General features: G+C 44.5%; 2 protein-coding genes, 2 long non-coding RNA genes and 1 pseudogene across 18 annotated transcripts; 2 read left to right on the forward strand and 3 right to left on the reverse strand.

The window, feature by feature from the left end:
• Positions 1-7,234: 7,234 nt before the first annotated feature.
• Positions 7,235-10,719, forward strand: LOC129528512 (uncharacterized). The gene is made up of 2 exons (XR_010132108.1): positions 7,235-9,844; positions 10,573-10,719. It is a non-coding gene; the product is annotated as an uncharacterized lncRNA (long non-coding RNA).
• Positions 10,720-11,125: 406 nt separating this feature from the next.
• Positions 11,126-30,000, reverse strand: LOC101142508 (uncharacterized). 9 transcript variants are annotated; one of them, XR_010132106.1, is made up of 7 exons: positions 29,509-30,000; positions 28,322-28,546; positions 21,387-23,938; positions 20,046-20,083; positions 19,357-19,414; positions 11,862-18,808; positions 11,126-11,371 (listed from the first exon to the last, which is right to left on the reverse strand). It is a non-coding gene; the product is annotated as an uncharacterized lncRNA (long non-coding RNA). The 9 variants fall into 9 exon arrangements; XR_010132107.1 differs by having other exon boundaries at positions 11,126-14,120; positions 14,228-18,808; positions 29,509-29,999; XR_010132105.1 differs by having other exon boundaries at positions 11,126-14,307.
• A 2,528-nt stretch (positions 30,001-32,528) lies between these two features.
• Positions 32,529-77,964, reverse strand: ZFP14 (ZFP14 zinc finger protein). 4 transcript variants are annotated; one of them, XM_004060599.5, is made up of 5 exons: positions 77,913-77,964; positions 66,605-66,692; positions 60,840-60,966; positions 59,163-59,261; positions 32,529-39,677 (listed from the first exon to the last, which is right to left on the reverse strand). In XM_004060599.5, exons 2-5 carry the CDS (start codon positions 66,611-66,613, stop codon positions 38,311-38,313), a joined length of 1,602 nt encoding a protein of 533 aa, XP_004060647.1. In that variant the 5' UTR covers positions 66,614-66,692; positions 77,913-77,964; the 3' UTR covers positions 32,529-38,310. The 4 variants fall into 4 exon arrangements, with proteins under 4 accessions (XP_004060647.1, XP_018869883.1, XP_063557349.1 ...); XM_019014338.4 differs by having other exon boundaries at positions 59,163-59,264; XM_063701279.1 differs by lacking the exons at positions 66,605-66,692; positions 77,913-77,964 and having other exon boundaries at positions 59,121-59,261; positions 60,840-60,869.
• A 13,077-nt stretch (positions 77,965-91,041) lies between these two features.
• Positions 91,042-117,587, reverse strand: ZFP82 (ZFP82 zinc finger protein). 4 transcript variants are annotated; one of them, XM_004060600.4, is made up of 5 exons: positions 117,150-117,587; positions 108,448-108,534; positions 106,540-106,666; positions 104,551-104,643; positions 91,042-93,182 (listed from the first exon to the last, which is right to left on the reverse strand). In XM_004060600.4, exons 2-5 carry the CDS (start codon positions 108,454-108,456, stop codon positions 91,813-91,815), a joined length of 1,599 nt encoding a protein of 532 aa, XP_004060648.1. In that variant the 5' UTR covers positions 108,457-108,534; positions 117,150-117,587; the 3' UTR covers positions 91,042-91,812. The 4 variants fall into 4 exon arrangements, with proteins under 4 accessions (XP_004060648.1, XP_055225092.1, XP_055225091.1 ...); XM_055369117.1 differs by having other exon boundaries at positions 117,160-117,496; XM_055369116.1 differs by having other exon boundaries at positions 104,551-104,646; positions 117,160-117,496.
• A 2,624-nt stretch (positions 117,588-120,211) lies between these two features.
• On the forward strand, positions 120,212-121,497 carry LOC101143239 (peroxisomal succinyl-coenzyme A thioesterase-like; annotated as a pseudogene).
• Positions 121,498-125,410: the final 3,913 nt, after the last annotated feature.

Here is a 125,410-nt window from a genome sequence, read left to right on the forward strand (position 1 = left end):
TAAGGGGGGGTGGGGCGGGGGAGTCGGCCTCGCCAGTGCGCATGCGCGAGGCCCGAGCCGCCGCTTGGGTCACAGTGAAAGCCACCGTTGCCCGGGGATGGGTCCCTGCCACTTGGCGAAGCAGGAGCCCTGTGTGATCGTGCGTCTGAGTCTGGGCTGAGACCAGTCCTGGCCAGGGCAGTCACCAGGACGGTCCACGGAATTCGCCGGGATTCGCGGAGGGTCCACCAGCAGGAAGAAACCCCAGGAGGAAGAAACCTCAGACAGATCGCCGGCGAGGCAGCGCGGGATCCCAGCCTCAGGCGTGCGCGGACGGTGTGCGGGTGAGTCTCCCCAAAAGTGGAGCCCTTGTGATGACGAGCACAGGTCCGCCTGTGTGCCCGGGTGCTGCTCTCTCACCGATGGCTCTTAGTCGCGGAGAGCAGAACCCGGCAGCTTCAGGGGCTGCCTGGGGGTGGGTGTCACCTGCTGTATGTCTGTGTGCGTTATGGGGGTGTGTGTGTGTGTGTGTCTGTGTGTGCGTGTGTCTGTGTGTGCGTGTCTGTGTGTGTGCTTGCGTGCGTGCGTGTCTGTGCGCCGACTTCTGTCTCTCTCTTACCCCTCTCTCTCTCTCTCTCTCTCTCTCTCCCTTCTCGCTCTTTCCGTCGCCCTCTCTTTCTGTCTCTGTCCGTCTGTGTGTGCGTGCGCCTTGGGACACATATGCCCTGTGCGCCGGAGGGTGGGTTTCTTGCACGTCGGCCTTTCTTCTGGTCAGCCTCTCCCCGCGTCTCTGCCTTGGTCGTGTGGCCGGTTGGCAGTCGTCGTCCCGGCGGTTCCAGTTTGGGGGGTCTGTGAAGGCCTGGGCAACGTGGGCATCGGCGTGGGACCCGCAGGGGTTTTCATCCCCTCCCCATCTGGAGCAGCCTCTTTGCTAGGCTGGATGCAGACGAGCGCTCCCCAACCAAGGACAACGGCCTCCCAGGCGCTCATTGTCCACCCGCAGGAGGGTGCCCGCAGAGCTTCAAGAAGGTGGTTGTCACGCCCGTCGCCCTCTGCCCTCATCGAGAAATGGAGCCACAGCTCAACGCAGGGACGGAGAAGGAAGCCGGCAAGGGGATGGGGCAAGCATGTCTGTCTCTCAAAGGCTGGCCTTCCTGGCCGAGTCACCCGTTTGACATCCCTCCCCGGATGCCGGTGGTGGTGGCATGGCCCCCCCGTATCCTGCCTGGGCTCTGGCCTCTGCTCTGACCTCCCTCTTGCTGTGTCGGCCCCGTCTCTGACAAGCCTGGCGGCTTCTTACTGTGGCTCAGTGTCTTCACAAAGAGGACTTCCCCGTCCATCAGGGAGAAACCTCGTGGGGGTCCGCGTCATGATTGTTTCCCTCTCCACACCTCTTTCTGGACGATTGGGCAGCTGAGGTGTTCCTGGAGCTCTGGGCTTCCATACCTGTGTGGGACAGGGAAGCTCTCTTGGTCTCCCTGGCCCAAGTGATGGCTGCACGCTCGTTCCAGGAAGAGGGGGAGGCAAGCCCACCGCTCCGGACATTGGCCTTCTAGGAAAGGCGGTGTTGCATCCCACCTGCACTTCCTCTCTGATTCTTGAGGGCCAAGCGGTTCCTCCGCTCCCGGGGAAAGTGCCCTGTAGCACTGAGTCTTTTGGCTGCCACGGATGTCAGGGAGCCAACGGGACTGGGTTTTGGCTGGGTGCAGGGGAGGTTGCGTCAGGGGTACCTAGCCGGCGGCGGGCTGGGGGTGGGGTGTACTTTGTCCAAAGCTCTCGGCTCCTCTGGCGGGCCTCCCTGAACGTGGCCTGCACTCGCGCACAGGCCCTGTCCCGCAGGTTTTCAGGTGCGCTTGGCTTCTCCTCCGCTTTATGGGGCAGGTCTCCAGTGGCCCCCGGGGCGCACGCCTGGACATCACTGTCCGTCTGGTCGTCGCCCCCTACGGCCTCAAAGACACACGCTGCCTGCATGTGCTCTTGGGGGACGACAGTGCCACGTGTGGTCACACTGGCTCCAGCTCGGACTCGCCTCTGTCTCTCTTTGCCCGCGTCGCCGGAAGCCGCGTCGGGATGCCGGAGCCCCCGGGCCTTGGAGATGAAGGCAGGCCCCTGCTCCTGCCAGGAAGGAGGGAGGCAGTGGGCTCATGGTTCGGTGCCTTTGCAGCCGACAGCACGCCTTGCGGCCCTGGGGATCTTTCTGTGCCCCGGCGAGACCCTTTCCGCCTCACTGCATTGGAACCCCATTCCCGATCGCCCGGTGGGATCCATCATCGGACCCCAAGAGGAGTCCGCGCAGCCCAGCCGGCACCCCGAAGCTCCTCCTTCAGCGGGAACCGAGGCAGAAGAGCGATCAAGGAGGTCCTGACCACAGGACTCCTATGGGTCCGACCCTGGGTCTCCCGCAGGCCCCTCTGGCAGTCCTCTTCCCACCCGCCGCCTCGGGCTGCGCCGTAGCCGCCGCCGCCGCCGCAACCTCCAGCACCGCCGCCCCAGGCCCCGCAGCCGCCGCGCCGCCGCCATTTTTTAAAGGGTCCGCAGCCTGACTGTGCGGGGTAAGGGGGGGTGGGGCGGGGGAGTCGGCCTCGCCAGTGCGCATGCGCGAGGCCCGAGCCGCCGCTTGGGTCACAGTGAAAGCCACCGTTGCCCGGGGATGGGTCCCTGCCACTTGGCGAAGCAGGAGCCCTGTGTGATCGTGCGTCTGAGTCTGGGCTGAGACCAGTCCTGGCCAGGGCAGTTACCAGGACGGTCCACGGAATTCGCCGGGATTCGCGGAGGGTCCACCAGCAGGAAGAAACCCCAGGAGGAAGAAACCTCAGACAGATCGCCGGCGAGGCAGCGCGGGATCCCAGCCTCAGGCGTGCGCGGACGGTGTGCGGGTGAGTCTCCCCAAAAGTGGAGCCCTTGTGATGACGAGCACAGGTCCGCCTGTGTGCCCGGGTGCTGCTCTCTCACCGATGGCTCTTAGTCGCGGAGAGCAGAACCCGGCAGCTTCAGGGGCTGCCTGGGGGTGGGTGTCACCTGCTGTATGTCTGTGTGCGTTATGGGTGTGTGTGTGTGTGTGTGTGTCTGTGTGTGCGTGTGTCTGTGTGTGCGTGTCTGTGTGTGTGCGTGCGTGCGTGCGTGTCTGTGTGCCGACTTCTGTCTCTCTCTTACCTCTCTCTCTCTCTCTCTCTCTCCCTTCTCGCTCTTTCCGTCGCTCTCTCTTTCTGTCTCTGTCCGTCTGTGTGTGCGTGCGCCTTGGGACACATGTGCCCTGTGCGCCGGAGGGTGGGTTTCTTGCACGTCGGCCTTTCTTCTGGCCAGCCTCTCCCCGCGTCTCTGCCTTGGTCGTGTGGCCGGTTGGCAGTCGTCGTCCCGGCGGTTCCAGTTTGGGGGTCTGTGAAGGCCTGGGCAACGTGGGCATCGGCGTGGGACCCGCAGGGGTTTTCATCCCCTCCCCATCCGGAGCAGCCTCTTTGCTAGGCTGGTTGCAGACGAGCGCTCCCCAACCAAGGACAACGGCCTCCCAGGCGCTCATTGTCCACCCGCAGGAGGGTGCCCACAGAGCTTCAAGAAGGTGGTTGTCACGCCTGTCGCCCTCTGCCCTCATCGATAAATGGAGCCACAGCTCGACGCAGGGACGGAGAAGGAAGCCGGCAAGGGGATGGGGCAAGCATGTCTGTCTCTCAAAGGGTGGCCTTCCTGGCCGAGTCACCCGTTTGACATCCCTCCCCGGATGCCGGTGGTGGTGGCATGGCCCCCCCGTATCCTGCCTGGGCTCTGGCCTCTGCTCTGACCTCCCTCTTGCTGTGTCGGCCCCGTCTCTGACAAGCCTGGCGGCTTCTTACTGTGGCTCAGTGTCTTCACAAAGAGGACTTCCCCGTCCATCAGGGAGAAACCTCGTGGGGGTCCGCGTCATGATTGTTTCCCTCTCCACACCTCTTTCTGGATGATTGAGCAGCTGAGGTGTTCCTGGAGCTCTGGGCTTCCATACCTGTGTGGGACAGGGAAGCTCTCTTGGTCTCCCTGGCCCAAGTGATGGCTGCACGCTCGTTCCAGGAAGAGGGGGAGGCAAGCCCACCGCTCCTGACATTGGCCTTCTAGGAAAGGCGGTGTTGCATCCCACCTGCACTTCCTCTCTGATTCTTGAGGGCCAAGCGGTTCCTCCGCTCCCGGGGAAAGTGCCTTGTAGCACTGAGTCTTTTGGCTGCCACGGATGTCAGGGAGCCAACGGGACTGGGTTTTGGCTGGGTGCAGGGGAGGTTGCGTCAGGGGTACCTAGCCGGCGGCGGGCTGGGGGTGGGGTGTACTTTGTCCAAAGCTCTCGGCTCCTCTGGCGGGCCTCCCTGAACGTGGCCTGCACTCGCGCACAGGCCCTGTCCCGCAGGTTTTCAGGTGCGCTTGGCTTTTCCTCCGCTTTGTGGGGCAGGTCTCCAGTGGCCCCCGGGGCGCACGCCTGGACATCACTGTCCGTCTGGTCGTCGCCCCCTACGGCCTCAAAGACACACGCTGCCTGCATGTGCTCTTGGGGGACGACAGTGCCACGTGTGGTCACACTGGCTCCAGCTCGGACTCGCCTCTGTCTCTCTTTGCCCGTGTCGCCGGAAGCCACGTCGGGATGCCGGAGCCCCCGGGCCTTGGAGATGAAGGTAGGCCCCTGCTCCTGCCACGAGGGAGGGAGGCAGTGGGCTCGTGGGTCGGTGCCTTTGCAGCCGACAGCACGCCTTGCGGCCCTGGGGATCTTTCTGTGCCCCGGCGAGACCCTTTCCGCCTCACTGCATTGGAACCCCATTCCCGATCGCCCGGTGGGATCCATCATCGGACCCCAAGAGGAGTCCGCGCAGCCCAGCCGGCACCCCGAAGCTCCTCCTTCAGCGGGAACCGAGGCAGAAGAGCGATCAAGGAGGTCCTGACCACAGGAGTCCTACGGGTCCGACCCTGGGTCTCCCGCAGGCCCCTCTGGCAGTCCTCTTCCCACCCGCCGCCTCGGGCTGCGCCGTGGCCGCCGCCGCCGCCGCAACCTCCAGCACCGCCGCCCCAGGCCCCGCAGCCGCCGCGCCGCCGCCATTTTTTAAAGGGTCCGCAGCCTGACTGTGCGGGGTAAGGGGGGGTGGGGCGGGGGAGTCGGCCTCGCCAGTGCGCATGCGCGAGGCCCGAGCCGCCGCTTGGGTCACAGTGAAAGCCACCGTTGCCCGGGGATGGGTCCCTGCCACTTGGCGAAGCAGGAGCCCTGTGTGATCGTGCGTCTGAGTCTGGGCTGAGACCAGTCCTGGCCAGGGCAGTCACCAGGACGGTCCACGGAATTCGCCGGGATTCGCGGAGGGTCCACCAGCAGGAAGAAACCCCAGGAGGAAGAAACCTCAGACAGATCGCCGGCGAGGCAGCGCGGGATCCCAGCCTCAGGCGTGCGCGGACGGTGTGCGGGTGAGTCTCCCCAAAAGTGGAGCCCTTGTGATGACGAGCACAGGTCCGCCTGTGTGCCCGGGTGCTGCTCTCTCACCGATGGCTCTTAGTCGCGGAGAGCAGAACCCGGCAGCTTCAGGGGCTGCCTGGGGGTGGGTGTCACCTGCTGTATGTCTGTGTGCGTTATGGGGGTGTGTGTGTGTGTGTGTCTGTGTGTGCGTGTGTCTGTGTGTGCGTGTCTGTGTGTGTGCTTGCGTGCGTGCGTGTCTGTGCGCCGACTTCTGTCTCTCTCTTACCCCTCTCTCTCTCTCTCTCTCTCTCTCTCCCTTCTCGCTCTTTCCGTCGCCCTCTCTTTCTGTCTCTGTCCGTCTGTGTGTGCGTGCGCCTTGGGACACATATGCCCTGTGCGCCGGAGGGTGGGTTTCTTGCACGTCGGCCTTTCTTCTGGTCAGCCTCTCCCCGCGTCTCTGCCTTGGTCGTGTGGCCGGTTGGCAGTCGTCGTCCCGGCGGTTCCAGTTTGGGGGGTCTGTGAAGGCCTGGGCAACGTGGGCATCGGCGTGGGACCCGCAGGGGTTTTCATCCCCTCCCCATCTGGAGCAGCCTCTTTGCTAGGCTGGATGCAGACGAGCGCTCCCCAACCAAGGACAACGGCCTCCCAGGCGCTCATTGTCCACCCGCAGGAGGGTGCCCGCAGAGCTTCAAGAAGGTGGTTGTCACGCCCGTCGCCCTCTGCCCTCATCGAGAAATGGAGCCACAGCTCGACGCAGGGACGGAGAAGGAAGCCGGCAAGGGGATGGGGCAAGCATGTCTGTCTCTCAAAGGCTGGCCTTCCTGGCCGAGTCACCCGTTTGACATCCCTCCCCGGATGCCGGTGGTGGTGGCATGGCCCCCCCGTATCCTGCCTGGGCTCTGGCCTCTGCTCTGACCTCCCTCTTGCTGTGTCGGCCCCGTCTCTGACAAGCCTGGCGGCTTCTTACTGTGGCTCAGTGTCTTCACAAAGAGGACTTCCCCGTCCATCAGGGAGAAACCTCGTGGGGGTCCGCGTCATGATTGTTTCCCTCTCCACACCTCTTTCTGGACGATTGGGCAGCTGAGGTGTTCCTGGAGCTCTGGGCTTCCATACCTGTGTGGGACAGGGAAGCTCTCTTGGTCTCCCTGGCCCAAGTGATGGCTGCACGCTCGTTCCAGGAAGAGGGGGAGGCAAGCCCACCGCTCCGGACATTGGCCTTCTAGGAAAGGCGGTGTTGCATCCCACCTGCACTTCCTCTCTGATTCTTGAGGGCCAAGCGGTTCCTCCGCTCCCGGGGAAAGTGCCTTGTAGCACTGAGTCTTTTGGCTGCCACGGATGTCAGGGAGCCAACGGGACTGGGTTTTGGCTGGGTGCAGGGGAGGTTGCGTCAGGGGTACCTAGCCGGCGGCGGGCTGGGGGTGGGGTGTACTTTGTCCAAAGCTCTCGGCTCCTCTGGCGGGCCTCCCTGAACGTGGCCTGCACTCGCGCACAGGCCCTGTCCCGCAGGTTTTCAGGTGCGCTTGGCTTCTCCTCCGCTTTATGGGGCAGGTCTCCAGTGGCCCCCGGGGCGCACGCCTGGACATCACTGTCCGTCTGGTCGTCGCCCCCTACGGCCTCAAAGACACACGCTGCCTGCATGTGCTCTTGGGGGACGACAGTGCCACGTGTGGTCACACTGGCTCCAGCTCGGACTCGCCTCTGTCTCTCTTTGCCCGCGTCGCCGGAAGCCGCGTCGGGATGCCGGAGCCCCCGGGCCTTGGAGATGAAGGCAGGCCCCTGGTCCTGCCAGGAAGGAGGGAGGCAGTGGGCTCATGGGTCGGTGCCTTTGCAGCCGACAGCACGCCTTGCGGCCCTGGGGATCTTTCTGTGCCCCGGCGAGACCCTTTCCGCCTCACTGCATTGGAACCCCATTCCCGATCGCCCGGTGGGATCCATCATCGGACCCCAAGAGGAGTCCGCGCAGCCCAGCCGGCACCCCGAAGCTCCTCCTTCAGCGGGAGCCGAAGCAGAAGAGCGATCAAGGAGGTCCTGACCACAGGACTCCTATGGGTCCGACCCTGGGTCTCCCGCAGGCCCCTCTGGCAGTCCTCTTCCCACCCGCCGCCTCGGGCTGCGCCGCAGCCGCCGCCGCCGCCGCAACCTCCAGCACCGCCGCCCCAGGCCCCGCAGCCGCCGCGCCGCCGCCATTTTTTAAAGGGTCCGCAGCCTGCCTCTGCGGAGTAAGGGGGGGTGGGGCGGGGGAGTCGGCCTCGCCAGTGCGCATGTGCGAGGCGGGAGTCGCCGCTTGGGTCACAGTGAAAGCCACCGTTGCCCGGGGATGGGTCCCTGACACTTGGCGAAGTAGGAGCCCTGTGTGATCGTTCGTCTGAGTCTGGGCTGAGACCAGTCCTGGCCAGGGCAGTTACCAGGACAGTCTCCGGAGGCGGGGATTCGCGGAGGGCCCACCAGCAGGAAGAAACCCCAGGAGGAAGAAACCTCAGACAGATCGCCGGCGAGGCAGCGTGGGATCCCAGCCTCAGGCGTGCGCGGACGTTGTGCGGGTGAGTCTCCCCAAAAGTGGAGCCCTTATGATGAGGAGGACAGGTCTACCTGCGTGCCCGTGGGGTGCTCTCTCACCGGTGGCTCATAGTCGCGTAAAGCAGAAGCAGCAGTTTCAGGGGCTGACACTAAGAACAATGCATGCTGGCAAAGTGAGGTGTCTCACATCTTTAATCCCAGCAGTTTGGGAGGCTTTGGCGGATGGATCACTTGAGGTCAGGGGATCACACCAGCCTAACCAACATGATGAAACTCCGTGTGTACTAATAAAAAGTACAAGACAGTTAGCTCGGTGTGGTGGCATATGCCTGTAAATCCCAGCTATTTGGGAGGCTGAGGCAGGAGAATCGTTTGAACCCGTGTGGCAGAGGTTGCGGTGAGTGAAGATTGCGCCACTGCACTCTATCCTGGGTAACAAGCACAAAACTCTGTCTCAAAAAAAAGAAAAAAAAATTAACAGTGCAGAGTTAGGCCAGATTTATTTTCAGAGTAGGAGGGAATTTCAAATTTTGGGTGAAATGTCCCAATTGCCGGAAGGTGAAAGTGTTCTCTGATGTAAAATTTAGGTCACACTGTATAAAGCTTCTCCTTGTTCTATGTGTGAACAGCTAGTCTGTATCTTCACCTATGCATATTTAAAAATCAACCTTAAGAAGGCTCTTGGCCACCATAATCCTTCCTACACTGTAGCAAGAGCCCAGCCTCAGACTATGCTTCCTTGTGCCTCCGACTGCAATGCCTTCCCCCGAATCTCCAAGGTACCAAACCGGTCAGGGGTAGCTGAGACAGCTCTACTTCTAGGAGTCCTCCCCAAGCCCTTGAAATCACAGGCATCTCTGCTGTCCCTGCCCTTCATCCACATGACTGAACAATTAAGCACACACATCTGTGTAGTTTTATTTAAACTGTTCCATGTGTGTTTACAATTAACAACATGAATGGCTGCAGTATGGATGCAACAGAAAGGAATGCTGAGGGAGGACTCCAGTTAGAATGAGCCACTTTTCCAGGACTAGGAATGAACTTTCCCCAGTACCAACAAGGCAGCCTCCAGGGCAAGAAATGGTAACAGAATCCATCCTGTTGACAGTCAAGATGGAATTACAGATAATTCTCACCTCTTTTTTGACTCTCAGGTGGAAACCCCCTTCCCATGGGGTGAAGCGCAGTCTGCTCCAGAGCCCCACTGTTGGGGTCGGGGATGTCACAGAAATTAACAGGGCAGCCAATTCCCATACAGAGGGGGCCCAGGATGACCCCGAACCCTCTAGCTCAGCCCCAAGCTCGGGCCAGGCAGTGAAGCCCTTGTCCCCAAGCAACAGAGTGAGGGTCTGTCTCTAACCCGGTGGGCTCCAGTGAAAGGAAAATGGCCTGGAGGTGCCCACAGGAGGGCGCCCTAGTTCTCAGACAGGTCTACGGCTCCCAGACTGCGTCCCCATGAGTAACAGAGGGACACACAGAGGGGCATACTGAGTGCCTGTAGGGGACTCACAGACTGCAGATGCACGCTGTGGATCCAGAAGCCGGTCAGGTAATGAGGTGCAGAGGTGTGGGGAAGACCTGGGTGCCTCCCTGGGTGCCAACCAGCCTAACCAGCCGGGGCCACCAAACAGAAGTGCTTCTGACATTAACGCGACACACAGAAGGTGTGAAGGGTGGGTAGTGGAAGTGACCGCTGAGGCCTCTGGGGATTGTAGTTTTGGAACTAGAGAGGCGGGCAAGCAGTTGGCTTCGCCCACACGGTGTGCCTCTCACATCTGCACAGCACACACAACCAAGCTTAGGAGCCGACTGTTAAGATGCCCCAGTGACATGGACAAGTTTCTCCTCTGCAACCCAATGAGATCTGCTGACCACGAGAGCATCGCGGGACCGCCAAAGGATTCTGGAAAATGTGGTCCTGGGTGGCCAGTGTGCGCTGACCTTCACCTGAAGGTGAGCTGAGCTCACCATGCAAGTCTCCACCCTGGGGGTGCCCTTCCCCGAGCAGATGCCAGGTTGGGGCAGCAGTAGTTCAGGGAGAAGCGATGCGCTCCTGGGACTGCCGGTTTGGGGGCGACATCGGCCCTGTGTCCCCTAGAGTAGGAGGGTGTACCAGGATGGGAAACCCCAAGGCTGTTTTCAGGGAGAAGAAGATTGGCTTGGGGCAAACTCCCGGAACGGAGATGGGGAGAGTCTGGTCGCATTTCCCCAGGAGTTTAGGGGATGAAGGCTGGACTTGGGTGAACAGCAAAAGATCCCCTGGTGATAGTGGTGGTGAGGATCAGAGGCTTGAGCCAGAAATTCCCGAGGTGTTTGTTTTGTTTTTTTGAGACAGAGTCTTGATCTGTCTCCCAGGATGTAGTGCAATGGCATGCTCTTGGCTCATTGCAACCTCCGCCTCCCAGGTTCAAGCGATTCTCCTGCCTCAGCCTCCCAAGTAGCTGAGATTACAGGCACCTGCCACTGTGCCCACCTCAATTTTTTTTGTTTTTTTGTATTTTTAGTAGAGACGGTGTTTCACCACATTGCCCAGCCTGGTCTCGAACTCCTGACCTCAAGTGATCCACCTGCCTCGGCCTCCCAAAGAGCTGGGATTACAGGCATGAGCCCCCACACCCAGCTCATTTTTATCTTTTAACTTAAAGGTTTTTATTTTTCTCTCTTTTTACTCTTTCTTACAGGTACAGCTTGAAGGAAACTTCTGGAGGGTGGGGTGGTGTTGAAGAGAAGGCACAGTTGTAACCATTTTGTTCAACATGGGCGTTTTCTTTGTGCATTGATTTGCATTTTTAAAGGTATTCCATTAAAAATATGTTTATCTATTTTAATTTTTTTTGGTGCCCCTTTAAATTCTCTATCCACAGTCCTGAGCCTTAATACGAAGTGAGGGCCTGGCCTCTGGGCATCAAGCAGCCAGAAAGTCCCTTAGGAGCTTTCTCTGAATTGTTGAATTGTGACTGATCTTTTCCTTTCCTGACTTCCTTAATATCCACAATTTCCTCGTAACCATCCCCCCAAAGCCACACCCCCAAGGTACCTCCAAGACCTATCATGAAGCAGATATTCAAAGATTATTTTTAAATCTTCACACCCCACCCCTTCCAGAATGTCTTCCAACATCCCTTCGCCTGGAGAAATAAAACACAAGGTTTGCATGTTGAGTATCAGCCTCTCCCATTGGGTGGGTGTTTAGGAAAAAGAATCAGCCAAGAGCCCTATTCCAGCCCAGGTAAATGACTTTGCCAAAGATTTAATATCCACAAATGTACAATGCTCACTGGGAACCAAAGTCAGGCATGGGGCTGGGCTTTAAGGAGCACAAACAAAAAGGAGGGACTAGAAAACTTCAGAAAGGTATTGGTGGGGGATGTTGCGGGGGGACAGGGGACAGCGAGGATGTGGGATCCCGAGATAATCCAAATCCCTATGTGTAGACATATGTGTATAAAGGCCTTTAAGAGACTCAGGCTGATGGGGTATCTGTAATAAATCAAACATAATATAACAGCACGTCAAGTGATAAGGGGACTCTGGAAAAACAGAACAAGCAGCAAAAGGAGCAGTATCAAACTCCACAGAAATTCACAAACATCAAGACACCAAGAAAGCTGCATTCATTTAAATCAAGGTGACAGGCTGGGCTCTGTAGCTCCAGCCTGTAATCCTAGCACTTTGGGAGGCCAAGGTGGGCAGATCATTTGAGGTTCAAGACCAGCCTGGCCATTATGGTGAAAGCTCCTCTCTACTAAAAATACAAAAATTAGCTGGGCATGTTGGTGGGTGCCTGTAATCCCAGCTAAAGAGGCTGAGGCAGGAGAATCACTCTGAACTTGGGAGGCAGAGGTTGTAGTGAGCAGAGATCACGCCATTGCACTCCAGCCTCGGGGACAGAACCAAACTCCATCTCAAGTAAATCAATAAATCAAAGGTGACAGTTACTGAGTGATGCGGGCCAGGTACAACGATATACCTTCATCTGGGTTACCCTCGTGAATCTGAATCACTTGTGTGATATCTGTGCTTTAACGAGTCCTATTTCCCATACTCTTAGCTGGCTTGAGATGTGAAAATCCATCTAAATTATAAACAGAGTGAAAAAAAAAACAAAACTAGTGATGTCCTTCCAGGGAACATGTCTAGTTAAAATTAACATAGATAAAAATCGGCAAAAAGATATTTTAAAAAATCTTTTGAAATTAAAAGCCATATAAACCACTGTGTCAATGACGAATTAAAAGAAGAAACTGACCTGCAAACCAGGAAATACATGGAAAGAAGCAACAGTGAAAATGCTTCAGATCTAAACCTGTGGAATGAGGCTACCTCAGTGTCCAAAAATATCATCACTTAAATATAGTGCCAAGGGGTGGGGTGCGGTGACTCACCCCTGTAATCCCAGCATTTTGGGAGGCCAAGGCGGGCGGATCACTTGAGGTCACGAGTTCGAGACCAACCTGGCTGACATGGTGAAATGCCGTCTCTACTAAAAATACAAAAATTAGCTGGGTGTGGTGGCACGCACCCATAATCCCAGCTACTCAGGAGGCTGAGGAAAGAGAACTGCTTGAGCCCGGGAACCGGAGGTTGCAGTGAGCTGAGATGGCACCACTATACTACAGCCTGGGTGACAGAGCGAGACTCTGTCTCAAAAACAAAAAATTTCCAATGAATAAACTACCTAGCAAGACTTATAGAATGAGACTAAAACCATGGCTGGAGGAAAACTTTTAGCCTGAAAGTCGCCTATGACTTAGAAATTAAGGCAAAAAAACTAAGGAGTAAGAAGTTACCCTTCAGGTTAGAAAACCAACAGCATAACAGGAAATGAGAGAGGGAAGAAATAATCAGATGGGGCTGAGATGGGGGCTTCTGGGGATGAAGGAGGCAGGAAGAGCATGTGAAGTTTGTGTATAAAGTCACTCCCTAAGGACAGTCCCTGGGAGGAAGGTGGGTGCACAACGATCGAGCTAGATGTAGAAGGTATAGAAGGCAGTCCTGGAGGGTACATTCAGGGGTTGACAGCAGATAAGAAAACAGGAGGGAAAGTCAAGCGTGGAGCCTTTCCTGTCCCCAGCATGGAAGACAGCAGGAGCTGGTGAGTGAAAGTGATAAACAGCCTTCTCATCACAAAAAAAGTCAAGTACTTGAGGTAACGGATAGGTTAATTTGATTCTCATTCCACACTGTATTGAAAAATCACAACATCATTTTATACCCCATTAATATATACAATTTAGAAGATACATAAAAATCAGCAAGAAAAAAATGAAAAACTATTCTTTGAAGTATTTTTAAAACATGCAGTTTATGGGATGCAATCCAATTTGTCTATATATACATATTTTTTTTTTAAACAGGGAGTCAATAAACACAGGAAACAGCCCCTTGGGAGGGAGATAAGGAAAATGGCCATAATGTGCCCTTAGAAAGACACAGCATTTAAATCCATGCATGTGAGAACTCCAGGGTTCAAGGTAAGACCGGGTCAGTGAAGAACAGCTGGCTTATCACCTATAGCCACAGGATGGCACCAACACCCACTGTTCCAGCCTGAGCTGGCCAGAGAGAGAGAACATTCAAGAAAAGCTGGCACTTCCCAGAAGGCCTGAGACCTGCAGGTCCCACACTGAAGTCCAGTAAGGGAGGAAGGTCCGATGTAAGGAGAAAAAATACCATAGAGGTGTAGTTGAAATGAAATATTTAATAGTTATTAAATAGTCATAGTACTTCAGGTAAAAGTAGGTAAAATGACAGAAAATGAGAGGAATGAGCCAGACACCACAGATATGTAATGATGGACAATGACCTCATGTGGAGTGTTCACCCACACATGCAGACTTTATATGTTCACATAAACATTTATCTGCATGCATCACCCCGTAGAGATGTTTCCACAAACTGCACTGACACTGTGAAGTCAACGAGGAGATAAAGTAAAAATCAAATAGTTATGGAGAGGGTTGGTCTGTTTAGTGGGAAACCCTTCAGAACACGCACACAGCATCTCCCCTCCCTTCTGGGGTACCATCCATAGCCTGCAGTAGATGGCAAATCACAGCCTGGGCCACCCTTCCCAGAATGTCACAAACATGGACATGCAGACCACAGAATTCACCAGATACCCAACTTGGGTGGTGCCGGGCTCTGAAAGACATGCTTCAAGGAAGAGGGACTAGAAAACTCCACGAGGGAGCAACAGGGATCGGGGATTCCAGGAGGATCCAGGGGCCTGTGCAAAGAGCAAGCAGTGAGCAGACGTGTGTGTCAGTGATTCGGTGGCATGAACTCAACACCATCTAATACAGCAGCTCACATTTCTGTGTGCATCAGACTCACCTGGGGACTTGTTAAATACAGGTTGTTGGGTCTCACTCCTAGAGTTCCTTCTTCAGTATTCTGGGGAGCAGCCTGTGAATCTGTATTTCCAGCATGATTTTCAGGTGCTACTGATACTGTTGGTCCAAGGACCACACTATGATCTAATTTAACACCAGGTTAGGGGAGGTACTAAAGAGCAAAGAAGCAACAGAAGAAGGGACCTGAAGCCTGTAGGGGCTTCTCTGTAAACTCCTCAAACATAAAAGCCTTCAAGACATTCAAAGAGCATTTACAGCATCATGTCTACAAATACAAGGCACCACGCAGGGAGTGCTCCATCAGGTAGAGAGAAGAGCCCACTGAGTGTCCCTTAGTCTGTTTGTGTTGCTATAACAGAATACCACAGACTGGGTGATTTATAAGCAAGAGTTCACTTGGTTTACGGTTCTGAACACTGGGAAAGTGAGGGGCCTGCATCTGGTGAAGGTCTCGCTGTGCCGTCCTATGGTGGAAGGTGGAAGGGCAAGAGAGTGACCACATGTGAGCAGGGGAGGGGGAAAGAGAGAAAGGGAGGAAGCCAACCTCATCCTTTTATCAGGAACCCCCTCCCAAGATAACTAACCCACTCTAGCTTCATCCATTCATGAGGGCAGAGCCTTCATGACCTAATCACCTCTTAAAGGTTCCACTGGTCAACACTGTTGCATTAGGGGTTGAGTTTCCAACACATGAACTTCGGGGAACACATTCAAATCACAGCAGTCCTAATGTAAACCTTCCAGAAAACCTGTGTGCCTGGCACTCTGGAATCCCTCTTTTCCACCCCTTCCCACTGCAACTCTAACATCGTGTCCCCTCATCATTTTCCATTCGAGCATAGGAAAGAACACAATCACTACACCCATTTTTGATGAACCTTTCCTACATTAAAATAATTCTATCACTTAGAAATTTGCAAAAATAAATTTTCATTTTTGATATGAGCGAATATGAATTTTTTTTTTTTTTTTTTTGAGAAGGAGTCTTGCTCTGTGGCCCAGGCTGGAGTGAAGTGGCGAGATCTCAGCTCACTGCAATCTCTGCCCCCGGGGTCATGCGATTCTCCTGCCTCAGCCTTCCAAGTAGCTGGGATTACAGGCGTGCAACACCACACCCGGCTAATTTTGTATTTTTAATAGAGATGGGGTTTTCCCTTGTTGGCCAGGATGGTCTCGAACCCCTGACCTCAGGTGATGCGCCCGCCTTGGACTCTCAAAGTGCTGGGATTACAGGCATGAGCCACTACGCCTGGCCCTGAATATGAAATTCTGTATTAGTTTAATGAAATATCTAAAATATATAGAAAATAATTACCAAAAATGTTCAATGATGCAAAGCAACACATACAGTGAGATATTACGTCCTAAAATATATAGACCTAAATATGTTATTTAAAAAATCAAGTAGAAACATAAGGGGCTCTATACACACCTTTTAAAATAAGCTTTCTGGCCGGGTGCAGTGGCTGATGCCTGTAATCTCACACTTTGGGAGGCCGAGGCGGGCGGATCACCTGAGGTTAGGAGTTCGAGACCAGCCTGGCCAACATGGTGAAACCCCGTCTCTACTAAAAATACAAAAATTAGCTGGGCATGGTGGTGGGCACCTGTAATCCCAGCTACTCGAGAGGCTGAGGCAGAGAGAACTACTTGAACCCAGGAGGCAGAGGTTGCAGGGGTGCAAGATGTGACATTGTACTCCAGCCTGGGAGACAGAGTGAGACTCCATCTCAAAAAAATTAATTATAGGCCAGGCACGGTGGCTCACACCTGTAATCCCAGCACTTTGGGAGGCCACGGCGGGTGGATCACGAGGTCAGGAAATTGAGACCATCCTGGCTAACATGGTGAAACCCTGTCTCCATGAAAAATACAAAAAATTAGCCAGGTGTGGTGGCGGGTGCCTGTAGTCACAGCTACTCAGGAGGCTGAGGGAGGAGAATGGCGTGAACCTGGGAGGTGGAGCTTGCAGTGAGCAGAGATTGCGCCACTGCACTCCAGCCTGGGCAACAGCAAGACTCCATCTCAAAAATGTAAAATTAATTATAATAATAAAATAAAGTAAGCTTTCTAGGTTGGGCACAGTGGCTCACCCCTGTAATCCCAGCACTTTGGGAAGCTGAGGCGGGCAGATCACTTGAGGTCAGGAGTTCGAGACCAGCCTAGCCAAAATGGCAAAAAACTGTCTCTACTAAAAAGACAAAAATTAGCCAGGAGTGGTGGTGCACATCTGTAATCCTGGCTACTCGGGAGGCTGAGGCAGGAGAATCACTTGAATGTGGAAGGCAGAGGTTGTAGTGAGCTGAGATTGCACCACTGCACTCCAGACCAGGTGCCATAGGAAGACTGTGTCTCAAAAAAAAAAAAAAAAAAAAAAGATTTCTAGTTTAACTCTAGAATTAATTTGAAATTCTGTCAAGAAAGAGGTACTCAAAAAACATGAAAACTATGTAAGTCACTAATGTATCAAAGAAAACAATCATTCTTGTATTGCAAATAAATACCCAACCAAGACAAAAAGACACATCACATGTTATGGGAAAAGGCTGAAATGAGGGTGAGAGGAAAACCGTGACCCTTGAATGTAAGACAGAAAAAAATCAGGCAGGATGTTAAGGAATTGGAAATAATTCTCCATATTAAAGGATTACAAAAGACAGGAAGAGAGGAGAGAGGGACACGATAGTCACACACTGCAGGGGTGTGGGGTAGATGGAAATAAAGGAGGCAGAGAGAGCAGTGGGGATGTACATAAAATCACCCTCCAGAGCTGTGCTGTCCAATAAGGCAGGCACTTGCCACATGTGGCTGCTGAGCACTTGAAAGATGGCTAGTCCAACCTGAGAAATGCTGTAAGTGGAAAACACATTTTAAAAAAATTCTGAATACTCAGTATAAAAGAAAGAATGGGCCAGTGTGGTGGCTCACATCTGTAATCCCAGCACTTTGGAAGGCCAGGACGGGAGGACTGCTTGAGCCAGGAGTTTGAGACCGGTCTGGGCAACATAGCAAGACCTCATCTCTTCATAAAAAAAAAATCAGGCCAAGTGCAGTGGCTCACGCGTGTAATCCCAGCACTTTGGGAAGCCAAGGTGGGTGGATCACTTGAGCTCTGGAGTTCAAGACCAGCCTGGACAACATGCCGAAACCCTGTCTTAACAAAAAAATACAAAAATTATTCAGGCGCAGTGGCACATGTTTTTGGTCCCAGCTACTTGGGAGGCTGAGGTGGGAGGATCATTTCAGCCCCGGAGATCGAGGCTGCAGTGAGCCGAGATTGTGCCACTGCACTCCAGCCCAGCTGACAGAGTGAGACCCTGTCTTTAAAAAAAGAAAAACTAGCGTGGCATGGTGGTGTGTGCCTGTAGTCCGAACACTAGGAAGACTGAGGCAGGAGGATCTCAAGCCCAGGAGTCTGAAACTGCAGTGAGCTATGCTGGTGCCACTGCATTCCAGCCTGGACCACAAAGCAAGACCCTGTCTCAAAAAAAAAAGAAAGACTGTAAGCTATCTCATTAATAATTTTTATTTTGATAAGATGTTGAAGTGATATTTTGGATAATGCTAACATTTTAGGTGAAATAAAACTAATTTCACCTGTTTCTTTGTAACTTTTTTTTTTTTTTTTCAGATGGAGTCTCCCTCTGTCGCCCAGGCTGGAGTGCAGTGGCGCTATCTCGGCTCACTGCAAGCTCTGCCTACCGGGTTCACGCCATTCTCCTGCCTCAGCCTCTCGAGTAGCTGGAACTACAGGTGCCCGCCACCACGCCCGGCTAATTTTTTGTATTTTTAGTAGAGATGGGGTTTCACCATGTTGGCCAGGATGGTCTCGATCTCCTGACCTCGTGATCCACCCACCTCAGCCTTCCAAAGTGCTGGGATTACAGGTGTGAGCCACTGCAGCCGGCCTCTTTTTCACTTTTCTAAAGTGACTACTAGAAAATCTAAAATGACATATGTGTCTGGCATTGTGTTTCTATTGGAAACTACTGCTGTAGAGAGAAATGGTCTCTAGGGAGGCAGAAACATGAGAACCACAAGAGAGGTGGATGGAGGGCAGTGACAGACACATCTGGTGGGTACCTTCAGGTGCGGACAGCGGGAACCCAGGAGATTTGGGTGTGGACAGGCCCCCATCTATGCACAGCAGGAGAGTAGCATGACTGACACTAGGGGTGCTGAGCTGACATACAGAACTATTCAGCTTTATAAACATGTGAAAAACACCGCTAAGTCACTGACATTCCACAGAACAAATCATAATAGAAGTGAAAAAACAGCCAGGTGCGGTGGCTCATGCCTGTAATCCCAGCACTTTGAGAGACCAAGGCGGATGGATCATGAGGTCAGGAGGTCGAGACCATCCTACCTAACAAGGTGAAACCCCGTCTCTACTAAAAATACAAAAACAAAATTAGCCGGGCGTGGTGGCGGGAGTCTGTACTTCCAGCTACTCCAGCGGCTGAGGTGGGAAAATGGCGTGAATCTGGGAGGCAGATTCTTGCAGTGAGCCAAGATCGCCACACTACACTCCAGCCTGGGCAACAGAGCAAGACTCCGTCTAAAAAAAAAAAAAAAAAAAAAAAAAAAAAAGAGAGAGAGAGAATTAATCTTGATGGAAAATATAAAACACTTCTTCATGAACATTAAAGAAAATTCTAACCACCAAAACATTTGGAATTAGGGTAACTGAAATGGCAGTTTAATCCTCCTGAAGGAATCTTAATTTCTCACTAACAGCACTTTAACGTTAGGGGTAGAAAATTATTTTTTATAGCGTTTCACAAGCATTAAAGTTAAAAATCCAAAATCAGGTTTTTCTCTGACAGGAACTCCTCCTCAAAACAGAAGAACCCTATAGGATTTTAACCTGGAAACTACTCAGGGAATCTGGAATATTCCTTCCAGGGATATCTGCAGTTGAAACCTGGCAGTAATTTAAACAAAACCAGACAACTCTTGGGGTATGGTTGGAGCCTGAGGTCTACAGATGGGTCATTTTATATGCTGAGGTCTCAACGAGATTATTTTAACCCCTTAAAATGATGGAAACAAAATAAAACAGAATAAATTGGAAGACAACACAGGAGAGTGGTTTAAAGGGCCTACTTGCTGTGTTTCCTCTGGTCTTCAGGTCTCCTCACTGCGGCGGGATCCAGGCGCAGCTCTAGACCAAGAAATGGGAGGATTTTAGAGTGACTGGTGATTTCTCTATCATCTGCAGTTAGTAAACATTCTCCACAGTTTATGCAAAAAGTAACAAAACCACTGCAGATGACAAACACTAGGTAACACACATACTATCTCCCAAATACCCACAAGCTCAACAATTTTAAACTGTTAGGATCACTGGCTCTAATCACCATGACAGGAGGTCACCACCAAACCATCAAGCGCTAAACAGACAGAATGTTTCCACTCCTGATCCACTGTGTGGAGAAGCACAGAGCTTACCCACTGGGGCGCTGCATCAGAAGAGACGCACACGCACCGGGGTGCGCATTTGAATGGAGCGATCAAACCACCATCCCCACAGCTCCTCTGCTCACGGGCACTGCAGTCTGTGGCCTCATGTCCTTTGGGGGACACAGTGGGAAGGTAACCCACATGCCAGTGACACCATCAAGAAAGAGACACTGTGGCACTTTCCCCTGATTTCTCAGGGGTCTTTTCTCTTTTCCGTTTGGGTTGTATAGACTTCCCTACTGTCCACCTGACCACTCTCGTGCAGCCCAAAACCATAGCTTAAGTCATCAGCTAGGCCTTTCTTGGTGTAACTATTGAAAGGTGAGCCTTACCTGTTCAATCTCTAGAGAGATTTGTTCAAAATCTGGACCTAGAAGAATAAATAAACAAGATTTGCCTGACTAGGTTTGGCTTTTTCCTTCTTGGGGAAAGCCCTTAAGAAATATCAGCCCCTTGGCCAGGCACCCACCTGTAATCCCAGCACTCTGGGAGGCCAAGGCGGGTGCATCACCTGACGTCACGAGTTCAAGACCGGCCTGGCCAACATGGTGAAACCCCGCGTCTACTAAAAATATAAAAAAATTAGCCGGGTGTGGTGGTGGGCACCTGTAATCCCAGCTACTCTGGAGGCTGAGGCAAGAGAACTGCTTGAACCCAGGAGATGGAGGTTGCAGTGAGCCAACACGGTGCCACAGAACTCCAGCCTGGGAAACAGAGTGAGACTCTGTTTCAAAAAAAAAAAAAAGGAAATATCAGACCATTTGCCCAACAACTCCTTGTGGCCTTCCTTTAGGAACACAGTGAAAATCCCCCTGGCTCCACACACTATAGCGCAGTACAGACCCACAGAGAACAAGACCCAAGAGAACCCACCATAATACAAAGTCAGGGCAGGGTTTTCACCATCAAATGTTCAAGCTTGCAATGGGTTGGGGAGAGTGGTGGTTCCTGAGCTCCAGATTTTCATGGAGGTGGGAGGTGGGCATTAGGCTTTGGACACATGTAGGCCCAAATTACATCTGTGCAAACTCACACACAATGAAGATTACACCAGGTCGGGTGAGATGGTTCAGAAAAGACAGAAAGCAGAGGAAGAGGCTGAAAATATGGGCTTCTCTGTAAACTGTGAGGACAGTAAATACCAGCAACACCCCAGGAAGTGTTTACAGCCACATTTCTTCAATTAACAGGGCAAAGTTAGAGCAGCAACAACCAGACAAGGGCCAGGCACTTCCCCTGGGGCAACTGATGTAAACCTGGAAATCAGCCGCCCTCAGTGTCACCATTTCATGATGAATCAAATATACAGAGAAGTTCATTGATGGGTTTGGCATCACAAAGCTAAAAAATAAAGCCAGAGTCCCAGGCATATACTGAATGCTCATTGACTGAAAATCAACCTCACTGGATAAGCGCAAAGGAACTCATTTTCCACATCCCTTATGGTATCCTCTCTGGTGGCTATTTGCTCTGTAAATTACATGACAGAAGAAAAAGAAGGAAATGAAAACTCAGGAAAGTAAACACTCTTCTAAACTCATGAATAGTAAAATATGGAAATATCCCTGAGAATCTTTGAGAATATCCAAAGAAAATGCATTATAGGAGGGTAAAAAGGCCATTTGGCAAAGCCTACAAAATGAGTCCAAAATATGGTTCACAAGGAAACTTACCTTCCAATGCATCCAAAACAGAAGAACAGCAAAAGAAGCTCCTGATTCCTACTGAGATGAGAATATCAGCACAAACAGAAGGAAATCAGGCCAAAAAAAAGTTACAGGCCAATTTCTAAACTGCTGTTAGATCTAAAACAAATGAAAAAGTCCTGCCCTAACCAATAAACCAGAGCAAACACTATGCATTTCAAACACTGGGGGACGTGGGCGGGGGTGAGCCTGTTCTGTGCAGGACCCTTCTAACATATGGGAGAGTCTTTGACGCCTCCTCAGAATGCCATAAACTATAAAAAAACACAATTCATAGAATTTCAAAGGAGACCAATTACTTAGAAATGCAGCTATCAGGATGCTTTAATTTTTTCTGACATATTAATATTGCTGTGGTAGTTTTAAAAAATAGCTGAACATTTCTTGCCACTCCTCCCTTTGGGAGGCAGAATCGATGTCCTGTCTCCCTGATCCTGGGTGGATTTGCTGTGCTACCTCATAAAAGACCACTCAGCATCTGCCCTGGAGCCCTGTGCCTCCTAAGAATTCTGACTACCCTGAGGCTGCCAGGCTGTAAGGAAGTCAAGGCCATATGGAAACACTACATATAGGCACTCAGTCTCAGCTCACCCCCTCTTCCAACATCCCAAGCCAGGTATCAGATGTGAGGAAACAAGCCTCCAAATGGTTCCAGACCCCAGCTGTTGAGTCTCCTGTGCTGAGGCCAGACATCATAGACAGAGACAAGTGGGCTACCCTTGTGCCCTGTCTGAAATCCTGACCTGACCATGAGAATCCACAAACATAATAAAATGATGGTTTGAGCCACTAAATTTTGGTGTAATTTCTGACATAGTAATAGTGCCTATGACAGCCACCTTAACACATTAAGTAACAATAGCAAGTAGCACGTCATCACTGGGAACTGTTATCTGGAATTGTCTTGGGAAGCAGTGACAACCATGAAGGCTATTTGTAGATGCTGTCAGATGACATAAAAACTGCTGTGGTCTCACTGCTAACAATGCCCCATACCCACGGGGTCTACAGCCTATATTCAAGATGGAAGGAAACACTACATTTTGGTTAGAGGAATGTGATTTATATACATATAAATCGGCTGGGTGTGGTGGATCACACCTGTAATCCCAGCACTTTCGGAGGCCGAGGCGGGCAGATCACCCGAGGCGGGGAGTTCCAGACCAGCTTGACCAACATGAAGAAACCCCATCTCTACTAAAAATACAAAATTAGCTGGGTATGGTGGCACATGCCTATAATCCCAGCTACTCTCGAGGCTGAGGCAGGAGAATCGCTTGAACCTGGGAGGCGGAAGTTGCAGTGAGCCAAGATCGCACCATTGCACTCCAGCCTGGGCAACAAGAGTGAAACTCCTTCTCAAAAAAAAAAATAAATAAATAAATAATCAAAACCAGTATTATAGTTGATAAAGGAAATCCCAAAACCTCCTTCACTGGTTTCTTTCATAAAAGTTACTCTACATACGTGCCCTAAAAATAAGACGTTGGAGAAAATACTACCACTGTTGTACCTGAGCGAGTTAGAGAAAACGCCATACTTTAAGACAAATTAAGAATCCGTTTATTTAGCCGGTGGCCAAGAGACGGCTAATGCTCAAAATTCTCTCAGCCCTGAAGAAGGGGCTAGATTTGCTTTTATACTTTGGTTTAGAAAGGAGGGGGGTCTAGTTAAAACAATTTTACAGAAATAAAGTAGGCAAAAAAGTTAAAAGGATAAATGGTTACAGGAAAGTTAATAGTTCCAGGTGCAGGGGCTTTAAGATTATTACAAGGTGATAGATGCGGGGCTTTTTGGTGTAATCAATTGGACGAATTCCTGGGAATTGCGGATATAGCTTGCCACAGTATCTTATCAGTTAATTGCATTCTTGGATGTGCTGGGAGTCAGCTTGCACAAGTTAAGTCCTTGAGGAAGGGGCTGCCAGTGAAAGAGCCAAGATGGAGTCCATCTGGCGCTCTTAGCTAAGGGAGAGTCAATTCAGGTGGAAACAAGGCTAGGTGATTTAAGGAAAGGGAGAGTCTAAAAACAGGGTTAGTAAAAACCAGGTTGGACACTACATTCCCCACTTGTGTTTTTGGGGAATCAAATCATTGATTCCTCAGTTATAACAAGGGGGTTATATTGAGTCTTAAGATACATAAGTTTGACAGAAGCTATGCATTGTTTTACAAAATTAAGAAAAAGAATTAATCTAATGGCTTCACCCGACTTAGGTGCAGGTTTAACGGGCCTGACCCAGGCCTGGGGACCCATGTTTCTAGTTGGGCTCTGTTGGCCTTTTTGATGCGGGAGCGATGAATCCAAGCAGGAATGCCATCCACCTTCAGAGCCGTTGGCATCGTGATGACGGTGTGAGGTCTCTTCCAAGCAGGAGGGAGTCCTTCTCTCTGGAACATTTTAACAAACACCAGGTCACCTGGCGGGAATGAATGGCAGGGCCCTGTCTGTTCAGGAATTGGATTCGGATGGGTTCCTCAAACAAGTGGCAGGATGATATCTTGTACCTGTTGGGGAGACTGTAGGTACTGTAATAAATTAGTTTGTGATATTTTTGCCAATTGGGCATCTCTTAGCTTAGGCAAGATAGGCGGCGCCCTCCCATACATGATTTTAAAAGGTAAGAACCCAGCCCAGGAAGGGGTGCACCTTACTCTAAGTAGGGCTAAAGGAAGGAGACTTACACAATTTACACCGGTTTCTAAGATTAATTTTGTAAGAGTGTTTTTTAGGGTGCGGTTCATGCGTTCTACCTGCCCAGAGCTCTGGGGTCGATAGGCACAATGGAGCTTCCATTGAATGTTTAATGCCTTACTGACTGACTGAGCTATAGGCGAGGTGAAGGCCGGTCCATTATCAGACCCTATGGCAACAGGCAGCCCATGTCGAGGGATGATTTCATTGAGTAAAAACTTAACTACCATATTGACAGTTTCGTTTTTGGTAGCAAATGCTTCAGTCCATCCAGAGAAGGTGTCTACCAGTACTAGAAGGTATTTGTACCCAGCCCGGTGTGGTTTTACTTCTGTAAAGTCAATTTCCCACTTTTCTCCTGGTGAGTTTTCTCAGAGACGGTGGCCTGGGCTGGGTTTAGGACCTTTTTGGCATTTACCTGGGCGCAGGTTGTGCACCGGAGAGCTGCTTGATCTGTTAGGCTTTGAAGATGGGGGATCTTAAAACGGCTCCGGAGGAGCTGAGGTAGCTTTGCTCCTCCTAAATGGGTGGTAGTCTGTAGGTGACTGATTAAAGTTTTCCCAAGAGTTCGGGGTATGAAGATTCTAGAGTCAGGAAGAATCCACCAACCTTCCTGATTTTTATTGGCTCTGAGATCTGAGGCCAGTTTTCTTCTTCTGTTGAGTATGCGGGATTGTCAGGCAGATCTGGCTGTGGAAAGGAGACTGTGGGCAGCAAGTTTAGAGGCGTGACTGAAAGTCACACTGCATCTTGAGCTGCTGAATCAGCTTTCTGGTTACCACGGGCAACGGCCGTGTTTTCCTTTTGATGTCCTTTACAGTGGATTACAGCCACCTGCTGAGGTGAGTAGCCTGCGCTCCTGGTAGATGGCTCCACGTACATGCACAGTAGCAAAGGCGTACCTGCTGTCAGTGTTAACGTTAATATCCTTACCCCATCGGAGAGCCTGAGTGAGGGCGATCAAGCGATCAATTCAGCCTTTTGTGCTGAGGTGTTTGCTAGTAAAGCCTGAGCCCACAACACATATGTCTCCATGGTAACAGCCGCACCGGCCTTTCGTACTCCCTGCTCGAGGAAGCTGCTACCGTCTGTGAACACGGTGGCATCCACCTTTCCTAGGGGCACATTTTGAAGATCAGGTCGGCCAGTTTCAGTAGTTTCCAACAGTTCCTGACAGTCATGAACAGGAATAGTGGAGTTTGAGTCAGGAAGTAGTGTAGCTGGATTTAAACACCGTGTGGGAGGGAAGTCAAATGAGGCTGATCTAACAGTAAACTCTGATACTCCAGGATGCTTTATCAGTGGCTTTTTTCAGCTGCCTGAGCTGCTTGTTTTTGTTTTTCAACCTCTTGATTGTCAAAAACCTTTTGGGCTATCTCTAAAAGCTGACTGGTATTCATTCCAGCAAAATCCCTCTAGTTTTTGGAGTTTCCTTTTACTATCTGGGGCTGCCTGAGCCACAAATGCCAAATTAAGAGCATGGCTATTTTCGGGGGCCGCTGGGTCAAAAGGGGTGTAAATCCGATAAGCCTCCTGGAGGTGCTCTAAAAACGGTCCTGGTGACTCATCATGCCCCTGGACGACTTCAGTCGCCTTAGACAAGTTTATAGGTTTCCGAGTGGCTCCCTGAATACCCACGAGGAGATAGTGGTGGAAATCGTCAAAAGTTCTCCCTCCACTTGAGAAATTTGGGTCCCAATTAGGTCCCAATTGGGTCTCTAATTCACTATTCCTCTAGCTTCCTCCTCCGGCCTATTGGTTGATGTGAGGTTGTACTTTCTGGCCTCTCTTTGGATACTTTCCCTCTCTTCAGAGGTGAAAAGGGTCAAAAGGAGCTGTTGACAGTCATCCCAGGTGGGCCAATGTGTCCAGAGTACAGACTCCATCAGTGAGGTCAAAGCCTGGGGCTTTTCAGAGAAGGGAGGATTATGGGTTTTCCAATTATACAAGTCAGAAGTAGAAAGAAGGGACATAAACCAGGAAGGGGGTGGAGCACTCATCACCCAGAGGGACTTGTGCCTCTCTCAGTGGTAGTAGAGGGGCTACTTCCTCCCGCCACGGTTGCAACCAAGAGGCAATGGGTGATGAGCCTACAGGGGACATAGCCGAGGAGACATGGGATGACCCTAAGGGAGTAGGCTGGTTTTAAGGCGGTGGGACTGGGTGAGGGAGACTCCTCTTCTTCAGAGAGAGGCAGTACAGGGGGAGCCGAACCGGCTGAGGGTCGAGGCGAAAACGCGGTCTGGCTCAGGAGGACCTTGGAGGTAAAATTATGAATGGTGCACGAGTGGAGCCATGGAGGGGGGGCTCCTGACCAAACTCAGCCATTGATCAATGTAGGGAAACCGATCAGTGAGGCCGGGAGTTTCAGTAACAACCCGCCACACAGCTTGAACAATTGTGAGGTTCAGTGACCCTTCAGGGGGCCACTCAACTCCAAACTTTGGCCATTCTACTTTGCAGAGTGTCCAGAGCTTGCCTTTTTTAAGGCGGACTCCATAATCCTCTGAGAAACCGAGAGAAAAATTCTGCAGCATATACTGGAGAGGGCTCCAACCCTTACAAGGCTGGGAGGAAGTGTTTCCCGTTTTTTTTTTTTTTGAAGGCAATTTAATAAGATTTGAACATAGATATCAAACCCAGCACAGACAGAGAAACTCACTCCCTGGGGGGCTGGAGTATCGAAAGAACAGAATCAACATGACCAGAAAGAGCAGAAAAACCCCAACAGCTAAATACCACTTGCCACATCACTGTAGCTTTAAGATTGAGGGAGGAGGACTAGAGGCCAGCCCGAGATCTCCTGGGTCGGTTGGATCTAGGTGTTCTCTCTCTCCTTCTAGATCTGTACCCTAAATACCTTTTGTGTCTCCATGACTCAAAGGCAAATAGCTCAAACCCAGCTTTTTCTTTTAAGGGTTCAAGGAGTGAGAGCAGAGCCAAGTCCTGGAGACGTTGAACTTGCTGTCGCACTGGAAAACGAGATGTGCGGGGTAGGGGGCAGGGAGGAGGAAAAGGACCACTTGGATCGTTTTTAAGATGGGAGAGTAGCCACAGAGGAACAGAGTAAGAATCTAAACGAAGTAAAGCAGTACGAGGGTAGGTTTCCCTACACAGTGTGCTATTTAAGGGCACAGGAAAAGTTACAGAATGACCAAAGAGGTGAGCAAGGAAATCTGCAGGGTGGCTGTTTTGAACCTACCACCAGTTTAGTTTAGAGGAGGTCCAATCAACCTGGATGTGGGGTATGACAATCTAAATACCCACAACCATCATGGTGCCAGAAATCCCAATCAGGCGAATGTTTTTTTACACTCATTCCCGTAACAACACCTGACTTGCTTCTGGCAGAAAAGACAGGACTGTGGTGGCCAGCCTAAATGATTGATGAGAAATTTAACCTCCTGTGACAAAAAATCAGCACTAAGGACCTTGCAGAAGTTCCTACCCAGACAGACGTCTTGGGCAATATCGACGTCCTGACATGCAAAACCTTGACAACCACTAAACAAGACAATAGACACCGAACAGAACAATAAACATAAAACAAACAGTTGACCCTAGGGCATGTAAACAGTTATGACAGTTTCTTCTTCTTTTTTTTTTTTAGATAAACAAGGGGAGGGGGTCCCGTGATGGGATCAGTCAGATGCCCGCCTGGCCGCTCCCCCTTAGGGGACTTGGGCTCCTCTTAGCATTGACAGGCCGGTATAAACCCCCGGCTCGGATCGAGCTATGCCCGATGCTGCCTTAAGCCTTATGAGGTCGCCACGGATCCGCAGGTGAGGGCCCACTTGAACTCCGTAGCTTTCGCCGTGGAGCTACAAACTGGAGGACAAGCACAAGCCCTTGTCCTCCCCCATTCATTCACCATTCACACAGAGTTTATAACAGTTTTTTTTTCTTTTTTCTTTCCCAGAGATTCTCCAAGAAACCTGAACAAGGAAAGATTAGAGATAGAAAAAGAGAGAGAGAGAGACTAGTCTGCCAGAAACCAGGACTCAGTCCCCCAGCATCCTGGGATGTGGACTGACTCAAGGGATGGCCCCTGTCAGGGCCACTTCCCTCCCAGACAGAGACACAGAGGCGTCTAACAGAAAACCAGGGCTCTACCCTCTAGCATCCTAGAGAAATGGGCAGAGTGAAAAGAGGGACACCCTCATCAGGGTCGCTTCCCTCTGCCAGAACCAAAGTCAAATCTGACCTACCTGACCCCCGAGTCAGCAGTTGAGGACTCAGAGGTGGAATTTTTGTGGGCACCCACATGGTAGTCGATCCGCTGTCCTCCGGAAGACGGTCATCCTTTGGGGACCTGGAAATTTTTTTTTCAGGTGGCGCTCCCCCCTACAAGCTGGCTGTCCTTCCGGGGGAGCACACAGCGGGCCCGGCTCTCGCCCGGTGGCGTTTCTCGCTGGGGCCTCCAAATGTCGTACCTGAGCGAGTTAGAGAAAACACCACACTTTGAGACAAATTAAAAGTCCATTTATTTAGCTGGCCGCCAAGAGATGGCTAATGCTCAAAATTCTCTCCGCTCTGAAGAAGGGGCTAGATCTTCTTTTACACTTTGGTTTAGAAAGGGGAGGGGAGGTCTAGTTAAAACAATTTTACAGAAATAAAGTAAGCAAAAAAGTTAAAAGGATAAATGGTTACAGGAAAGTTAATAGTTCCAGGTGCAGGGGCTTTAAGATTATTACAAGGTGATAGACGCGGGGCTTTTGGGCATAATCAATCGGATGAATTCCTGGGAACTGCGGATATAGCTTGCCACAGTATCTTATCAGTTAATTGCATTCTTGGATGTGCTGGGAGTCAGCTTGCATAAGTTAAGTCCTTGAGGAAGGGGCTGCCAGTGAAAGAGCCAAGATGGAGTCCATCTGGCGCTCTTAGCTAAGGGAGAGTCAATTCAGGTGGAAACAAGGCTAGGTGATTTAAGGAAAGGGAGAGTCTAAAAACAGGGTTAGTAAAAACCAGGTTGGGCATTACACTACTAAGATATCAAAACCAGGAACTTACTTCCTTTAAAACAATTCCAAAGTAACTCGCTGTGCCTTACACAGAAATTTCCCCCAAGAAATATGATTTTATAAAGCCTGAGAAGTTGTTGCTGTTAGGACAAACACCAAAACTAAAAATTGGTTTAATTAGCAACAACAAAATTCCATTTTAACTGGCTGTCCTTATCAGAGACAGTCCACTAAATAATACAACTGGCAAAAAGTGAGATTTTGTAAAGGTTGGGGTGCTTTATTATAAACATAACATAAACCAGGAATGTATTTTATTTAATAAACCTCAACCTGCGGGTCACTCCCTCCCTTCCAGGCGTGCAACAAAACACCTGCCTAGAAATCAAAAGGCGTTTTACCCGAGTGGGCTGGAAAAGCCCCGTTTTTACCTTTAATCTGGAGACAATACGGGTCAGAGGTCAGGAAACTACATCAGCGCCAGTGCGAGCGCCCACGAGTCCGGTGGACTGATGAGAAACGGCTGGGAGGCAGCCTGAGTCCCAGTTCCCGCCGTGGCAATGGCCGATTTCCCACCCGTGGACGCAAAAGGCCAGGGCTCCACGCTGCTGACCCTCCAGCGTCCCATGTCCAGCAGGCACGTGGCCGAATAGCCCAAGACAGAGGACTCACACTTCCCACTTTGCACCTGGAGGCCACCTGCAGACCAACCTTGCGCCAGGCTTCCGGAAATGGGAGGGCGGGCTTCCGGAAATGGCGGCCAATGGGAAACGCGATCAGATGTTACTAGGCAGACAGTCCGTTTCCAGGCAACACAGAAGAAAGGACCGCTCTCAGCCAGCCTCAAATAGACGGAGCTTTCAGCCAATGGATGTGCAGGTTCCCTCCACATTAGCCAATAAGAAGTGCTTGGGGCCTACCTGCCTACAAGCACAGCAAAAGCTTTCCTGCGCATTTTTGCGCTGGAATGGCTACCTGCCGCGCCAAATCAAAACTTTACAATCACCCTTGGTGCTGTTTCCTGCACTTTCTTGGAGATTTGCACCAGGCGCTGGAGACCCTCCCACCTGGCCCATGCCTGCCACCCGGTGAACACCAAGACCCAACCTTCTGCACCACCAGTCTTGTTGTCAACGAACAGGCTAGTAAATTATTGAAGGGGTGGCCTGCCCCTCCACACCTGTGGGTATTTCTCGTCAGGTGGAACGAGAGACTGAGAAAAGAAAGAGACACAGAGACAAAGTATAGAGAAAGAAAAGTGAGCCCAGGGGACCGGCGCTCAGCACACGGAGGACCTACACGGACACTGGTCTCTGAGTTCCCTCAGTATTTATTGATCATTATCTCTACCATCTCGGAGAGGGGGATGTGGCAGGCCAATAGGGTAATAGTGGGAAGAGGGTCAGCAGGACAACGTGAACAAAGGTCTCTGTGTCATAAATAAGTTTAAGGAAAGGTGCTGTGCCTTGATGTGCACTTATACAAACATCTCGGTGCATTAAAGAGCAGTATTGCCGCCAGAGTGCCTCACCTCCAGCCCTAAGGATGTTTTCTCCTATCTCAGTAAATAGAACATACAATCGGGTTTTACACCAAGACATTCTATTGCCCAGGGACGAGCAGGAGACAGATGCCTTCCTCTTACCTCAACTGCAAAGAGGCCTTCCTCTTTTACTAATCCTCCTCAGCACAGACCCTTTATGGGTGTCAGGCTGGGGGATGGTCAGGTCTTTCCCTTCCCATGAGGCCATATCTCAGGCTATCACATGAGGAGAAATCTTGGACAATACCTGGCTTTCCTAGGCAGAGGTCACTGCGGCCTTCCGCAGTGTATTGTGTCCCTGGGTACTTGAGATTAGAGAATGGTGATGATTTTTAACAAGCATACTATCTTCAAGCACTTTTTTAACAAAGCATAGCCCTAAATCCATTAAACCTTGAGTCAACACAGCACATGTCTCTGTGAGCACAGGGTTGGGGCTAGGGTTACAGATTAACAGCATCTCAAGGCAGAAGAATTTTTCTTAGTACAGAACAAAATGGAATCTCTTATGTCTACTTCTTTCTACATAGACACAGTAACAGTCTGATCTCTCTTTTCCCCACAGAAGAAAAGGAAGGGAGGGAGGGAGGGAGGGAGGGAAAGAAAAAGAAAGAAAAAGAAACCTTAAGCATTTTTTACAGATGAGGGTTCTGCTCTCCCTTAGTTCAGCCATGCTGTGGGGGAAGGGGAAGGATTGTGGTAAGATGGCAGAGGAGGAAATAAAATATGGATGGCTTCTGCCTTTTCAGTTCTTTTCCTCATTTCCTGGCTTACTGTCCCTGGTTTCTGACTGCTTTGTGGTGAAGCTTCAGAATTGGAGAGAAAAAGAGGCCAGAATTGGTGGCTTATGCCTATAATCCCAGCACTTTGGGAGGTCGAGGCGGGCAGATAACTTGAGGTCAGGTTATAAATGTTTAATACCTAAAATGATCAATACCTGAAAAAAAAAAATTTTTTTTTGAGACGGAGTCTCATTCTGTCACGCAGGCTGGAGTGCAGTGGCGCGATCTCGGCTCACTGCAACCTCTGCCTCCTGGGTTCAAGAGATTCTCCTGCCTCAGCCTCCCGAGTAGCTGGGATTACAGGTGAGCACCACCACGCCCAGCTAATTTTTGTATTTTTAGTAGAGATGGGGTTTCACCATGCTGGCCAGGCTGGTCTTGAACTCCTGACCTCAGGTGATCCACCTGCCTTGGCCTCTCAAAGTGCTGGGATTACAGGCGTGAGCCACCGCACCCGACCGATACTAAACTATTTTAAGAATCCTGAAAAATCAATAAATGAGAATGCAAAAAAAAATACAGCAAAGGCATCATTAAAAAGCACAGTAAACACGATTGGCCAATAAACGCATATGAACAGATGCTTGACTCACTTGTAATCAAGGTAATAATTTTTTTTTTTTTTTGAAACCGGGTCTCACTCCAACACTCAGGCTGGAGTGCAGTGGCATGATCACAGCTTACTGCAGCCTTGACTTCCCAGACTCAAGTGATCCGTCCACCTCCGCCTCCCAAGTAGCTGAGACCACAGGCACATGACACCGCACCCAACCAATTTTTGTATTTTCTGTAGAAACGGAGTTTTGCCATGTTGCCCAGCCTGGTCTCGTACTTCTGGGCTCAAGCAATCCTCTGCCTTGGCCTTCCAAAGTGCTGGGATTATAGGTGTGAGCCACCATGCCTGGCCCAGTGTAATAAATATTGAAACTTATAGCAGAGGTAGGGAAATATGAACACTGATATTCAATGATCAAAGGGATTCAAAACTGGAACAATGGTGGAGCCACAATTTGGCAATAAGCAGTGAAGCTGAAAGCGTATACAGCCTATAACGAACAATTTCATTTCTAGGTAATACCTTAGATTCTTGACTCTTTAAGGAAATTAGAAAATACACAAAATGATATTCAATATAGCATCTTTATTACCACAGAAACTCATTTATGTCCTTAATCATTGTTTAATATAATATATAAGCATGTTTAATACAAACATATCAAGGATCGGGCTGGAATCTTTTCCATTCTATAGAAAAGCACTAACCATCCATTAAAGCAGGTAGCTACTTTCAGAGCATGATGTGAGCTGCAAAAAATTGCCCTGACTTACGCCGCCCCCAACACAACCACTCACCATATCTAAAATTACACCCTTGAAGACATTCATTGTGGTTGTGGTAGCATCTAACAAAGCTGTTCCTATTCCAGATATTCGGACTGAGAATTCCACAATAAATTTGAGATACACTCAGTTAAATAAAAATGTCTTTACTAAATCTTTGACAAACTGATCATGTATACTTTGAATTCCTCAAAAGTAGATTTTTATTTTATTTTATTTTTTTTGAGACTGAGTTTCACTCTTGTTGCCCAGGTTGGAGTGCAATGGCAAAATCTCGGCTCACTGCAATCTCCATTTCCTGGGTTCAAGCAATTCTCCTGCCTCAGCCTCCCAAGTAGCTGGGATTACAGGTGCAAGCCACCACGCCCAGCTAATTTTGTATTTTTAGTAGAGACAGGGTTTCACCATGTTGGCCAGGCTGGTCTCAAACTCCTGACCTCAAGTGATCTGCTCGCCTTGGCCTCCCAAAGTGTTGGGATTACAGGCGTGAGCCACCGTGCCTGGCCAAAAGTAGATGTTTTATGTTTTGCTTCATTTGCCTATTTTCCCAAGAAATCTTTTTTTCAAATACCATCGAGAATTAGTATTCCTTGAAGCAAACTTCTGGAGAATGTTGAATTTAGGGGTCAAACACAGGCTTTCTGGAGGTATTTGGTGCTTGGGAAAAGAAACACTGACCTATTAGCAAAGATAGATTTTGTAATAAATTCTAAATAAACTATTTAGAATTGTGAAAAACAGAATCTTCATAATGAAGGTGGTTTAGAATTTGCTTTCGGAAGCTATCTTCATCTAATTTTTATTAGGATTATTTTACCTTGCAGAATTAATTGGTAAAATCTTTAGGATTATCTATTCCTTAAAGTTTTTATAAGTATCAGATTTTTTAAACAGGGAGTTCACACACACACACACACACACACACACACACTTTTTGTTAATCTATTTGGGTTATACAGTGAGTTAATTGTAAAACATATTCCTTTTGGGGGAAAAATGTAATCCTACATTTTCACTTGTACTGGAATGAATATACATGTTTGTGCATGTGTGCATGTATAGTTTTACCATATTATGTTTATTATTTTTGAGACAGGTTCTCACTCTGTCACCCAGGCTGGAGTGCAGTGGCGTGATCTTGGTTCACCGCAACCTCTGCCTCCTGGGTTCAAGCAATTCTCCTGCCTCAGGCTCCCCAGTAGCTTAGATTACAGGTGCCCGCCACCATGACAGGCTAATTTTTGTATTTTTAGTAGAGATGGGGTTTTGCTATGTTGGTCACGCTGGTCTCAAACTCCTGACTTCAAGTGATCCACCCACCTCGGCCTCCCAAAGTGCTGGGGCTGCAGGTGTGAGCCACTGTGCCCGGCCTAGTTTTGCCTTATAATTTTAAAAATCTGCTTGATATAATCTAGAGTTGTGTCTCTTTTATCATCATTAACACTCTAAATGTATTATCTTTCATTTTCTCTTCCTTGATTATAACTGCCAAAATCTAATCACTATTAACACTGAATCAAGTCTAATATTCTCCATTCTCTTAATTTCTACTTTCTACTGTTACTTGGCTGTTCCTTTTTTTTTTTTTTTTTTTTTTGACAGACTCTTGCTCTGTTACCCAGGCTGGAGTGCAGTGGCGCGATCTCAACTCACCACAAGCTCCGCCTCCTGGATTCAAGTGATTCTCCTGCCTTAGCCTCCCAAGTAGCTGGGATTACAGGCATGCACCACCATGCCCGGCTAATTTTGTATCTTTAGTAGAGATGGGGTTTCTCAGTGTTGGTCAGGCTGGTCTCAAAATCCCGACCTCAGGTGATCCACCTGCCATGGCCTCCCAAAGTGCTGGGATTACAGGCATGAGCCACCACACCTGGCCACTTGGCTGTTCTTTACTTGGATTGGTTTTATTTTGTTGTTTCCTTTTTCTTGACGGAAATACTTATTCATTCCCTCAACACATTCATCTGTGTGACAGGCCTGGTGTTGCTGCTGTGGGTAAGTGAAGAAGATGAAGACTGTATCCACAAATAAGATTTCCTTACCACATTACAGGGCATTAATTTGTCACTGAACAGAACTTTGATTATATCTGACAAGGTTAGATGCGCAGGCATCTCACTGTCATTCATTTCTACATAGTCTATAATTTTGGTTTTGATTTTAAACATTTTATTATTGAAATTTCAAACACATACAAAAGTAGAAATATTAGAACAATAAGTCTCCATGAACAAACCACTCCACTTAAATTATCAACATGTTGCCAATTTAGTTTCCAGCTCTCTTTGCCAATTGTTTTTCTTTTGCTAGAATATTTTAATCCAAATGTGTCTATCTTCATTTCATAGTATGTATCTCATATCATACAATCTTTTATTTTTTGTAATCACACTGACATAATCCCTAACCAAATTAATATATGTAAATATCATTTAATATTTAGTCCATGCCCACACTTCCCTCACTGTCTCCAAAATGGCTTTTTATGTTTTGTTCAAACCAGGTCCAAGTAATGCCAACATACTGAATTTAGTTGATATGTCTCTTTAAGTCTCTTTTAATCTGTTAATGGTTGCCCTTCCCCTTGTATTTTCATGCTACCTGTTAGTTGAAGAAATCAGGTAATTTGCTCTGTAGAATTTCACACATCCTGGATCTGTTTGGCTTCTTCCTTGTGGTGCCCTTTATAGCCAGCCCTCCATATGTGCAGATTCAACCAATCTCAAATAGAAAATACTCAAAAAAAACAATAAAAATAAAATACAATAAAAATAATGCAAATTGAAAAATACAGTATAACAACTATTTACATAGTATTTACATTGTGTTAGGTATAAGTGATCTAAAGATAATTTAAAGTATACAGGAAGATGTGAGTAGGTAATATGCAAATACATACTATGCCATTTTATACAAGGGACTTGAGCATCCTCAGATTTTACCATCAGTGGAGGATCCTGGAACCAATTCCCCATGGATACCAAGGGATGACCATATACTGTTCATCTAGTCCCTGTCTGCTTTCAGTTCATTATTCCAGCAATAAGGCTTTGTAGATGGTGGTGTGGACTTCCTATTGCATTACGTCAGGAAGTGTGTTGTCTGATAGACCCATTTTTATTAAGGTTAAAACAGATCAAAGGGTTCAGAGGTGGCCAGCTTGATAGATCCACCATAAAAATCTCGCTATAAAATATTTCACCTATTAGTTGTAGTACCCATTGAAGATCATGTTTTCTGGACCCATTATTCCATTAAGGTCTAGAAAATGGTGATTTTTCTAATCCTATAATTCCTTCTAGATTTATTAGACTTCTTCAAAAAAGAAAAACCCATTCAAAAAACAAATTTTTTTTTTGAGACAGGGTCTCACTCTGTCACCCAGGCTGGAGTGCAGTGGCACGATCTCAGCTCACTGAAAACTCTGCCTCTTGGGTTCAAGTGATCCTCCCACCTCAGCCTGGGACTACAGGTGTGTGCCACCATGCCTGGCTAAATTTTGTATTTTTAGTACAGACAGGGTTTCACCATTTTAACCAGGTTGGTCTCAAACTCCTGGCCTCAAGTGATCCACCCACCTTGTCCTCCCAAAGTGCTGGGATTACAGGTGTGACCCCTGTGCCAGGCCAAATTCATTTGAATTTGATGAACTTCTGGTGACCCTGAAATTTGGTTCACATGGGAAAAGGAAACTAAATGACAATTTTTCCTCTGATTTATTGATTTCAAGAATAATGAGTTGGGCTGGGTGTGGTGGCTCATACCTGTAACCCCAGCACCTTTGGAGGCCAAGGAGGGAGGATCACTTGAGCCCAGAAGTTCAAGACCAGCCTGGGCAAAATAGTGAGACCCTTTCTCTAGAAAAAAAAAAAAAAAAAAATTTAGGTGGGAGAATCACTTGAGCCCAGGAGGAACAGGGTACAGTGAACTGTGCTTGTACCACTGCACTCCAGCCTGGGGGACAAAGTGACACCCTGTCTCAAAAAAATTATACATTGGTGCTCTAGCATCTTTCATAGGTTACCAAATTATGCAGCCACAATCAAGTAAACTATCAAATTATTGGTGGGATCACATCAAAAACTCAACTTGAAACAACTCCTACTGGTTGAAGATATGGCATTTTGAGCATCCCAAAGTATACTGACTTATAGAATGATGTTTTGTTTCTTTCCCACAGGAGTTTTATACACACACATAAATATACACAACAATATTAAATTCCTAGGTGGTTAATTTCTTTTAAGCCACATTTTTGATAGTTTCTAATTAATTTTAAACTGTGGTCAGACAACAGGGATTGTAAGCCTTTTGCTTTCTGGAATTATGGGAAAATCATTTCCTATTTCCCTCTAATTCTTCAACAGCTGTATTACTAGTGACCTCACATTCATGAAATTGATTTTTGGCATGAAATTTCTAATGCAGCTCAAGTGCTGAAGAACTTCCTACATTCACTACAATCTAAATTTTACCTAGAATAAATTATGTTTAATAATTTCTGAGAGGTGACAGGAGGCATTTCTACATTTATTATGTCTACAGATCTTCCTTTTATGTGAATTCACTAATACTAATGACAATAATAACAATTACAGATAATATTTACAGAATACATGCTATATGACTGTGATTCCTCCAAGTATTAACTACTTACTCCTTGCAACAATCCTATTCCACAGTGTGGCAGGCTGACTCTAAACAGGCCCCCCAGTGGTCCTGTCTCCAGGACTTATTCACACTCTTGTATCATCCTGTTCTCTTGAGTGTGGACTATCCTAGTAACTTACTTCTACCAGTAGAAGGTGAGGGAATGTTACTTCCATGATTAGATTACACAAGATGGTAACTTCCATCTTGCTAGCAGACTCTCCTCCCTTTTGGCTTGCATGCCTTGATGAAGCAAGCAGCCATGTTGATGAGGCTATTGTGGCCAGGAACTGCAGTCAGCGTTCAGCCAACAGCCAGCTAGAAACTGAGAATCTCAATGCAACAGGCCTCACGGAAATACATTGGGTAACAACTATGTTAGTCTGGATGTGGATCCTTCCCCAGTTGAGCCTTCAGATGAGACCTCAGCCCTGGCTGAAATCTGTAGCCTTGCAAGAGACCCTGAAGCAGAGGACCCAACTAAGTCATGCCTATACTCCTGATCCAAATTATAAGATATAATTGTATGTTATTTTATGCTACTAAGTCTGTGGTAATTTATTACGCAGCAATAAATAACTAATACATATAAGTACTATTATTACCATTTTACAAGTCAGCAAAATGAGGCACAGAAGCTTAGTATCTTGTCCAATAAATCAAACTGGTAATCAAGTGGAGAAAGGGAGATAATGACAGATAAGGCTAAAGATTTTCCTACATTCATTACATTATTCTCTCATAGGAATTTGCTGAAGATAAACCATGTTTAAATGGTGTTGGAAAGCTTTTAAATCAACATATTCTTTCTCTAATATAAAATTTATTATGCTTGGAATTGAGCATGAAACACATTTTCTCAAAAATGAATTTTCTGATGTTCTGTAACATCATATACATTTGAAGGCTTTCTTCTATTAAATTCCATTATGAATCTTCTGATGCTGAGTAAGGTGCGAATGCTGTCTAAAGGCCTTCTTACACTCCTTACACTTGTAGGGCTTCTCACCAGTATGAATTCTCTGGTGTTGAGTAAGAAATGAATAAAGTCTAAAAGCCTTACCACATTCCTTACATTCATAAGGTTTCTCACCAGTGTGAATACTCTGATGTTGGGTAAGTTGTGAGAGCAGTCTAAAAGGTTTTCTACATTCCTTACATTCATAAGGTTTCTCACCAGTGTGAATACTTTGATGCTGAGTAAGTTGTGAGAGCAGTCTAAAGGCCTTTCCACACTCTTCACATTCATAGGGTCTCTCACCAATATGAATGCTCTGGTGTGAAATAAGCTGTGAGTAACTACTAAAGGTCTTCCAACATTCCATACATTCATAGGGTTTCTCACGAGTATGTATTCTCTGATGGCGGACTAGTTGTTGTCTTAATCTAAAAGTCTTCCCACATTCCTTACATTCGTAGGGTTTCTCACCAGTATGAATACTCTGATGAACAGTAAGTTGTTGGCATATTCTAAAAGCCTTTCCACATTCCTTACATTCATAGGGTTTCTCACCAAAATGAATTTTCTGATGTACTCTAAGGTCTGGACCACATACGAAGGCTTTCCCACATTCCTTACATTCATAGAGCTTTTCAGCAGTATGAAGTCTCTGATGGCGTGTAAGGTGTGTACACTGTCTAAAGGTCTTTCCACAGTCCTTACATTCATAGGGTTTCTCACCAGTGTGAATTCTCTGATGTCGAGCCAGTTGCTGATGTACTCTAAAGGCCTTTCCACATTCCTTACATTCATAGGGTTTTTCACCCGTATGAAGTCTCTGATGTTGAGTAAGTTCTTGGAGCACTGTAAAGGCCTTCCCACACTCCTTACATTCATAGGGTTTCTCACCGGTGTGAAGTTTGTGATGTCGAATAAGATGTGCACGCTGTCTAAAGGCCTGCCCACATTCCTTACACTTATAAGGTTTCTCACCAGTATGAATTCTCAGGTGTTGACTAAGTGTTGAGCGACGAATAAAGGTCTTCCTACACTCCTTACACTCATACACCTTTTCTCCATTATGAACGATCTGATACTCAGTAAGAAAATTGTGCCTTTTGTAAGTGGTCATTTTTTCAGAGGTAATTTTCACTTGCCCAAAATATCCCTCTTGTTGTTCCTTTTCCCCCTCAATCTTGCTTTTGCATTCCCAATCATTCCTAAAAATGGAACCCTGAAGGCTATAGCTTTTAATTCTTTCCATTATATCCCACTGAAATGAATATATTTCATAAATGTCCTTTTCTGGAGATAAAGTATTGGTCCTGTATCTGGACTCCAAATCTGAAAGAAAACAAGAAAGCAAATACATACTGTTTTCCTGTTCCAGAAAGAAAAAACAAACAAACAAAAAAACCACTTCTATAGAGAAAAGGCACCTAAAATAATGCCTGTTACAAGTTGAATGGATTAGACAGATCTCAAACATAGACATTTCTGCCACAATCTTATATATGTGTACCTAAAAAACCTTATCTTCTACAAAAGTACACACTAAAAATTACTGTGTTCAGAAGAAAAATAGGCCCGGAGCAGGACCACTTAATTTTTTTTTTTTTTTTTTTTTTTTTGGAGATGGAGTCTCGCTCTGTTGCCCAGGCTGGAGTGCAGTAATGCGATCCCGGCTCACTGAAAGCTCCGCCTCCCGGGTTCACGCCATTCTCCTGCCTCAGCCTCCCAAGTAGCTGGGACTACCGGCACCTGCCACCACGCCCGGCTAATTTTTTTTTGTATTTTTTAGTAGGGACGGGGTTTCACCGTGTTAGCCAGGATGGTATCGATCTCCTGACCTCGTGATCCACCCGCCTCGGCCTCCCAAAGTGCTGGGATTACAGGAGTGAGCCACTGCGCCTGGCGAGGACCACTTCATTCTATGCCTTTTTTTTTTTTTTTTTTTTTTGAGACACAGTCTTGCTCTGTCACCCAGGCTGGAGTGCAGTGGCACAATCTCGGCTCACTGCAACCTCTGCCTCCTGGGTTCAAGCAATTCTCCTGCCTCAGCCCTCCTAGGAGCTGGGATTACAGGCACACACCCCCAAGCCCGGCTAATATTTTTGTGTGTATTTTTAGTACAGACAGGGTTTCACCATGTCGGCCAGACTGGTCTGAAACTCCTGACCTCAGGTGATCCGCCCGCCTCAGCCTTCCAAAGTGCTGGGATTACAGGTGTGAGCCACCATGCCCAGCCAATTCTATGCATCTTTAATCAGTAGAACACTAACAAATAAAATAGTTGACATCTAAAGGGATAAACCAAAAGACAGCTCAGCATGGCTAAAATCCACTTCATGTGTATTAAAATGCACAAAAATAAAGAGACAATGCTAGACTTCAGGTCCTGAGACACTGTACATGAAAATAAAGCCCAGAGCCAGTGAGGACATCATTAAGGTGGGAGTAAGGTAAAGTGCAGCGTCTTTAGATAAGAGGCCGTGCAAGGTTGATGGTACATTCCTCTGGGGAGGGAGCCCTGGGTGCAGACATTTATTATTAATTTTCTTAAAACAGGGGTGAAAGGGCTCCTGATAATAAAGCATCATGTAGAAGGCCTTTGTCTTTCCTACTGAACATTATAAATATACCTCCACTAAGCTAGCTCCACTGGACTAGGAAAATTACTCATGAGCCAATCATCTTCTACATTATACACAATTCTTTTGTCACTATTCTGCTAATGTGTACCATGGGACAGATTGCACTCTCATCATTTTGAAAAAGGGAAACACAGCAAATAAAGAGTCCAGGAGTGCAGGCAGGGCTGGTGATTAGGAAAGCAAGTCAAATCAGTGAAGCCCTGTTTTAAGTGTGGATAAGAATCACCTAGAGATTTGTTTAAACTATGCAGAGGTGTTTTTAACTGACTGAAACCATTTACAGGACAAAGTCCTGGGAAAGTAATTGTTTTGTTCTTGTTTATATTCTTCAAGAAATTATTGGGATGCTGATCAATATTTGAGTCTCTCTGTTTAAATGTTTTCAATGCTATCTCTTTACCATTAGAATAAAATATAAATACCTGAGCATAAATAATAAAGCTGCTGCTTGTCAACAAATCTCTTCTCCCATTTATTCTCTCTGTTCATAGCATACTGGCCTCTTTCAACGCACAAAATGCCCCACAACTGTTCCAAATAAATAGGACTCTTCAAAGGCTGCTCCTTCTTTGAGGAATCCTCTGACACTGCATGGTTGGCTGGTTTTCATTCTCAGCCTCAAATCAAAATCACTTCTTCACAAAGGCTAGTCCTCCTGGCCCTATTTAAGTCTATGCACTTTACGCTTGTCTTACTCCATTTTCTGTTGCTTATAACGAAGTATCTGAAAATGGATAATTTATAAAGAAAAGGAATGTATTATTATTATTTCTACTGTACTCTGACAGATTAAGGAGTTTATTTCTTAACAATTATGGGGGCTGAGAACTCCAGAGTTGAGGGACTGCATCTGGTGAGGGCCTTCTTGCTGGTGACAACCCTGCCGAGTCCCAAGGCAGCGCACAGACCATCCATGGGTAATGGGGGCTGAGTGTGCTAGCTCAGGTGTCTCTTTTGCTTCTTACGAAGCCATGTGTCCCACTCCCATAATAACTCATTAATCCATGAAGCCATGAAAGCCCTTGTGACCCATTCACCCCTCATAGATCCCACCCATTGGGGATTAAGTTTCAACATGAGTTTTGGAGGAGACAGTCAAACCACACTCTATCTTAGCACACTCTTTCTCTTTTCTTTGTTTTTTTGAGATGGAGTTTCTTGTTGCCCAGGCTGGAGTGCAGTGGCACAATCTCAGCTCACTGCAACCTCTGCCTCCTGGGTTCAAGTAATTCTCCTGCCTCAACCTCCCCAGTAGCTGGGATTACAGGCACCCATCACCAGGCTCGGCTAATTTTTCTGTATTTTTAGTAGAGACGGGGTTTCACCATGTTGGCCAGGCTGGTCTTGAACTCCTGACCTCAGATGATCTGCCCGCCTCGGCCTCCCAAAGTGCTGAGATTACAGTGTGAGACACTGCGCCTGGCCATGCACATTCTTTTTCATATTTATAACACTTTCTCCAATTTTTGAATCATATGTTTATTCATTTTCTCATATTATTGTTAGTTTAGTTAGTCTGTTAGTTAAGTGTTATCCTTGAACTACCCCCAGGGCAGAAACAATCTCTATTATCACCATTAATTAGCAAATCCCAAATACATAATAGATATTACCAGTTTAATTCTCATACTTATACAATCATTAATTAATAGGTATATCTGCCTCTAATCTTTATACCAGAGGTCCCCAACCCCCAGGCCACAGACCAGTCCATGGTCTGTTGGGAACCGGGCTGCACAGCAGAAGGTGAGCAGCAGGTGAACGAGCATGACCGCCTGAGCTCGGCCTCCTGTCAGATCAGTGGTGACTAGATTCTCATAGGAGCGTGAACCTTATTGTGAACTGTGTATGCGAGGGATCTAGGTTGCACACTCCTTATGAGAATCTACTGCCTGATTATCTGAGGTGGAACAGTTTCATCCCAAAACCACGTACCATCTTCTCCCGCCCCAGTCCATGGAAACATTGTCTTCCACAAAACCGGTCCCTGGTATCAAAAAGGTAGGGACTGCTACTTTACACCATATTATAATGATTTACTTATATCTGCTAGAATTTATACTATGACTTATCAATGCTACACTTACTCAAACTTTTGTTGGCCGGGCACTGTGGTTCACACCTATAATCCCAGCACTTTGGGAGGCCGAGGGGGCAGATCACCTGAGGTCGGGAGTTCGAGAACAGCCTGACCCACTTGGAGAGAAACCCCGTCTCTACTAAAAATACAAAATTAGCTGAGCGTTTTGGCAAATGCCTGTAATCTTAGCTACTCGGGAGGCTGAGGCAGGAAAATTGCTTGAATCGGGGAGGCGGAGGTTGGGGTGAGCCAAGATTGTGCCATTGCACTCCAGCGTGAGCAACAAGAGTGAAACTCCATCTCAAACAAAACAAAACTTTTGTTCCTTCATATCCTCCCCATGTGTGGTCCTATCCATTCCCATGTAGCCAACGCAACTAAAGTATTTTTTTTCAATCATGCTAACATTGAAAGGCTTATGAAATCCTGAGCAAAAAGTCATGGTAAATGTCAAGTACAGCAGAATGACTATCAAAAATGGAAGGGCATCTGGGGTCACCTGAATGCAACAGAGTAAAAATAAAGGCTATGTTGGATGTGGGCTCGAAGATCATGATCCAGATGGGGTACTTTCATGAAGAAAATCGAAAATGCTGAATGAAGTAAGCAAAGACATGGGTTGAGATGGTATAGGAAAGGAGGAGAATTTTTTTCTGTGACTACAGTATAAATGTGTAAAACTGGTGAAATGACCCAAAGAATAGTTTGTTATCACTGCAAGACAAAATAGGAAAAAACAAAATCATGAAACCAAAAGACATCTTCACTTCAGATTTTAAAACTCTTTCCTAAATATAGAACAGTAATATTGAAAAATACTACATTATAGAGAACCTATGAAATATAGCTACAGATCTCAGAAGAAATTTTACAGATACATTTAAATTCTTAGAGCAATAGAAATGAAGGAAAATATATGAGTATCCCACACAAAAGTTAGAAAAAGAACAACAAAGTATACTGAGGAATAAAGAATGAAGAAATAGATTAAAATGAAAGCAGAATTTCATTAATTAGATAACAGAAATGAAAGACATATAAAAAATCCAGGTTGGCCAGGCACGATGACTCATGCCTGTAAACCCAGCACTTTGGGAGGCTGAGGCTGGAGGATTGCTTGAGCCCAGGAGTTCAAGACCAGTCTGGGCAACATGGCAAAACCCTATCTCTACAAAAAATTAGCCAGGCATGGTGGTGCTTGCTTATAGTCCCAGCTACTCGAAAGACTGAGGGAAAGAGGATTGTCTGAGCCCGGGAGGCGGACATTGCAATGAGCCATGATTACGCCACTGCCTGGGTGACAGAGCGACAACCTGTCTCAAAACAAACAAACAAAAAACCCAGGTTGTTTGGAAAACAAAAACAAAAACAAAACAAAAAAACAAAAAACAAAAAAACAAAAACAAAAAAGAAAAACAAAAACAATAGTGGAACATAACCATTAGCTAAGATAATAAGAGAAAAAGGAAAGCATTCAAACAAAATAAAAAATGGCCACTAGCTATTCAGTGACAACTCCCCATAGAGCTCTCACTTTTTTTTTTTTGAGACAGAGTCTTGCTCTGTCGCCAGGCTGGAGTGTAGTGTGGCGCAGTCTCAGCTCACTGCAACCTCTGCCTCCCAGGTTCAAGTGATCCTCCTGCCTCAGCCTCCTGAGTAGGTGGGACTACAGGCGTTTGCTACCATGCCCAGCTAATTTTTTGTATTTTTAGTGGAAACGGGGTTTCACCATGTTGGCCAGGATGGTCTTGATCTATTGACCTCGTGATCCACCTGCCTCAGCCTCCCAAAGTGCTGGGATTACAGGCGTGAGCCACTGCGCCCAGCCGCTCTCACTTTTTTTGTACATCTTGTTGGCAGAAGCACTACCTACCTTTGTTCTGGGATATCTTTTCAAGAATGTTTCTATACTATAACAAACAGCCTTGCAAGGTAGAGATAACGTCTCTGTCTGGATCAATAGGCAGGTTCGCTTGCTTGTTCAGGATAATAAAGGTAATGTCTCCTTCCAAGCTAAGGCTACGTACACTTATTGCCCACGATGAATGATTTGGGTTCTTTAAGCTCAGTGTTCCTTTTCTATAAGGCAGCTCACTGCATGCTCAGGAACTATCTAGACCCATCCTTATCAGCCTCATGTGACTTGCAGGCAAGGAGGAACTGCTGGCTGTGCTGAGAGCAATCAAATCCTTTGTCTTTGACTGAGAGCATGTGTTTCCTGCCAGCATCCATGACACTACGGCAAGCTAACTTGTCAGCTTGCAAGTAGGGTGAAGTTGTAGAAATAATATAGTTCTTGACACATGTAAATAACTAACAAAACAGAATATTTTGAAAATTATAAGGGACTACTATGACAACCAAGGCTAATTACTAACAAAGTATAGAAAAAGTATTCAAGGCTGGGCGCAATGGCTCACGTCTGTAATCCCAGCACTTTGGGAGGCCAAGGAGGGTGGATTGCTTGAGGTCAGGAGTTCGAGACCAGCCTGGCCAATATGGTGAAACCTCGTCTCTACAAAAACTACAAAAATTAGCCAGGTGTGCTGGAAGGCGCCTATAGTCCCAGTTACTCGGGAGGCTGGGGCAGGAAATCACTTGAACCCAGGAGGCAGAGGTTGCAATGAGCCGAGATCACGCCGCTGCACTATAGCCTGGGTGACAGAGTGAGGCTCCATCTCAAAAAAAACAAAGAAAAGAAAGAAAGAAAAAGAAAAAGTAATCAAAGACCCACTCCAAAAATTATTTTGAAGGTTATCAAAACTTGAGAAAGCACTCAATTATATTTAAAGTGGCCCAGAACATTTTATAAAACCTAATACTCCAAGTTATCTTTGAGTATAAAAATGAAATCAGGCTGTGCGCAGTGGCTCACGCCTGTCAATCCAGCACTTTGGGAGGCCAAGGCAGGCAGATCACCTGAGGTCGGGAGTTTGAGACCAGCCTGGCCAACATGGTAAAACTCTGTCGTACTAAAAATACAAAAATTAGCTGGGTGTGGTGGCACGTGCCTGTAACCCCAGCTACTCGGGAGGCTGAGGCAGGAGAACCTCTTGAACCTGGGAGGTGGAGGTTGAGGTGAGCCAATATCATGCCACTGCACTCCAGCCTGGGCAACAGAGTGAGAAAAAAAAGTCTTCTTTCTCTTTGCCCACACATATTCCCTTAGAAAAGTCCATTTCTAATGGCTTTCTTTGGTCACCAGATAGTCACATAGAATAGGCAAAGCCTACAGAACAGAAAAATAAGTAATTGGGTGCCATGTAATAATACTACAGGAATTTGAATTAAGGATTGACATTTCATTTTAAATGAAATTGTGTAACAGGCTTTTAAGTACATTTTAAAAGGATTGGGTAGGTACTTGGGTGGATACTTCTGTTTGAGGTGTTCAAGCCACAAATATACAAATATATAGCTATCACTGATAAACCTGGGAAGCTGACCCCTTTAGGCTAAGTTGGCCTTCATGAGATCAGAATGCCCAGCACCTGTGTATCAGGGTAACACCAGCTGACTCCTTGATATAGAGGTTCTGGAGGATGTCTTACCAGGACAGTCAGGGAAGTCAGGATTTTGTTTGTTTGTTTGGAGATGAAGTCTCACTCTGTCACCCAGGCTGGAGTGCAGTGGCACAATCTTGGCTCACTGCAACCTCCGCCTCCTGGATTCAAGCGATTCTCCTGCCTCGGCCTCCCAAGTAGCTGGGATTACAGGTATGCACCACCATGCCCTGCTAATTTTTGTATTTTTTGTAGAGACGGTTTCATCATGTTAGCCAGGCTGGTCTCGAACTCCAGAGTCAGGATTTGACCCCGCCTGTGCTGCAACCTTCTGGGACCTCCTGTAGGAAGTGCTATACCTGCTTTGGAAGAAGCAGCTCTCAGAGGAAATAACACCAACTGGTTCCTCCCCAAGAGATCCCAGAAACAAGAGGTGGAACTTAAGCTGGCTTGTATTTTTTTTATCAATGCTCTGACTCTGTATCTCAGTGGAAAATTCTATTCAACAAGAAGAGGAGGGCTGGGCACAGTGGCTCACACCTGTAATCCCAGCACTTTGGGAGGCCGAGGTGGGCAGATCGCCTGAGGTCAGGAGTTCGAGACCAGCCTGGCAAACGTGGTGAAACCCCATCTCTACTAAAAATACAAAAAATTAGCTGGGTGTAGTGCCACATGCCTGTAATTCCAGCTACTCGGGAAGCTGAGGCAGGAGAATCACTCGAACCCAGGAGAGGCGGAGGTTGCAGTGAGCCAAGATTACGCCATTGCATTCCAGCCTGGGCTATAAGAGGGGAACTCTGTCTCAAAAAAAAAAACAAAAACAAAAAAACGGGAAGAACATAATTTCTCCTCTAGAACTAAAAAATATTTGTATCTTATCAGAATAATATACCAGTTTAATTAATAATTCCCTTAATGCCCTTTGAAAATGTGAATTTATAGGCTGGGCACAGTGGCTCACGCCTGTAATCCCAGCACTCTGGGAGGCTGAGGTGGGTAGATCACCTGAGCTCAGGAGTTTGAGCCCAGCCTGGGCAACATGGCAAAACCCCATCTCTACTAAACATACAAAAAATTAGCCAGGCATGGTGGTGTGCACCTATAATCCCAGCTACTCAGGAGGCTGAGGCAGGAGTATCACTTGAACCTCAGGAGGCAGAGGCCACAGTGAGCCAAGATGGCACCACTGCACTCCAGCCTGGGTCGCAGAGCAAGACTCTGTCTCAAAAAAAAAAAAAAAAATATATATATATATATATAATATATATATAATATATACTATGTATATTATCTATAAATATTAAAATGAAAATGAAAAATCTAACGGACAGCTTTAACAACAGCTTAGACTTAGCACAAGAGAAGACTAGTGAATAGAGACGTGGATTTGAAGAAGATATCAAGGTTGAAAGGAATAAAAAAGAACAATAGATAGGCTGAGCACGGTGGCTCACGCCTGTAATCCCAACACTTCAGGAGGCCAAGGCGGGCAGACAGCTTTGAACTCAAACTCCACAAGTTTGAGACCAGCATGGCCAGCATGGTGAAACCCTGTCTCTACTAAAAATACACACACACAAAAGTAGCCGGGTGTGGTGGTGCTTGAGCCCGGGAAGTGGAGTTTGCAGTGAGCTGAGATTGTGCCACTGCACCCCAGCCTGGAAAACAGAGCCACACTCTGTCTCAAAAAAAAAAAAAAAAAAAAAAAAACAGAAAAGAACATAAAAGATACATGGGACAATGTTAAAGTGTCTAACATATGTGTAACTCACACAGAGAAAAGAACAAAAATGAGAAACAAACACTATCTGAAGATATAGTAACCAGAATTTTCCCAAACTGACAAAAGACATCAAACCCAAGATTTAAAAAAATTCCTAGCTGAGCCTAGTGACTCAGGCCTGTAATCTCAACAATTTGGGAAGCCAAGGAGGGAAAACTACTTGAGGCTAGGAGTTCAAGACCATCCTGGGCAACACAGGGAGACCCCCATCTCTAAAAAAATACAAAAGTTCACTGGGTGTGGTGGTGTGCACCTGTGGTCCAAGCTACTTGGGAGGCTGAGGTGGGAGGATCACTTGAGCCCAGGAGGGTGAGGCTGCCGTGAGCTGAAATCATGCCACTGCACTCCAACCTGGGCATCCAAGCAAGACCCTGTCTTTAAAAAAACAAAAAAACAAAAAACAACTTCCTAAATACTTCAAGCAGATGACAACACAATATCCACCACACTACAAAACTACACCACAATATAGTTGGGATTTTTACATTGCACTGCAATAGAAAATTAGGCACACCACAGTAATCTGTTAAAAAAAAATCCAAAAGCAGCTAAAGGGAAAAAATACCTCTAAAACAATATCTCTGAAGGAGTTACAATATAAGTGACAAACTACTACTCAATGGAAATAATGAAAGCCAGAAGACAAGGAGGGGATATTTGCTAAGAGAAAATAACTGCCAACTCAGAATTCTATTCTCCACAAAAATAAAGACAAAATTTTGTACCCTTTAAAAATTAAGACGTAATAAAGATATTTTCTAATAAAACCTAAGATAATTTATTGCCAGTGGACATAATAAAATAAATACTAAGCAAGTTCTTTGGGTACACAGAAAATGGTTCCAGATAAAAGCAATGCAATGCAGAAAATAATAAGGAGCACTGTAAAAGGTAAATGTGTGGGCAAATGTAAAAAAAATTCACTACTTATTACAATAAGAAATTAATGCCCTGTGGGGATTAAAATGTGGAATTAAGATACATGACAACAGAGCTGGGTACAGTGGCTCAGGCCTGTAATCCCAGCACTTTGGGAGGCTGAGGTGGGCGGATCACCTGGGATCAGGAGTTCAAGACCAGCCTGGCCAACATGGCGAAACCCCGTCTCTACTAAAAACTACAAAAATTAGCCGGCATGGTGGTGCATGCCTGTAGTCCCAGCTACTCTAGAGTCTGAGGTGGGAGAATCGCTTGAACCCAGGAGGCAGAGGTTGCAGTGAGCCAGGATCCCACCACTGCACTCCAGCCTAGGCAACAGAGCAAGACTGCATATCACAAAAAGAAAAAAAAAAGGTATATGACAAAGAATGCACAAAAAACTGAGGACACATAAAAGGAATTAAAATACTATTAAGGGTTGCGTACAGTGGCTTACGCCTGTAATCACAGTACTTTGGGAGGCTGAGACAGGAGGATCATCTGAGACCAAGAGTTTGAGACCAGCCTGGCCAACACAGTGAGACCCCCATCTCTAAAATAAAACAAATTAGCCGGGCATGGTGGTGTGTACCCGTAGTCCTACCTACCCAAGAGGCTGAAGTGGGAGAATTGCTTGAGCCCAGGAGTTCTGAGGTTGCAGTGAGCTATGATCACACCACTGCACTCCAGCCTGGGTGATGCAGTGAGACCTTGTCTCTAAAAATAAATGAATACATTTTTTAAAGATTCTATTAAGATCCGGCCGGGTATGGTGGCTCACACCTGTAATCCCAGCACTTTGAGAGGCCGAGGCGGGTGGATCACAAGGTCAGGATATCGAGACCATCCTGGCTAACATGGTGAAACCCCGTCTCAACTAAAAACACAAAAAAATTAGCCGGGCGTGGTGGTGAGCGCCTGTAGTCCCAGCTAGTCGGGAGGCTGAGGCAGGAGAACGGCGTGAACTCGGGAGGCAGAGCTTGCAGTGAGCCGAGATCGCGCCACTGCACTCCAGCATGGGCAACAGAGCCAGACTCTGTCTCAAAAAAAAAAAAAAAAAAAAAATTCTATTAAGATCCCTACAATTTTGAAAAAGATATAAAGAAGCTAATTTCAGGTTCAATGCAATAAGTAAATAATGTACTTGTTATTGTCTAAGGCAATCACAAGAAGAAAAATAAATGTATGTATAATGATCATGTTATAAAAGGAAAAACTAGAATAAAAATGCTTGATTAATCCAAAAAAGGCAGGAGAATGAAAAAAGTAAGAACATATTAAGCAAACAGAAAAACATTAGGAAGACAGCAGATTTAAACCCAAATATGTAAGAAAATTAATGAAATGTAGATGCATAAAATACATCAATTAATAGACAAAAATGACTGGGCACAGTGGCTCACACCTGTAATACCAGCACTTCGGGAGGCCAAGGTGGGAGAATCCCTTGAGGCCAGGAGTTTTAGAGCAACCTGGCAACACAGTGAGACACTGTCTCTACAAAAAATGCTTAAAAATTAGCCATGTGGGCTGGGCGCGGTGGCTCACACCTGTAATCCCAACACTTTGGGAGGCCGAGGCGGGCGGATCACAAGGCCAGGAGATCAAGACCATCATGGCTATCACGGTGAAACCCCGTCTCTACTAAAAATATAAAAAATTAGCCGGGCATGGTGGCAGGCGCCTGTAGTCCCAGCCACTTGGGAGGCTGAGGCAGAAGAATGGCGTGAACCCGGGAGGCGGAGCTTGCAGTGAGCCGAGATCGCGCCACTGCACTCCAGCCCGGGCGACAGAGCGAGACTCCGTCTCAAAAAAAAAAAAAAAAAATTAGCCATGTGTGGTGGTGCGCACCTGTAGTCCCAACTACTCAGGAGGCTGAGGTGGGAGGATCCCTTGAGCCCAGGAAGTTGAGGCTGCAGTGAGCCATGTTCATGTCACTGCCCTTCAGCCTGAGGCAACAAAGCAAGACCCTATCTCGAAGAAAAAAAAAAGATCTTCCTTACCCACACTGGGGATGGGATGCTGTTTCCATTACTGGAGGCAGCCTAGTGCAGGCTGTTGCAGTACAAGCGCAGTAAGGGAAGTATTCAGAGAAGAGCAGCCCAGCATGTACCGGGCAAACCTATCAGGAATCTAACATTTTCTCTCAGCCTCCCACTAGTACCATTCTCAGCAAAACCACTATCATCTTCAATGTGGACAAATGAAATAGCCTCCTAGTGGGTCTTCCAACTATCCATCATGCCCTTATTCAATCTATTCTCTGTAGAGTGGTAATTATTTAAAAATCAGCTCATGTAGGCCGGGTGTGGTGGCTCACGCCTGTAATTCCAGCACTTTGGGAGGCCGAGGCAGGCAGATCACGAGGTCAGGCGTTCGAGACCAGCCTGACCAACACGCTGAAACCCCATCTCTACTAAAAATACAAAAATTAGCTGAGTGTGGTAGCGTGTGCCTGTAATCCCAGCTACTCGGGAGGCTGAGGCAGGACAATCGCTTGAACCAGGAGGCGGAGGTTGCAGTGAGCCGAGATTGCGCCACTACACTCCAGTCTGGGTGACAGAGTGAGACTCCATCTCAAAAAAAAAAAAAAAATCAGCTCATGTTACTCCCCTGCTCAAAAATCTCCAGCAGCTTTCTACCACACTTAAAATAAAAAAAAGTCAGATGCAGCTGAGTGCAGTGGCTCACACCTGTAATCCCAGCACTTTGGGAGACTGAGGTGGGAGGATCGCTTGAGCCTAGGAGTTCAAGACCCACCTGGGCAACATAGCAAAACTCCCGTCTCTACAAAAAATACAAAAATTTTCCAGCGGTGGTGGCATGTGCCTGTAGTCCCAGCTACTTGGGAGGCTGAGGTGGGACGATCACTTGAACCCAGGAGTTCAAGGCTGCAGTGAGTCATGATCACACCACTGCACTCCAGCCTGGGCAACAGAACAAGACCCTGTCTCAAAAAAAAAAAAAAAAAAAAAAAAAACCCGGGCACAGTGGCTCATATCTGTAATCCCAACACTTTGGGAGGCCGAGGTGGGTAGATTATAAGGTCAGGAGTTCAAGACCAGCCTGGCCAACATGGTGAAACCTTGTCTTTACTAAAAATACAAAAATTAGCCAAGCGCGGTGGTGGGCACCTGTAATCCCAGCTACTTAGAAGGCTGAGACAGGAGTATCGCCTGAACCTGGGAGGTGGAGATTGCAGTGAGCTGAGATGGTGCAACTGCACTCCAGGCTGGGCGACAGAGAGAGATTCCGCCTCAAAAAAAAAAAAAAAAAGTCAAATGCCTTCTCCTATGATATACAAACCATTACATGATCTCGCTCTTGCCTAACATTATCTTGTTTCTACACCTTTCACTTACCTTTTGAATAAGCATCTTAATCATCTTGGGCTTCTTGCAGTTCCTCAAAAATACAAAGCTCCCCTCACCCCACCCAAAGCCTTTGTATTTGTTGTTCTCTGACAGGAATGCCGTTGCTTTAGATATTCATATGGCCTGGGCTCTTTTTTCATGTCACTATTCAAGTATCACCTCCTCAAAATGTCCTGACCACCCTATTTAAAACATCCCTATCTCTACTTGCCAACTTCCATTCTCACCCAGGCTGGAATGCAGCAGCGCGATCTCGGCTCACTGCAACCTCCACCTCCCAGGTTCAAGCGATACTTCTGCCTCAGCCTCCTGAGTAGCTGGGACTACAGGCGTGTGCCACCACGCCCAGCTAATTTTCGTATTTTCAGTAGAGACAGGTTTCACCATGTTGGCCAGGCTGGTCTCGAACTCCTGGCCTCAAGTGATCCTCCCACCTCAGCCTCTCAAAGTGCTGGGATTACAGGCACGAAGCCACTGCGCCTGGCCCTTCTTACTTTTCTTAATACTTGTCCCTACCTAATATTATGTATTGATGTACTTGTTTACTTAATGTCCTTACTCCTATTAAGATGTAAGCAACATGATTGCTGGGACCCATGACTCTCATTCACATCTGCTCCACTGGTGTCCAGCACAACACCTAGTTCCAACTAGGCACTCAAGTATTTGCCAAATAAATAAAGGAATATATTTCTAGCCAATGAAAGACATATCAACCTAATCATAATAGAAGCTAGAAAGAAACTGGGTCCTAAATATGGACTGAACTCTGTTCCCCTAAAATTTGAATGTTGAGCCCTAACGAACTGTATGTGGAGATGGGGCTTTTAGGAGGTAATTAAGCTTAAGGGAGGCCTAGAGGTGGGGTCCTAATCCACTAGAATTACTGGCCTTGTAAGAAGAGGAAGAGGGCCAGGGGCAGTGGCTCGCGCCTGTAATCCCAGCACCTTGGGAGGCTGAGGTATGAGGATCACTTGAGCCCAGGAGTTCAAGACCAGCCTAGGGAATACAGTGAGATCTCTGTCTCTATAAAATTTTTTTTTTAAATTGCTAAGTGTGGAGGCACGTGCCAGTAAACCCAGCTACTCAGGAAGCTGAGACGGGAGGATTGCTTGGGCCCAGGAGTTCGAGACTGCAGTGAGCTGTGATGGCACCATTGCACTCCAGCCTGGGGAACACAGTGAAGCCCTGTCTCAAAAAAAAAAAAAAGAAAAAAAAAGGAAGAGAGTGACCTCTTTCTCTCTCTGTGTCATATGAGGACACAACAAGAAGGCAGCTGCCTGCAAGCCAGGAAGAGAGACTTCACCAGAACCTGGCACCCTGATTTTGGACTTCCAGCGTCTAGAATTGTGAGAAAATACATATCTGGTGTTTAAGCCACCCAGACTATGGTATTCTGTTACAGCAGCTTAAGATGATACAGATTTAAATAGAGATGAAACTGTAGTCATCGATCAAAAAAAAGAGTAGCCCCTCTCTTTGTCAAATCTTTTCCCCATTCCCCTCAACAGCATCCTTAAAATTTTTTTATTTTAAAATAACTATAGATCCATGGGAAGTTGCACAAAATGTACAGAAAAGTCCTGTGTAGACTTCACCCAGCCCCTCCCAGTGTTAACATCTTAGGCAAGTCTAGCACAATATTCAAAACAAGAAATTAATGGGGCTGGGCGCAGTAGCTCATGCCTCTAATCCTAGCACTTTGGGAGGCTGAGGTGGATGGATCACCTGAGGTCAGGAGTTCAAAACCAGACTGGCCAACATGGTGAAACTCCCTCTCTACTAAAAATACAAAATTAGGTGGTGGCGCAAGCCTATAATCTCAGCTACTTGAGAGGCTGAGGTAGGAGAATCGCATAAACCTGGGAGGCAGAGGTTGCAGTGAGCCGAGATCCCGCCACTGCACTCCAGCGCGGGTGACAGAGCGAGACTCTGTCTCAAAAAAAAAAAAAAGAAAGAAATTAATGTTGGTATATTCCATAGAGCTTACTTAGACTTCACCAGTTCTATGTGCACTCATGTGTGTTTATGTGCATAGCTCTATGCAATTTTATCACAGGTAGCCTGGCAAAACCACCACCAAAATCAAGATACTCACCTGTACCATGACTGCAAGATTTCCTCATGTTACCCCTTTCTAACCCGAACCATCCTCTCCGCCCTACATCCCTACCCTTGAAAACCACTAATTTGTTTTTCCATCTCTATGTGATTTTGCAAATATTACATAAATAAAGTCATGTAGTGCATAACCATTTGTGATTTTGTCACTCAGCATAATTTCCCTGAAATTCACCCAAGTTGTTGCATGTATCAAGAGTTTATTCCTTACTGTTGCTCAGTTTATTCATGGTATTGGTGTGCCTTTCAATCAGTTTTAATCGGGCTACTTATCATTTACCACTGAGCTGTGTATATACTAGGTACTGGTCCCTTGTCAGATATGTTTTACCACTATTACTCTCCCAGTCTGTGACTTACCCATTCATCTGCTTATTGGTATATTCTGATGAGACAAAGTTTTCAATTTGGATAAAGACTAATGTATTAATTTTTTATTTATTTATTTTGAGACAGAGTCCCACTCTGTCACCCAGGCTGGAGTGCAGCAGTGTGAACTTGGCTCACTGGAACCTCCACCTCGTGGGTTCAAGCGATTGTCCTGCCTTAGCCTCCCGAGTAGCTGGGATTACAGGCGCATGCCACCACGCCCAGCTAATTTTTGTATTTTCAGTAGAGATCAGGTTTCGCCATGTTGGCCAGGCTGGTCTCAAACTCCCAATATCAGGTGATCTGCCCACCTTGGCCTCCCAAAGTGCTAGGATTACAGGTATAAGCCACTGCGCCCGGTCTGATTTTTTATTTTTATGGTTATTGTTTTCACTCAAGAAACCTTTGCCTACTCCCAAGTCATAAGTTGGGACACTCATCACTGTCCTGTTTCCCTCTAAAAACTTTATGATTTTAGCTTTTATATGTAGGTCTAAAAACCATCTCAAATTAATTTTGGTATAAGGTAAAAGCTGAGAGGTTTGTTTATTTGTTTCCCCAGTTATTCCAGTACTATTTGTTGAAAAGCCTTTCTTCTCCCCACTGGAATGCTTTGGCATCTTTGTCAAACAATAAATGACCCTTTAGTGTGTGTGTGGCAGGGTATGTTTCTAGGACCTCTGTTCTGTTTTGTTCGGTGATCTTTGCCAATAACATACTGTCTTGATCACTGTAGTTTTAATAAATCCTGAAGTTTTTTTTTTTTTTTTTGAGATAAGAGTCTCACTCTGTCACCCAGGCTGGAGTGCAGTGGCATGATCTTGGCTCACTGTAACCTCCGCCTCCCAGGTTCAAGCGATTCTCCTTCCTCAGCCTCCCGAGTAGCTGGGACTACAGGCACATGCCATGCCAACACCCGGGTAATTTTAAATCTTGAAATACCTTGACGTCATGTCATCTAAGTCCTGTAATATGTTCTTATGTTTTCAAATTGCTTGGGATATGCTAAGTCATTTGTTATTTTGCATAAATCTTAGAATCTGCTTGCTAATTTCTACCAAAAAAAAAAAAGTCTGCTAGGATTATGACTGGAATTATACTGAATTAATAAAATTGAAATTTTTATGATACTGAGTCTTCCCATTCCACAAATGATTATTTCTATTTATTTAGGCCTTAATTTCTCTTAGCAATGGTCTATGGTTTTTAGCGTAGATGTCTTGCATATGTTTTATCAAACTCATTTCTTAGTATTTTATGTTTTTTAACACTCCCATAAATTGTTATTTCTTTTTTTTTTTTTTGCTTCTAGTATATAAAAACACAATTGATTTTGATTTTTTATTTATTTATTTATTTTTGACAGAGTCTCACTCTGTCACCCAGGGTGGAGTGCAGTGGTGTGATCTCAGCTCACTGCAACCTCCGCTTCCCAGGTTCAAGAGATTCTCATGCCTCACCCTCCCCAGTAGCTGGGATTACAGGCTCGCACCACCATGCCCGGCTAATTTTTGTATTTTTAGTAGAGATGGGGTTTTACCATGTTGGCCAGGCTGGTCTTGAACTCCTGACCTCAGGTGATCCACCTGCCTCGGCCTTCCAAAGTACAGGGATTCCAGGCATGAGCCACCATGCCCGGCTCTGATCTATCTATCTATCTATCTATCTATCTATCTATCTATCTATCTATCTATCATCTATTTATCTATCTATCTATCTATCTATCTATTTTATTTTTTGAGATGGAGTCTTGCTCTGTCGTCTGAGCTGGAGTGCAGTGGTGTGATCTCGGCTCACTGCAAACTCCACCTCCCGGGTTCAACCAATTCTCCCACCTCAGCCTCCTGAATAGCTGGGATTACAGGCGTACACCACTACATCCAGCTAATTTTTGTATTTTTAGTAGAGACGGGGTTTCACCATGTTGGCCAGGCTGGTCTCGAACTCCTGATCTCAAGTGATCTGCCTGCCTTGGCCTCCCAAAGTGCTAGGATTATATGTGTGAGCCACTGCACCCGGCCTGATTTTTTAATATTAACCTTATATCCCATGACCTTATTGTGATTTTTCAATTATTACTTCGAATAGTTGTTGTCTTGATTCCTTAGGACTTTCTATGTACACAATCATGTCATCTCCAAATACAGATTTATGTCTTCCTTTTTGATCTTTATGTCTCATTTCTTTTTCTTATTGATAATGGATTTTTATAGTTTACAATGTATTTTTTAAATAGGTGCCCCTTACCAGATTGAGGAAGTTCCCTTCAATTTCTAGTTTGCTGAGAGCTTATGTTGGATTTTGTCATATGCTATTTTTACATCTATGAAGATGATTGCTATGGTTTGAATGTTTGTTGCCTCCAAAACTCATGTTGAAAATTAATTCCTAATGGCAATATTGAGAGGTGGGGTTTTTAAGAGGTGACTGGGTCATGAGGGCTCTGCTCTCATGAATGGATGAACCTATTCATGGATTGGTGAGTTAATCGATTAATGGGTTATCACAGGATTGGGACTGATGACTTTATAAGAAGAAGAGAGGCCTCAGCTAGCACATTTGCATGTTCAGCCCCCTTGCCATTTGATGCCCTGCAAAGCCTCGGAATTCAGCAGAGTCCCCACCAGCAAGAAGGCCCTCAATAGACAAGCCCTTTGAGGCTGGACTTCTCAACCTCCAAAACTGTAAGAAATAAATTCCTTTTCCTTATAAATTACTGAATTTCAAGGTATTCTGTTATAAACAACAGAAAGTGAACTAAGACAATGATCATACGGTCTTTCATTTTTTCTGTTAATATGGTGAATTAACAGGTAGAAAGAAATCCTACTTAACCATCATTTTTGTATATCATTATATTTGATTTGTTAATATTTTATTAAAATTTTTGTATCTATGTATGGAAAAGATGGGTTTATGCTTTTTTTTGTAATGTCTTTCTTGGGTTATGGTATGAGTTATGTTGGCCTCATAAAATGCATTCCTTTTCTGAAGGAGTTTGTATAATACTGCTGCTATTTCTTCCTTAGATATTTAATAGAATTCACCAGTGAAACCATCTGGGGCTGGCATTTTCTTTGTGGAAGATTTCTGATAATGAATTCAATTACTTTAATAGCATAAGGGTATTCAATTTCTTTTTTATCTTGTGTCAGTTCCGGTAAGTTGCACTTTTCCAGAAATTTTAAAATTTCATTTAAGTTATCAAATTTACTGGCATAAAGTAATTCATGGCATTCTCTTATTATTCTTCTTTTTTGGAGTCGGGGTAGAGTCTCACTCTGTCACTCAGGCTGGAGTGCAGTGGCGCGATCTTGGCTCACTGCAACCTCCGCCTTCCGGGTTCAAGCGACTCTTGTGTCTCAGCCTCCTGAGTAGCTGGGACTACAGGTGCCCGCCACTATGCCCAGCTAATTTTCGTATTTTTAGTAGAGACAGTGTTTTGCTGCGTTGGCCAGACTGGTTTGGAACCCCTGACCTCAAGTGACCAGCCTGCCTCGGCCTCCCAAAACGCTGGGATGACCGGAGTGAGCCACCGCGCCCAGCCTCTTATTATTCTTTTAATGGCTATAGGATCTAAAGTGAAAATCCCTCTTTCATTCCTGATGTTAGTAATTTATGTTCTTTAAAAAGAGAGAATGTAAATTACTAGGTGTTTACCATCTTTGCTGATCTTTTCAAGAAATCAATTTTTGGCTTTATTAATTTTCTTTATTTCTTTTCTATTTTGCCGATTTCTGCTCTTATATTTATTTATTTTTTCTTCTACCAGGAATAGTTCTTCTCTTTAAAGTAGGATAGTAATATGAAAGATGAGAAACAGTGTTGCATTCAAGATCAACAGAAAGTTCCTTTGCTAGTCCAGGCTTAAAAGATCTTAATTTGCTTCAAGTCCCAAGCCCTGCCTCCATAGGCCAGGGGCTTTTTGAAGAGAGACCCCAACATCTCAAGGGTGTGCCTCCACCCTAATCAGTTTAGCTATTACCTGCTGTAGTGATTTCTCAATGCCTGTTCAGCCCTCACTCACCAGGGCAGTATCTTCTTGTCCCTTCCCTCACAACCATCCCAGGTTCCTTCCTTTCTTCATCCAATAAGGTAATCACATCTGGTTTAGAAATGGAAGGTCCTGCTTAAAAGAAAAATGTGACGTGGAATTATACACCAGAAAATCTTTAGATTTAGATTTGGTTAAATTTATAATTAACTACAGATCAATATGGCACTTTATAAAGCCTAGGAGCGAAGAATTGCAAGGGAGTTGAAGAATGCTCATATTAAGGTAACTTGAGGGTAACAAGGAATAGCCTGTATGAGGTTAAATTAAGTATACTAAGGCCATTATATTAACCATCTGGTCAAGAACAGGCCTTAATATAATTTAACCTCACACAAGCTCTGTTGAAAGGCAGTATTGTGTAGAGGGAAGAACACAGACTGGATCCAGACTGCCTGGCTTCACATCCTGCCTTTGTTTCTGTGTTACCTAGCAAATTATTAACCTTTTGTGTCTACGTTTTCTCAAATAAAATGAAGATAATAATATCTTCTCATAGCGTTGTTGTGAGGGTTAATTAATAATGAACAATGCTTAGAATAATGTTTAAGCCCAAATATATGGTGATGTTTATTAACATATACACATAATATATGTATTAGCTATTAGCTATTTACTGTTATCATTTTGATGAGTGCATACTAAAAGGTTTTTTGAGACATTCTCAGATCTTTTCTAGGATATTCATTCAATGTTAAATGCCAGGCTTTTAGATTTTAATTTTCAATTACAAAGTAGGTAGAACTGCATATGTCTGTTATAGGAAACAGAATGTGTTTCAGGGTTTTTTCTGTTTGAGATAGAGTCTCACTCTGTCACCCAGGCTGGAGTGCAATGGCACGATCTCAACTCACTGCAACCTCAGTCTCCCAGCTTCCAGGAATTCTCCTGCCTCAGCCTCCCAAGTAGCTGGGATTATAGGCATGCACCACCATGCCTGGCTAATTTTTGTATTTTTAGTAGAGATGGGGTTTCACCATGATGGCCAGGCTGGTCTGGAGCTCCTGACCTCAAGTGATCCACCCGACTCGGCCTCCTAAAGTGCTAGGATTACAGGCATGAGCCACCATGCCTGGCCTTGAGGTTTTTTTGAGATGGAGTCTCACTCTGTCGCCCAGGCTGGAATGCAGTGGCGTGATCTCAGCTCACTGCAACCTCCGCCTCCTGGGTTTAAGTGATTCTCCTGCCTCAGTCTCCCGAGTAGCTGGGATTACAGGCACGCGCCACCATGCCCGGCTATGAGTTTTAAATAACCTTTCTGGATCCATCTCACACTGTGTTCTACAGATTCCTTTGATTTTTAGAGAAACTCAGAACCCCTATGTCTAGGTATTCTACTTGGAGATGGTGTGAAGCATTTATGTCAATTCTGAGCTCCAATATAAGGTGAAGTCTGGTTTCTTGAACAATGCTTTTGCCATATTCAAATCCATCCCCTTGGATACTAAGGAAATCAGGAATTACAGAGTCTGAAGGAAGTCTGAAGGGCATAGCAGACTGGACATGATGAAATGGAGAGGCCTAGTTCCAACCTGACAAAGCTTAAATCATTCCTTTGAGAACAGAAAGTAGTTTTAGAGAGTTTTTCTAAATATAGTCCTGAAATTGACAGCAGAGAAAGCTAATATCATTTAGGATAAATAACCTTACCTAGTGAAATGAAGTTGCTGTAGTTCTCCCACATTACATCCCTATATAAGTCCCTCTGAGCAGGATCCAGGAATTCCCATTCTTCCTGTGAGAAGTCTATGGCCACATCCCTGAATGTCACTAAACCCTGAAAAAACAAACTCAGGTATTACTTGTGAAAATAAATTAAATACTTTTAAAATGGAAAGAGGGGAGATTGAGGATTGCATTGCAGAGAGGGGTCAGATAGCATGCAAACAGCACTGGGCTGAAAACTTGTGACATGAGTAGGGGCCAGTAAGAAAATTAGTATTTCTCAAGCATTGAGCCTACATGTTCTTGAATAGTCCTGTGGCTATAGATATGATTACATTTTCATCCAAACATATCTAGAAATGAGTACATAACCCAAAAAAATCCTAATTAAATGAAATAGTGCATGCAAGCCTTTTGAATACTATGTGCCTCCACCATAAATTCTTTAAAAATATGAGGTCTTGAGGCCAGGTGCAGTGGCTCATGGCTATAATCCCAGCACTTTGGGAGGCCCAGATGAGAGGATCATTTGAGCCCGTAAGTTCAAGACCAGCTTGATCAACATTAGCAAGACCCTGTCTCTACAAAAAAAGAAATATAAAAATTTAAAAATTTTTAAAAAAAGAAATATGAGGTCTTGGGCTCTCTTTTCCCTTTAATGATCATTTAAAAACATTGATAAAAATTTATCCCACATGTGCTACAAAATCCAAGAAGACAGATTCAAATTCATCACAAACTCGGGTTTTATTATAAACACTTTCCCTTTTATAACCAATTCTTTAGTAAACTTTCAAAAATTCGTTCGATGGCAGTCTACATTTTTAATATATTAGATTCTTTTTTCTTTAGATATTTGAATTCAATAAAATCTCGAAAGTCTTCCCCAATTCTCAACGTCTACAATATCTAATCTTTATGGATGTGAATAATCTTCTTGCTTGTCACCATCTATCATCTCTTGAACATTGTTTTTTTGTTCCTGAGTTACAGGACACTGAATCATGAAGATATCATAAAGATATCACCTGGACACCAGTATCAATCATATTCTTTTCTTTTCTTTTTTTTTTGAGACGGAATCTCGCTCTGTCGCCCAGGCTGGAGTGCAGTGGCGTGATCTCGGCTCATTGCAAGCTCCGCCTCCCGGGTTCACGCCATTCTCCTGCCTCAGCCTCCCAAGTAGCTGGGACTACACGCATCTGCCACCACGCCCGGCTAATTTTTTTTGTATTTTTAGTAGAGACGGGGTTTCTCCGTGTTAATCAGGATGGTCTCGATTTCCTGACCTCGTGATCCGCCCGCCTCGGCTTCCCAAAGTGCTGGGATTACAGGCGTGAGCCACCGTGCCCGGCCCCCTGTATCAATCATTTTCAATGAGGAGTCATTTTGCTCCCCAAAAGACACCCGGCCATATCTGGAGACAATTTTGGTTGTCACAATCGGAGGAAAGGGTGTGAGTGTTACAGGCATCTAATGGGTAGAGGCCAGGGACACTGTTAGACATCCTACAATGCACGGGATGGCCCCCTACAATAAAAGACTCTCCATCAAAATGTCAATAGTTCAGGCCAGGTGCAGTGGCTCAAGCCTGTAATCCCAGCACTTTGGGAGGCCAAGGCAGGCAGATCACTTGAGGTCAGGAGTTTGAGACCAACCTTGTCAACATGGTGAAACCCTGTCTCTACTAAAAACGCAAAAATCAGCTGGGTGTGGTGGTGGGAGCCTGTAATCTCAGCTACTCAGGAGGCTGACGCAGTAGAATCATTTGAACCCAGGAGACGGAGGTTGCAGTAAGCTGAGATCACACTACTGCACTCCAGCCTAGGCGACAGAGTAAGACTCGGTCTCAAAAAAAAAAAAAAGTCAATAGTTCCAAGGTTGAGAAATCCTGCTCTAGACCAGCACATCCTGTAAAAATACACAATGGACCTCGTTCCTGGCATTCTTCTCCGCAGGAGGAAATCTCCATTGATTGAGGTATCTATTTGCAGTCCTATTCTGATCACATCCTATTCACCCTGTTGGTGAAGGAGGGATCCCTGCCCTAAAAAGTACAAGACAATCAAATAGCCCACACCGGACAGATGAGATTGACAGCAATTTGTTCGATGCATATATTCAGAGCCTGAGAGAGGACATCATACATCACGCAGGGGCACAAGGGGATTGCATTCAAGAACAGCATGAACAAGCAGGGGTGTGGGAGGCAGGCTTTACAGTAATAACAAGGTGAGGTGTTCCCTGGTTCCTGTAGTGGTATGTGATTGGCTTGTTTGAATAATTCCATAGGCTAACAGGGAGGTGAAACCCATTAGGTTGAGGACCACGAGGGGTGTAACTGGTCTAGCTCATAGGAGAACTAGCTGGGTAGGAAGCCTTTCCCGCTGGGTGTGGGCATATCGGGTAAGAGCAGGGGAACTCATGGTTAGGCCTTTAGGGTCTTGACAAAGGTGTCAAGGCACACATGAAAGTTTAGGCCTTATCTTATAAGGCCCAATTACATCCCTACCCAATCCACCTAAAAGCCTTACATAGTATAGGGTCTCAACATACATAAAAACTAAGGTCAGTCAACACTAAATCCTATCCTATATACTTGAAAAACTCAGATCTGTGGAGAAGTTTAGAGTTTTCCCTATAAGCAGTCAGATAAGACCAAATTCTCTCTTTCATCAAATCACAGATCTTAAGGAAAGCTCAAAATAGGGACCTCCCACTTAACGTCAGTAATCCATTCCTGAAAATCAGACATTCTAACGATTAACCAGGTACCTATTTTCCCATCATTTTATTTTCTATTTACTTTCTTTCCTTCCTTCCGTCCTCTTTCTTCTTTCTTTGCTTTCTTTCCTTTTTCTTTTTCTTTTTTTTTTTTTTTTTTTTGACAGGGTCTCACTCTGTTGCCCAGGCTGTTGCCTAGGCTGGAGTGCAGTGATGTGATCACAGCTCACTGCAACACTGAATTCCTGGCCTCAAGCAATGGCCTCCCAAAGGAGGGATTACAGGCGTGAGCCACTACACACGGCCTCCCATTATGTGAAATCAGAGCATTATAATGAGTTATATGTCAATTCCATCCCTCCAACTAGCTTCGCACATTTTCCTCCAATATAGAACTATGGGACACAGTGGGTCAGTACACACACAACATCTTTGCTTTTAGTATTTTAATCATCTCTTTTACTAAATTCATTTTTCTCATTTGCTTTGTTTCTTTCTCCACAATTTTCTTCAATACTTTTCCAATCTTTTAGGAACTCATTTTACACTAGACAAAAATGAGGGCTACATGTGAAGCACAGTATGGAAAAGTGTTTCCAACAAGAACGTGATAGCAGGAACGGCTGACACTCAGGATGGTGCTCTGTTACCTCAGTCACTAGCAGCACCAGGTACACACATGCCCTTGAATGATAGTTATACACATTTCAAAACATCTGCAGATGGTTCCATTGGTCTAACAACTGTATTTGGGATATAACAAGATTCTTCCTGGATGTTATTTTTGTTTTTAAAAAAAAGCATTGTATTGGATCAGGTGCGGTGGATCACACCTATAATGCCAATACTTTGGGAGGCTAAAGTGGGAGAATCACTTGGGCCCAGGAGTTCGAGTTCAGCTTAGGCAACATAGTGGGACCCCATCTCTACAAAAAATTTTAAACATTAGCCAAGAGTGGTGGCACGTGCCTGTAGTCCCCAGTACTCAGGAGGCTGAGGTGGGAGGATCACCTGAGCCTGGGAGGTCAGGGCTGCAGTTAGTTGGGATCATACCACCGCATTCCGGCCTGGGTGACTGAGTGAGACCCTGTGTCAAGAAAAAAAAAAGGCTGGGTGTCATGGTGGATGGTGGCTCATGCCTGTAATCCCAGCACTTTGGGAGGTCGAGGCAGGTGGATCACTTGAGGTCAGGAGTTTGAGACCAGCCTGGCCAACATGGTGAAACCCCCTCTCTACAAAAAAAAACCACAAAAATTAGCTGGGAGTGGTGATGGGCACCTGTAACTCCAGGTACTCAGAAGGCTGAGGCAGGAGAATCGCTTGAACCCAGAAAGCGGAGGTTGCAGTGAGCCGAGATCCTGCCACTGCACTCCAGCCTGGGCGACAGAGCGAGACTCTGTCTCAAAAAAAAAAAAAAAAATTGTATTGAACTATATGATTCCACTTGAACAAAGTTCTTGTTTTGTTTTGTCTTTTTGAGATAGGGTCTGGCTCTGTCATCCAGGCTGGAGTGCAATGGTGTGATCTCGGTTCACTGTAACCTCCACCTCCCGAGCTCTAGTCATTCGCCCACCTCAGCCTCCTGAGTAGCTGCGTCTATAGGTGTGCCACCATGCCCAGCTAGGTTTTGTATTTTTTGTAGAGACATGGTTTTGCCTTGTTGCCCGGGATGGTCTGGAACTCCTGAGCTTAAGCGATCTGCCCACTTCAGCCTCCCCAAGTACTGGGATTATAGGCATGAGCCACCACACCTGCCCCACTTGAACAAGGTTCCAAAAATAAGCAAAATTACATTATAGTGTTCGACATCAAGATAGTGGTTACCCTGGGCAGTAGGTGGGTGGGGAGTGACTGAAAGCATCTGAGGTGATTTCCTTTATTGACCTGATAGCATAGATGTACTCAATTTATGAAAATTCATCCAGCCATACACTTATGGTTTGTATATTTTTTTGTATATATGTCATTCCTCCACAAAAAATTTCAAAAACGTTTTAAAAATGTCATATTGTGGCCGGGTGCAGTGGCTCATACCTGTAATCTTAGCACTCTGGGAGGCCAAGCAGGCGGATCACCTGAGATGAGGAGTTCAAGACAATCCTGGCCAACATGGTGAAATCCCATCTCTACTAAAAATGCAAAAATTAGCCAGGCATGGTGGCGGGCACCTGTAATCCCAGCTACTTGGGAGGCTGAGGCAGGAGAATTGCTTGAACCCAGAAGGTGGAGGTTGCAGTGAGCCGAGATCATGCCACTGCACTCCAACCTGGGTGATAAGAGTGAAACTCTGTCTCAAAAAAAAAAAAAAAATGTCATATTATGTATTGGGGACACCTATTTTTTCTATGTAAAACTAAGACAAAAAGCACTGTACTGAGAAAAATATACTTTTTCTGGAGTTTAAGTTTTAAAATGAAAAGCGGTTCCACTGGAAGATGTTAACAGGAGGACATTCTGCAGAGAATGCCTTCAGTTTTCTGAAGGCATCTCATTTCCGCTTTCTCACAGCTATTGACAGAAGATTTTGTAGGTAGGAGATGCTCAACATTAGTGGGAGAAGAGATAGCCACATATGATACTGGGCTATCTGTCCCAATCCTCACAAGAGGGAAAAGAACTGGAGTAGGTTCTTTTTTTTTTTGAGACGGTGTCTTGCTCTGTTGCCCCAGCTGGAGTGCAGTAACGCAATCTCGGCTCACTGCAGCCTCTACCTCCCGGGTTCCAGCGATTCTCCTGCCTCAGCCTCCTGGGCGCCTGCCACCACACTGGCTAATTTTTGTATTTTTAGTAGAGACAGGGTTTCACCATGTTGGCCAGGCTGGTCTCGAACTCCTGACCTCAAGTGATCCGCCTGCCTCGGCCTCCCAAAGTGCTGGGATTACAGGCGTGAGCCATCGCGTCCAGCCATGGATTAGGTTCTTGGATGAAGATCTGGTAAGCAGGAAGTTTCAGAATAAAGAATGAATCTATACACATGATACAGAAATTGACACTATTTCGAAAAGGACAGAGAAACATTAACTTACATGGGCCATGGTTTTAGAACTGCAAAAACTGGTCAGTCCTTTTCAAGATTTCTCTGTTGGAGAACTACGGAGTCCTGATAAGCCAGAGCTGAAAGAAGAAAAAGAAACCATGAAATAAGCTGCGCCACAGAGCTCTCAAAATGATGTACATCATAAATATGAAAACTTTTTTCTCTTCCATTCCTTCTCCCAAACTACTTCCATTGGCTTTTCCAAACTACCACCCACCACTATGCCCATCCCTATCCTATACCCACATATAACTGGGGAAAAGTATAGGGAGTCTAAAGAGAAACAAGCTCTGGCCGGGCACGGTGGCTCTCGCCTGTAATCTCAGCACTTTGGGAGGCCAAGGCAGTTGGAGCACCTGAGGTCGGGAGTTAGAGACCAGCCTGACCAACATGGAGAAACCCTGCCTCTACTAAAAATACAAAATTAGCTGGCCGTGGTGGCACATGCTTGTAATCCCAGCTACTCGGGAGGCTGAGGCAGGAGAATCACTTGAACCCAGGAGGCGGAGGTTGCGGTGAGCTGAGATCGCGCCATTACACTCCAGCCTGGGCAACAAGAGCAAAAAAAAAAAAGAAAGAAAGAAAGAAATACAAGCTCTGAAGAAATAGGTGACAAATGATGAACTTGATGTAGAAGCCTAGCTACTTCTGCAAGAGGATTTCTGACCAGGTCGCCCTCTGGCAATGTAGATCTGGTCCAGACACTGGATCACTCAGATTTGTTCTGAGCAGCTCCTCCTCACTCTAGGACAACTTTTCAGGACTGAGAAGGGCCGTGAATCCTGCCCCTAGAATCCTGCCTGAACTGCCTAAACACAGCAACTAAAAGACCACACAGATTGAACCTGGCAGCTTCTGCCAATGTGAGGCTACCCTTGCCTTCCCCAGCCAGGAAAGCTCGCCACTCCAGTTTTCCAATCAGGGCCTCCCACACCATGACATCCTTCACCACTCCTTCTCTTTTATTGATTAATTTTTTTTTAGACGGAATTTCACTCTGTCACCCAGGCTGGAGTGCAATGGCACGATCTCAGCTCACTGCAACCTCCATCTCCCGGGTTCAAGCGATTATCCTGCCTCAGCCTCCTGAGTAGCTGGGATTACAGGTACATGCCACCACGCCCAGCTAATTTTTATATTTTTAGTAGAGACGGGGTTTTGCCATGTTGACCAGGCTTGTTTTGAACTCCTGACCTCAGGTGATCCACCCGCCTCGGCCTCCCAAAGGGCTGGGATTACAGGCGTGAGCCACCGTGCCCGGCCCCACTTTCCTTTTAGTATCCAAGCTGGGGACAGAAGGGATTCATTATTCCTGCAGTTGGTCAACAACATTCATTGAGAACCTCTATGTGTTGGGTACTTCATACACATTGTCAGTTGTCCTCGGTACTGTTCTGCAATGTAGTGCTCTCCTTTTAATAGCTCAGGAAACTAATGCCCAGGGGTCAAATCAGTTAAGTTGCCGACATTTGTTTTGAATCTACATTTCTCTAACTAAAAAGCCAGTTTCTTTTTTTCTTTTTTTGGTTTTGTTTTTTTTGTTTGTTTGTTTTTGCAGACAGAGCCTTGTTCTGTCACCCAGGCCGAACTGCAGTGGCATGACCATGGCTCACTGTAACCTCTGCCTCCAGGGTTCAAGCGTTTCTCCTGCCTCAGTCTTCCAAGTAGCTGGGATTACAGGCGCCTGCCACTATACCCGGCTAATTTTTATATTTATAGTAGAGACAGGGTTTCACCATGTTGCCCAGGCTGGTCTTGAACTCCTGACCTCAACTGATCCACCCGCCTCAGCCTCCTAAAATGTTGGGATTACAGGCGTGAGCCACCACACCCAGCCTAAAAGCCAGTTTCTCTTTCAACTCAGGTATTTGTCTCCGAAGCAAGGATTTCTACTTCACCAGGAGAAATCTGATCATCAGCAATTCACTAAAAAAAAAGGAATAACTAACAGTAGGTTTTGTTTTGTTTTGTTTTTTCAAAAACACGGTCTCACTCTGTTACCCAGGCTGGACTACAGTGGCATGATCTTGGCTCACAGCAGCCTCGACCTCCCAGGCTCAAGCAATCCTCCCACCTCAGATTCCCAAGCAGTTGGGACTATAGGTGGGCACCACCATGCCCAGCTAATAATCTTTCAAAAAATGCTAAATCTCAGAAGATAGCAAAATAGTTCTTTCCATCTATGGTCCACCTGCAGAAACATCAGTTTGAGCAATTATCCATCAACAAAAATGCCTTCACAATAGCTAAGGCAACCAGGTGAGAGATCACAGTACTGGGTTGTAGCACAATAATAAGAAAAGAACCATTGAAGAGTGCAGGAAGGACAGCTCGACATTACCCATGTCACCCCTCCCCAGCTCAAGGCAGCACAGTGTAGACAGAGGTATTGCCCACTTGGGGAAAAGTCAGGGAAGGGAGCACAGAACTTTGCCTGTTCCCTAACACCAGGCCCGCCATAGTAAAACCCAGCAACAGGGAGACTCCCAACCCCAGACTCCAGGCCAGTAGCCACAGACTGACCCTCTAGACCTGCTCTGGCATCAGGAAAGATCATGCAGCCCAGGCTTCAGGCTTGCATGATGAACTCCATCTCCAGGCTGCCACCACCATCAGGCTGACATCAGAGGCCCTAGGCTCCAACAGCCCTTAGCAACAGGCAGGCCTCAGTGGCCTCTGCAATCAGGCACATAACAGTATGGCACCAGTCACAGTGGTCTCAGGCTTTGAGCATGCCCCAGCACTGCACCAGCCAGAGTGGCCCTGGGATTGGGGCATGCTATGTGCAACACCAGAGAATGTGGTTCCAGCCTTTTGGAGCATCCCAGCACTATACCCACCGTAGCAGCCCCAGCCTTAAGGACCAAACCAGACAGGCTGCCCAGAATCACTGGATGGGCTATTGATGGGCTTTCCCAGATGAACCTCATTCTGCAAAGACTGGAATAAATACACAGTCCTTTCAAGTGTGCAGACATCAGTGCACGGTCACAAGGATCAACAACAATCAGGGAAACAGGACATCGTCAATAGGACAACATAAAGTGCCAGTGATTGACTCTAAAGAAATGGAGATGTCTGAACTGCCTGATAAAGAATTAAAACAGGCTGGGCGCAGTGGCTCACACTTGTAATCCCAGCACTTTGGGAGGCCGAGGCAGGTGGATCACGAGGTCAGGAGATCGAGTCCATCCTGGCTAACACGGTGAAACCCCGTCTCCACTAAAAAATACAAAAAAATTAGGCGGGCATGGTGGTGGGTGCCTGCAGTCCAGCTACTCGGGAGGCTGAGGCAAGAGAATGCCGTGAACCCAGGAGGCGGAGCTTGAAGTGAGTCGAGATCGCGCCACTGCACTCCAGCCTGGGCGACAGAACGAGACTGTGTCTCAAAAAAAAAAGAAAGAATTCAAATAACTGTTTTAAGGAAGTTCAGTGAACTTCAAGAAATACAGAGAACTTAAAAGAGTGAGAAAAACAATATGTGATCAGAATGAGAAATTAAATAGATTGAAATAATTTTTAAAATCAAACATAAATTCTGGAGCTGAAAAATACAATGAAGGAAATTTTGAAAATGCAAGACAGAACATCAACAGCAGAATTGACCAAGCAGAGGAATGAATCTGTAAACCTGAAGACAAGTTATCTAAAAATATACAGTTGGATGGAAAAAAGGATGAAAAGAAATGCAGAAAGTTTATAGGATTCATGGGATAGCATCAAAATAGCAAATATTTGAGCAGTAGGAGTTAAAAAGGGAGAAGAGAAAGATAAACAAGTAGAAAGCTTATTTAAAGAAATAACAGCAGGCACAGAGGCTCATGCCTATAATCCCAGCACTTTGGGAGGCCAAGGTGGGATTATTTGAGTCCAGGAGTTTGAAACCAGCCTGGGCAACATAGCGAGACTCATCTCTACAAATAATTTTTAAAAAATAAGCCAGGTATTGTTGCATGTGCCTGTAGTTCCAGCTACATGGGCGGCTGAAGCAGAAGGATCACTTGGACCCAGAAGTTCAAGGCTGCAGTGAGCTATGATCATGCCACTACACTCCAGCCTGAGCAACAGAGTGAGATGAAAGGAAAGGAAGGGAGATAAGAAGGAAGGAGGGATGGAGGGAGGGAGGGAGGGAAGGAGGGAAGGAAGGAAGGAAGGAGAAAGAAAGAAAAAAGAAAGGAAAGAGAAAGAAAAAGAGGAAGAAAGGAAGGGAGGGAGGTAGGGAGGAAAGGAGGAAGGAAGGAAGGAAGAAAGGAAGGAAGGAAAAAAGAAAGAGGAAAGAGAAAAAAAGAGTAGCAAAAAACTTTCCAAACCTGGGGAAAGGTAAGTATCCAGGTATGGCCCAAAGTTAGAAGAAAGAAAATAGTAAAGATTAGGACAGAAATAAATGACACAGACCAGAAAGCCAATAGAAGGAATCAATAAAATTAAGAGTTTTTTTTGAAAAAAGAAAAAACCCACAAAATTGACAAACCTAACTAAGCTATACTAACCAAGAGAAAACAGAAAATATTGAAAATATTCAAATAAAACTAGAAATGAAAAAGGAGACATTACAACTGATACAACAGAAATACAAGAGACTATTATGAACAAACATACACCAGAAAATTGGATAACCTAAAATAAATGATTAATTCCCTGACACATACAACCTACCAAGATTGAATTATGAAGAAATAAAAAATCTGAACAGGCTGGGCATGGTGGCTCATGCCTGTAACCCCAACATTTTGGGAAGCCAGTCATTACGACCAACAGTATGGAGAGGGCTCAAAAAACTAAAAATAGAACTACCATATGATCTAGCAATCACACTACTGTATATATCCAAAGGAAATGAAATCAGAATGTCAAAGAGATCTCTGCACTCTCATGTTTATTATAGCATTATTCACGATGGCCAACACATGGTGTCCATCAATGGATGAATGGACAAAGAAAATCTGCTATGTAAATAAAATGTAATACCATTCAGCTATGATAAAGAAACAAAACCTGTCATTTGTGACAACACGGATGAACCTGGAAGGACGTTATGTTAAGTGAAATAAGCCAGAAACAGAAAGATAAACACCACGTGATCTCATTCATAAGTGGAATCTTAAAAAGTTGATCTTGACCAGGCGTGGTGGCTCACGCCTGTAATCCCAGCACTTTGGGAGGCCGAGGCGGGAGGATCACCTGAGGTTGGGAGTTCAAGACCAGCCTTACCAACACGGAGAAACCCTGTCTCTACTAAAAATACAAAATTAGCCGGGCATGGTAGCACATGCCTGTAATCCCAGTTACTCAGGAGGCTGAGGCAAGATAATCACTTGAACCCGGGAGGCGGAGGTTGTGGTGAGCCAAGATCGCGTCATTGCACTCCAGCCTGGGCAACAAGAGCAAAACTCCGTCTCAAAAAAAAAAAAAAAAAACAACAACAACCAACCAACCAAACAAAAAAAACAACAACTTAATCTCATAGAAGTAGAGAGTAGAATGGTAGTTACCAGAATCTGGGGTAGTTGGGGGTGGGGGGAAATGGCAAGGTTGAGGAGATGTTGGTCAAACGATACAAAATTTCAGTTACATAGGAGGAATAAGTTCAAGAGATCTATTGTACAACATGGTGATATAGTTAACAATATATTGTATTACTGAAAAAAGCTAAGACCTGTAAAGTGTTCTCACCACAAAAATGGTAACTATGTAAAAGGTAACTCATATGTTAATTAGCTAGATTTAGACATTCCACAATGTATATATACTTTAAAACACCATGATGTACATGATAAATACATGTAATTTTATCTGTCAAAAAAATAATTTTAATACTAAAGCTTGGTATTAAGAAAATGACCAGCCTGGGCAACATAGCGAGACCTTGTCTCTACAAAAAAATTTTAAAAATTAGCCGGGCATGGTAGCATGCACCTGTAGTCTCAGCTACCAGGAGGTTGAAGCAGGAGGATGGCTTGAGCCTGGGAAGCAGAGGTTGCAGTGAGCTGAGATGATGCCACTGCACTCAAGCCTGGGCAACAGAGTAAGACCCCGTCTCAAAAAAAAAAAAATGAAAGAAAAAAGAAAACAAAAAAATGAAAGAAAAAAGAAAAGAAAAAAATGAAAGTTAAAGCAAACAAAATGTACATTTTTACAATGACTGCATTGCAAGACCTAAAAGACTGATGATGCCCTATAGTAGCAAGATCGTGGGGACACCGACACTAGGTCGGTCCACATTTAGAGCTACGTGAAGCAGCATTTCAATCCTGTAAACTCTGAATCAGAAGCTCCACTTCTGACACTAAAGGGACTGTTTGTATCTGTACATAAAGATTATGCAGAGCTATGGCCGGGGCAGTGGCTCACGCCTGTAATCCCAGCACTTTGGGAGGCCAAGACGGGCGGATCACCTGAGGTCAGGAGTTCAAGACCAGCCTGGCCAACATGGTGAAACCCTGTCTCTACAAAAATACAAAAATTAGCCGGGCATGATGGCAGGTGCCTGTAATCCCAGCTACTCGGGAGGCTGGGGCAGAAGAATCGCTTGAACCCAGGAGACGGAGGTTGCAATAAGCTGATGTCGTGCCGTTGCACTCCAGCCTGGGTGACAGAGGGAGACTCTGTCTCAAAAAAAAAAAAAGAAAAAAGATTATGCAGAGCTATGCTGACAGCATGGTTTATAATGAATTAATGGATTAAAGTTGAAAAGAACCTAATTTCGGAATGATTCAATAACCTGTTGTTTATCCATACCATTGAAAATGATGCAACCATTAAAAATGATGTTGCCTTAATTTTGAATGGGTGAAGCCAGTGTGTTAAAAAAAGAAAATACCAGCATGTGTAGTGTGAAACTATTTTGACAGAAAAAAAAATCATGTGTCCCTAGCAGGACCAGTTAAAATGTTTACAGTCACAGCCAGCAACACGCACCACCACATTAAACAGGGTGTGAGCCTGAAATACCCAAATACTTCAAATAAGACTTTCCCGGCTCAAGTTTTTCTTTCAGTCTTCCCTTTAACTGAGAAAAAAAGCTAAGGATACTGTAAAAACAGATGCTGTTTTTTCTGAGCGGCTTTTTTTTTACTTCGGCTTCTCATTCATGAACCAACTCTATGATTTAATTTGCCCATGTGTGTTGGAGTATGGCCTAGAAAAGAATGGCAAAAAGTCCCTGACTGATGTCTTCTAAGCACTGAAGGCAGCCCCATGCTGCTTCCTTTCACATCTTCCTGATAAACAGGTTTATTTTGCTTCTGAACCAGTCCTTTTGGCTAAGATGCCTATGAAGCCCTCCAGCAGATGTTGGGTCTCCTTGACCAACTGGTCTCACTTTGCATATAACATCATTAAAATAAAAACTGTAAGGCATACATCTGTATGAAACCCAGTTACCTCCATAAAGACCCTGTAGCTTCAGTATAATCTGGACAAAACTTGACAGTGTGTGCCATCATGAGATTGATATCTCTTCCCTTCATCATGAGATTGCTGAATAAAGCAGGAAGGAATTTTTTTTTTTTTTTTTTTTTTTTTTTGAGACAAGGTCTTGCTTTGCCACCCAGGCTGGAGTGCAGTAGCACGATCTCGGCTCACCACAACTTCTACCTCCTGGGTTCAGGCGATTCTCCTGCCTCAGCCTCCCGAGTAGCTGGGATTACAGGCGCATGCCACCACACCCAGCTAATTTTTGTATTTTCTTTTTTTTTTTTTTTCTGAGACGGAGTCGCCCCCAGGCTGGAGTGAAGTGGTGCGATCTCGGCTCACTGCAAGCTCCGCCTCCCGGGTTCACGCCATTCTCCTGCCTCAGCCTCCCGAGTAGCTGGGACTACAGGTACCCACCACCATGCCCGGCTAATTTTTTGTATTTTTAGTAGAGACGGGGTTTCACCGTGTTAGCCAGGATGGTCTCGATCTCCTGACTCGTGATCTGCCCACCTCGGCCTCCCAAAGTGCTGGGATTACAGGCGTGAGCCACCGCGCCCCGCCTAATTTTTGTATTTTCAGTAGAGATGGGGTTTCGCCATTTTGGCCAGGTTGGTCTTAAACTCCTGACCTCGGGTAATGCACCTGCCTTGGCCTCCCAAAGTGCTGAGATTACAGACATGAGCCACCGCGCCTGGCCAGATTTTTTTTTTTAAGTATGCATAATGATGATATTTGGTATACTGTTGTAATTACCAATATATGCTTTTATTTTTCTGCATGATATTAGACAGGTTACTTTCCAGTTCCCCATATGAAATGGTGAGAACTACAGTTTCTACCTGAAAGGACTGCTATGAGAAATAAATAAGATACTACATATAAGGCACTTAGAGTAGTAAATAAGCATTTCATAAAAGTCAGCTATATTAATAAAGATGAAGAATACTACATATGCTTCTTCCCACAATTATTTTTAAAATTCTACTCAGGCCTGTAATCCCAGCACTTTGAGAGGCCAACACAGGCGGATCACTTAGGTCAGGAGTTCAAGACCAGCCTGGCCAACATAGTGAAACCCCATCTCTACTAAAAATATAAAAATTAGCCAGGCATGGTGATGCATGCCTGTAACCCCAGCTACTTGGGAGGCTGAGGCAGGAGAATGGTTTGAACCTGGGGCAGGTGGCTGCAGTGAGCCAAGATCGTGCCACCGCACTCCAGCCTGGGTGACAGAGCAAAACTCTGTCTCAAAAAAAAAAAAAAAAAATTATTCGCAGCCCTGCTCTTGATAGGCAATCCTTCTTGATTATCAACAATTTACAAAAGGAGGGTACAAAGATAAAACAAATGTGGTAGGATACTAATTTTTGGATCTGGGTGATGAGGAAAAATATTAAATTACAACCTAACAGTAACAAGTCTACTGAGCACTTATTATGTGCCAAGCATTAGCTAAGGGTTTTGCATATATTAATTCCTCTCCTCAGAGCCATCCTATATAGCGGGGTCTATCATTATCCTCATTTTGCAGATGATGAAACTGTGGCACAAAGAGATTAAATAAATTGCCCCAAGCTCAGGCAGCTTTAAGTGGCAGGTTGAGGACTAGAACCCCCCTACTTTAGCTCCATAACCCATACGACTGTCACTGTACTAAACTGCATCTCATGAGACCTGATAAATACGTGGCCTGAAACAAACTCATGCTGTCAAAAACTTCAAGCCACTTTCCAAATTTCTACTGTCTTCCCTTCCCTTCTAATAACCCCTTCCCTTGTTAACACAGACCTCTCCACTAAAAACCCCATCGTATTGTCACTCCTTAAAAGCCTCAAAAGCAGAAAAGATCCTGTCGCCAATCAAACCACCTCCTTTCCCTGCTTTTGAACTCAGGGCGGTGGGGATCAAAGAGACCTAGTGTGTAATTCCATCTAAACTGTAAACTCCTCAACTAATCACCATCGAATGAAAGTTCTACCCGGTGGCTCACGCCTGTAATCTCAATACTTTGGGAGGCTGAGGTGGAAGAATTCCTTGAGTCCAGGAGTTCAAGATCAGCCTGTGCAACATAAGGAGACCTCATTTCTACAAAAAAATTTAAAAATTGCGCGTGGGACCACGTGCCTGTGGTCTCAGCTACTCAGGAGGCTGAGGTGGAAGGATCGCTTGAGCCAGGGAGGTCCAGGCTGCAGGGAGCGAGATCACTTCACTGTACTCCAGCCTGAGGGACAGAGTGAGACCCTGTCTCTAAAAAAAAAACAAAAAACAAAAAACAAAAACTTAAGTAACAAAATAAAGCTCTGCTGTTAGCTTCTCTTCAGGAGGTTTACTTCCAGACCATCCAAATGATTAGAAAGAGGCAGCTCATAAGAGAAACTAAATTACTGCCAAATGCTCATGTCAATACCTACTGGAGGCCGGGTGCGGTGGCTCATCCCTGTAGTCCTAGCTACTTGGCAGGCTGAAGCAGGAGAATCCTGCTTGAACCCGGGAGGCGGAGGTTGCAGTGAGCCCATCGTGCCACTGCACTCCAGCCTGGGTAACAGACCCAGACTCCATCTCAAAAAAAAACAAAAAAAAAAAAACAAAAAAAAACCTACTGGAAAGGGGTAGGAATTGGAATCTACCCTCATCACCCCATCATTCACTGGGAAGGAAGGCCAAAGCACCAGGTCAGTGGACAGGACATTTCAGGGGTTAAAGTCTAACCAGCTGAAGATTAACTGGAACAAGCCCGCATAGTCTGACAAAATCATATCTATTGACTGGCAGAAAGGGAGAAAATTCCACAGGAAGGGTTGGAATAGAATGGACGAGAGAGAGGAGAAAAGCTCTTTCGTAAACGGTTGAGTTCCAGCTGAAAGATTCTAAGGAGGATCTAATGACAGCTGCGGTCTGGAATGGCTGCTGTTTCCAAGGTGAGATTAGGAGAGGCACGGATTAATGAGATATTGAATGCAATCATGAGTGTAATCAAGAGGGTATCCCCAGTAATAAAATGAAAACAGCAAAGCAAGTCTAGAACATCACTGGTAAGAAAACTGTAATCTCTCAAAGAGGGAGTCATTATGCCATTTTACAACTACTGCACCACCTGGGGAGAAATCATGTTTTCTATTAATTTTGCAACTGGCTTTATCTGTCTCTTCCTTCCTAGCCTGATTAATGACAGAGCTGCTTCATTGTTCAGTCCGAGCTGATTTTCATTCCACAGAAGGGGAAAGCAAATGCCCCCACGCCCAGAAAAAAATAAAAATTACACTTCATGGAACAAAACGGAAACACAAACTCATCTGGATGTTGACTTGTCTATATGCAACAGCAATCACTTCCTCCTCTCCCCGCTGCCTTCCTAAAGAACAGCAGGATTGGGAAAGGAGACGGGAATCTTGAGACCGCGGGCCTTTCCTGGAGCCGGCCTTGGCTGATCAGGACACACCCCCGCTAGCGCACTTGCTCCCTCCGTCTACTGCACGCAAAACCCGATGGAAATAACAGGGAGCCTGGAATAAAGCTGACCCTTTCCCGTATCAGAGAGAAAGGCCAGGTACACGAAGACGGGGCTGGGATCTGTCTCCGAGTTCCCCGCAGTTTCCATGGGAGGGAGCTCGGGTAAAGCTGTGCAATCTGCAGTTCTTCAGACTGCGTCTTTTTGTTTGGGGGCCTTCATTCACTCCGGGGTTCCTGCATCTAACTCGGAGCCATTCCGGGCCGCTGGACCTGGGCGGCTCTGAAGCGAGAAGGCAGAGGACGCAACAGGGCACCCGGCGCCCAGTCAGCGCCACAAACTCCACAGCTACTGCCTCCTGGCTCACACTGAGGTCTGCGCCGCCCCCGCGCCACCCCCGCGCCCATTGCCTCGGTGCAAGCGACCAACTCACCTCTCGGAGCCGACACCAGCAGGGAAGCCGGAAAGAACTGCGAGCGGAGGCCTGTGGGAAATGTAGTCCGCCGATGGGAGGGACTGGTTCCAGCCTCAACGGGCTGCGCAGAGTGCGCATGCGCGGGGGCCGGAGCTCCGGGCGCGCTCGGGGCGGGAGGGTCCTCCGCGCTGCGTGGATCTGAGGCGAGCTCGGGCTTGCGTTTGCTTTTGTCGCTGAGGAAGACTTTTATTTGTTTATTTTCTTGAGATAGGGTCTTACTCTGTCGCCCAGGCTGGAGTGCAGTGGCGTGATTAGTTAGAGCTCACTGCAGCCGCGACCTCCCGGGTTCAAGCGACGTTCCCACCCGAGCCTCCAGAGTAGCTGGGACTGCAGGCGCGCGCCACCACGCCCAACTAATTTTTTAAGTTTTTATAGAGACCAGATCTCTCTATGTTACCCAAGCCGGTGTCGAACTCCTGGGCTTAAAAGATCCTCCCGCCTGAGCCTCCCAAAGTGCTGGGACTACAGGCGTGAGCCACCAGGCTCAGCCGCGGAGGATTTAGAAAGAAGTTTTGGCACCAGCAGATGCCTAATATGTGTACTAAACACCTACCAGTTACTCACTGCATACACCCAAGCAAGGTGTGGGCACACATCAGGCATGCAATGAAAATACTCTCAAAGCCCACCAGAACCTGGAGCAGGACGTAAACCTAGAAAGGTCGCTCGTGCTCACTGCCCTCTCCCTTTCTCCCACTCTGTCTGTCTCTGTCTCTGTCTCTGCGTGTGTGTGTGTGTGTGTGTGTGCGTCATATCTCCTGCAGTTGTGAATGTATTGTTCTACTGAAAATACAAAAAATTAGCCGGGCGTGGTCGCCTGCGCCTGTAATCCCAGCTACTCAGGAGGCTGAGGCAGGAAAATCGCTTGAACCCGGGAAGCGGAGGTTGCATTGAGCTGAGATCCGCCATTGCACCCCAGCTTGGGCAACAAGAGCGAAACTCCGTTTCAAAAGAAAAAGACTAACTGGAGAGGTCTGTCTCAGATGAGACTGAATTTGTCCTGTCCTGCGTTCCTTCAGGAAAGAAATGGGATAAGCCCACCAGGGACCACCCTGAGGCATCTTCTGTATCCCAAATTCTTTGATATATTAGTTAATACGTGAAAGAATTTGTTCTTTCCTTAAGAATATAAAACTTTAGAAGATATTTGAAAATGCCTCGGCAATCTTGTTTCATTTTGCAAAGAATAGGATATGCATGAAACAGGAGATAAATGAAAAATCTGAGCTACTTTATAACTACTAAGAAGGTGGCCAGACGCGGTGGCTGACGCCTATAATCCCATCACTTTGGGGGGGCCGAGGCGGGTGGATCACCTGAGGTCAGGGGTTCGAGACCAGCCTGGCCAACATGGTGAAACCCCGTCTCTACTAAAAATACAAAAAAATTTAGCTGGGCATGGTGACGCACACTTGTAGTCCCAGCTACTCGGGAGGCTGAGGCAGGAGAATCGCTTGAACCAGGGAGACGGAGGTTGCAGTGAGCCAAGATCGTGCAGCTGCACTCCAGCCTGGGAGACAGAGCAAGACGCCGTATCAAAACAAAAACGAAAACAAAACAAAACAAAAAAAAACTACTAAGAAGGCCGAAGGCCCAAAGTATTTTTTTAATTCAAAATCACGGTCTTATGTACATGTTTACAATTAAATTTATGTAAGGTAATCAACACTCCATTAAAAAAACAATAAAAAGAATTATTAAAATAGCTCCTCCATATTCTCTGTTTTGACTAAGTTTTTTTTTTGAAACAAAGTCTTGTTCTGTCACCCTGCCTGGAGTGTGGTGGCACAATACTGTCTCACTGCAACCTCAGCCTCCCAGGTTCAAGGGATTCTCCTGCCTCAGCCTCCTGAGTAGCTGAAATGACAGGTGCCCGCCACCACGCCCGGCTAATTTTTTGTATTTTTAGTGGAGACGGGGTTTCACCACGTTGGCCAGGCTGGTCTCGAACTCCCGGCCTCAAGTGATCCGCCTGCCTCAGCCTCCCAAAGTGCTGGGATTACAGGCTTGAGCCACTACACCTGGCCTCGTTTTGACTAAGTTTTGAGGCCTTCTGACACTAGGGGCTAAATTCTTCACACCCTCTCTGGTGAGGAGACTGCTGGTGAAGATAACTAACTGTAGGTCATTTTCCTTGTCCAACAGCACCAGAGAATTAACGCCTGACTTCACTGAGGTACGATGGAGGGATTTTTGGAAAGGGCCCTGCTCTGCTCTGTGTCAAATGATGGGGCACTTGGTCCAATATCATGCTCACTGAAATTCTGAAATAGGATTTTCTTCAGATTGTTTATTTTCTTATGTCGTTCAGTTTGAAAAGAGCGATTTGGACCTTCAATTCATCATAATCATGCAGAATAAGAGCATTTCTTTCAGAGAGTTTCATTTCTTTTCTTAGTATCTAAATCTGTACTATTAATATTTTCAGTTGCCTCTCAGACATCCGCAGTTTCTCTTAGTAGGAAAAAAAAAAAAAAACCACGTGTCAAATGCTCCATCATTTGACACAGAGCAGTGTCCTTTGTAAAAAAAACCCTTCCATTGTACCTCTAAAACCTGTCATTCTAACCTCTTTGTTGTTCTTATTAACAATTCATGGACAGGCACGGTGGCTCAAGCCTGTAATCCTAGCACTGTAGGAGGCTGAGGCAGGCAAATGGCTTGAGCCCAGAAGTTTTAAGACCAGCCTGGGTAACATGGGGAAATCCCGACTCTACAAAAAAATACAAAAATTAGCCAGGCATGGTGATGCACATCTGTAATTCCAACTACTCGATTTTTTTCATACATATATATATATATATACACACACACACATATATCATATGTATATGATTTTAGTAACTTTGAAATCATAAAAACTAAAGATGCCTCAGCAGGAATTAAATCCATGTTATTTCTCAATATATTTCTGGAGCCTTCATTTATTCCAAAACTATATCTTGTGGATGTACTTCACATTAAGTTTGCAGATTGAGAAAGTGACCCAACATATACCAAACCTTGTGTTTTAATCATTTGTGGTAATATCGTATAATTTATGACCTCAACTTTTGTTAAATACCTTCATGGCAAAGGCACTATCAGAAGCTGCTGCAAAACCTCACGCCATCAGCACTGGTGAAGGAGAAAGCCGTTGCTTTCTGCTTTCTTCTGTCTTCCTAATCTTGCATGAGTTTATCTCACTGGAAGAACATAGATCACATCTGGAATTCTAGAGGCAAGAGGGTCTAAAAATTGTAGTGCTGAGGCTTCCAGCCTCTGTAGCACAAAAAAGAGCATGGGGCACAGAAGAATACTTATAACAAAACAACAACAACAAATGATATCCAGCACACTTGGTTTTTTAAACAATTTTTTATTTTTATTTTTTAGAGACGAAGTTTCATCTTGTCACCCAGGCTGGAGTGCAATGGTGCAATCTCAACTCACTGCAACCTCTGCCTCCCAGGTTCAAGCGATTCTCCTGCCTCAGCCTCCCAAGTAGCTGGGACTACAGGTGCGTGCCACCATGCCTGGCTAATTTTTTTTTTTTTGTATTTTTAGTAGAGACGGGGTTTCACTATGTTGGTCAGGCTGGTCTCAAACTCCTGACTTCAGGTGATCCACCCACGTCGGCCTCCCAAAGTTCTGGGATTACAGCCGTGAGCCACCGCGCCCAGTCGGTTTTTTAAACAATTTAATATCATCATTTAAAATTTGGCTTTTTTCTCAAAATTTCTCAAAAAGAAAGAAAAAAATTTGTTTTGCTACCCCAATGCTAGAAAGATACTCTACATTTTCTCCTGAAGCCCTTCTTGCTTTACCTTTTACGATTAGATCACTCATGCATCTGGAATTGATTTATGTATAGTGTGAGGTAAGGGTCAAGACGAATTTTTTATCAAAACAGATACACAACTGATCCAGTGCTTTTTATTGAAAAGACCACCATTTCCCAACCACATGGCCGAGGAAACTTTATCACAAATTAGACAACCACATATATATATAGAGATCTATTTCAGGGCTCTTTATTTTCTTCCATTGGTTTATTTGTTCATTCTTGCTCATTCTAACATACATGAATGAACATTCTAGTTCATTCTAACATACCTGCCTTAATGACTACAGTACAACTTGTCACATTAACAAACTCAAGGAGAAAAACATCATATCAATGAGCCAAAAAGGCATCTGACTATATTTAGCAGATATTTCTAATAAAAAAAAAGTTAAGAACTGAAAGAGACAACTGAGCTACAAAATCTATCTCAGACCTAGAGTAAACATTACACCAAGTAATTTTCATTAAATTGGATAAAATGACCAGATGCCTGCTATCATCACAAATACTAAACCTTGTTGTGGAGACTTTATTACAATAACAATAATTTTAAAAATAATCACTATAAATATTTAGGAAAAAAACAAAATTATATGTATTTGCAGTTGACACACCTGATTGCCTAGAAAACCAAGAGTCTAGTAAAAAATAAAATTTAAAAGATTATTAGGTAATAATGAAAGCTATGATTGTATCCACACTTAACGTATTCATATGACAATATCAACGTAAATACAATATGGGAGAAGGTAAGTCCATTTATAACAAAGGACTACTATCTAGAATTTTATTTTTTAAGAATCTTATAATTCTTATATTTTAAAAGCTTTTTTATTTTTTATTTATTTATTTTTTTTTTTGGTTTTTTTTTTTTTTTTTTTTTGGGACGGAGTCCCGCCCTGTCGCCAGGCTGGAGTGCAGTGGCGTGATCTCGGCTCACTGCAACTTCCGCCTCCCGGGTTCAAGCGATTCTCCTGCCTCAGCCTCCGGAGTAGCTGAGATTACTGGCGCCCGCCGCCACGCCCGGCTAATTTGTGTTTTTAGTAGAGACAGGGTTTCACCATGTTGGCCAGAATGGTCTCGATCTCTTGACTTTGTGATCCGCCCGCCTCGGCCTCCCAAAGTGCTGGGATTACAGGCGTGAGCCACCGCGCCCAGCTAAAAGCTTTTTTAAAGGAACACAGGCAAAGACATGAATTGGCAAGTTACAGCGTTTAGCCAATATTCAGATGTGAAAATATGCCCAACTCACTATTAACCAGGAAAATATTACTATGCATACCAGAAGTAAGGATATAAGGAAATAAGGAAAACATATTTCACTGGTTGAAGGGATTGTGCACTGGGAGCATACTGATGCTCTCTACTTCTATGACAGTGTCTAGTGAGGTTGAAAGTAAATATTAACTATGACTGAGCAATCCTACTTTTGATAAATACCTTAGAGAAACTCTTGCTTATGTACAGTAATAAACACAGACCTATTCAATAAGGTATTTTTCACAGCGAGAAATTGCTTATCACCTAAATATTGATCAATAAGAAAGTTTAAATACATATAGTGTATATATAAAAGATAGGGCTAGTGGGCTTTCTATTCTATTGAAAAGTATCATTCAAAAAAAGCAAGCAGCTGGTTACAAAGCATGATGGGAGTTGCTTTCCTCACCATACCAGTAACCATACATCTGCCATAATGCTGACATTTTCATCTTCGAAGTCCTTTTGGTTATCGCAGCATCTGCCAAAGTAGAATCACATCTGCAATAGGTATTGGGAATGGGAGTTCTATGGTGAAGTCTGAATTACACTGAGTTAAATAAAATAAAACTCCATCTTCTTTCATATTGATAGGCACATAATGTGACTTTTTCCCCCAAGAAATATAGTATACAGAGCTCTCATACATGTTTCACAAAATCATTTCCTTCAAGTAGGATTAAGTACTAGTGTTCTGTGGAACATAGTTTCAGAAATTTTGAGTAAATGTACTGTCTCCAGAAGACCTCTGTTAATGTGAAAATGTTACCTAAGAGGAGAAACACATTGTCCTATTAGCAAAACCTAATTTTATTATAGCACTTAAAATAGTCTTCTTCATGTTACATTTTACTGTTTACAAATTAAAAACCATGTGAAATCTTGGGTGGACAAGATGTATTATTCTAGATGATTAATGACTAATTAATGACATCTGCCCAATCTGAGCCAACTGGACTTGGAGGTACAAATCTTAATCTATGGATAGAGTGATATTACAGAGATTTGGTTAAAAATAAAGAGTTGTGGCAATACTTACTTTTATTTTGTGGAAGGTGCTGTGGTTTGAATGTGTCCCCCAAAGTTCATTTCCACGTTTTTGGGAAAAACTTGATCCCCAATGCAACAATATTAAGAGGCGGGACTGTTAAGAGGTGATTAGGCCATGAGGAGTCTGCCCTCATGAATGGATTAATGTTGTTACCACAGGAATGGGTTTGTTATCACATGAGTGGGTTTCTTATAAAAGGGTGAGTTTGGCCCCTTTTGCTGGCTTGCTCTCTCTCTCACCCCCTTTGCCCTTCCGCCATGAGATGACACAGCAAGAGGCCACTCATAAGATGTCAGCCTGTCAATCTTGGGCTTCTCAGTCTCCAGAACCATGAGTCAATAAATTTCTGTTTGCTGTGGATTACTGAGTCTGTAGTATTCTGTTACAGCAACACAAAACAGACTAAGACAGAAAATTGGTACTGGAAAAGTATGCAGTTGCTATAATGAATACCTGAAAGTGTGGAAGTGGCTTTGGAACTAGGTAATGGGTAAGAGCTGAAAAAGTTTTGAACTGGATGTCAGAAAAAGACTATTGCTGTGGGTGGAATGTTAAAGGGTGATTCTGCTGAGGGCTCAGAAGAGCTGTATGGAAAGTCTGAAACTTTTTAGAGATTACTTCAGTGGTTGTGATCAGAATGTTGATAAATATAGGGATGGCAAAGGCAATTCTGATGAGGTCTCAGCTGGAAATGAGAAACAAGGTATTGGAAACTGGAATAAAGGCCATCCTTATTAGAAATTAACAAAGAATCTGGCTGAATTTGTGTCCATGCCTCGGGCTTTATTGGAAGGCAGAATTTAAGAGCAATGAACTAATATGTGGTGGAAGAAATTTCTAAGGAAAATACTGAAAGAGCTACATGGCTTCTTTTAATTGCATATAGTAAGATGTGAGAGGTAGAAATGATTTAAAGATAAAACATAATTAAAAGGAAGGCAGAACAAAAAGATATGGAAAATTTGCAGCCTGGCCATTTATGAAGTGAAAAGGTGTGTTTAGGAGTGCAAACCAAGGTTGTATCCCCAGAGACTGCTGAAAAGATTAGTATGAATAGAAGGAAGACAGGAGCTATCAAGACAGTGGGAGAATGACCCCGAAGGCATTCTGGCGCTCTTTGAGGCTGCCCCTTCCATCACAGACAGCATTCACTGGCTCATGCTGCCTCATGACTCTGCTTCCCACATGCCAGTAGAGTGCCCTTGGCTGCCCCAGCCATTGGTTCCTGCTGGCTCAGGTGTGGCTCAACCTGCCACTGGGCATAAGCTGTAAGCTTGTGGTGGCAGCATCAATGTGGTGCTAATTTGGCAGGAGTGCAGAATGCAAGAGTCATGGGGGCATGGCTTCCTTCACTTAGATTTCAAAGGATGCCTTGGGCAGCCTGGGGGCCCAGTCAGATTTGTCCATGAGCAGAACCACTGCAGAGAGTCCCCACTAGGACAGTGCCTAATGGAGAGAGGCCATCCCCAAGACCCCAGAACTGAAGACCTACCAGTGTGAAACTACAACCTGTGACAGATGCTCTATGGCATAAGCCCAGCAAAGCCATGGGGGCAAGGCTGTCTGAGAACCAGCCCCCACCCCAGTGTGTCCAAGTAGGTCATAGAGTTAAGGAAGGGTCTTCTGGAGCCTTAAGAGTTAATGTTGTTTGGCTGGGTGCGCTGGCTCACGCCTGTAATCCCAGCACTTTGGAGGCCGAGGCGGGTGGATCACCTGAGGTCAGGAGTTCAAGACCAGCCTGGCCAACATGGTGAAACCCCATCTCTACTAAAAATACAAAAATTAGCTGGGCATGGTGGCAGATGCCTGTAATCCCAGCTACTCGGGAGGCTGAGGCAGGAGAATCGCTTGAATCTGGAGACAGAGGTTGCAGTGGGCCGAGATCACGCCATTGCACTCCAGCCTGGGTGACAGAGTGAGACTCCGTCTCAAAAAAAAGAGTTAATGTTGTTTGCACTGTTGGGTTTTGGACTTACTTGGGACCAGTTATCCCCTTTTTCTTCCCTATTTCTTTCAGAATAGGAATGTCTAGGCTATGCCTGTCCCACTGTTGTGTTTTGGGAGTAAATATCTTGCTTGATTTCATAGACTAACAGCTGGAGGAAAATTTGCCTCAGGATAAATCATGCCTTGTCTCACAATAGCTGATCTAGATGAGATTGAACTTCTGAGTTTGTGCTGGAAAGAGTTAAGACTTTGGGGCAATCAGAATGGAGTGTATGTATTTTGCATGTAAGAACATGAATTTGGGAGGCCAGAGAAGCCATGCTATAGTTTGAATGTGTCCCCCAATGCTCACCCCCAAGTTTTAGGGAAAAACTTGATCCCCAGTGCAATAGTATTAAGAGGTGGAACCTTTAAGAAGTGATTGGGCCATGAGGACTCTGCTTTCATGAATGGATTAATGCCATTATCACAGGAGTGGGTTCTTTATCAAAAGATGAGTTGGGCTCCCTCTTGCCCTCTCTCTCATCCTCTCTGCCCTTCTGCCATAAGATGATGCAGCAAGAAGGTCCTTATCAGATGCCAGCCTCTTAATCTTGGAATTCCTACCCTTCAGAACTGCGAGCCAATTTCTGTTCATTGTAAATTACCCAGTCTGTGGTATTCTTTCCTTTTTCTTGAGATGGAGTTTTGCTCCTGTTGCCCAGGCTGGAGTGCAATGTTGCAATCTCAGCTCACTGCAACCTCCACCTCCCAGGTTCAAGCAATTCTTTCTCAGCCTCCCAAGTAGCTGGGATTACAGGCATGCGCCACCATGCCTGGCTAATTTTGTATTTTTAGTAGAGATGGGGTTTCGCTATGTTGGCCAGGCTGGTCTCAAACTCCTAACCTCAAGTGATCCACCCGCCTCAGCCTCCCAAAGTGCTGGGATTCCAGGCGTGAGCCATCACACCCAGCCAGTATTCTTTTATAGGAACACAAAACAGACTAAGAAAAAAGGTAATAATTTTTGTGTTGAATTCCTATTTTTATATGTATTGTTCATTCCTTTTGTAAAGTCAATGAAACTAAGATAAATGAGAATAGAAACCATCTAAAAGATACTGTGACTGAATCATGTCATTTTTTATAACATTGTTGCATTGTTCAAGTCAGGAAACCTAAAATCTGGATACATATTTAAATGAGAATAGGCCAGGCCCCAGGGTATTCTTGTAAATCATTTTACGTTTTATAATTGTTTTAATAGACTATTGAGTAAAATTTACTGATACTTTTTTGCGAATGTTTGCATATATCTTAAGTAAAATTGGCCCACATTTTGCTTTTCAGGAGGTATTTATCCTCATCTAATTTTATATTGGGATATTTGCCTTATATAATGATCTAATAAAATTTTGTTATGGGTTATATATTCTTTAAAGCTTTTTACTGCCTGTAAATCTATAGATTCCAGTTTTTAAAAAACAAGATCATAACTGTACATTTTCCCCTTTATTTATGGATTAGTTCAGGGTTTTTTTTGGTATCTGGGGTCAACTTTGATCATTTAGGTTTCTCTAGATTGAAACATATTGAAATATATGTATATAGTAATACTGAAACATTGAAATATATGTATAAATATATGTATATAGTAATATGTAACTTAAATTTTTTAAAAAAATCTCCTTATTATGTAGCTATTTCACTTTTTCCATACATAAAGCTGTGAGTCATGTTTTTCCCTCAATAACTGCCAATTCTATATTAATGTTCTTTTCAAAGAGAATATCCTTAGTCTGTTATTTTATTAGCTATTCCATTAATTTATTTGATCATATAAACTACTTGCTGTTATTCACCTTAGTTTTTAAAAATTTCTAGCTTAAGTTAATCCTTATTTTTTCCCATAAATTGCCTGTTATGTGACAGGCACTGTAGGTGTGTGAACAGAATGGTGAACAACACAAATACTTATTTCTCAATCCAGATGTTCTAAATGCATTGCTTTAAATTTTCTACCAAGTAGAGCTTTGGTTGGTGATTTCCCCCAAGTTATCTGTAGGCAACATGTGATCATTCATCACTAAATAGTCTACAATTTCAGACTTGATTTTTTTTTTTTTTTTTTTGAGATGGAGTCTCACTCTGTTGCCAGGCTGGAGTGGAGTGCAGTGGTGTGATCTCAGCTCACTGCAACCTCCGCCTCCTGGGTTCAAGCGATTCTCCTGCCTCAGCCTCCCGAGTAGCTGGGACTACAGGCGTGCCACCATGTCCAGCTAATTTTTGTATTTTTAGTAGAGACAGAGTTTCACCATGTTGGCCGGGATGGTCTTGATCTCCTGGCCTCAAATGATCCACCCACCTTGGCCTCCCAAAGTACTGCGATTACAGGCATGAGCCACCACGCCTGGCCCAAACTTGATTTTCTACTTTAAAAAACTTTATTATGGAAAATTTAAAGAACAGCACAATGAACCCTGTGTACCTAATGATCCAGATTAAACATTTACCAACATTTTGCTAATCTTGTTTCATCTATCCCTCCCACCTTTTGTTTTTAAGTATTTAAAAGTAAATCACAGGCATAACATTTCAGCCTTAAATACCTCAGTATGAATCTCTAACACTTAAGGACTCACACACATATACCCATAATGCCATAGTCATGCCTAACATATGAACAATAAATTATTTCGTATCATTTAGTAACCAATCCATGTTTACATTTGTACAATATGTAGAGACATTTTATTCCTTCAAATCTTGTATTGACTATGTTTTCTTTATTTTCTGTATTCCTGATGCTCTGGTCACTTGGGGCCTTGATCCTGGAGAGGCTGCCCCTCCCAGGGCAAGCTAATGCATAGATGATAAACTCCACTGCAAGCATGCCTTTCATATACAAACCAACCAATCCAGAGCCCATACTCCCAACTATCTCCTTTACCAAACTCTCATACACCAATTCAATATTCCCCTGCCCTAACTAGACAATTAGGAATCACCCCTAGAGCCCAGAGACCAACAAAATTACTCAAACTATTCAATCCTAAGCTTACCAGTGTGCCTACCCCTGCCTTGTCCATTCCTTCCAATGAAAACCCCCAATAAAATCTCTGGGCCATGCTCTGCCCTCACCCTCTGCCTCCTGATACACTCAGGTGCTTCTTTACGTGACCCTGCATGCCATGCCATGCCTCCCGTTTCTGGGATCTGCGTATAAACTTCTTCCTTCATGACAATAATTTCCATGTCTGCCTGTCTCACCATGATTGATTAAAACAAATCCCAAGCGCATTTTAACACAAGGATCCTAAAATGCTGCATACACTGTATTTGAAGGATACGTTTCTTAGTCTCCTTTAAAGTGTAGGATTCCATTTTTGTCTTTTTTTTTTTTTTTTTTTTGACATGTATTGGTTAAAAAATTAGGCCATTACTTCTGCAGAATTTCCCAAATTGTGCATTTGGTTGTTTGGTTCTTTGTGTTGTTAATTTGTTCTTTTATTCCCCATGTTTCCTGTAAACTGGTAATTAGGTTTGGAGACTAACTTGTACTTCTCAGTTTTGGGGGGGCCAAGAAAACTTCACAGGTGTCCACTGTGTGTATCCATTTCATCACATCAAGTTCATCTGGCTGATCTCATTTAGAGATGTTAATATAGATTAGTGTCCTGTCATTCTGCTCCACGCATTATAAGCTTCCTATCCATTTTTCACCTAATGGTCTTCGCATCCATTGCTATCACCACGAAAATCCATGATTTTGTAAAATTAAAGAGCGTAGTTTTCAAATTCTAATATTCATTTGACCTTTGTTTTGTTTTGTTTTTTGTTTGAGACAGAGTCTCGGCCTGTCACCCAGGCTGGAGTGCAGTGGCGCGATCTCGGCTCACTGCAAGCTCCACCTCCCGGGTTCAAGCCATTCTCCTGCCTCAGCCTTCTGAGTAGCTGGGACTACAGGCGCCTGCCACCACGCCCGGCAAATTTTTTGTATTTTTAGTAGAGATGGGGTTTCACCGTGTTAGCCAGGATGGTCTTGATCTCCTGACCTCATGATCCACCTGCCTCAGCCTCCCAAAGTGCTGGGATTACAGGCTTGAGCCACCACGCCTAGCCTCCTTTGACCTTTTAACCAGTTGGAATTCTCTAATAAACAACTTTCCTTCACCAACTTTTGGTTGTCTTGAAATATAGTTTGTAAAGGATAGGCAAGGTAAATATTCCATTCTTTTCCTTTATTTGTTAATAATGCTCTAGTATGCTCCATAACTAATCAATGCATTTGGTTCAGGAAAAAAAAAAGCTCAAAGGTTGGAGTGGTCACGATAAAAGGACATAGGAGCCAATTTGAGGGGATTGCCTCAAAATGCTAAATTGACAATTTAGCATTTTTAAAAAACAATGAAGTAATTAAAAAATTAATGGGGCTTCATAATACAGGTGACTTCTAATTTCCAAAGTTTCATGTTATCCTTTGTCAATTTTTAATATTGACTGGGGCCAGAGAATGCTGATTGTAGAATTTTTTTTTTTTTTTTTTGAGACAGGGTCTTGCTGTCACTCAAGCTGGAGTGCAGTGGTACAATCACAGCTCACTGAAGCCTCAACTCTTGGGTTCAAATGATCCTCCCACTTCAGCCTCCAGAGTAGCTAGGACTACAGGCATGCACCATTATGCCCAGCTAATTTTTAAAGTTTTTTGGTAGAGACAGGGTCTCACCATGTTGCCCAGGCTGGTCTCGAACTTCTGGCCTCAAGCAATCATCCTTACTTGGCCTCCCAAAGTGCTGGATTTACGGGCATGGGCCACCTCACCTGGTCTAGGGTATCTGTTTTTTAATGAACAAACTGGAAAGGAATTCCTTACTTTCAATATTTTAACGAGAATAAGATATCTCAAGTTCAATGAAGGTTAAATGTTGGTGGAAGGCATTTATTTCTATACTCATTATGCCCACAGCCTTTAGTATGAATTATGTAAAAAGAAATACTAAGTATGATAATAAAAGAAAGTTTAGTGGCTTAAAACAACAACCATTTTATTATAGCTCATGTTTTTGTGGGTCAGAAATTTAGGCAGGGGCTCAGCTGGTCAATTCTTCCATTCTACATGGCATCAGTTCAGGTTACCAAGTCGCTCACTGGCATTTAGCTGGTGGCTGGTCTGGTGGATCCAAAATTTCACTCAAATGTCTGGTATCTTGGTGGATGTCAAGAAGACAGGGTTCAGCAGGTGCCTCTCCCTCTCTACGTAGTTTCAGGGCCTCTTCATATGGTCTCTTCAGCAAAGTAGCCAGACTTTGTAACAAGACAGTTCTGTCATTTCATGAGATGAAGTAACCCTACCAGTAAAGTCTGAGTCAAGAAACCAGCACAGCAGTACGTCTACCATATTCTACTGGGCGAAGCAGTCACAGAGTCTGCCTGTATACAACAGAGGGATGTAAATTCCACCTCGATTGAAAGAGTGTCAAATTGCTGCACTCTTATATGACCATGTCATAAATTTAAAAATTATAGCACAGAGCAGTTAAGCGTCTTGTCCAGTATGACACAAAGTGATGGGATAGGGATGACAGTAAATGTCTTTCTCATTCTTATAACAGGATTAGTTTTTAGAACAAATATGCTGAAGTTTCAGGTTTGAGTGATGATGGACTACAATACATTATCACACTCTTTTAATGGTATAAAACCTCTAATGCCAAGGCAGTTGCATGTATGGAGCAAAATAGATTAATTACTACATTCATAGAATGTTCTATAACACAGAAGTTGAAAAGACTTTCTTAGATTTTTACATTATGAATTTTCAGATGATGAGTAAGGTGTGAATGTTGCCTAAAGGCCTTCTTACATTCCTTACATTCATAGGGTTTCTCACCAGAATGAATTCTCAGATGTTGAATAAGGGATGAATTAAGTCTAAAGGCCTTCCTACATTCCTTACACTCAAAGGGTTTTTCGCCAGTATGAATGCTCTGATGTAGAGTAAGTTTTTGGCGCAATCTAAAGGCCTTGCCACATTCCTTACATTTATAAGGTTTCTCACCAATATGAATACTCTGATGCTGTGTGAGTTGTGAAAGTAGTCTGAAGGCCTTCCCGCATTCCTTACAGTCATAGGGCTTAACACCAATATGAATACTCTGATGTGAAATAAGTTGTGAGTAGCGACTAAAGGCTTTCCAGCATTCCTTACATTCGTAAGGTTTTTCACCAGTATGAATTCTGTGATGGAGAATAAGATGATAACCACGGCTAAAGGTCTTTCCACATTCCTTACATTCATAGGGTTTCTCACCAGTATGAATTCTCTGATGGAGTGTTAGTTGTTGTCGCACTCTAAAGGCCTTCCCGCATTCCTTACATTCATAGGGTTTCTCACCAGTATGAAGTTTGTGATGTACTCTAAGACCAGAACCACACAAAAAGGCCTTCCCACATTCTTTGCATTCATAGAGCCTGTCAGCACTATTAAGCTTCTGATGCCGAGTCAGGTGTGCGTACTGTCTAAAGGCCTTTCCACACTCTTTACACACATAGGGTTTCTCACCAGTATGAATCCTCTGATGCAGAGTAAGTTGTCCTCGTACCCTAAAAGCCTTCCCACATTCTTTACATTCATAGGGCTTCTCACCAATATGCATTTTCTGATGTACTCTAAGATCTGCACCACATATGAAAGCTTCCCCACATTCCTTACATTCATAGAGTTTTTCACCAGAATGAAGTCTCTGATGTCGAGTAAGGTGTGCAGTCTGTCTGAAGGCCATCCCACATTCCTTACATTCATAGGGTTTTTCACCAGTATGAATTCTGTGATGAAAAGTAAGCTGTTGGCGCACTCTGAACGCCTTCCCACATTCCTTACATTCATAGGGTTTATCAACAAAATGAAGTCTCTGATGTGGAGTAACAGATGTGCGTTTCTGGTAAGAGGACACCTTTTCAGATGGCATTTTCACACTACTGAAGTATCCTTCTTGAGGTCTCTCCTGTCCTTCAATTTTTCCTGTGGATTCCCAGTCATTTTTTAAAATGAGACCCTTAAGGCCATGGTTTTCAATTCTTTCCATTATCTTCCACTGGGATAAATTTATTTCATAAATGTCATTTTCTAAAGATAACTTCTTGGTCTCATACTTGGTCTCCAAATCTAAAATAAAACAAGAAAGCAAACACATGCTGTTTTCTTTTACTAAAAGAAGCAACATTTCTAATGTAGAAATAAAAGACAACAAAAGTAATCCTTAACCAAAACTCTAAAATATTGTTATACAATTTGGAAAGAAAAAAAAAAGCCAAAGGGAACATCAGGAAAAATGAGAGTTCATACAAAATAGCAAGATTGGTGATGAAGTAAACATTTTAAGTCAGTGGTTCTCATATTGAGGTGTGGATCAGAATCACCACGTAGCTTGTTACTAACGCTGAGGTTTAGATACCACCCAAACCACCTGGATCAGACTCTGCAGTCCTGGAAGGATATTTAATATCCTCTACATGATAATTCTGATGAAGATGAGAGGTCGAGAATCTATACTTAAATTTTTTTCATCTTTATTCATTCTCAGAATCCAGTCAAGCTCACTGTGGTTAAGAAGGCCTCTGCTTACCTACATCATATGATCTCAAACTAGTGTCCCCTTTACTGCTCCCTGGAGAGGCCTTCTTGCAGACTTCACACGTCCTAACTTACTTCCATCTCCTCGGACTCTTCACAGTCTGTTCTATCTCCCACAAATCTCCTGATTGGGCTCTTTGCATGGCTGGCTCCTTTCATCCTGAGATCTTAGATTAAAAGTCATTTCCTTTAAGGTTGACCCTATTGATAGTACCTAAATCCATGTTGCTATTCTCTATTCCTTGCCTTTATAATAGCTCTCAATTTAAAAATTATATATTTATTAACTTCTCCAATTGTTATACTGCCTATTCTTACCTATAAACCTCCTCAAGGACAGAAACAATCCCTAGTTAACGCTACATTAAGTAATAAATGCTAAGCATATAATAGGTTTTACTCATTTAATTCCCATAGCTACATACTTGTTCTAAATGTATCTCTCTGCCTCTAGTCTCTCATGCCTTACTACAGTGATTAAATATTCTCTTTATTCATCCAGGGTAGCCCAGCTAAATACAAGAATGGAAATAGGTGGCTGTATATTCCTATGCATCCGCCACTGCTTATGCCTTTACCTATGCAGTGCACTGCCCATTTGCCCCTTCACATAGCTATGGGTAACTTTTTCTTTGTCTCTACACCATAGCAAAGGTATTGAGGAGTTCTACCTACTCAATCTCCCCTTCAACTTATTCTATTACTCATTCATTTGACAAATGTTCAACTGGTTTTGTTCTTTCCTCCCATTGCTCAGGTTTTCTCCTTTCCATTCCCTCATAGTCAAGGCCATTCCTGTTTTTTTAGGAAATGTGTATCAGTGATTTTTCAGACAGGAAAACATGTCTATATCTTATTGAAGTTCTTATGAAATTCATGGCACAAAAAGACAGGATATGCTTGTAACTCAGAAATGTGGAAAAAAGTAATGTGCATGTTCAAATGTTGCAGTCATCTGAATGTGAAGGACTTGCTAACAGAAGTCACGTTACATGTAGGCCAGAGGATGGCAAGCCAGCAACAGGAACAGCCAGAGGAAAATCTACATGCTGAATGAGTTGTGTATGAGAGAGAAACAGGATGAGGTTTTCAATTATGATAAGGTGGCCTCTATTAAAAAGCTGAAATCTAGACACAAAACTAGGAGTTAGCAAAAAAAAAAAAAAAAAAAAGGTTGAAATTATATAGACATTTTCTACTAAAACTGGAAATTAATAATAAAATTAAAAGAAACAAAAGTAAAATCTACCTGAAAATTCAAAAGTCTATATTAAATAACTCTTAGGTCAATAGGAAAATAAGATCTGAAACAATGTTTTTGGTTTTTGCTTGTTTGTTTGTTTTTTGAGACAGAGTCTCACTCTGTTACCCAGGCTGGAGTGCAGTGGTGTGACCTCAGCTCACTGCAGCCTCTGCCTCCTGGGTTCAAGCGATTCTCCTGCCTCAGCCACCTGAGTAGCTGGGATTATAGGCATGTGCCACCACGCCTGGCTTTTTTTTTTTTTTTTTTTTTTTTGTATTTTTAGTAGAGACAGGGTTTCACCGTGTTGGCCAGGCTAGTCTCAAACTCCTGACCTCAAGTGATCCTCCCATCTCTGCCTTTCAAAGTGCTAGGATTACAGGCATGAGCCAGGCCACCTGGCTGTATTTTTGTTTTTTTGAAAATAATGGGAGGCCAGGTGTGGTGGCTCACACCTGTAATCCCAGCACTTGAGGAGGCCAAGGCAGGAGGATTTCTTCAGCCCAGGAGTTCAAGACCAGTCAGGGCAACATGGCAAGACCTCATCTCTAAAAATAATAAATTGGCTGGGCGCGGTGGCTCACGCATGTAATCCCAGCACTTTGGGAGGCCGAGATGGGTGGATCACAAGGTCAGGAGATCGAGACCATCCTGACTAACACGGTGAAACCCCGTCTCTACTAAAAATAGACACACACACAAAAATTAGCTGGGCGGGGTGTCAGGCGCCTGTAGTCCCAGCTACTCAGGAGGCTGAGGCAGGAGAATGGCGTGAACCTGGGAGGCGGAGCTTGCAGTGAGCCGAGATCACGCCACTGCACTCCAGCCTGGGTGAAAGAGCGAGACTCCGTCTCAAAAAAAAATACATAAATAAATAAAGTAATTAAAAAATTAGCTGGGCATGGTAGTGTGTGCTATAGTCCCAGCTACTTGGGAGACTAAGGTAGGAGAAGTGCTTGAGCCCAGCAGGTCAAGGCTGCAGTGAGCTCTGTCTATGCCACTGCACTCTGGGTTGGGTGACAGAGCAAGACTCTGTTTCTTTAAAAAAAAAAAAAAAAATTAAGCCTACATTTTGAAAACCTGCATATAAGTATCTATAAAACATAACCATAGTGCTTATAAGAAAATTTACAAACTAAAATACAGCAATAAAAGTGAAAAACATCATTAAAAGTCTCACTCAAAAAAAGAAAATAAAGCTGAAGCAAAGCAGAAGAAAAACATTAACTGATATAAAAGCAGAATTAGAATACAGAAACAGAAGTAATAAAGCATAAACCAATTTTTTTTTTTTTTTTCTGAGATGGAGTTTTGCTCTTGTTGCCCAGGCTGGAGTGCAGTGGCGCAATCTTGGATCGCTGCAACCTCTGCCTCCCGGGTTCAAGCAATCCTCCTGCCTCAGCCTCCCGAGTAGCTGGGACTACAGGCACACGCCACCACGCCCAGCTAATTTTTTGTATTTTTACTAGAGACGGGTTTCATCATGTTGGCCGGGCTGGTCTCAAACTCCTGACCTCAGGTGACCCACCCGCCTCGGCCTCCCAAAGTGCAGGGATTACAGGCGTTAGCCACCGCGCCTGGCCTCTAAACCAATTTTTTAATCAACAAAATGTAAACCATGGTTAAGATAATGAAAACAGCAAGAAAGTACAGACATAGAAATAAGAAAGAACAAATGAAAATGATCATGAATACACAGGACAGATGACTATGCTAATAAATTTGAAAACACAGCTAAAATGGATAATTTGTTGTTTTTTTGTTTTTTGAGACAGAGTCTCACTCTGTCACCCAGGCTAGAGTGCAGTGGTATAATCTCGGCTCACTGCAATCTGCACCTCCACCCGCTGGCCCCCCGCCATGCCCCACCACCTTCAAGCGATTCTCCTGCCTCGGCCTCCCAAGTAGCTGGGATTACAAGCACATGCCACCACACCTGGCTAAATTTTGTACTTTTAGTAGAGAAGGGATTTCACCATCTTGGCCAGGCTGGTCTTGAACTCCTGACCTTGTGATCCACCCACCTCAGCCTCCCAAAGTGCTGGGATTACAGGCATGAGCAACCGTGCCCAGCCTGAAATGGATAATTTTTTAGAAAAATATAATTTATCAAAACTGATCATGGAAGAGATAGATGTTAATAAAATGTTTATATAGATCAGTTCCCATAGAGCAAATAGAGAATGTGATCAGACTTACCATCCCTTTTCCCAAGAATAAAGCTTTACAAAACTTATTTAAGTTTTAAAGACAGGCTATCAAAATTCTTTTTCAACTAAGAAGATCAGGACTTCCAAACTGTTTTCATAAAGTGATACTGATATAAAGATCGCTCACAAAAAGAAAACTACACACCAATTTTCTGAACACTGAGGAAAAAATTCTAAATATCTAATAAAACAGCACATTGAAAGACCCAAGGGGTGTTTATTACAAGAATGTTTTAGGCCGGGCGCAGTGGCTCACACCTGTAATCCCAACACTTTGGGAGGCCAAGGTGGGTGGATCACGAGGTCAGGAGTTCAAGACCTGCCTGGCCAATATTGTGAAACCCTGTCTCTATTAAAAATACAAAAGTTAGCGGGGTGTGGTGGCACATGCTTGTAGTCCCAGCTACTCGGGAGGCTGAGGCAGGAGGATTGCTTGAACCCGGGAGGCAGAGGTTGCAATGAGCCAAGATCACGCCACTGCACTCCAGCCTGGGCAACAAGAGCAAAACTCCATCTCAAAAAAAAAAAAAGAATGTTTCAATGGTTCAATATGGGGAAATCTATTAAGACAATTCAATATACCAACAGAGTGAAGGAGAAAAAAAAAAAAATCACACAATCAATTCCGTAGATGCTGAAAAGGTAACTACAAAAAGACCAAAACTGTTCCTGAATTTGTTTTCCCAAGAAACAGCGTCACCCTCTGTCACCAAGGCTGGAGTGCAGTGGTGCAATCACAGCTCACTGCCGCCTCTAACTCGTGGGCTCAAGCAATCCTCCTGCTTCATGTTCCTGATTTTTTTAAAAAAAGCTCAGTGAAACTGTAATGATACTTCCCTAAATGATAAAGTATATATTATCTTACCAAAAAGGCAGCTTGCCTAACATTACCACTACTATTAATGATGTAGTATTAGAGTTATTAGTCAACATAATTAAAAAATCAGAAAAAAAATCAGAGGTAGAAGAATTAGAGGTAAAACTCTATTTCCAAAGGATATGCCTGTCTAATTGGAAAACTCAAAGGTTTAAATATTATAAATGGCAACAAAATTTAGAAAGGTAGCAGGATATAAAATCAAAATACAAACAACAATATCCTTTGAATATACATTTAACAATAAAATATGAGGGGAAAGATCTCACTCATAATACTTACAAAAATTTAAAATATATGGATAACCTTTATGAGGAAAACTTCGAAACACTCACGAAGTATTTAGCATTGTGTATACTGAAGAAATCATATACCAAATCACAAGGAAGAAATTCCTGCACAGAAGCTAAGGGTGCCCCACCAAGGGTGGTCATACTAAGAAGTTGCTGAGCAAGAAGCAGGTGTGGAGACAGTGGCAATACACAGGGTAACTGCTGTGTTCAAAGTGGTCAGATAAACTTAACCCCAGGTTACTTCTCCAAGGCCAGACAGCAACTACTACTGTTTACCTCCAGAGAAGGCAACAGACAAGAGGTTAGGGTATCAGAGATGGGTCAGTGGCTGGTCATGTCCTGGGGATACAGCCACAGTCGCAGGCCCAGGTGACAAAGCACCCCACCTCACAAGAGGCAACTATGTTTGTTCCAAACAAATTTAGGTGCGTTTCACTTTTTTCCTGAAAGTATCTAATTTAATTTAATAAATGTTAAATAAATTCATGAGTGTAAACTCATGTATAACAATGAGAAAACAACTGATTCTATGAAAACAAAATTGAACATTTTGGAAAACTGGTGATAAATACAGATTGCTAAAAATCTCAGCTGTCGAAAATTAAGTGTGGGAAATACAATAGTAAAAAATGAAAGAAAACATAACAATCAAGACGTATTCTGTACTCATACTGCAAGTTTGGTTCCTATTCTACTTTAAAAATAAATAAAACTGGAAATAATAGACTTATGTGTGTGATTTAGAGGAAAAATGAAATACAATGAGACAATGGAAAGGAAGACTTGGACACTATCAAAAATACTGGCAAACAGACATACATTTGAATGTTTTAAGTTAAAATAATACTTCTATGGTATGTACATAAAATATACGACCCATTTTTTTATGACTAACAGACCTATTACCAGTCCTAAATCTGTTGGATCAAAGGATTTCTAGTCCATTAAACACTTCTGATGAGAATGTAGAAAAGTCCTTTTTTTGATCAGGTAAAAATATATAAATATAAAAAATCATAAATGTGATTCCTCTTTGCAGAGAACCACCTTTAATTAAACAGAAAATGTCATATAAATCACTTAGACTTACTCTATTTGGGCACTGTATCAACCATCTTACTTTGTTGATACAAGAAGTTCTGGGATATAGAAGATTTGGTTCCAGGGAAGTCCTATTTGCATTTCAACATAGGGATAATGTACAAAGATCTGAAAATAGTAAAACCTGACATCTAAGGAACTGTACTTCGGAGAATCAATTTTAATCACATCCTGAATAAGCCCATACTGAATGCTAATAATATTCCATTGATGCTCTCACATTCTATTGATCTTCTTTTTCACTGAGAAAACAGCAACAGAAGAATATGCTATCTTCTCTCCACCATCCTGAGCAACCTACCTGCACACATAACTACACTGTTTTTCCCTTTTATTCCCCCTTACTCACTGGATCCCTTCTTACTCCAGTCTCAAGGACAATTATGCCTTTCTCTACTGCACTGATTTCCTCCACCGACAGAATCATTCCTATGAGCACACAAACATGCCCTAATGTCATAAAATACACTGCTTTTTAACCCATATCCCCAGTGTAACTGACAACCCTATTTCCCAGCTTCCCTTCATATATAATTCCTCCAGACTTGTCTTATACTCATTCTTGTTACTGCCTCACCAATCCTTCTCTCATCAAGTCACTCCACTCGGGCTTTCATCCTGACTCCATTGAAAATCTTTCTTGACAAGCTTACCAGGATTCTCCATCTTGCTGGAACCTGGGGTCAATTCTCAGTCCTCATTCTCTACTCCCTCCATGGTGAAACATTTCCTTTATTTTTATTTTATCTCAATGGCTGCTCCTTTTTTTTTTAAATTTTTTTAGTGGCTGCTCCTTCTTTCCCTCTTTCAAAGGTCTACAGGGTGGAGTGACCCACGAGTCAGTTCTCGGGCCTGCCTGCCTTCCCTAGTTGGTCACATCCAGATCCATGAATGTAAATTCCAATCATACAGACAGCCAAACATAAACCAGGCTGTAATCGCTCCGAGTTCCGGGTGTACATATTCAACTGCCTACACAACATCTCAAACTGGACAGATAATAATCATCTCAAACTTAAAATATCTTAAACTGAAACTCTTAGTGTCAGCTTTCCAACTTGCTCTTCCTATTTTCCTCACTTCAGTAAATTCTGCTTCTATTCACCCAGTTGTTTAAGCCAACACTCATTTCTTCTCCTTTTATATCACTCCTTCCCACTTAGTTCACTTATAATCCTATCAGCATGTTCTTTTGACAGCGCCTTCATACACATCATGAGCCTAACAGCTTCTTACTACTTCCTAACAATGCCATTCTTATCCAAACCACCACCCTGTCTAACTCAACAACTGAAACTGCCTCAGTATCGGTGCTTCCTGCTTTTGCACTCAACCGGAGAAATCATTTTAGAATACAAGCAGCCCGTGGCTTTCAATTTCTCTTAGTGATTCCATTACCGGGTCCTTGCCTAACTCTGATCTCAGCTTCTTACTTTCCCTTTCCCTGGTCTGACCATAATGGCCATCTTTGTTATTCCTCAGACTAGCAAGGCTAATGCCCCACTCAGACCTTTTCTATCAGCTCATAATGCTCTTTTCCCAGAAAATGACATGTCTTGAGCCCTTAATTCATGTCTCTTCTCAAATATCACCTCAAGAAAGTCATTTGTCCACTTTTCTGAAGGCATGTTATTTATACTTTAATCAAACTTTCTTAAAGGAAGAATAGAAAAGAAGAAAAAAAAAATACATGGTCTTGTTTAAGATGTCTAACTCTGAGCCAACACTTACTATTTTGGCTAAATGCTTCCTGACTAAATGGATATTATCTTATTCACTTGGAACCTCTGCATTACATTTTGAGTGTTAATAATTGCAAATGTCATTTAATTACCTGAATATGAATTTTAAAATAGATTAGGGGGCCGGGCACAGTGGCTCACGCCTGTAATCCAGCACTTTGGGAAACTGAGGTAGGCGGATCACAAGGTCAGGAGATCAAGACCATCCTGGCTAACACGGTAAAACCCCATCTCTACTAAAAATACAAAAAAATTAGCCGGGCATGGTGGCGGGCGCCTGTAGTTCCAGCTACTTGGGAGCCTGAGGCAAGAGAATGGCGTGAACCCAGGAAGCGGAGCTTGAAGTGAGCTGAGATCACGCCACCGCACTCCAGCCTGGACAGAAGAGCGAGACTCCATCTCAAAAAAAAAAAAAAAAAAAAGATTAGGGATGAGAGGGAAAAAGCATGTTTTTCTTTCTTTTGGTAGAAGGTTAAGTCAGAAGATAGAACATTACAAACAGTGTAGGCACTGAAATGGTCCTCTGGTTATAAGAACTAGTACCCTAAAGTAAGTGTCCTCAGCCAGACCTGAATATACAGAAAACAAAATACAAAATTACAACATATGTCTCTGAATAAAAACATTTTTTAAGACCTTTTGTGGCCGGGTGCAGTGGCTCACACCTGTAATTCCAGTACTTTGGGAGGCTGAGATGGGCGGATCACGAGGTCAGGAGTTCAAGACCAGCCTCAGCAGCATGGTTAAACCCCATCTCTACTAAAAATATAAAAATTAGCCAGGCATGGCCAGGCGCGGTGGCTCACGCCTGTAATCCCAGCAGTTTGGGAGGCTGAGGCGGGCAGATCACGAGATCAGGAGATTGAGACCATCCTGGCTAACACGGTGAAACCCCGACTCTACCGAAAAAAAAATACAAAAAAATTAGCCGGGCGTGGTGGCGGGCGCCTGTAGTCCCAGCTTCTCGGGAGGCTGAGGCAGGAGAATGGCATGAACCTGGGAGGCGGAGCTTGCAGTGAGCAAGATCGCGCCACTGCACTCCAGGCTAGGTGACAGAGCGAGACTCCGTCTCAAAACAAAAAACAATAACAACAACAACAAAAATTATCCAGGCATGGTGGCAGGCACCTGTAATCCCAGCTGCTCAGGAGACCGAGTCAGGAGAATCACTTGAACCTGGGAGGCAGAGGTTGCAGTGAGCTGAAATCACGCCACTGCACTCCAGCCTGGGGAACAGAGTAAGACTCCATCTCAAAAAAAAAAAAAAAAAAAGGCCAGGCGCGGTGGCTTACACCTGTAATCCCAGCACTTTGGGAGGCTGAGGTGGGTGGATCACAAGGTCAGGAGTTCAAGACCAGCTTGGCCAAGATGGTGAAACCCCATCTCTACAAAAAATACAAAAAATTAGCCGGGCATAGTGGCACACGCCCGTAATCCCAGCTACTCCAGAGGCTGAGGCAGAGAACTGCTTAAACCTGGAGGGGCAGAGGTTGCAGTGAGCCAAGATCACGCCACTGCACTCCAGCCTGGGCGACAGAGCGAGACTCCGTCGCAAAAAAAAAAACAACAAAAAACCTTTTGAAACAAGAGCTGCAAAGAGAGATGAAAACAGCACAGACAAGGTAAACAAAAGACCATGAGATCATTCTCTCTAGAGTCTATTATATCCATGTTTCTTCTTAATGTGAAGATAGATGGATACATAGATAGAAAAATCAAATAAGAATGATATTCTGTGAACTAGGAGCTATCTTCTAGAATAATTCATATGAAACTTTAGTTGCTGATAAAACATATATGATTATACTATCAAGCATATCATTTTTGTAGTCTTTTATTTCCCTTTAATAATTTATGAGAAAAGGTGGGGGAGAAAAGGCTTCTCTGACAACTAAAAGAGTCTTCCCAGCACACATCTCCATCCCCTTACTCTGCTTACTTTTCTTCATAGCACTCTCATTACCTGACATTGTATTTCCTATTTATTTATAGTTATTATGTTTCTCTTATTACAAGGTAAATTTCGTGCGGATGGAAACTTGATTGGTTGTTTACCACTATATTGATAGTGTCTGTGACAGTGCCCAGCTCCAAGGCCACCTATCTATTTATTAAAGACCGAAGTAAAAGTCCTAAACCCCGACAGACTGAAGGACCCTCTTTTGGCTAAAGACCCCCAAACTTTAAGTTCCTAGTCATGGCACATGGCAGGAAAGAAGGCTGGTCATGACCCATTTGCTTCCAATCCCTTTCACCTTTCTGATCATTAGATTTTCTCAAAAGTCAGCTAGAGAAAATAAAAGGCTGAAAGACCCTTTTGCTTACTTCATCAGAACACTCCCCCACCACTCTACACTCCTGTTTTTATGGTTCCAACATGACAGCTATTCCAGTCCACAGCTTCTTCTTGATAAATGACTTCCAGCCTTGGACTGGTTTTGACTGGTCTCCCAAGGATACACAGATCATGGACTTGTGTCCTACATTTACCCTTTTAATGCATAGGTCCTAGTTATAATGCATTTAAATGTTAAATCTCTACCCTAAAGTGGCCATAGGACTTATGTTAACCTAATATGCATGTGCACAGTCTCTTTCCTGAGTATTCATAGCTCCTCCTGTAGCCTGTTGAATATGTATACTTGGCTAACATTCAGCATACATTTCTGTCTTACCCTCTCCCTCCCTCGAAATGCCCGTCTCTGGGCAGAAGCCTAGGCTACACTTCCCAGTCTGTCAGAATAACCGCCTTGCAGGCTGCAATCCTTTATGAAAAATAAAGCTCTCCTTTCCAAATGTATGAACTTTGTCATTCTTCGGCTGACACTATAAATGCAAAAGAGGGGCTGGGCACAGTGGCTCACATCTGTAATCTCAGCACTTTGGGAGGCTGAGGCAGGCAAATCACCTGAGGTCAGGAATTCAAGACCAGCCTGGCCAACATGGTGAAACCCCGTCTCTACTAAAAATACAAAAATTAGCCGGGTGTGGCGGCACATGCCCGTAAACCCAGCTACTCAGAAGGCTGAGGCAGGAGAATTGCCTGAACTCAGGAGGCAGAGGTTGCCTCCTGGGCAACAAGAGCGAAACTGCATCTCAGAAAAAAAAATGCAAAGGAGGAAAGCAACTGAATCAAAATATACAATGGTTGTCAACAGTGAGCCAAAGAGAGCACCATCTTACCCCTCAGCTCCATTAAGGAGGAGGAAAACTAGAGAGAACAATAATAAAAAAGAAGAGTGGTAAATGGGACAAATAAGTGCTTCTTTTAGTATCCCCCAGCTAAGACCTTAATTTGCTCCCCATGTCACAGACCTTTCCTCCTTGGGCCACAGACCTTTCAAGAGGGCTTTCTAAACAACATAAGGATGTGCCTCTTCCCCAGTGATCTGGGGTTCCCTGTGGTGATGGCTTCTTCCTGCCCAACTAGCCCTCACCTGGATATTGTCTTCTTCCTTTCCTCACAACTTTCCAAGGCTCTTTTCCTTGCTCCAATGAGGAAATCACATCTGGTTTAGAAATGAAGCATCCTGCTTAGAAGAAAAGGAATACAAGGTACATGAAAATAAAAAATAAATCAAAATTACTTTGATTCAGTCTTGGTTAAAGTATATGTCAAAACAGTAATTAATAAGGCAAAACAAATAAGTGAAAGATGTTTTAAAAACATTTACATTAAGGTTACACAATAAATAGAGACTAGAGAGGGAATGAAAAAATCTTTTTAAAATCTATATTCATATAAGTATTTCTTTTTCAGAGGCAATAGTGGTTGAGATGACAGACTGCTGGGTGCAAATCCTGCCTGAACCACATCCTAGTTGTATGACCTTGGGCAAGTTACTTCCATGCTACCTTTTCCTTCCCTATAAAATAGGGATAATCATAGTACCTATCTTATATGATTATTGTTAAGATTATATTAATATATGTCTGTATCTAAACATTGCCTAGAGTATATACCAAACACTATTTATATTTCATTAGCTATTGGTTATTGTTATTTTGCTGAGAGGAAAAATAAGCTTCCTGGGACATGTACTATTATTTCTTGGATAGTCAAACAATGTTACATTAAATGTAAAGTTCTTGGATTTTAACAGCTTTACTGCAATATAATTTATATAACATAAAACCTACCTAAGTGTACAATTCAATGATTTTTAGTAAATTTACAGAGTTGTGCAAACATCACCATAACCCAAACTTAGAATATTTCCATCATCCCCCAAATATCCCTGTTGGTCACTGGCAGTCAATCCTCATTCCTACTCCCAGCCCCAGACAACCATTGATCTTCTTTTTGTCTCTATAGATTTGCCTTTTCTGGGCATTTCATATAAATAGAATCATATAATATGTAATCTTTTGCATCTGGCTTCTTCCACTTAGCATAGTGTTTTTTATATTCTTGCATGCTATAACATGTATCAGTAGTTTGTTCCTTCAATGAATATTCTATTGTATGACTATGCCACATTTTATTTATCCATTTATTTAGATAATGTGAATAATGCTGCTGTGAATACTTATACATCTTTGTATAGACACGTTTTTATTTCTCTTGAGTAAACATTTAGGAGAAGTATTACAGGGTCATATCTATAGTATCGTACATTCCCACTGCAATGTATGAGGGTTCTAGTTTTTCCATATACTCACTAATAATTATTTTGTCTTTTGACTAATAATTGTATATATTTATAGGCTACAATGTGATGTTTTGATACATGTCATTGTGGAATTAGCAAATCAGGGTAATTAGCATATCCATCACCTCAAATATTTATCATTTCTTTGTAGTGAGGACATTAAAAATACTCTCTTGTAGCTATTTTGGAATATACAATATACAATACATTATTATTAACTATACTCATCTTGCTGTGCAATAAAACACATGAATACAATTCTTAGATTTTTAATTTTCAATCATAAAAGTAGGTAAAACTGAATATGTTTGTTTATTAATGGAAGGAATGAGTTCTCCTGAATTGTAAATACATGCTGTTGATCCATTTTACCACTACATAAATCATATGTATTATTTTGATAGAGCTAATTCAATAAGCAGGATCTAGCTATTTCCCTTACAAAATATACCAACAAGCAACAAAACATCTAAAGCAATTCTGAATTCAAACACAAAGTGAAACTTGTTTTCTTTGACGCTGGTGAGGCTACAAATCACAAAGATCTCAAACCCAGCCCCTTCATTATTAAGGCCCAAGGGCTACTTAAGGATGGGGAAGGTGAATGTGCTTAATGAAGGTGCTCACTTCCAATGAAATAAAGCTCAAAGTGTTCCCTTTAGAAAGTGGAGCAAAAATTTAGATAGCTTCCTAAAAGACACTCTTGAAATTTCCACAGGAAAAAGCTGATTTACAGAGAACACAGTCTAAATTCCCAGAAGCAGATAACCTTACCCAGTGAGACCAAGTTGCTGTAGTTCTCCAACATCACATCTCTGTACAAGTCCTTTTGTTCCAAGTCCAGGTATTCCCACTCTTCCGGAGAGAAGTCTATGGATACGTCACTGAACATCACTGATCGCTGAAAGGACAAACCACACATTATAAATGAAATGGAAGAAAATGTATTTTAAGGTAGAAGGAGAAAAGAGGGAAGAGATATTGCAGGAAGTGGATCATATGGCAAGAAAACAGGCTTGGGCTGGAAGCCTGCAACACAGCGAGTCAGGAAATGAGTGTGCCTGAAGCAAAGTGCCTGGGTTCCCGAAGGATCCTGTTGCTACAGACACAGACTCTTATACTCTGGCAAATCTTAATAATCTAGATACGCCTGGGAAAGAAAAAAAAATCAGTTTTCCAATTAAATGAAATACTGTATATAAGCCTTTGCCTACTATGTCTCCCTCATCAATTCCCAAGGAAGGTGAGTTCTTCCACCCCTTTCTTCTTAAAGAACAGATTTTTTTTTAAAGTCTCCCTCCCTACAATATCTTTATCTTAGAAAAGGATCTAAATGCAATTAGAGAATGTCTTCTAAGTTTATCCTAGAAGCAGATCATATCATAAGCATTTTTCTAATTATGACTGTTAAAAATTGGTTGTATAGGCCAGGCGCAGTGGCTCACACCTGTAATCCCATCACTTTGAGGGGCCGAGGTGGGAGGATCACCTGAGGTCGGGAGTTCGAGACCAGCCTGACTAACAGGAGAACCCTTGTTTCTACTAAAAATACAAAATTAGTTGGGCCTGGTGGCACATGCCTGTAATCCTAGCTACTCAGGAGGCTAAGGCAGGAGAATCGCTTGAATCCAGGAGCAGAGGTTGTGGTGAGCCAAGATCACACCATTGCACTCCAGCCTAGGCAACAAGAACAAAACTCCGTCTCAAAAAAAAAAAAAAAAAAAAAAAATTGGTTATATAATAGTCTATACAATGCATATATGAGATTTAATCATTCTTTTATACTTAGATATTTTGGTTGGACAAAACCTTAAGATCCTCCTCAATTCTGGGAGTCAACGTGACTAGTTATGTACCTGGATTACCTTCTCACATGCTATCACTTTCCATCCCTCACTGTATGCCTTCCTGGTTCCTGAGTTAAAGGATATTGATACAGCATAATCCAGAATCACAAAGATGTCATTCTAGACCAGCACATCCTGTTCAACCAAAAATGGAATCTTGTTCCTGACTGTAACTCAGGAATTCCAAAAGAAGATCTCAGATCTCTCTGTAAGACCTAGCCACACCCCTACTCAGTCCTAGAAGCCTCACAAAACATGAGATCTTATGATATACTGAGGCTGAGGCCAACTAACAGCAACTCTTACCTTTTTGTTTTATAACTTTTTTTTTTTTTAAGAGACAGGGTCTCCCTCTGTCACCTAGGCTGGAGTACAGTGGCACATCCATAGCTTCACTGGGGCCTCAAACTCCTGGGCTCAAGCAATCCTCCATGTCAACCTCCTAAATCGGAGGGATTACAGGTGCAAGCCACCATGCCCAGCCATGACCCTTATCTTATGTACTTGGAAAACTCAAAGTTCAGTTTTCCTATGAGTGGCTAAATGGGCCCATGGTCAAATATTTTTAAGAGATTTCATTTTTCCTCCATTGCAGCATTTAGCAGAAGACTGAGCACATACAGGAGACGCTGAATAATTTGTTCAACAAATATAAGAACAATGACTAGACTAAAGAGTGTTCATAGGACAAGCATTGTGGTTCACCCGCCACTGGATTTGGAAGAACTGGAAGAAGGTTCTTGGATGGAGCTCTGATAGTAAGGAAGTTTCAGAATAAAAAAATGGTCACAGAACCTTAACATGATAGTATTCCTAGGAGGAGAAAAAAACTTACAAGGGCCATGGTATAGAAATTCAAGAACTGGTCAGTCCTCCTTGGGGTTTACTTGCCAGAAGAAGCACCGAGTCCACAAAGGCTGATCTAGGGAGAGGAAAACAAGGCCATGAGATCAGATGGACCTCAGAAATCCCCAAATGACTTGAGTTACTATGACCTTTCCCCTCTTCTGATCTCTCTACCACAGCTCCTCCAACACACACGCGTGCACACACACATAGGCAGAGAGAGAGAGAGAGAGAAATTTGAGGGAGTCTGGACGAGTCTAATCCCTTGCTAATTCCAGGGCTGATAAGGGGCTGTATCATCTAAACCACAATCTTCCTCCTTCAAAGTTTCATAGGCCTGTTTAGATTCACCAGACACAAAGAGAGAAATTCATAAAGACCAAGCCTGGCAGCCATTACCACCACAAAACTGCGCACTGGCAGCCCTGCTTGAAGCCAGAACAACTTTCAAAATCCTCTGGGCTCATCACTCTCTCTTTCCAGTCAGAATCAGAATCATCCACATTGTTTTCTGGAATTAATTCATTTGCCATTCTCTTTCTTACAACCTAGGCTGAACAGGCATGGATTCATGCTCTTGGTCATTTGACAATAACAAATGTCTATTTATCAAGAATTCCAGTATGTTGGGTGTTATATATGTATGTGTGTGTGCGTGTGTATGTGTGTATATATATATTTTTTGTTGTTGTTTTGTTGTTGTTCTTGTTTTTGTTTTTTTGAGATGGAGTCTTGCTCTTATTGCCCAGGTTGGAGTGCGGCGGCACGATCTCAGCTCACTGCAACCCCCGCCACCCGGGTTCAAGCAATTCTTCTGCCTCAGCCTCCCAAGTAGCTGGGACTACAGGCACGCACCACCACGCCTGGCTAATTTTTGTATTTTAGTAGAGACCAGGTTTCACCATATTCACCAGGCTGGTCTCGAACTCCTGACTTCATGATCCGCCCACCTCGGCATCCCAAAGTGCTGAGATTACAGATGTGAGCCACTGCACCCGGCCTGTTTTAGCAATCCTCAGGATTGCTCTTTAGCACAATAATTATTCTATCCATGCAATGGATCAGAAATTCACATGAAGAGAAATAAAACCACTTGGGCTGGGCGAGATGGCTCACGCCTATAATCCGAGCACTATGGGAGGCCGAGGCAGGTGGATCACCTGAGGTCAGGAGTTCGAGACCAGCCTGACCAACATGGTAAAACCCTGTCTCTACTAAAAATACAAAAATTAGCTGGGTGTGGTGGCAGATGCCTGTAATCCCAGTTACTGAGGAGGCTGAGGGAGGAGAATCGCTTGGACCTAGTGGGGCAGAGGTTGCAGTGAGCCGAGATTGCGCCATTGCACTCCAGCCTGGGAGACAGAGCAAGACTCCATCTAAAAAAAAAAAAAAGGAAATAAAATCACTTGTAGAAATGCAGTTTATGAGTAGCAAAGCTGCATTTGGAATCATTTATCTAACCATAGAGTCAGCTTTCCTTCAACTCTAGCTCTTGTCTCTGAAACCCAGAATTTCTATTCCAGTGAGAGAAAACTGGCATGCATGATTCACTAAAAAAACCATAAAATAAAAATAACACATTAGCTCACCAACAGGTATCTGAGTACCGATACCCATATTTGCAAGCATGAGAGGAAATGAACATTCTAACCAGTATACTGCAGACTGCATAGATTTTAAAGTATATACAAGCAGCATTTAAACCACGCATACTCTTTGATTCAGAAATTCTACTTTGAGGATTAAAAAAAAATTGTACGTATGATCAAAGGTATGTGTAAGAGTATGTTGACCTTGTTCATAATGGAAAAAAGCTGGGAAGAATCTAGATGTCCTTCAATAGAAAACAGATTAAATAATCCTGGCTAACATGGTGAAAGCCCGTCTCTACTAAAAATACAAAAAATTAGCCAGGCATGGTGGCAGGCGCCTGTAAGCCAAGCTACCTGGGAGGCTGAGGCAGGAGAATGGCGTGAACCCAGGAGGCGGAGCTTGCAGTGAGCCGGGATCATGCCACTGCACTCCAGCCTGGGCAACAGAGCAAGAGCCCGTCTCAAAAAAAAAAAAAAAAAAAGAAAGAAAACAGATTAAATAAATCATAAAGCATCCATAGAGTAAAACAAACTGTTGCCATTTAAAAAATGATAATGCAGCTCTTTAACTGGAAATATGGAAATATGTTCAGTACAGTTTGTTGAGTGAAGAGTGCAGTAACAAACAGTTGTGAGTAGTATGATCCTGTTAAGGTACAGCAAAAACAGACGTGAGAGAGAGAGAGAGAGAGTGTGTGCGCGTGTGTATTAATCTCTAAGTGCTAAGTTTTAGAAAATACACAAGGACATATAAAATACTCAAGATATATAATCTCTTAGAAAAATAAAATGAACATTATGAGGACATTTGTAAAGTATACATGCAAATCAGCACAAAGAAACACTGACAGGCATCAATAGATATTGATCTTGATTTCCTTTTCACTTACATTTATTTCATAATTCTACATGACCATATACACTTGAAATATATATTTTAACTTCGCATAGCGGAAAACGTTCTTTAACTAGGTTAAAGAGATAGTTTTTAAAGTAGTCATCCCTTGAACTTGGAGAAAGAAATTCAATATCCTAAAAGCAGCTTCTATGTTTTTACTGGTTTTGTTGATTTCAGCTCCCAAAATCTGAACTGACTCTATGATTTCTAAGTGTGTTCATGTATGTCAGAGTTCTGCCTATATAAACATAGCTAAACATCTTCAATTAACGCCTTGTTTCACTGCTGCTACTTCTCATGACTTCTTGACCAAGCTTTTGTTTTGTTTCTGAAAGAGTTGTTTTAGCCATGAGGCCCAACTAGGAGCTGCTGAATCTTCTTGTCCTGTTCATTTGCATCGACATCATGAAAATAAAAACTATAAGGAACATGCTTATTACATAAAATCCATTACCCCATAGGAATCCCATGAGTTCGGTATTATTTGGTTGTGACCTGACAATGCTTGCTACAATCAGCTGTCTGCTTCCCATGACCTCTCAAGCCATGCCACCTGAATTCTTCAATGACTTTACCTCACCTATCTCAGTGTTATTCTTGCATAGGCTTATCTACCTTGAAAGACAACAAACAACGTAAGGATACCAACCATGTCATTTTGGTCACTGTATTTCCCCCAAGGACTGGCACAGGATCTGGCATATTGTGAGTATTTTATAAATGTTTCATAATTCAACCCAGAAATTCCACTTTTAGGAATTTATCGTTAGGAAATATTTGTAAAAGTATACAAAGATGTATTGCAAGAGAGTTCATCAAAGAATAATTTATTGGCCGGGCATAGTGGCTCATGCCTGTAACCAACACTTTGGGAGGCCGAGGCGGGCAGATCACTTGAGGTCAGCAGTTTGAGACTAGCCTCGCCAACATGATGAAACTCCATCTCTACTAATAATACAAAAATAAGCTGGGCGTGGTGGCAGACACCTGTAATCCCAGCTACTTGGGAGGCTGAGGCAGGAGAATCACTTGAATCTGGGAGGCGGAGGTTGCAGTGAGCCGAGATTGCACCACTGCAGTTCAGCGTGGGCAACAGAGTGAGATTCCGTCTCAAATAAAAAAGAATAATTTACGACAACCTGAAATCAGATACCTAACAGTAGGCAACAAGTTGAATAAATGATGTTCTACTATATTATAGCACATTATGCAATTATTAATGATGGCATTGGCCCACATTAATTAAAGAAGGAAGATATTCATGATAAATTACTAGCTATGGGAGTCAGACTAAAATAATATGTACAATGTTGGGAGGTGGCAGACTCTCAGTTATTAAAAATACAGGCTTTGTTATCAAGATTCAGGATATGAACAGAGCTCTGAGAATTATTAACTGTGAGAATTTGGACGCATTAATTTTCAGTGTCTCAGTTTCCTCAGATATAAACTAAGGAATAAACAGTACCTACCTTATAGGGTTGTTGTGAAGGTTAAGAACATAATACATAAAGCACTTAAAATGGCTTACTGTAAGCACTAAATTCAGTGAAAAACATCACATACCCCTCATTCCATTATTTTAAAAATTATCTTCAATAATTTTCTTTTTTTTTTTTTTTTGAGACGGAGTCTCGCTCTGTTACCCAGGCTGGAGTGCAGTGGCGTGATCTCGGCTCACTGCAAGCTCCACCTCCCGGGTTCAGGCCAGTCGCCTGTCTCAGCCTGCCGAGTAGCTGGGACTACAGGCGCCCGCCACCACACCCGGCTAATTTTTTGTATTTTTAGTAGAGACGGGGTTTCACCATGTTAGCCAAGATGGTCTCGATCTCCTGACCTCGTGATCCGCCCGCCTTGGCCTCCCAAAGTGCTGGGATGACAGGCGTTAGCCACCACACCCAGCTTCAATAATTTTCAATTTAAAAATTTGGTATTTGCTGATAAATTATCTTTAACAATTTCAATAGTAGTCCCTTTCTCTAAAAACTTCTTGAGATTTTTCAGCATTGCTCTTAAAACATTGATAAATGTTAGAACTAGGCTTGAAAATGTAATTCTACTTCTTTTTTTTTTTTTTTTTTTGAGACACAATCTTGCTCTGTCGCCAGGCTGGAATGCAGTGGCATGATCTCGGCTCACTGCAACCTCTGCCTCCCGGGTTCAAGCGATTCCCCTGCCTCAGCCTCCCAAGTAACTGGGACTGCAGGAGCATGCCACCACACCCGGCTGATTTTTTGTATTTTAGTACAGACAGGGTTTCACCATGTTGGCCAGGATGGTCTCGATCTCCTGACCTTGTGATCTGCCTGCCTCGGCCTCCCAAAGTGTTGGGATTATAGAGATGAGCCACCGCACCTGGCCTATGTAATTCTTCTTAATAATGTTATCGAAAAAGGATTCACAGAAATCAAAAAGTAGAGCAAGGCCCCTGTTACTTTCCATCCCTAGTAGCTCCAAAGGGACACCCTTCCATATCATAAAACCAGCTCAAGAATTTTGCTTTGATAAGGTATCATATTAAATACTTTTTTTTTTTTTTTGAGACAGTTTTGCTCCTGTTGCCCGGGCTGGAATGCAATGGCAAGATCTCGGCTCACTGCAACCTCCACCTTCCGGGTTCAAGTGGTCCTCCTGCCTCAGCCTCCCAAGCAGCTGGGATTGCAGGCATGCACCACCACGCCTGGCTAATTCTGTATTTTTAGTAGAGACAGGGTTTCACCATGTTAGTCAGGCTGGTCCGGAACTCCTGACCTCAGGTGATCCGCCCGCCTTGGCCTCCCAAAGTGCTGGAATTACAGGCGTGAGCCACCAGGCCCAATCTCTTTTTCCTTTTTCAAACAAAGTGTTGCAGAGTCTTTGTCTCCTTAAATGATCAACTGTTGTGATTCTATTTTGGAAAACAAACACATGTGCACAAGTGCACAGAAAAAAATGGAAAAGCAAACATTAGAATAGTAATATTTATTGTGGATGGTGAGACTATGGGCAACTTAAATTTTATTCTTATAGAGTAAAGATGACTGGGTGGTAGGGGATGGAGAAAATCGGTTCTGAATAGTGCTAAATATAGTTGGCAGCTTAAACCAGGACTTTCTTTTTTTTTTGGAGACTGAGTCTCACTCTGTCACCCAGGCTGGAGTGTAATGGCAGGATCTTGGCTCCCTGCAACCTCTGCCTCATGGGTTCAAGCAATTCTTCTGCCTCAGCCTCCCAAATAGCTGGGATTACAGGCAGGCGCCACTGTGCCCAGCTAATTTTTCTATTTTTAGTAGAGACAGGGTTTTACCATATTGGCCAGGTTGGTCTCAAACTTCTGACCTCAGGTGATCTGCCCACCTCAGCCTCCCAAAGTGTTGAGATTACAGGCGTGAGCCACTGCGCCCAGCCAATTAAACTATTTTCATACACATAAAATTAAAAACAGAGTTGTGAAGAAGGAATATCTTTTAGTTGTTAAGAAAATTGTGATTCTATAAGCCTGTGACATGAGTGGGTTTTGGGAAAATAAACAACAGTGTAGCACAAATAAGTAACACCCATCAGTTCTTTAACTGTTCTTCATCAAAACAATGGGCTATTTTCACTCTCAAGATTCTTCTATCAATGAACACAATCAAGCAACATTCCTAAATTCAGTAAAAGTATACCAAAGCAGACAGAACAGTGTGGTAAACAACAGTTTATCTTTTTTTCTCCACTAAGAAACTAGTTTTATACTATGTATAATCCTTGCAAAATGTTTTATAAATCTCTAGCTTATTAAGAGGGATTCATACATGATTAAAGGTTTTGTGAGTCATCTTGTTCAAAACTATTGCTTAGACAACATCGATCACAAGCTTTTTTTCCTTCTCATAATTAACAGTATTTATTAATGGCAAAAAGCTGCATCACATGGAGTGTGGCTTATTTAATCGTTTCCTACTATCAGACACTAATTTTGTGTCTAACATTGAAAAACATTCTCAAAGGTTACAGACTTTGATTCTAGGCCAGTAGATCTGAATCTTAATGGATCATGTTTGATAATCTCATTAAATTACATATTTTCTCCCCATAAAAGTGGCATATTAACAGATATCTATAACAATTTTATGTACAATTTCAAAGAGTATCTGGTCCCCTGAAAGCCTCAAATGAATTCAAATTACTTCTGGTTAAGAATTCCTGTTCTATGGCCAGGCACGGTGGCTCATGCCTGTAATCCCAGCACTTTGGGAGGCCAAGGCAGGCAGATCACCTGAGGTCGGGAGTTCAAGACCAGCCTGACCAACATGGAGAAACCCCGTCTCTACTAAAAATACAAGATTAGCCAGGCGTGGTGGTACATGCCTGTAATCCCAGCTACTAGGGTGGCTGAGGCAGGAGAATCGCTTGAACCTGGGAGGCGGAGGTTGCGGTGAGCTGGGATCACACCACTGCACTCCAGCCTGGGAAATAAGAGCGAAACTCCGTCTCAAAAAAAAATAATAATAATATTAATTCCTGTTCTAGGCTGGGCGCGGCGGCTCATGCCTGTCATTCCAGCACTTTGGGAGGCCGAGGCGGGCAGATCACTTGAGGCCAGGAGTTTGAGACCAGCCTGGCCAACATGGTAAAACCCGGTCTTTACTAAAAATACAAAAATTAGCCGGGCATGGTGGTGCAGGCCTGTAATCCCAGCTACTTGGGAGGCTGAGGTATAAGAATCGCTTGAACCACGGAGAGGGGGGTTGCAGTGAGCTGAGATTGTGCCACTGCACTCCAACCTGGGTGACAGAGCAAGACCCTGTCTCAAAAAAAAAAAAAAAAAAAAAAAAAGAATTCCTGTTTTAGACTATTTAAGCATCTGATCTGGCTCATTTATTTTTTACTAGGAAATACTCATCACAATTGGCTTAGTATTTTCATTTTCCCCCCATCTATAGAAGGCTGCTGTAGAATTGCTCCAAATCACTACTTAAGAATACATAACTAAGGTTTATTAAGTACTAACGAGGTCTCAGGAACTGTTCTAAGAACTTTACACATAGTAATTAAAAGAAGGCCCACAGAAGTAATGAAAAACATCTACCAAATGCGTATGTGCATACAGGCTCTCGGGAGGGGACCTAGGTATCAGCTCAATGCACAGGACATTTATGGAGAATGAAACAAATATTCTCATGTCCTAAGAAATAAGAATGCATTTCACAGAAGAAAGCAGAAACACCCACTCGCCTCGACCTTGACTTAAACAGGCAACAGCAATTCATTCCTCCTCCCGCTCAGACCCCTTTTCTTAAAGAGTTGGGCAGGACTGGCTAAGAAGGGAACCAGGCTTTTCTTGCAGCCCAGCCTCGCATGGTCAAATTAGGGCACAATGCCCCCACCGCCCACCCACACATAACCAGAGTAACATAAGAGAGATGGTGTTGTTAACTCTTCCCAGTATCAAAGAAAGGCCAGGGTCATGGATGCCCGGGGCTAGAACTGGAGTTCACAATAGCTTCCTGGAAGCAATGCTGTGGTTCTGAAACCTGCAGCTGGACTCTTCAGAGCTGTGAGTGCACGTGCATGGGTCCGGGTCCGCGAGGAGGTGGTGTGGGAGTCCCTTCCAGGAGCAAGCCTGGGCGGGAGCGGGGGCTCGTTCAGTTCTAATATTCCTATCCCAAGGTCGGGTCTGAGCCTTGTTTCGCTGTTGCCCAGGCTGGAGAGTAGTGGTGCTATCATAGCTCGCTGCAGCCTCGACCTCCTCCTAGGCTCAAGCCATCCTCCCGCCTCAGCCTCTCGAGTGGCTGGGACCACAGGAGCACGCCATCACACCCGGCTCACTTTTTAAATTTCTGGTACAGATGGGAGTTTCGCTTTGCTGCCCAGGCTGGTCTCGAACTCCTGGCTTCCAGCAATCCTCCCGCCTCGCTCTCCCAGAGCTCTGGGATTACAGATGTGAGCCACCTGGTCCGGCCTAGTCTGCGCGTTACTGCTGGGAGTCTTTGGCGCGCAGAAACTGACCGAGGGCCATTTCTCTGCAGCTGGGCCCGGTGCGAGCAGAGGATGCTGGGGTCAGTCACGCACTCCACGGCCACAACAACCTTCGCTCATACAATAGTCTCTGCACCCAAGTCAGCCGCACAGACTCCGTCACGTCCCATCCCCGGCCCCGTCACGCCCACGACACACACACCCGGGCCTGAGGCGCGGGCTCCCGCCCCTCTGCGATACTGCAGTGGCCCCGCTTACCTCTCCTTACCCCCTGGGCCGCAGCGCTTTTCCTACGGATTACCAGGACCGACGCTCCGGGCCAGGACTGCTCACTCGGGGCGCGAACCCGAGGCACAGCGATGCCCGAACGGAGGGAGCCGCTGCCGGGTCGGGCCACAATCCCCGGGTCCTAACGGGCTGCGCGCGGAGGCTGCCGGGAGGGCCGGGCGCGCTCACGGAGTGCGCAGGCGTGGCCAGTCTCAAGGGTCCCCTCGCTGGTGCAGCCCCTGCTCTGCGTGAACCCGGAGCCGGAGCTAGGTCCGTCCCAGCGAGGCTGCGCTTGGAGTCCCTTAGCGCCTGGGGACGGCGCGGCAGGGCCTGGAGGGGAGCGGGGACAGATGGCTGGCGCGTTAAAGAGGGGCGCCCGCGACCGCCTTTCTATAGTGCCAACTAGGGAGCCCTGTGAGCGAGAACGGCGCTGCGAGTCTGTCCCTGGCGCGGTCCTGGGTGGGATTCTTTCACTGGGTGTGGCTGGTTGGGATTTGAGACCGTGTGACTCCGGAGATTCGGGTAAGCCAGTTCCTATATTTTCCATTTCTGTATTTTTAAATGGTAAAAACAATGAAAAGGAGAATAGTATTTTGTGAAATATGAAAATCATACATGTCAAATTTCAGTGTCCATAAATAAAAGTTTTATTGGAACATAGCCGTGTTTGATTGTGTACTGTCTATTGCTATATTTGAGCTACAAGGACAGACTCGAGTAGTTACACAGACCAGATGGCCCACGCAGCCTAAAATACAGTCAGTTCTCACTATTCACAGCAGTTATGGTCTATAAACTTGCTGCAAACACGGAATTAGTGAATACCATTCCACTGCTTCTAGGGGAAATACAGGGTTAGTTTCCTGTAAGCATCTGGTCACATTTTAGTCAACCAATGAATGCATAAGCTTATTTTATTGTGTTTCTTTTCTTTTTTTCTTTCTTTCTTTCTTTTTTTTTTTTTTTTTTTTTTTTTTTTTGAGATAGGGTCTTGCTCTGTCACCCAGGCTGGAGTGCAGTGGTGGGATCTTGGCTCACTGCAACCTCCTCCGCCTCCCGGGTTCCAGCAATTCTCCTGCCTCAGCCCCCAGAGTAGCTGGGAATACAGATGCATGTCACCATGCCCAGCTGATTTTTGTATTTTGTAGAGACGGAGTTTCACCATGTTGACCAGGCTGGTCTCAAACTCCTGACCTCAGGTGATCCACCCGCCTTGGCCTCCCAAAAGTGCTGGGATTATAGGCATGAGCCACCGCGCCTGGCCTTATTGTGTTTCTATTTAAACACTTTAATATATATTATTGATTCATTAACATTGAACTCATGGCCAACAGCTCCATAACTCATGCCTGAATGAAGCTTATCTAACACATGTATTTTTTCTGTAAGACACATGACCGCTTTCTCATTCATAGGAACATCAACAGCACTTTAGCACTACTACATTTGGGGTCCCTTTGAAACAGCAAAATCACCAGCAAAAAACAAAAATATGAGAAACCAAGGTACTAAATGGACTGCAAAAAGGGTACCTGTTTACAGTATGAGAGCTGAAATAAGAAGATAGAGGGTCACTTTGTTTGACTTTGGCTGAGAACATGCCTGTTAAGGGACTCAAAAATGTTCACCGCTCTTCGGATGTCCACAAATGACCACAAAGGTGCTGCAAATATTGACTCTGGGTTTATAAAAAAGTTTTAGCAAGTAGATGAATTCACAAATACAGAATCTGTGAATGAAGATTGACTGTATTTACTATCAGGCCCTTTAAAGAAAAAGTTTGCCAATCCCTGTTTTTATATGTCCCTCTTAGTTATACAGCTAGTGTTTAAAAACTACTTGAAATAATTATTTTCCCTGTGCCACCAATTATGTCTATAATTGATTGTACTCCATTAAGCAAAAAGAAAAAAGAAAGCTTTCTTTATAGAGGAAGGCCAGCTAATAACTATCAAGGGTTTGATTTTACGTGGCTTAGACACGCTGCTTCAAATGCATTTAAGATGTTTGGTTTTAACAAGGATTTTGCAACAGTATAGTGTTTTCCTTAAGTTCAATGTCATTTCTATGTCATGGCAGCTGTCACCTGCAGTTAGGTAAGACAGTGACATCATTAACATGGATGCATTTTCATGGCATGAAGGCTAGCCATTGATGGGGTAATATTATAACACAATTTATCAGTAAACGCTGAGTTTTCTTTGAAGTCAGTCTCTGATTTCTTACAGTGCTTGATGTCTGCCTTGCCTGCTAGTGACCAATTCCCCTGCGCCTTTACAGAGCCTTGTTACTCACTCAGTGTAAAGACAGTGGGGGAAACAAGGTTTCCCAAAGTATCCTTATGTGCAAAAGTGTTTCTTACTACTTTGGAAGTACTAAGCTGAGTTTAATGTTTATTCTTTTTCTACCAACAGACACAAAAAGGACAAGCACATGCCTTAGAATATTCAATAAAATTTTCTACAGCGATATGGTTAAATACTCTTCTGTCTTCACTACTTTTTTGTTTTTACTTTACTTGGAAATTGTAATTCTCTAGGAATAATGGGGCAGGAGTCTAAAATAATACTTTGTGGGAGTGAAGTATATATTTATTCCAAGTAAAAAAAAAATCAGGCCAGGCGTGATGGCTTAGGCCAGGCGTGATGACTCATGCCTGTAGTCCCACATACTCGGAAGGCCAAGGCAGGAGGATAGCTTGAGCCTGTGAGATCGAGATTACAGTGAGCTATGGATCGGCCACTGCACTCTGGCCTGGGCGACAGAGCGAGACCCTGTCTCAAAATAAAAAAAAAGGAAAAAAAAAAAAAAGTCTGCGCTCCCCGGGGCCCAAGGAGAGGACCCAAGAGAGGAGTCTGGCTCCTTTTGCCTCAGACGAGTCCAGGGCGCCGGGTTAACTGGTTTAAAGTCCCAGGCGCTTTCTGGGACTGCTCAGCCACCGGCTGCTCCCGGCACCAGGGGACGCCGGACGCCCTCTGGACAATCGGCGCACTTGCCACGATCTTGGACGGGCCTCGGGCCTCGACCTTAAGATTTCCCGCTCCAGCTCCGAGATGTCAGCAACGCTGATCCTGGAGCCCGCGGGCCGCGGCTGCCGGGACAAGCCGGTGCTTATCGCCATGCGCAGCCTGGCCTCGGAGCAGCTGGACACGCTGCGCTCGCGTCCCTGCGCGGCGAGAAGGGTGGGCTCTTCCGGGCCCACGCGCGCTACTGCGCCGACGCCCGCGGCGAGCTGGCCCTGGAGCGCGCGCCCGTGCTGGGCGGCAGCTTTAGGGGGCTAGAGTCCATGGGGCTGCTCTGGGCCCTAGAATCCAAGAAACCTTTTTGGCGCTTTCTGAAGCGGGACGTACAGATTCCCTTTATCGTGGAGTTGGAGGTGCTGGACGGCCACAACCCCGAGCCTGGACAGCTGTTGTGACAGGCGCGGCACGAGCGCGACTTCCTCCCACAGGGGGTGCGGCGCGATTCGGTGCGCACGGGCCGGGTGCGCGCCACGCTCTTCCTGCCGCCAGGACCTGGACCCTTCCTAGGGATCATTGGCATCTTTGGTATTGGAGGGAGGGAGCCTGTTGGAATATCGAGCCAGCCTCCTTGCTGGCCATGGCTTTGCCACGTTCGCTCTAGCTTGTTATAACTTTGAAGATCTCCCCAAGAACGTGGACAACATACCCCTGGAGTACTTCGAAGAAGCCCTATGCTACATGCTTCAACATCCCCAGGTAAAAGACCCAGGTACTGGGCTTTGGGGCATTTCTCTAGGAGCTGATATTTGTCTCTCAATGGCCTCATTCTTGAAGAATGACTCAGACACAGTTTCCATCAATGGATCCGGGATCAGTGGGAACAGAGGCGTAAACTGTAAGCAGAATAGCATTCCACCATTGGGCTATGACCTGAGGAGAATCAAGGTAGCTTTCTCAGGCCTCGTGGACGTCGTGGATATAAAGAATGATCTTGTAGGAGGGTATGAGAACCCCAGCATGATTTCAATGGAGAAGGCCCAGGGCCCCATCCTTTTCATTGTTGGTCAGGATGACCATAACTGGAGGAGTGAGTTGTATGCCCAGTCTCTGAACGGTTACGGGCCCATGGAAAGGAAAAACCCCAGATCATCTGTTACACTGGGACTGGGCTTTACACTGAGCCTCCTTACTTCCCCCTGTGCCCAGCTTCCCTTCACAAATTACTGAACAAACACGTGATGTGGGTTGGGGAGCCAGGGCTCATTCTAAGGCCCAGGTAGATGCCTGGAAGCAAATTCTAGCCGCCTTCTGCAAACACCTGGGAGGTACCCAGAAAATAGCTTTCCCTAAATTGTAATGCGTTTGTTTGTTGTTGACATGAGACAGTCAAGATCAGATTCTAGTGTTCAATAACCCTATGTGAATCAGCTGTCTCCTGGACAACGTTAAAGCCATGTCTTTGTCATTAAAAAAAAAAAAAAAATCGGCCGGGCGCAGTAGCTCACGCCTGTAATCCCACCACTTTGGGAGGCTGAGGCGTGCAGATCATGAGGTCATGAGTTCGAGACCAGCCTGGCCAACATGGCGAAACCCCATCTCTACAAAAAATACAAAAATCAGCCAGGAGTGGTGGTGGGCACCTGTGATCCCAGCTACTTGGGAGGCTGAGGCAGGAGAATTGCTTGAACCCGGGAAGCGGAGGTTGCAGTGAGCCAAGATCATGCCATTGCACTCCATCCTGGAAGATAAGAGCAAGATTCTGTCTCAAGAAAAAAAATTAGTAAACTAGAAATCTCTGAACAAAGTATCATACATGTAACTTAATTTTTCCATAGATACAGGTAAAGAGAAGTTGTTGAGTTACAGCCTCTATCTAGCACAGCAACCTCCTCAAAACACAAGGTAGCCGCCCGGAGAGGCCATAGAGGAGATATCTAAGAGATATAACACTGGGGATGTTTGCAATTGGAAATTAAATGACATTTTAGAAATGTAGTTATCAATGTCAAGCCTTGATAGACAGAGTGTTCACATCAGTCTGAAACCTAATACATGTTTTATATATAATAAATTTAAACAGCTTAAATTCTCATCCATTCAAGATGGGAGAAAAACTAAGTAAATGTGATAAATGTATTGAGGTGTTTGGCTTTCAATCAATGCTTCCTGATACTCAAAAAGTCTTCACAGGGAAGGAACCAAATAAATGCAGAGTATGGAAAAAATGAAGCCATACACATATTACTGTGTGGTAAATATTTCCATTGAAAGTCAAATCTTTACACTCACCAAAGCATTTCCATAAGAGAAAAGATGTATATTAGAAATGTAAATGTTTTTATAGCAATTGAAATCTTTACAGAGGTAGAGAAATCTGGTAACTGTTATTAGTGTGGTAGGGATTTAAGCTAAGTTCTTGTCTCATGGTAGTCATCCAGGTTCTTGATGTTTTGAACAAAGAATTGGACAAAATGCACAAAGCAACAAAACAATGAAGCAACGGAAGCACAGATTTATTGAAATGAAAGTACACTCTACAGAGTGGGAGCAGGCTCAAGCCTCAAAGAGTGCTGGTTACAGAATTTTCTGGGGTTTAAATACCCTCTAGAGGCTTCCCATTGGTTACTTGGTTACACCCTATGTAAATGAAGGAGTGGCCCACAACCAGTCTGATTGGTTGCAGAAGACAGGACCAATCAGAGACTAAAAGGTAGTTACAAAGTTACGCCCTATGCAAATGTCTGATTGATTGCGGGAGGGGACCAATCAGAGGTACTTTCCATTTTTCATCTGCCACACAGTGCAAAGGTAGTAACCTCTGATCCTTTTGTTATTTGGGTGTGGAGAGACGGGGTTTTCCTTTTGATTCAGTTCTAAGAAGTCAGCGGGAATGCCCTTGGGTTCCCTGCCTCCGGACCTATTCTCCTGTCTCACCTCCATTTATCACTAAAGAGTTCACAATACATGACCCTCCAGAAAAGAGACATGTGACATTAATATGTCAGACTCAACCAGTGTCTTCACACTGGAATGACTTTATTAGTGTGAAGCTGGAGTAACATTTTATCATTAGCACAGAACGAGAAGCATTGCAGATGATAGAGCCTTTTTTGGTCACCAAGTGACGCAGCCAGTACACTGTTGACTAGCAGTGATGGTAGCAGGCCTTCTTGCCTTGGTCCTGATCTTAAAGGGAAAGATTTCGGTATTTCATCACTAAGTAAAAAATGTGTTGTTGGTTTTTTGAAACAGGGTCTCCCTCTGTCGCCTAGGTTGGAGTGCAATGGTGCCATCAGGGCTCACTGCAGCCTCTACCTCCTAGGCTCAAGTAGTTCTCCTGACTCAGCCTCCTGAGTAGCTGGGACAAGTACCACCACACCCAGCTAATTTTTAAAATTTTTTGTAGAGATGAGGTCTCACTATATTGTCCAGGCTGGTCTCAAACTCCTGGGCTCAAGTAATCCTCCTGCCTCAGCCTCCCAAAGTGCTGGGATTACAGGTGTGAGGCACCATGCCCATCAAAAAATGCGCTTAAATTTCTCCCTGGATAGCCTTTCTTAGAAGTTTCCTTGTATCTCTATTTTTCCAAGAGGCTTGATGATAATTGGATTTGAAATTCTATCATCTTTTCTGTATCTTTTGAGATGATCCTGGGGTTCTTTCTAAATTAATACGTTAATGTGGGGAATCATATTAACTGATTTTTAAATAATAAGTCAAACTTGCATTTCTGGAATAAATATCTCAAGTTGGTCATAATCTAGTTGGCTAAAAATTAATAAAGTTGTTTCCTTAATGATTTAGATAAGAACTTTGCATCTATCTTCATGAATAAAACTACCCCATAATTTTCTTTCTCATACTGTCTTTGAGAGATTTTGAAATCAAGGTGATATTTTCTTTCTTTGCTTTTTTTTTTTTTTTTTTTAGAAAAAGTCTCTCTCTGTTGCTCAAGCTGGAATGCAGTGGCATGATCTCAGCCTACTGCAACCTCCAACTCCTGGGTTCAAGAGATTCTCCTGCCTCAGCCTCCCGAGTAGCTGGGACTACAGGCACATGCCACCATGCCCAGCTAATTTTTGTGTTTTTAGTACAGACGGGGTTTCACTATGTTGGCCAGGCTGGTCTTGAACTCCTGACCTCGTGATCCACCCATCTCCACCTCCTAAAGTGTTGCGATTACAGGTGATCATATTTTCATTAAAGAAGTCACTGTTTCTGCCTTTTTATTCTCTGGGAAAGTTTACTATGTAAGGTTGGAATTCTTCTTAACTTGAATGGGTTGGTAGAACTTTTCAATTAAATCATTTGGAACTGAAATTCTCTTTCTGGGATGCTGTTTGCTGATAGTCATTCCAAAAACTTCTATGCCAAAAAAGCCACACACTAGGTATCTTGGTTCATAGTTTACTCAGTGTAACACATAATAAATATCTCCCTGAAGCCAAGGAAAAGGCCATCTTCCACCCTTCAGGGAACAGCAATGAGTTCGGGGAACAGTAATCTCTTTCTCAATTCCAGCTCGTCTTACCTATAGTTCTTGTATGCCAGATTCCCTTTTGTATGTTTTGTACCTTTGTGGATTTGATTACAAGTGGGGTCGCAATTGTGGATAGCCTGAAGATATGAGAAATGTCTACTGTGGGAAGGTAATGAAGGAGAGTTGGTGACCAGCAGGACGAGAGCTTTAGCCATGGGGCTAATAAGACAGAGCCAAGTCAGCAGGGACATAAGATGTAAGAGGGCTCTGGTGCTCAGGTAGAACTGGATAAAGGATGGGTGAGCTGGAGTTAAAAGTTCCATGTCATAACACCAGGAAAGCAATAAAAATGTTTTTATTGTGGCAAAATATACATAATATAAAAAGTCACCATTTTAACCATTTTTAAAGCGTAACATTTAGAGGCACTTAGTGAATTCACAGTGTTTTTTTGTTTTTGTTTTTGTTTTTGTTTTTTGAGACAGAGTCTCGCATTGTCACCCAGGCTGGGGTCTGGAGTGCAGCGGCACGATCTCGGCTCGCTGCAACCTCCGCCTCCGCCTCCTGGATTCAAGCCATTCTCGTGCCTCAGCCTCCTGAGTAGCTGGGATTGCAGGTGCCCACCACCACACCCAGCTAATTTTTGTATTTTAGTAGAGATGGGGTTTCACCATGTTGGCCAGGCTGGTCTCAAACTCCCGACCTCGTGATTTGCCTGCCTCAGCCTCCCAAAGTGCTGGGATTACAGGCGTGAGCCACCGCGCCCGGCTGAATTCACAGTGTTCTTTCATCACCACTATCTAGTTCCA

Source organism: Gorilla gorilla, chromosome 20, assembly GCF_029281585.2.
Source record: "Gorilla gorilla gorilla isolate KB3781 chromosome 20, NHGRI_mGorGor1-v2.1_pri, whole genome shotgun sequence".
In the NCBI taxonomy this organism is placed as follows: Eukaryota; Metazoa; Chordata; class Mammalia; order Primates; family Hominidae; genus Gorilla; species Gorilla gorilla.

Excerpts from the sequence above, each read along its gene's own strand:
- ZFP82 (XM_055369116.1), bottom strand. Across the intron at positions 104,647-106,539 it reads CAGCAACTTGGTCTCACTGG|CAGGATGCTTCATTTCTAAA; the intron begins GTAAGGTTATCT and ends TTTTCTTCTAAG. Across the intron at positions 93,183-104,550 it reads AGGAAGAAGACAATATCCAG|ATTTGGAGACCAAGTATGAG; the intron begins GTGAGGGCTAGT and ends GTTTTATTTTAG.
- ZFP14 (XM_019014338.4), bottom strand. Across the intron at positions 59,265-60,839 it reads CAGCAACTTCATTTCACTAG|CAGGACCTTCCATTTCTAAA; the intron begins GTAAGGTTATTT and ends TTTTCTTTTAAG. Across the intron at positions 39,678-59,162 it reads GACAAGAAGATACTGCCCTG|ATTTGGAGTCCAGATACAGG; the intron begins GTGAGTGAGGGC and ends GTTTTCTTTCAG.